Consider the following 144,179-nt stretch of genomic DNA (forward strand, 5'->3'; position numbering starts at 1 on the left):
CCATGCATCCCATTCTACGCAATCATTATTCAAATCCAGATTTCCCATAAGAGACGGTGTGCAGTTATGGGGTGATGCAGTAGTATATAGTTCAGGGGCACGGGGGCAAGGGGCGAGGGGGCACGTACCCTTCAATCAAAAGACAACAGAAGAAAAACGGAAGAGAGAGAGAGAAAGGGGAGAGAGAGAGGGAGAGAAAGATAGAGAGAGAGAGAGAGAGAGAAAGAGAGAGAGAGAAAGAGAGAGAGAGAGAGAGAGAGAAAGGGGAGAGAGAAAGGGAGAGAGAGGGGGAGAGAGAAGGAGAGAGTGAAAGCGAGAACAATTAATGGGAAATAGAGTAAGTTACGCATCACCCCTACCCCCTCACCAATGGCCTTGTTAATTAGCCTGACACCATACATACAGGATAATTTAGGCGTGTTGTGATTGTGCTGTGGAAACGTAATTATAACAGGTGAAAATGTTGATTCGCAGCCAAAACTAATCACATAATAGGTTTTTTCGTAACGTAACCAAATTTAATGCACATACGTCTTTGTGAAGTGCCGTAATACGCACTATATCACTTATCTTTTAACAAATAATTGTATTTCAATAGTCAGTATGCAAATCGCATTATAACATGTTGTTGGGTAGGGCATGCCATTTCATTTCACCTACCTAGCAACAACTAATGTATGTAATTCGCATTCTGATTAGTGAACTACATGTACAATTATAATTATGTATTATTTCATGCGAATGAAATAATTTGCATCGAGGCACTTCACAAAGGCATATGCATTAAAGGGATAGTTGAGTTCTGTTGCAGAGGGCGCTACACAAAAAGAAATTGTGAGATAATGAAAAACTGAGTGTCAAATTTGAAAGAACATAGTATTTAAATGACAAAATCATCTTTGTTTGATTAAAATCGGTTCAGAGACGGCTGAAATATAACGATTTCTAATACTTGTGTACCACCACAAATATTAGATATTTTGAAAAATTTGAAAAAGCCGTTGAAAAAACCCCGAAATAACGCCTTTTACGTCGTATTTCAGCCAATGTCGATGTTTGCTCTTTTTGTTGACATTTTCGTGTTGCTTATATTACCCACAATTAGCCGGCTCATGTATTGTTATTTTTAATTAAATATTTAATTTACGGTTACAATTTTTTTTTTTTAAGTGAAGCTGAATTGGTATGATCGTATTGGCTAAATTTCACACATTTTAGGGTGTAAAATTACCTTCATAGCAATGTTAGGTTCTAAAAAGGCACTATAAGTATAAATGTCATAGATAATATAAGAGCAATAACCATGCACTTTGTAGGCATTTGCGGTCTGAAAACAGAACTCATCTATCCCTTTAAATTTGGTTACTTTACGAAAATGGCCTATTAAGACATTTACACAAAGCTTGTACACAGATTTCATTTTTACCGGGAAAAACAAAAAAAGAAAAGAGAAAAATATTCCGGTTCTCTCTATTTAAAAAAAAATTGATATATCTCACCACCGTAGCTTCCTACTATTCAAATAATTTAGCATTTGATTGAGGTATAGAATATTGAAAAATTGTCGCCCCTTGATTTAAAAAAAAGTTAGTCAGTGTAGGCCCTTGGGATTTCATCATCACAGGCCCTTTCTCAATAAAATATATGACTCAAAACAATTAGACTCGAATAGCGACCAAAATGTATGGAAAACCAACACCTTTGCACAAACTTCATTTAGCCGCAATCCCCAGTAGGTCACCATCGGACGCTGATGATGATGAGTGGCCGGATCTCCCCGCGGCCTCTCCAGCTGTGACAGGGTGTCTGGAGAGCCCTGATTAAGCATAGACTAGACACTGTTGTTATTAGGGGATAATAATGGAATCACGGGCGTATCATTTCGAAGGAGGGGCAGGCATGGGTCTAAAAGACAATTGTTTGGGGTGGGGGGGGGGGGGGGGCTTGGGTGTTCTTGAATTCATTTTTCTACAGGTATCTCGCTTAAATTCAATGAAAGCAACTGTCAAATTTAGTACGGAGGTGAGAGATCATTATTTTGTAACCCAATGCATGATAGCAAGATTTATTAATCTTGGGAGCGCATGAAAAGTTGACACATTTTCAGCAACAACAAAAACTTGCTGCCCGATATTAAACACATTTGCTCCCTCTTTATAGAAAACAATGCCTAATCGGTGCCTGCATGGTCCCCCATGATCCTCTTTTCCCTATGTTAATTGAGAGCTGATTTGATGAGATAGCCACCTGTCAGTGACCTCACTGGGTGGTCAAATCCCTCCTGTCCACACTAGTACAGACGCGCTTTAAACTTCCGAACTATACTTTGCCCCCTCCTGATGCACAAGTCTGGATACGCCATGGACTGAACAGAGTTGAAATCAATGACTCACTCATTGTTAAACGAGGGCGTCACATTGTACTAATCTACATACTCAGTGCCTGGGAATTAACACCAAGTAACCTTAAAGTGACTTGGTAACATTGTTGAAGGTTGATGAAAAAGTTGCTTAATTTTTGTATAAAAAATGTTACTTACTATATTCCTTCTACTGTACTAACCCTCTGACATGCAAAAAATCATGAAAAAATTCTCAAACCACGAAGATATCTATGTTGTTTTTTTTAAGGCGTCGATGTACGACACCCTCTAACAGTGATTAACAGTAAATTCTCCCAACCATTTTTGAATTTTCCCAACCGTTTTTCCCTGACAAAAAGACATAAAACAGGCTATACAAAAATCTGTCAACACTTAAATGTCTGCAATGGAATGTAGAGCCATTTTATTGCTTTGTGAGATTACTATTCACCTAAAATGTTATTAAATTGTAATAATATAGTTGGGAGAATTAAGGAATTGATCAGATCAGTTTTTCCCAATTTGTACCATGAATAATGATCCGTTTTCACTCAAATTTTCAGATTATCTTTAATTGCACATCTAGCATTAAAGTCACTACCTTAGCACCACCATCTCTTATCTGAACAATGTTACCAAGTCCCTTTTACCTGAAATTCATTAATCATAACGTTATGTCACCACACTATACATCTTCAAATTATTTTAAGGGCATATGCTGGTTTCATTAAGATGTCTAAGTTGTCGTAGATGACTACTTTCGAAAAATCGACCTATTAAAGGCAATTTCCATAGCCTTGTGCGTCACCTATTGAAATATGCGAACATCACAATGACGTATAGCGTAATCAGAACATGACAATTGAACATACAATATGGTATTGAAATTTCCCTTGAGATGATTTTTCGAAAATAGTTGAAATCGTTTTGTATATTTAGATTATGTTTATTTTTTATTGCAAGGCGCGATGTGAATATTTTTTACCACTCATTTGGAATTGATATACATTTTTAGAGAATAGTTTTATATGGGTAAATTTTGTAAAATATAAAATAATTTGTTAACTTTCTCATCCTGTTGTGTTTGTTGGTAAGTTTAGACGAATGTTATAGTAGAAAAAACGCCCACTTAAAAGGATTTACTATCTAAATGTCTTCATATTTGAAATGTGACTAGAAAAAGCTCTAAAGTTTGGACCAAACTTTCATGTAGTCCCGTTTACCCATTTCTGTGTGCACCTCACGTCATTTATCAGGAGAATTTGTTTCCTTCATTTCATTCCAAGAACTCAATCGACTTTTCCTATGTATCTTCCAGATAGTTTCTGTCACAGTCCAGTTGCATGACTAGCACTTACATTTATATTTATTTTAAGAGGATAATATCATTGATTAAGACAATTAAACTTGAACGCAATATTGCACAATCATAGACCTTTGATTTATCGTCTATTCATTCCGTTCATCACTCTCGCTTACCGTGACCTCATTTTGTCAACGGATATTATTAATAATTATCAATAACTCAATGGTGTAGTGTGGATCGAGTCGTGTGAAGGGGCACTGGCATCATGAGGGAGGGGGCGATGCATGGTCTAACTAGGTTAATAAGATGCGAATTAAGAAGGACATCGATTAGGGGTATATGAGGGGGGAGGGGTCCTATCATCTCCTTTTCGATATTTTCCCCTTCATCCTATAGGGGTACATACCCCGTACCCCCTCTCCTTTCCTCTCCTCCCGCATTCCAGTGCTAATTGTCAGTTGTCAGGTCCGATTAATAAAAGATGCAGTGATGCAAAAGTAACCAGTGACTCTTCTACGCTTTGTTGCGTAAAATTCAAATAAGCAATTTAAGCAATTTGAAGTTAAACTTCTTCAATTATTTACATTATCAAAAAGACAGACAAATGAAATGCCATTCGTTAGGTTCGTTTGTTTGATTGGTGGGTTGGTTGCTTGGTTGCTTGATTGGTTGGATATTTATCTGTCTGAGTTTGTTTCTTAATCTTCTTTTTAAAAATCGAAATGATTTTATTTTTTATACACCCCCTGCACAATCACTGAGCAAGTTTTCCTTGGTAGAAAATGACAATTTTGTTTTAATTGTACATAAAAAAGAAAAACTCCCATTTTACAGCACTTCCTCCCCCATGTGCGCCTTTGCACTGGACAGTTTGTGCGAAATGTGACCATGTTTGGGTATGTCTGAAGCTCCCATAAATAAAGCTTATTCCTACAGAATTAAAGTAGGTCCATGCATGTAGCTAGCCCACGAGCATCACGCACACCCGGGAAGGGTACTCAAAGTTCGCCACTGATTGGAAACGGATGAAGGATACTAAACTTTCCAATCTCGGTCCAATTTCCCGCTCACTTTCAGATATTTACTTATTTTCCAGATCTGAGCAGGATTTTCAAGGGATTGACTTCGATTTGAAAGGGATAACAGATTTGGAAAAGGTTAATACACGGACGTACGTGGTTGGACTTATTTAGCTCACCGAAATTTAACGATGTGAGACAGCGTGTCCACACACAAAACTATTTATCCCGAAACTCTATAACGAAACGTCGTATAAAGAATCATCGTATAAATTTCAGAGTGTCCACACACAAGAAATGTCGTATAAATAATCATCGTATAAATTCCAGGATGTCCACACACAGAAGAAAATAATCCTGAAACTCTACAGCGAAATGTCGTATAGGTGCGCAGTTTGCTATACTGCGGTCATGAAATGGAAGCGGAAATGAGAGGTCTGGTCTCCTTTCGCTCGAGGTCACGTTAAGCCCCGCCCTAGGATTAGTTACACTAGTTACACTCCCCCTGTCCACACACAACATTTTCCGTGATTAGGCGTAATTAGGCGTGATTCTTTATTGAGTTCTAGTTCGAAACGATGCCCAATCCTGCGTTTCGGTATACGACGTTTCGTTATACGACGTATCGTTAGTGAGCGTCCACACACACAATTTCATCGTATAACTATCGCGAAACGGTATAGCTAATCACGCCTAATCACGGAAAATGTCGTGTGTGGACAGGGGGTTAGACACGGACAGATTGCAACGGAGATGTATAAAGAAGACACCAACTGAACGAAAGACGATTTGAGAAGGAAAAATATATTGTCATCGATGTGAGAAATTAGTTTTGAGGGTAGAAAATAACAATTATGTGAATGAAAGATGGCTAGGGATAGAAAAGTCAGAGACAGACGGGTTGAAAAATGATGAAAAATGATGAAATACTCAGAGAGAACAGAAGAAAAATTGAGAAGAAAAAAATAAAATTATAATTGACAAAATAGATAGTTATTGGTCATGGGTATGAGAAATTGAGATAGAAGAGAAGAAAATAATAATTGAGAGGGTTTGAATAATGTAGAAATACCAGGGACGAAGAGATTCGGGAAGAGGTATAAAGAAAGACACTGAGACAAAAAGTAGACGAAAAGACAAATTTTACGTTTCTAAAAAGTCATGTATAGAGGCAAAGCACTATTGATATGGCAGACGTTGCAAGAAAACTATGAGACGATAGAGTCTTGAGCTAATGATTACAATATTTATATCGTTTCATAAACTACTTTAATCACGGATATATAAATATTGTAAACAATGTAAATGAAGGTTGATAAACTAAATCTATTTCTCAAAAAAGTCCTAAGTGAATAAAGATACTTTTGATACACACTTGCATCATTCACTGAAAAAAAAAGAATTAGAATTTGTTTTATTTAATGAGAGTGAAAGAAGATGAGTTTAACATATTTCGAAAGCTGCAAATTAAAAGTTTTAAGGGAAAAAAATGTATCTACCCGATTTACGAATCATGCTTATACGGCTCCAGTGGTATTTGTCTTTGAAATGTCAGCGTTTCGGGAGAAATAATTTCCAGAATAGTTTCTAACTGCTTCAATGCATACCTCTTTCATTGCTATCTGAGGTCACATGATAATGACGTCATCAATCGATCTTCTCACGTGCAGCAATGTCATCATAATAAAAAACTTAGAAATACTTTTGACACCAATTTGATAACGTTAGAAAAAAAAACTAAAAATTATGCCCTTTACCTGCACCGCCGACAGGATTAATGTTTGTGAAATACTTGGTCATGTTTGGGTACGGTTTTACAGACGTGTCGACAGGATTAATTAACACTTTTTAGATTCTTTCGGAAAAGTTGTTGATAGTTATATCAGACTGTGTTTAATCAAGTAGGCATATATTTAGCTAACCTAAGGGGAATGCTTTTAAAATCTAAAAGCCTTTTAGAGAAATGATTTGTACGACCCGTATTCTTGTATAAATGTAGGACCCCCTCTCACCCTTCTCCAAGCAAGCCAGTGATTCCCCTTCCCACTCTCTCTTTATCTTTATCTCCTTATCACATCAAATCAAATCACTTTTTTTTCACCTCTTTGTTATTTTTAGCAATACTTTGTTCCACTGCTAATTAAATTTCGATCAGTTCTAAATATTCCTCTTCCAGTTCTTAAGTCTTTATCTCCTTGCATTTCTCAAATTCTCCAATTCTCTATTTATAATTTACATGCTCTCCCACGCTCTCCAAATATATATTTTTCGCACCTTCCCCCCCCCCCCCCTCCCCCCTTCTCCTCTCTCTCTCTCTCTCTCTCTCTCTCTCTCTGCTCTCTCTCTCTCTCTCTCTCTCTCTCGTTCTCTCTCTCTCGCTCGCTCTCTCTCTCTCTTGCTCTCTCTCTCTCTCTCTCTCGCTCTCTCTCTCTCTTTCTCGCTCTCTCTCTCTCTCTCTCCCTCTTTCTTTATTATATGCCTATATGCCTATTTATCTTCGTTTTTGTTGGCCTCTCCGTCATCTCTCTCCCCTTTTCTCTCCATGCACGCCCCCCCCCCCTCCCTCAAACCCACCCTCTCCTTCTCCTTTAAATCCCACAAGACACAATAACTAACCCGTCTAATCCATGGGCTTTAGGATGCGATGATACAATGTATTGGATTCAGCAGACGACATTTAAATGCAACAGACAATTCGATACTTTCCATAATGCAGACGAACTTCTTCGGTCACTGGCATATCCAGAGTTCTTTAACCAGTGGGGTTGGGGCGTACGTACAGGTCTAAAGTATCGCTTACAAGCGAAGTACAAACAAATAAATTAATGAGCAAAATAATGGGTGTCACAATTTGGCAGAAGTCTCGATATATCACTGACAAGCATAAAGAAAGAAAGAAAGAAAAAAGTAAATGAATAAATAAATAAATGAATAAGTTAATATATAAATAAAGAATTTAATGAAGTAATTGATTGATAAACAAATAAATATGTAAACGAATAAATAAATGAATAAATCAGTAAATAACTATACAAGTAAAGAAATAAATATGTGAAAAAGATATCTAAACAATGGGTACTTCACACTTTTCCTAAGCCTATTAATTATTCCAAGATTAGCGCTGACAATCAAGAACATGAAAGATCAGCAACAAATTACAAATCAAATTAAGTATGGTTATTGAAATAACATCTATAGTTTTAAATTTGGTAACTTTATTACGCATTGGTGCCCATATCAACTCAAGTGTGCATTGGTGCTAGAAGTATTATTACTTTTTTTACCAGGCGGGGTCAAGCCCTGCCCCCCCCCCCCCCAACGGGTAGCTCCATTGTTTATCATGCTGTCTGTCTATTACTGTTTTCTTCCGCCGCTCTTCCGGGAAAGGCATATGATCTCTTTCATTTTGTCTCATTGTTCTCAAGAAGGGTTCTAAAAATAATTTTTAAAAAATTCCCGAAGATAGCTCGTCAGACTGTCTACATCTAAATGGAATCAATTATGTAACATCTGATGACATATTTTTATTAAACACTTTATAGGCTGAATGATATAACCGTTTTGCAGATTATCAAAAATTGTTCGCTTTTCATAGCTTTTATTTGTATCATTTATTGATTTAAACATACTCACACACATACACACAAACAGATATATTGATATATATATAGTATATTTACTTATCTACTTATTTAATCATTTATTTATATATTCAATAATTATTTACCTATCGTTATCTATTTTGTTTAACTTGCTACTTCATTCTTCACTTACATGTCACATCTCATGAGACGAAACTATACGTCATGATCTGTATACTAACAAAATGTAACCAAAACACAAGCGAAATATAATCAAATGTAACATAAATTGTAACATAATAACAAATTGTATAACAAAATGAAAATATGCTATAGTCACTAGAAAGCCAGATCAATAAATGGAAAATCGTTTTGCTGTGGTCAACACCAAGACGGGACACTTAGGCCTACATTTCTCTACGTGTATCTTGACTCTTTCCATTACTAAGTCTTTTGATGACTAGTTGATCTTTGGTTAGAAATTATGACCTATAATGATAACTATGCACTTGACCAAAGAATAACCCTTTCATAAAATCATCGACCTTGACCAACACCGTGATCTACCTTCAAAAGTGATTAATAATACTATAAAAAGATGTCTTACAAGACAGTCAGCGTCCATTTATATTTTTATCATCCTACGCACTCGTACAGTCATTCACCTTCCGTGCTATATGACACAAACCCCCTCCGTTGCACTTTTTTGCTCTTTATGGAAACTTGACAATCAAAATGTCAAGTTGCATGTTGTTTGTTGATGTTTTCGTGAGGTTTATTCCTCATTCAACCCTTGTACAAATAGGTAAGTGGGATGATTTGAGCGATAAAGCCTGCACCTTTCCTAATCACGTGATCGCAAGACGTCAATGTCCTCGTATAGGTGGCGCAGCGCGAGTCCACGCTTTGGTGGTTCATTAGAACGATAAGGGAGCGGTCTTAATCTTAGAAATGAAATGTGAATCTTACAAGAATATTCATTGAGGGTGGGTGCTGGAGGGTGGGCGTCTCCTTTTCTCATCCTCTCCCCTCCTCCATTTCCCTTTCTCTCTTTTCTCGCCTTTAAAAAAAATATTTTGTCCAGTAATCGAATAGGGGGCACGTGCCCCTGTGCCCCCTGTGGTTACCCTACTGGGCCCGAACAAGAAATGCCACCATGTTGAATCTGGAGATCGACGACAAAGTTGTAGAAAATAATTTCTGTAGACCAATGTGTCCTTGGATAAGGAACTTGTTTGGCATTTAAACATTTTTTTGTGAGTGTTTCAATTCGCTACTTTTCTATCATTATGACACAATCATAACATTCTAACATCAATCGCAGAACGTGATTCAGTCCTAGGATGTCTATGAATGTATAATGGCCGTTGCACACGAGGCGTTATTTGCTGACGTAGGACTGCGTCAACGGCTGGCGTAACAAATGTTGACGCACCATGTGAATGTGGTACCGTATACAAAAAGATGAATGCAAAATGAATATTTCATTGGTGCATGTGCGAATTGCCTTCACAATGGCCCGATTTTACAAAGGAGGTTTGTCGACAAACCTCCTTTTGTTTCAAAACGCGTCATATGACGCACATAAACCTCGGTTTGTCGACAAACTTCCTTTGTGAATTCGGGCCAATGTGTTTGATTAGCGCAGAACGCCTCGTCTATCGAAGCATGTGATATAATTTGAGAAGATTGCGTTCTCAATGACTGCTGGTAAAGGTTTTTAAAAAGGGAACTTTCTCCTTGGTGGTTTTGATATCCTTTTTGAAGAAAATCATAATAAAAATGTCAACTAAAAAAGGATTGCTTTCTAAATGCCCTCATATTCAACATTATGAAAAGAAAGAGCTGAAGTGTTTAGACCAAACCATCATGCCACATGTATGTAGTCCAATATACCCATTTCTTTGGGTAGGGGCTACTTTTCATCCAGATTACTGAAGTCAATATCTTATCAATTTGGCCATTCGAAAACCTCACAGGATACATAAATCTTTTTAATCAACCTTTCCAAACTACTTGCAGACAGTTTCTTTCATTCTGTTTCGATGATCAGAACTGAACTTTAATGCCTTCAATGCCTACGCAAGGTCCAAACATGGCGTCTCCACTGATCACAAATATCAGGTCGGATCTACCAACGTCGGTCACATTATGAGATCATGTACTGTCATGAAAGACATTGAAAAAGTTGTGTACTCGGACTCATCATATAAGTCCAATTTTCAGTGAGTCACTTAAAATGCCCTTGGGTTAAGCTATGGACCTAGGTACGTGGTTAAGCTCCCGTCGGATATCAAGATAATTAAGGAGCTCCAATTTTGTGAATCGCCATGCGAACTCGCACTTTCTTCGAAAGTTTTGTTAATATATTTGGTGCTAACTATATGCAGCGACAGAAATTGTTATATCATAACATCTTAAGTTGTAATTCTCAAAAAAGTTCGCTGTAAACAAATTAAAAAAGATACTGGTTACTTCCAACCGATGCAAAAATATTTCTTTAAAAAAATAACTGTATTTTTTTCTTCTTCATTTTCGTTTGTTTTTGCTTTGAATTTTATAATCCTTTCCCCCCATTATTACATGGCATATATACAAAGATAAAAACACCAAAATATCATGACCAAGTAAACGGTTTCGAAACATAATAATTACGCACAGAGTGTCATAGTAAATAGCCAAATATATATTTTATCTGTTTACCTGTTTTTCGATCGATCTATCTATAAAATTATCTGTTTATCTTTTTTATCTATCAATCTATGATATCTATCTATCTGTATATTTAGCTAGCTGTCTATCTCTTTCCCATTATATTGCACACTTTTCTCTCTTCCCCGCAGTAGTTTTTTCTCTTATGTGATTGCCTCGTCACATAAAATAATTCAGAACTGTCCCAATTCATTTCGCATTTGTAAATCATTGATATTTCCTGTATTTAAGCACATTTCCGACATTTTTACAAGCCAGATCCCTGACTGAGAAAATTGACACTTTTACATTAAGGGCCTTCCGTAAACTGTTCATGGCAAACACACTAACAGTTCGGTCGACTTTCTTTCTTTTATTATTTGTGTTCGTCTGTTTGTTTGTTTGTTCTTTGTATGGTTTGCTTTATTTTTCTTTGCATTTATATCTTAGGGGCTAAGGCAATCGCCGGGCATCGCCAAAAAATGATTAAAACACATTACCATTGGTACTCTCAATTTAAGAAGTAAGTGTCTTCAAGAGAGAGGGAAAAAATAGAGGGAGTTGCATATCGTTCTGCAAGGGTATAAAGAAAGAAAATACTACATTTATTTATGCAAATTTCAAAGTAAAATACCCAATTTTCAGGGTTTCAGAACTAACATCGACTATAATAAAGATCTTGAATATCGTATTGCAAAAAAGAAAAAACAAACTGCCCTTGCACTTTAAAAAATGGAAGTTTGTTTTATAATGCTGTTTTATAATGTTGTATCGGTACATGTGCATGTAATTGCCTGCATCTTAGTGTAAATTTATTTTTCGTGAGGTTTTGATCTACGTTTTACTGCTTTTTTGTAATTTTTTTATAATAACTTGTAAATATTGTGATTGTTTTTTGATTGTTCAATAAAACACATAAAAAAAAAAAAGAGATGAAGAAAGTAACGACATAAAAAGTAATGAGAGAGAAATGATTAGATAGAAATAATGAGAGTAAGTGGTTCAGAAGGAAAATAGAGGATTAAAAGAAGCAGAGGACTGAAACAAGTGAGAAAGATGAGAGATATATAGAAAGCGAGAATAAACGAGAAGGATGAAGGTAGAAAGTGGAGAAGCAGGGAAAAGAGAGAGTTTGTGAGTGAAAGAGAAGTTAAAATTACAGTAGGATAGATGGAAACCAAGGTGCAAGGGGCGTGGGGGATATGGGAGCATGGGTTGCGGGGGGGCTGTTTGGCAAAAGGGGACCATAACATCACTCAACTGTTCCAAAAACATATTTCCTCCGGCATAATCTAGAATCTGTGAGGTATGACAGGTAGGGCTCCCCACCACAAAACCACATTCTAAATCTCATAATCCCCCAAAGCAACCGTAATTTCATCACCACTCACATCATGTAAACCACCAGAGAAACAATTTTGTATACATGGTCATTGAGTCCGGAGGACGAGGGCACTCCCCCCTCCCCCCAACCCCCCCCCCCCCAAAAAAAAGAAGAATTTTACCTGAACCATTGAACAAACAACCTGTCGATGGGAGCGTCTGGATGACAGTTGCACCCCCCCCCCCCTTTAAATTAAATCGACATATGTAAATGATAAATAAAATAATAGTTAAACAAATAAATAAAATAAAATAACAAAGTACAAGTACACACAATAGGACTTTAACAAATAAGCGAAAACAATTGAATTCTCTGGAATCCTGTAGATTGCAGGGGGTTCAGAGGGTGGGGTTAAACAAAACATTTTCTGACAAGGTTGCCTAAAATCTAGCGATGAACCTGTTTGAGTGAAAAGCGCCCCCTCCCCCATATTCTAAAAGAAATTGTTTTTGTTTAATTCTATGTTTAATTCTTTTCTGTCAGTTTTGTCTCTTTGATGCTTATGTTTGATATAACAATCGCTTTGAGTTTAAAAGAGAAATTGGCAAGTGAGCATGTATACAAATGCTATGACGTTTATTAAACTTTGAAATTTGAGATAACTTCGGGAATAATCATATTGCATGACTGTGTGCAAATGGTTTTATAACAGCATTATTAAATTGCAGGGGCACATCCGATATAGGGTGTGGGCATACGCCCCAAACACAATTTGTGTTGGCCGGCTGAACACCAACAACAAAATGTAGTGGGTCTTACAACAAATTGTGGTGATATCGATCTTCATGGCAATCTAAAAAAAATAATCAAATATCAGGTATTTTTAAAAAATCCAAAAGGAATTTGTTAACACATCAATTTTATCAACATGCAATCAAGTTCCGGCAAATTTTGGAAGCCATTTTTGCAATTTCAAAAGATTCGGACGAGAAACTTAAGAGAGCAATGATATTTTGAGGCTTAGAATGATATTTTAGTGCTTAGCATTGTTTCATCTCTGTTTGTCTAACCTACCTACTTTTCAACGGCAGGGAGATCAGTATTATTATGTATTGTAGACCATTTTGGATTGTGGATTGTGATTTTCAGTGAGAATTATGAATCATCTACACAGTGCCAGAGTGTCTTTCCGAAAAGTTCATCTTACTATCCGCTTCCTGAAAGAGTGCAATCACTTCCTGCGAGAGAGGGGTAAAAGGCAGAAAGAGAGAGAGGGGTGGGGGAGCCGTAAAGAGCACGGGAGAGATGAGGGGAGAGGGGGTGGTGAGCTTGAAAGAGGAGGGGAGACAGAGAAAGAGGGACATGCAAAGCCGCAGAGAGAGAGGGGACGGAGGGGAGATAATGAGGAAGAGGAGAGAGGGAGGGAGAGGTGGAGATAGAGAGTCAATGGGGAGGGAGAGGGGAGGAGAGGAGTAAAACACAGATAAAGAGAGACAACGCAACAGAGAGAAGGAGAGGGGGTAATAAGGAAAGGTCTGATAGCGGGAAAGAAGTTTGGAAACTGAATGAAAAGATGGAGAGGCAATCGTCCATTGTTGTCCTAAAAGTAATGACGATCTTCAAGTATTATCTTTTAATGATACTTGTTATTAATTTTGTAAAACCGCAGTGACCGATTTTCTTAATTTGATGTGCACTGTACTCCTGTTTGCTATGTATTGCCTGAATTGCCGATTCCATTGCCATTGGCTCCCTTTTCGAGCTCACCCCCACTCTCTCCCCTCATCAGCGATTGAATATGATAATCCAATAAAACCAGAACGATCAATTTGAAGAGTAATCCCTATGGCTCTATATACAGATGGACTGAATTTTAATTTTGTTAGACTTCTGACTATGTTTCTGACTGTAAGTATTTTTACTAAAAACCCTTTAATATATCGCGTTATCACTGACCCTTTTCAGGCGGTATGTGACATTGTGACCCATGTTGATGTTTTAACGAAACCTTTATAAAGCCAGTGTGATAAGGTCATAGTAAATACTAATATAGAGCTAGTGGTCTTAGAACCGAAGTGACCCGTCAGAATATATTTTGTTACAACGGGCATATCTGAGCTAAAATCTTGTCTATTTTGTGAATTTCAAGAAGAAGAAAAAACAAAGAAACCCAAATCGGGATACGATTTCAACATCGGCATTATTATATCCACTTGTTTACGAGAAAAGTTCAGGACTATCGAACTTTATGGGCAACAACAAAATGTCACTTTTGTTTATACGGTTGAAAACTATCTTGCGATGCGATTGTTCATTTCTCCACAAGTGGTGGCGCTATACATCTTTTTCAGACTGTCAAAGGTTGATTTTGTTCTAATCGGGTAATATTCGATTTAAAAAGATAGACTTTTTTTTCAAATAAATGATGCAATCATCATATTCAATTAGATTTTTATTCCAATAATTGGACTCGATATTCAACACTCGATATTCAATTCCTAACTGTATTACAAGCCCGGACAAGCCCGTGGGTTATCCTGTTCAAGCTGACTTAATTTTGATCTTTTATATTGTTGTATGTTGGAGACTTGTCGAATAAAATCAATCAATCAATCAATCAATACGTACACACAGAACACTAACCCCTTGTTTAAATCCCGGGTACAAATCTACCCCTTGGACCATTACTTCAGGATCAATTACTTGCGGACAACTATACTATTATCCCCTATCATAACTAGCTTTGGGGAAAAAGTAAAGAGAAATTTGCTCTTAGTCAGTTTTAATTCGGGGCACATTGGTAAAAGGAAAGGGGGCACCTATCAAAAGGGAAAAGGGATCAAGAAATGTCAATTATCAGAAGTGAATATGGGGCATTTCTCGCACTTAAAAAAGGAGAACTCGTGGAGATAAATACAGGCACTTATGAGAATTAAAAAGAAGCATTTGACGAAGTAAAAGGGGCACCTATCAGGTTTCAATAGGGGCATTTTGACAGAGGTGAGAATATAGAAAAAACTTAACAGTTCGAAAAAGGACATTCATTTGAAAGGGAAAAGGGCAATATCAAATCTTAATAGGGGCATTTATCAGAGTTGAAAAGAGGCACTTACATGTATGAGCAGGGGGAAGTGACTCTTATTAAAAAGGGAAAAGGGCACTTATTATAAAGGATAAAGGAGATCTATTTGAAAGAAAAGGGGCACCTATCAGATTTTAATAGGGGCATGTATTAGAGGTGAAAGAGGGCATTAATGAGAAGGGGAAGGGGCACTTCTGGCAAAGTAAAAGGAGCGCCTCTGAGATTCAACATGAATAGGGGAAATTTTCAGAGGCTAACGGGCACTTAGAAGAATGTAGAACGGACACCTATTTGAAGAAAGAAATGTCTCTTATCTAAAGTAAAGTAGGGCCCTTCAGTATCTGTATAAAAAAGGGCATTTAGGATATTTAAAAAGTGGGGGCCATTAAGCGGCCCCCTGCCCCCCCCCCCCCCCCTCCGGTAGCACCGCCTCTACGCCATAATCATAAAGCATCTCTTTCATTTCGCATGATATATATATATATATACTCGATACATTTTCTTAATACAATAATAATCACGACAAATTGTCTTATCTTGAAAGGAACAACAAACAATAATATTATTCGGTCAATGTCAGAGACAAGTTATGATTCACAGTCTATATTGCCAAAGTAAATATGAATATTTATTGTACATATAGATAATAGTTGAAAGTGAATGATTGCATTATAAGACTTACCAATAAAATATTAATTTTTATTTCGGCTTGCCTTTTTTTCGTAATTTTTCTGAGTTTCTTTATACATCTTTCATCATGCAAGCATTGCCAATCGAATATTTTGCAGAGTATACTCTTGAATGGTCATGACCTATGACGTCACAACCGTGGAATACTAAAGGCGGATTGCACTACACTACAAAATAATATTAGTTCGCTTATGACAAATTCCCGCAAAGATGAATTAAATTTGGGACAAAATTACATATCATTAGAAAGAAGCAATCAGTTAGGCTTGAAAAATCGAAAAGGGTACTTGGTATTCCAATTTTACAAGAAATTAGGGGCAAAGAATTTTGGCGGAAGAAAGTAGTTCGCGAAATGTGTACAACACTTTGGGTCAAGTGTTGAAGCTAGTTTCATGTGTTGAATCTTACTAACATTAGCAGGAAATCGCGTTTTTTTACAATTTGTGCGTGCGTTGAGCACCTTTCTGGGGCATATCCTGAGCCTTCAACTACACTGCAACGGTGAACAATCATGAAATACCAACTGGATGTCCGAAAAGTCGTCGAAAGTACAGAATAAACTACCCCAGCTGAGTCACTGTTCCAAAATAGATTTTGTGAGTCCACATAAAACGAAGGTGCAGCAGATAGCTCAACGTAGATGACTTCTCGGCTACATTCGTAAACACAATGAATGCAGTGCAGCGCCCGTGTTATGGTTAAACAACAAAACTCAAAAGTGTTTCAAATTGCTGCAAATATATCGTACATTTGGACGCCTCCGTAGAATTAACATGTTCCACTATGACTCAACTGCCTAATTTGTCATAGGCTCTTCAACTACAGTAGACAAGAGATCTGAGTGTTGCAAGTAGACTGAACAATTTGCTTTGTTTTCTGTTATTTGACATTGCAGTTGGACTGGAAAACAATATTGTCAACATGAGTAACTCGATGAAAGCACCACCACCGAAGAAGGACTCTCGCATGAGGATTCGTGCCTTTCCAGTACGTCCTGAAATTGTATTTTACTATGAATCAATGAAATTATTAATGATCAAGATGGTGTAGGCCCTATTTTCAGTGATTGCGACGGTGTATTAATTATGATGGGGGTGGGGGTTGTGTGTTTGGACGCTGAACCTAATTTAACAAAAGTATGCATAAAATTACACCATCATAAATATTTGTCATTTATAATATTGTCTAACATAGATCTAAGTCTTAACCACAAATTTTATGAAATATTGCATGTAAACTTCTTCAAAATGCTGTTTGTTTAAATCGGTTTTGCATGATCTGATTCAGATGATTTTTTTTTTCTCCTTCCCCCTAAATGTATCAGAATATAGGGTTGGGTGACGTGATAATTAATATGATATTGATATCACCTACATGTAGCCTTGATAATTGGCAATTATAGCCTACCGCTGTGTGAAGAGTGATAGTGTCAACGAAACCTAAAATGCATTCGTAATCGCCCTCGCGCGCAGCTACATGTAATGAACCTTGCACACTTTCTTTGGAGTCACTTGTGGAATCGGTGGAAGAATTAAACGAATAGTGTGAAAATTTGATACTAGAGTGACAGCAACTTGCTTACCTTCAATACCCTCAAAAATCGCTGACCGATTACTAGACTTTGCAATGTTTCTGCCTGAATTCCTGAAATGCAAATACTAGCTGTGCATTGTGCACAAGAAGAAAAAAAAGTTTTTCGCGTTGCCAATTCGATACTTATTTTACAATATAATAGCTATTTAATAGTTTGGTACACTGTACATGTATATTATATCAGACAGCTTAATAATATTTATAGGAGAGTGAGACCGTAAGCTACGCACTTTGAATTCAAAGCATAAGTCCTCAAATTCAGTATTTGATCTGGTTCTGAGACAGTGTAATCAATTTATGTGTATACATTGTAAATCTACTGAGTACATGTAGATTTATTTCACTTGAAATATGAGCCAATTTAGACTACAGTAGGCATGCTCAGGCTGTACTATATGTAGGTCTTCTAAATGTAAGTGCATGTACAGGGTTGTAAAACAAGTAATGATGATGGCTCAAGATCAATTAATTCAATCTATACCTCCCCCCCCCCTTTTTTTTGTTGTTATTAGACAAACATGGATGAAAAGTATGTGTCGAGCATCTGGAACCTGCTCAAGAACGCCATCCAGGAAATCCAGAGAAAGAACAACAGTGGCCTGAGCTTCGAGGAGCTCTATCGCAATGCATACACCATGGTGCTCCATAAGCACGGCGAAAGGCTATACACGGGACTGAGGGATGTCGTCACAGAACACCTGGTAGAAAAGGTAAGTCAGGACCTCCCGCTAGAGGGACAGCCCACAAGACAGACATGGCAGTCTTGTAAATCTTCAGAAGAAGTTGTCAGAAGGCCCTGCAGACTGACATGTCTCTGATGTTATTGTTATCATGTGCTGGTAGCCTTGTAGACCCTCTGATGACCTTCCAGAATGCTTGCGAGACTGTTGTCAGTACAGTGGGCCTCTGCAAGGGTAACTTTTGCAAAAGGGTCACATACATGTAGGGCAGTCGATTTATAAACGCTATATAGTTCACCATTTTAGGGTGTATGCATGTACGTACAGTCATACACTACACAACCATGTACATAACATACTTGTTTAATTATCTGATTACACTCATCTTTCGACATAAAAAGATCTACATACTGTACATGTGTGTCTGTTTAGAGAGGCAAATATTAACATGTGATTTCAATTTTTATTGAGATGCATAAAGTGTTACCAGTACCACACTGGCCACTGGGTCATTTAATGCCTTGTGCTTCATGCGATAAGCTTTGTTCACTTACATTTCCTGAAAAGCAAAATTAACAGATTAGCCCCCTAAATCCCTAATAAAAATGGTAAACAGCTCACTAGATAAATTTTGGCTTATGATAATGAGCCAGTACATGTACGCTCATTCAGTCATTTTGTATGTGAACGAGTTTTGTAGGTCTGTTTAATAGTATGTTAATAAGTATATGATGTCCAAGCCTGGGAATTTGTAGAGCACCCATATCTAGTTGCCTATTCAAAGGTGCTGATAAGACCTTTGCTGTCTATAATGTCGTCTGGAAAACACATTTTATTTCTGATGTATTTCTCACTTTAGGTCCGTGTGGAAGTTTTGAAAGCACTCAACAACAACTTTCTACAGACTCTAAACGCGGCATGGAACGACCATCAGACAGCCATGATTATGATCAGAGACATTCTCATGTATATGGTACGTCCTTGTATAAATAAAATATTGTCAATGTCAATGAGTGGGTCTACATATATGCTCTAAGAAGTTGGAGGTGAAATTCATTTATCATATACATGTAGTTATGATACTCCATGGGCTTATTCATTGCATCATACTATATCCGTATGCTAAAGTTCCAGATTTTTTGTCACTCTTTAGCTGAGATCTTGGGGTTGGAAGGGAGTAAGTGGTTAACTGTTTAAGGCCAAGAAAGCACCGGAATAACTCAAGTCATTTTAGGATGGCTAAATCGCCTAAGTTCAGAAAGGGTAAGGCAATGCACTCCATATATTTTCCAAGGGGTTTATTCGTAGTCATACTGTATGTATAGATGAGTTTTCTCAAGCTCATTTTTAAATACTGTAATACTCTACCAAGAGCATGTAGTTTTGCTTGAACAGTGCATGTGGTTTACGTTTATAGCCTTTCGGTCAGTAACCAAAAACACTTTCCTTGTCATCTCTGAATCACAGGACAGGGTATACGTTCAGCAGAACAACGTTGACAATGTATACAACCTGGGCTTGAAGATCTTCAGAGACCAAGTGGTGAGGTACGGCAACATCAGGGACCATCTCAGACAGACGCTACTGGACCTTGTCATGAGGGAGAGGAAAGGAGAGGTTATAGACAGGTATGTGTTGCCCCTGAGATTGTAGTACATTTGATTGTAGTATGATAATAATGGTAGTTATGTAAAACAAAATTATTGGCATTTCCTCCTTGAAAAGAAATTCAATGTACTTACAATCATTATTTTAAACATAAATACATAACGTAATTAGAGAATGAAAAGTACACTTTTTTATGTAATCACTTCAGTATTTCTCATGGCATTGGTGAACCTCCTACATGAACATTGTACACATTTGACACTGAAGTTATTAAATGTAGACTAGTACTACTTGAATTTGTAATTCAAATCCAAACCAATTTTCTATATTCTAGACTGAAATAACTATGAAAATATAAAAAATTGGCTCACTTTCACCATTCTACTTATGGACAAATGCCATGATAAAATTGCTCTAATTCTTCAAATAACATGTATGGAGGAAACCCTATTTTCTGGCACTGCATGTATTTTGTTATGCGCTTTTGGCCGATTGTCAAGCGAATTATGTAGAGTGGTATACATGAGGTACATTTTTATACTGACTGCTGTGAGGGGTTATGTTGCAATACTGAGAAGAATGTAGGGGCATAGTATACAGTCCCAAGCTCACTGAGGACTTTAGTTTTAAAGAGAAGGTTGAGTTCTGGGAAGAGGTGAAAAATAATTTGTGAGCATTACTCATTCTTATTATGCAAGTGTGGAAGAACATCAGATGAGACATGTTCCCTGAAAAGCATGGCTCTTCAAATGCCTTCATATTCTAAATATGCATGTAACATCGTAAAAATCGGGGGCCGGCTTTTTACGCCACGTGTTCGTGTAGTCCCATATACATCTTTCTGTGTACAGTGTTTGTAACTTTACCAAGACTTTGCCAAATTTCTTATCATTTTGGTGATTCCAGAACCTTGCAATACACACAAATTCTTATATGCTAGATGATCAACCTTTTCTGGTCGGTTCCACACCGTTTCTTTCACAATGCAATCGCATGACCAGAACTCGACTTCATCTTTAACCATAACCCCACCCCAAAAATAAACCCGCTGTAATCATGGAAATGTGAAATATGCCTGTCCTGGGGGAAAAATATTGGGGCAATGTGTACAAATCAAAGAGTCACGATACATGGTGTTTGTCTTCTTTTCTTATCCAATTTTTATCTTTATTCTCAGAAACGGTTTCCTTGTACCATATATGTACAGTAAATACTATCAGCCAGACAATAGTTGTTTTAAATCTTTTCCTGCTTGTTGTGAATTTGCAATGACTAGCAAAGTTTATCCTGCAGCTGTGAACCTGTAACCTGTTTGTAACATCATTTGTGTATATTCAGTCACAACTTCCATAATATATTTAGTATGGCAACTGTAAGTCTTGACTGATTGACTTGATTCTTTTGAATATGTAGGTTAGCGGTGAAGAATGCATGTCAGATGCTGATGGTGTTAGGTATTGACTCAAGATCTGTATACATGGAAGACTTTGAGAGGCCGTTTCTTGACCAATCAGCAGACTTCTACAGGGTAAGCCCTAAATTAATAACAACCCTAAAACATTTTATTGTATAGCAAATTACATGGTGTTATGAACAGCCTTGAAAATGTTCACCCATGCTTCAGCCCCATTTAATGTTATTAGCACACCCTGAATTTCCAGGAATAATTCTACTCAGTACCCATTTACCTCATGTTAGTTGAGTGTGGCGAATGTACATGTAGGTTAATGTCTTAGCAAAGGATGTCAATGCTGTGGCAAAACTGATTTGCAATCTTGTTTTAAGATATGTTGAGTGCAGGGTTGAAGTTTAGAATTTAGTGAGTTTAGCTAATAGAAACATTGTCCAATTGTCGGAGGAGCATATGTCGTATAACCTTGTCATGTGTTATAAAGAGTATCATGAGGACATTTAGATGAATAAATGCTTTACATTATTGGACTCTGTACATTTTGTATATCGTCTTTTCAGATGGAGAGTCAGAACTTCTTAACAGAGAACAGTGCATCGGTGTACATCAGGAAAGTGGAGGCTCGCATCAACGAGGAAGCGGAGAGGGCAGTACACTATCTAGATAAATCCACAGAAGATCCTATAGTCAAGGTAAGGGATTGCGTACAAATTTCTTTCATTGACTTTTACCGGGATTATAAGCAGATGGACCATACACTGGTGATCGTAGCTCGGCAATTAAATAGTATTTTATTGTTTGCTGTCCTAAATGATAAAAAAAAATGTAATGAAAATATACAAAAATCAACATTGGAAGTATTTAGTTTGATCTCAGGTTTAGTTGGTTTATCAACATGATTGGTTATTAGCCTGAATGTACAAAGGAGGTTAATTTAAGTCATGTTTGGTGACTGGGTGGGGGGGGGGGGGGGGGGGGGGGGTGTCATGGAAAGACAGTTCAGCGACAAGACATTGGGATACAAACTATTGTGGACTGTATTTAGTTTGATCTCAGGTTTAGTTGGTTTATCAACATGATTGGTTATTAGCCTGAATGTACAAAGGAGGTTAATTTAAGTCATGTTTGGTGACTGGGTGGGGGGGGGGGGGGGGGGGGGGGGGGGGGGGGGGGGGGGGGGGGGGGGGGGTGTCATGGAAAGACAGTTCAGCGACAAGACATTGGGATACAAACTATTGTGGACTGTCTGTAAATACTGTTCAATCTCCATATTCATGTCTTTCTTGTTTTTCTTTCTTTCTTTTTAGGTTCTAGAAGAGGAATTAATTTGCAAACACATGAGAACAATTGTAGAGGTGAGTTTTGATTTATAAACAATTTATAATGATTTATTAATTTAGGTTTACCCTTATTTGATCCTTCAACATTTATTCATCACAAGGAAATTAGTCACTCAAGCTACTGTATAAAGCTTTTGATCTGTGTGGAAGAATCCTTGACCATAAATTTAAAATTGTTAAAACTTCAAGGAATGTGAAACATTTTTTTCTTGTGATTTATAATTTTCCACAGACTTTGTGTTTGTTCAGTAAAATTCAGTATTATATTTTTTTCCTGTGAACAATTTGAGTTTTAACTGTTGATTATTATTCTAACAAACATTTTCAATTCTTCTTACATTTTTAGATGGAAAATTCAGGTGTAGTTCACATGTTGAAGAACAACAAAAAAGAAGGTAATGAACATGTTATCTCTTAACAGCTCTGTAAATATGGTAACTAAGGCAAAAATAGAAATAGCTTTTGTAGACATGTATCAGCATTAGGTCTGCTTAAAAACAAGAAACTTTATGTGAATGAAACATTCACAGATTCTGTGAGTGTTTCAAATTTGCCAAAGTGTCATACTACACATTGTAAACAAAGCTTGATGCTGATCAGCAACCTACTAGTACTACTACAACTTTACCTACCAAATCTACATGTCAAGATTGCATGATGTAACTTGATAGTTTTCCTCGTACTTAGAACACTTGTTTTGATAGATGAACGTGTTGTTTGGCAACATATTCCACAAACCTTTTCAGTGCTGTCAGCTAGTATTAAACTCTTAAACTCTACACTCCTTCCCTGGACAGATTTAGCACTTTTGTGAGAGCTGAACAATCGTGAGACGAATTGTCGCTCAAGGACTTCTTTTGTTTCTTGTCCTTGATGTTAGACAACCTTAAGTCCTTCATTTAAAAAGAAAAGATAAATTAAAAATACACTTGGGATTTAAATTCTATACCTTTTGCATCGGCAGATCTAGCATGTATGTACAAATTATTCAAGAGAGTGACGAACGGTCTAGAGACGATGTGTCGCTGTGTGAGTTCCTACCTGAGGGAACAAGGCAAAGCATTAGTCCAGGAAGAGGAGGGCGGAAAGAACCCTATCCAGTATGTACAGGTGAGTTCAACAAGAATGCCTAAGGCATCATCCCACATTCTGTTCATGTAGATGCACCACTGATTTTATGTATATGTACAATATGATGCTTGGGTTAACCTCTCAAAGCATCCATAATAGTATGTACCTGTTACAATTTAGATATCATCAGTTCAGGTACCTCCCTCAGACATGAAACGGCAGGCTGAAGTTAGCTGCCAAATTTCTGATTTTCACAAGTTGCCATTTTGGCGACCACCACTTCATAAATGTCAGAAAACTGAGCTTTTGGATGTGTTGTAGGACATATTTCTACTAATTTTAACCATCTTGATGAAATTGTTTATCAGTTAAGAACAAAGGTTTAAATGCCAGTAAATTTTGCTGGAAGTGTGATCCAATTTTACTGCTATACTAGGAAAACTATGAATAGATGAAGGCAATGATGCACTGCTTGTTACTTACTATTTCTTTCATATATAAGCTGTTCATTACCTACTGTTTCTTGTGCTATCTCTTCCTATACAGGATCTCCTAGAACTCAAAGACAGATTTGACATGTTCCTCCGAGACTCGTTTGGTACAGACCGCAAGTTCAAGCAGACCATTTCGGGCGACTTTGAGTACTTCCTTAACCTCAACACCAAATCCCCAGAGTACCTGTCACTATTCATCGATGACAAGCTCAAAAAGGGTGTTAAAGGGGTAAGAACCTCAACGCTCATTTTTAAATATTTTGCCTGTTGAAATCCAGAAGGGGAGTGAGCTCATATACTTTATCACAGAATTAACACCCCCATGGCTCTCAACAGACAAACTAGTCAAGTATCGGGAGGAAGTGAATAGACAAGTTACATGTAAGCCTTTATTCTTCAATATCAAATAATTATAAGGTACAGCTAACATTACACATTTGCTGTTAGCATCATAGACTTGATAACCACAAATCCAAACATTTGACTTCCTAGATAACCATTATTTGAGTCAAAATTGTTGAGAAAGACTGCTCAGTGGAAAACAAAACAACTATTTTGTATGGACAGATAGTCGCTATGATATACATATGATATTTCGCTGACCAAACCATACAGATATAAATAGTGTTTCACACGCAATGCGCTTCTGTCATCACAAAGTTAGCGTGGATGTGTCTGAAGAAGGCATTTTGCTGACCAAACCATACGGATACAGATACCTACATGCAATATTTTCTGTGGTCTTTTGCAGTTAAGTGAGCAAGAAGTGGAGGCCATCCTAGACAAGAGCATGGTTCTCTTTAGGTTCCTACAGGAGAAGGATGTCTTTGAGCGCTACTACAAACAGCATCTGGCCAAGAGGTTACTCCTTAACAAGAGTGTATCAGATGACTCAGAAAAGAACATGATCTCAAAGTTAAAGGTAATGTGAAGTACTATTCATGTCATTAGGTTGTGAAAGAGACAATCTAGAAGCTATTGGGGAAGGTTGATTATGTAGGACATAATAATTAGTGTATACTGTGAGGTTTGGGAATCTTTGAAATAAGAGACTGAAAATCTTTCTGATATTCACAAGCAGTGAAAAGCACTGCACGCAGAAAAGTGTACACTGGACTATACTTACTTTTGTGGCATTAAAAAAAAATTGATCCATAGTTATACGCTAGATCCAGTCATATATGGAATAGTAGGACATTTGAAAAGCAAATTTTTTAAGTTAGATTTCTAGTTGTGATGTTCTTCTACTCTCACAGAAAGAATAAGAAATCTCAGACATTGTTTTCACCATTACCAGAACTCAACGTTCTTTTGAAGGTAAACTGAACTCATGATTTGATTAAAGTAGTCCCTGCTCCATCTCAGAAGTCTTTGGTTTGTGGCAGGTATGACATCCATTTGTTAGGCTACATGTTTTCTGGGATTTGAACCACTTTTCAATGAAGAGTCCTGGCCAGGATGTACAGCCATTGATATGAACCATTACTTATTATTTGATTCTTGCTATCCCTCTTTCAGACGGAGTGTGGATGTCAGTTCACATCTAAGCTAGAAGGCATGTTTAAAGACATGACGCTATCCAACACTTTCATGGATGAATTCAAGACTCATGTGCAATCAGCTTCGGTAAGACTCCTTCATTTTAAAGGGATCAGGTAACTTTGTCTTGGATCCTTTAGAAATAATCCTTGATTTAGCTCATGCTGCAATGATAATTATAAACCTTTAGGTCAGTCAGGAACTCCATGACTTTTACAAGCCGATCGCCTGTCTGATTATCAAGATATTAATGATTGGAATTACAAATTTTGAAAACCGTTCGCTGAACAGTTTTCATATCGCTACAGTCTATCAAGGAAAACGAGTATGGTAAAACCGGTCAGTCAAAGATTTTTACTTTTTTGAGGCACTTCTTGATCATTTTGAAGCGCAATTTTTCTAGGGCTTCAATATTACACCATATCACAGACACTTGTAACATGTAGGACCGTGTATCTCAGATTTAACATTGTTAAACGATCCCTTTAATAAAGATAATGTTATCAGAAGCAAAGAGGACCTCAACTCAGTAAAATATTATGAGTTAAAGACCTTCTTGCTCTATACAGACTATATCAAGTACCATACCAAAAAGAAAATCGGAATGGAAATTGTTCAATATGTTGGTTCACTTGTTAAATGATAGATGTGCCCACTGTAATGATGGGAGATTAACGATCGATGGTTTACGCTTAACTTTAGTTTAAAAGTGTCTGAAAGGAATGTTGAATTGAATTGAGCTACCAGGAAGTGCATCAAATAGCAACCTCACATTATTTTGTGTAAATCCCTGGATCACACAGCTTACCATTGTTTTACACTTGGCCATGAGGGATTTCATATGCCGCATCATGAATTCATTTTCACCTCTCAGTTGTATAATATTCCCTGTAGGGGGGGGAAAAAACCTGTGATGTGCAAAAATGTAACTCTTTGTCAGCCTTTTTACCCCAAAATTTGACAGAGAAAGGAATTTAGATATATCTGGTAATTTTCCAGTTTTGACTTCCAAATATTTCACTTTTATGTGGCTTTTTATACCATATATTGGCAGAGAAGAAATTTGCATAAATTTAGGGTTCTAATTTCTATGTTTCTGAATTTTTTCCTTTATAGATCAACATGTTTGGCGTAGATCTCAATGTAAGAGTTTTAACGACAGGCTTCTGGCCGACACAGTCAGCAACCCCACAATGCAATGTGCCAACGCAAGCAAGAAATGCCTTCGAAGCTTTCAAAAAGTAATGTATTCCACTCACGAGTCCAAAGTCCATGTAGCACATACATGGAATTGGAACATATAATTATATAAACTAATAATTATAAATAATAGACCAATAATAACTCGTAGCTCAATCTTGTTTGTATACAATGAAGAGAATCAATCATCTTGATGTGTCCAAATAAACATTGCTCTGTGCATCTTCAGTCAACTGCAATTCCTGGACAGAAATATAATTAGATTTCCAGCAGGAAATGCCCCCTTTTGAAATGAACCTTTTCCTTATTTGCTATAATGGTGTGAATTTCTCTGATGTTTCCAAATCAACATTGCTCTGTGCATCTTCGGTGGACTGTGCAATTCCTGGACAGAAATATAATTATATTTCCAGCCAGCAATGCCCCATTTTGAAATGAACCATTTCCTTATTTGCTATAATGGTGTGAATTTCTCTGATTTTGTCTATGATTGTCAGAATTACCTTTCTTTGGTCTCCCAAAACTATCATTCTCCAAGCCACAAGGCCTTATTTTACCCAAAACCCAATTTCATTGCAATTGTTTTGTTTTCTTCCAGGTTTTATTTGACAAAGCACACAGGAAGACAAATATCACTACAACCTCAACTAGGATCAGCAGATCTACATGCAACCTTTCACGGCGGAAAGAAGGTAGGCTTCATATGTTTCTGTCTAATGTTGATGAATTAGGAGTATAGTTGTAGATCTTTTCAATGATTATAATTTTCAGGTTGTACAGATGACTACGCATTGCTTATATAGGCTCTTACCTTTCCAATGGAAGTGAGAGAAAAAAAATTGTTCCAAGTGGCTAATTTTCCACAGAACTTGTTTCCTCTTTTGGTTTTTCTTAGTCTCGTCTTCTTATATGAAATTTATCAGAATATTACTGCTGGTGCCCCCTCTTTGGCCTAAAATGAAGTTTCTGACCAAATTTTGTTCACTTTTGTTCGTGGAAATATGTTAATTGCCATAACAAATAGATTTTTGGTCTTTGATTGTTGGTACTTGTGTAAATGCCTCTCTTAAAAAATGTTTTTCCTAGCTATACGCATACACAGCCAGCTTTGCACAGACATCAATCAATTGGTTGTCACCATGCCCTAATATAGATTTGTTATGACATTTAACACATTTTTGCTTACATAAAACATAACATAGTTTCAGAATACCACTCCAGGGCCCCGTCTTATAAAGAGTTGAAATTAATCGCAACTTATCTGCGATTGGTATCAATTGCAACTACGTACATAAAAGATAGGAGACTCCATACTTGCGAATGATTGGGATCAATTGCAACAAAAGGCGGGGCCCAGCAAAAGGTGGGGCCCAGGGACCCGTTTCACAAGCCTTTTTTCAATGACAAATGACAAAAATCAGTGACAAATCTGCTGATAACCAATCAGAAGCAAGGATTTCAGTAGCTTATAACAAAAACTGTCATTTGTCACTGATGACAAGTTTTGTGAAATGGGTCCCAGAACATGGGATTTACTTTGATTGAGGAATGATAACATCCTTCATCTTTGTCGTTCCGTTAGGATGGTGGTAAACACGAGGAGAGGAGGCACATCATCCAGGTCTCCACCTACCAGATGTGTGTTCTCATGCTCTTCAACGTCAAGGAGCAGTGGACATACGAGGAGATGTGCTCCGAGACAGACATCCCCAGCAAAGACCTGATCAGGGCGCTCCAATCCCTGGCCCTCGGCAAACCAACGCAACGTATCCTGGTCAAGGAACCCAAAGGCAAAGAAATAGGTGATGATATAATGGAACCTGTGAAGAAAGACCGCTATCATGAATAGCAGTCGTAAACCTTTAGACCCAGTAATATTTTGAGTCCCTGGCCCGAGGTAATACAAAACTATTTATCCTGGGGGGTGTTTCACAAAGATCCTAAGTCGAACTTAACTCTAAGTTGGACAAGAAACCTGAAGACAAAGAAATGGGTTGGCTTCAGTTACAGGATAGAGTAATGAGTGTCATCTTCCAGAATTCCTCAAATTTTTAAATGTGAAATCCAGATTGTAAAAAGTGTCTTAACATGAGCATTGAAGATGATACGCTACAAGTACATGCTTTCCTCATGTATATAGTTGGTCATTCACGAAAGATTTGCATAGCAGTTTAAAGATGCACACTTTTTTTTATCAATTTTTGTTATTATTCATAGTGAATCATTTGGTAACAGCAAACGGGTCAACATTTTGTGGGAAGAGGAGAGGGGATGGGGAATTTACCTTTCAAAAATCAAAAAAAACTTTCAGCATGACATTCCCAATCACTGGTATGATATGCCTACAAAGTGCATACACCACTGTTTTAATTATTCTGCTTTACTCGGAGTAAATCCCTAATTTAATTGAACAAACTTTTTCAAACTTATAAAGATCAAACGCATCAAATATTGGATATTCACATTTGATATGCACACCTACTATTTTAATTTCTTTTTTAAGACATATATCTACAAGAAGTGTTTAATAACCTTTTTTCAAAACTTTTCTGTTGCAGAGAATCCACATATGTTTTCAGTCAATGATGCTTTCACATCGAAACTCTTCAGAGTCAAGATCCAAACAGGTGAGTTCTTGCTTTATCTATTCAAGTTATCATTGTCTACATTAATCTTAAGAGAATGCATGATGGCTCAGTGGTAGAGCAATGGTCTTGTAACCAAGATCTTTTGGTGTTGTGTCATTGCCTATGTACATGTGAGTAGGTATACAGCCCAAGTAGTCCAGAGTTTGGTTGTGTATTTTTATCGACATGGGTATGTGTCTGCAATATAAAAGATGTAGAATAATGACCCTCCGTTGAAAAATGATAAATAATAAGTATATGCCCTCTTTTAATCCTAAGGGCATAGTTGAGGGTGTGATGGTCTCCTAGCTTTTCAAGTATAATGATCAATTTGTATCTACACAATCTACCCTATGCAAATATATAGTGCTCAAGCATACCAGGTACCATTTAGACTTTGGTGTAGAGTGGCAAATGAAGTTTAGCCAAAGAACTCTTGTGCCAGGCTGTGATTTGAACCCTCGACCTCTAGAACAAATTCAAGTGAACAAACCACTAAACCACTTCACTTGCGCAAGTTATCTTTGCACCATGCACTATTTAGGCCAAACCATCTGCTTGCTATGTCATCCATTCAGTCACTCGGGAATGCCAAAACCTTCTGTAGCAATTTAAGTCTCTTACTGTCATATTTTGTTGTTTGGTATCTACAGTTGCAGCAAAGGGAGAGTCAGAACCAGAGAGGAAAGAGACGAGAACGAGAGTGGATGAAGACAGAAAACATGAATATCCTTTTGCAAATTTTATACATTTTATTCTTCTGTGTTTAATAGCCATTATGAAGAGACCTTATTGTAAACAAGTAAAGAGAAATGTCCAGCTTGTTTTGTTAATTGTCACTTCTTACTGCTACATGAAGTGAAGTTTTTTTGGTCTCATATTTGCAACAACCGTTTCAAATTTGTTTCTCTTTTGAAAACATTCCTCCCTCTTTGTATTGTAAATTAATTCATATGGATAATCAAAACATAGCTTAGTAGTCATCAACTCCGGCACCTGTGTCCCTACAGTGTTACACAAGTCAGCTGTGACAAAATCTTTCACCAAGGTTCTCCCAATAGACCAGTTCACGGTTAGCACATGTCTGCAATAACCCTGAATATCCACAGATCTTCAAAACATGAAGAGGTCCCACTTTGTATTTTTTTTAAATAATCACTCCTACAGTGATGGAGGTGCTACATAAATAGCCTTTGTTTCCCCTTTTCAAAGAATACTTCCACCTGTGTATCATGGAGTGCACTGCTTGTGCATGAATGAATAATGATTACATAACTTTCACAATATGTTCTTCAATGACCTTTATCTGCTCATGCTCAGACTGCAACCGTGAACTGGCTTATTTGGAAGAAAATTACAGAACGTTTAGAATATTTTGGGTGTTACTTTCTGAGACACCCTGTGTATTGAAAATGTAAATCATCCTGTAGACAACATTTTTCCTTAACCTTCTGTGTACGATTGAAGCAGCGATCGTGAGGATAATGAAGTCAAGAAAGAAGATGCAACACAATGTACTTGTAGCAGAGGTAAGAAACTCCTTTTTGTTTGGAATGGAAGACCCATCCTGTGTTAACAAATTGCTTGGAGACATAGCAGAAAAAAAGACAAATCACAGAAAGATGTTAATGATAGATAGGGGGAGGGGGATCTGATAAGTTAGAAACTTTTGACAGCAGTAATAATATAATAATTATAATAATAGTAATACCGTATTTGCCGGCGTAATGGCCGCAGTATTTTTGGAAGAGAAAATATCAAAAATTTGGGGTGCGGCTGATGCACTGCAAGATTAAAAATCGCTAGTCAAAACCATGAAAAACAGCACAAATTTGTACATATGGGACAACAATGAAAGGTGATGGACATTTCTAGAATAACTGTCTAGAATAACACATGTCTTATTGACAATTTTATATCATATTTTTTAAATGAAGGGCAAAGTTTTGTCAATTTTGTAAATAGACTTCATAACTTACCAACCAAACTCTACTGGTAGATCTAGATAGTTCTTGCCATAGCTAAAGCAACCTCAATCCTCTCAGCTCGCGCTAGCCAAGCTATGGCGCAATACACGAGAAAGCTGAAATAACCGGCCAGCTGGCTTGCTGCCCATGGTGTCTCCAAAAAAAAGTCTAAAAAATGTCAAAATCGGAGGTGCGGCCTTATCGCTGGCAAATACGGTAATAAGAATATTGGATATTTTTATAGCACACATATCCACCGTGCATTTTGCTTGAGGCGCTCCAATATTACCCCGGCTCTGCTATGCTACCATTTTCGGTGCACACAGCCAGCGCTCAAAATAAATGGGGGCGGTGGGCGATTCGCCCCAGTGAGCTCCATAATCGCTTCCATCAGGGTGCACACGGGGGCGATTGCAAAATTTTAAATCGCCCCCGTGAAATGATAAAATAAAGATTATCTTTTCTGATATAACTTTAACACAATATTGAGTATCAATTTTCAAACCTTAAACCAATGAAATGGAACTTTGATGGCGCTTTCTCTCCCATCTCTATGAGTATTACTGATACAAACAACGAAAGCTCGCCGTGCAGCTAGTGCGGCCCTCAGCAGTGGCTATACTGTGCCGGTAGTACCGGTGTGCACGCGCTGACGCCCAATATCTGCTGGAGCTGGAGCCTCGACCGCGCAAGGACTAAAACATGGAGAATTTTTGCGTTATGAAAAGTGTGAATCTTCTGAAATCTGGTGATTCTAAAAGACCAGTAAATAAGGTAACTCGACCAGTAAATCAATATTGAGAAGAAGAAGAAGACCAAAGATGTTGCAAGGGCGGATCTATGCGGTTTAGGGGTTTAACCCCCCTTCCCCCCTTGGGCTGCCTAGTGAAAAATATGTAATGTGCATAGAAAAATGCTATCATGTGTCCAGACCTACACAGTATTAGTAGATGTCAGTAGATGCCAGGAAAACATCACTAACAGGGGTTCAAAATAGCACCAAAAAATCGCCTCGCCGCTTTGCGGCTCGTGGACGATGCTCCGCATGTTAGTATACATGTAGATGCATGCCAGGAAAACATCACTTAGATATAGCACCAAAGAATCGCTTTGCGGCTCGTGGACGATGCTCCGCATGTTAGTATACATGTAGATGCATGCGAGGAAAACATCACTTACGGGGGTTCAAAATAGCAACAACAAAAATCGCCTCGCCGCTATGCGGCTCGTGGACGATGCTCCACATGGTATTTGGGTTACCCCCCCCCCCCCCCCACCCTTAGCAAAAAGCTAGATCCGCCCCTGTGTTTTTGGAAAGATATGGTAAAGACTAAAAGTAAAAAAGAATGTAAATAAGGTTGCTCCGAATAATGAGGAGGAATTATATGTGCAGAACAGGAAGAAATGGAGAGAATGTCATCACAGGGATAAAAGTCAATAACAGCTATATAGCAAGTAAATTCCTAAGAGGGAAAAATGCCGATTTAAAATAATGATAAAATACCAAGGAATTTAGGAGTTTCATGGGTACCAATTCAATGGAAATTTGTTTTAAAATGAGAGCCCCCGTCAGCACTAAAAGAGCCCCCGTGAGAAGGCTTACGGGGGCTCTTTTCATTTTGGAAGAGCCCCCGTGGACAAAAAATTAATTTGAGCCCTGCTCACAGCTTTCAATAAATGAATCCATCCCGGTACCCATTTAACACCTGGGTGGAGAGTGACCAAAGAAGATGTCTTGTCAGAAGACATGAGTTTATTATATTATGAATAAACTTCCATGAATTTTGAGAGATATACTGCAGAATGGTTGAAATGCAACGCTGAAAATTTAGCAAATTGAGAAACTTCTTGCCATGAATATTGCTATCCCTATCAATTTTTAAAATCTTTGAAATATGTTTCAGGTTTACTGTCAAAGATTCGCCACACAGAACGTGCAGAGCAAGTTTCCAGAACTACCAATTGATTCTTGATAGCCATGCAAATGAACTCACTGCATGTATTCGAATATGAAGAGCCATCCGTGCTTTCATGATGCTCACTTACTATCTGGTTGACTTTTATCATGTTTATGCTTTGACATTATGCAGGTAACAGAACAGCTCAAATCTAGGTTTTTACCCAGTCCTGTTGTCATCAAGAAAAGGATAGAAAGCTTGATAGAAAGAGAGTACCTTGCTAGGGCACCAGAAGATAGGTAAGACATCGTGCCCTGCTCACGCTGGGCCAAATCCACATTGATGTAGTAAAACGACCTACAAAAACCACTGCTCCATGTAAATGAATAGCATTATAAGTAATAGAAAAGAAGAAGAAAATGCTGCCAACAACGGCCTCTTAAGACTAATTACTTATCTGTGTGATAGAGACGTAAAATTCACAATGCTGGCATTTTGCATGTCGTGGTTTTTGGAGGAAGTATACTGCATCATTTCTTAAAGGTAAAGACCAGTATTGGAAACGCCCCAGTTTCAAAAAATGAAATGGAAGCTCTCATTACCAATCATGTGAAAGAATATGTTTTGAATAATACATGATGATAAAAAAATTTCCGGGAAACCGCCCACTAATTCATATATTTGGTAAATTTGTTTCTCTCATGGTCTGTGAGAGATATAGGGTAGTCCCATATACATCTTTCTGTGTATAGTGCTTGTAACTTTACGAAGAATGGGCCAAATTTCTTATCATTTTGGTGATTCCAGAACCTTGCAGATGCTAGATGCTAGATGATCAACCTTTTCTGATCGATTCCACAATGTTTCTTTCACAATGCAATCGCATGACCATAACTGGTCTTTACCTTTAAGCAGACATCGTTATTTAAGAAATAATAAATAAGTGAAATTTGCAAAATGAACGGTTTATTTCATAATTATATCTCACCGTATAGTATGTTATAAGTTGTCCTAATTATTTATAATATTTCTTGTCCACCTTTATTTGTTAAAAATATTACATAGAGTCATTCAGGTTGTCACTACACCAAAATGTTATTACGTATAGTTGCATTGTTTTTTTGTTTTCCTCAAATGAGGTGTTTATTCAAGCATCAAAGTAAAGTTGTGAGAACAAATATAATTGAAGTACAATGTTATCAATACGTAACACATGTTTTCAACTGTACAATATTTTGCTTCATATCATGTACATTGCTTTGAACAGTTTCTTACGCAACCTTTTGTCTGGCTTTTTTAGCTCCTGATTTACAACAAATCTGTTTTTTACTTCTCTCGTGAATACATTTCTTAGTTAGGTACAGTTTTCATTTGAACCATACTTATTCTGACTAATATTTTATATATACACCTTTCTTTTTCTTTTTATCTTTGCAGGAAAGTCTATACGTATGTAGCATAAGGAGCGCAATTCTTTATTTGTACAGTCAGAGAAACTTCTTCAGAGAAAACAACAAGTTCTATTTTGGTCAAACTCTGCTCACCTTAGGTTACCTTACTTCTCTCTTGGCATACTATGCACCGTTTTCTCCTATGTTCTTAAAATTTTCAAGTGTAAAATTAACAAAAAATTGAATATATTTTTAAAGGGAAAAATAATTAAAAGAAGTCCTAACTTGTTGGTTATAGAATGAATCATTTTGAAAAACTTGTCAGGAAAAGTTGTAAACTGAGTTTAATATGATTTTGTTTCTAAAAAACATTTTCAAGTTTTATTGAAAGCATGTTGTCCAACTTCATTTGCATATTGAACCAAGGCAAGAATGAGCTATTGTACCGTCTTTTATATACCTTTTGCCTTTTTCTGCGTTCTTAATTTGTTTTACTGCTCTGCTCTGCTCAACTTGTCATTCTAGCTAGCAGGCAACTTACTTTCTATGCCATTCTCTTAAAGCTGGTGATTGGTTTTAACTACCTGTTACTCCTTCATGTATTGTAAATTTTTAGAGAGGAAAAGCAGGAACAATCACTTTAAAAATATTTATTGGCTGCAGATGTAATGAAAATGGATAGAGAGAGAAGTAAAAGTTACATCTTCATTTTTCTTGGAAATGGAAAGGCAAGCATTGGTGCCCTACGCTTATCTGACAACAGTTACTGTGCGTTCCAAAGTTGGATATAAGTCAACAAAATTACTGACAAATGAATAAAATCATGAAGCTGTAATTCAAAGTCAAATCATTTTCTTTTCTGTTGAATTATGTTCAAGAGGCCTTATATAATGTAGTATATATATTGTATCTTCAATATTGTATCCCCCCCCCCCCCCCCCCCACCACCAGTGGTCATGTTGAAGTATTGACTTTTTATTTGGGTTATATAGTAACTTATGGTTTGTTGGAACAGTTTCAGTAGCATACCATGAAGAATACAGTGGATTGCAAAGCTAGTATTACTTTTAATTTAGTATTTATCTTTGGTAAATTTGGCTACATTTATATAATCTGAGCTGTGCCTCATTAAAAATTCTCCAATATTTTCCAGTGTATCATTCATGTTCAAAATCTTACAACAGATCAAATCTGTTTTCTTTTAAAGAGTACATGTACTTCACCCATGGTCAGGCGACTCTAAGCTCTTTTTGCCCCATATGTTACCAACCATGTCTGATGGTTGTATTATTGTGAAAGCCCCCACAAAAGCTTAGATAATATCAAATATCAAGTAATATAATTTGAAATTCGATACCAATTTATGTTTATATTACCAATAAGCTTGGTCATGTACTGGGACACCAAATGACCAAATACATGTACCATGGACTTAACCTATTGTGTATGTCATATATTACTCAGAATCACAGACAAATTATAGCATTCAATGAAAAATGAATAATTAAGTTTGAAATCCATTTATGTTTGAGTTCAGTTTTGAAAAAAGGGACATTAGGTCATGCATAAACTACTATGTTTTGGAGGTACTAATGTTATTGCCATAACTCCTTTCTGCTTTTTAAATCTAATTCAAAAGGTCTAGAAAGGAGGACTTTCTCTTTAAGAGATATTAACCGACTTTTTTGTTGTCCTAATGTTATATTATTATTTATATTTTATCATAAACATGTCAGAAGTATGTTGGGATATTTTCAAGAAAGTGAACATGCAAAGTTATCCTTGGGGAATAAAAAGCTGTCAGTAATATCTGATAGTTCTGTGGGGTCCTCAAATAGAGAGAAGGGTTAATTTTGAAATCATCTTGTGTTTTAATTGTTTGACAAGGCGAAATGGAAATAAAGTTTTGCATGTCTTGCCTTCTATATTGTTTGCTCTTTATTTAAAATGATTTAATCCACGTATCTGAATATACAAACTTAGTTTCTATGTACGATCTCTCCGCTATCCTGCCCCCCCCCCTTCTTCCACTTTGTTCCCCCTCTGACTCTTCTTTTCTCCCCACCCCTTCCCCCTTCCATTTATTTTCAATCTATGTATCTGTATTTTCTTTGCCTTCGCTGCAAGGCCCGCCATGTACCTTTACTTGTGATTTAACTTCTATTTATTATCCTAATGTGTGTTTCATATATGCAGATATTTATACCGTCAAATTGTAAATGTTTGACATTTATAGTTTAGAAGGGATAAGATATTATTGTATGTGATGATATTTTAGATATTTTTTTTTTTAAAGATGGGAACTCTTGAGGGATTCTGGTATGATATGTAAGACTTCTGTGAAGGTCTTTTAAGGTTACCTCAGTTGATGCTTCTGCTATGAGAAGCCCTGAATACCAATGATGTTATGTTAAAGCTAGAAGTGCAGATCTATTGAACATGCTTGGAATGAAATCCTGGGACCTGTTTCACAAAGCCTTTTTTAAATGACAAATGACAAAAAATCAGTGACAAATCTGCTGATAACCAATCAGAAGCAAGGATTTTAGTAGCTTAAATCCAAAATTGTAATTTGTCACTGATGACAAGTTTTGTGAAATGGGCCCTAGGACTTGCCACAATGTTTGGAGTGTTGTTGTACATGAACCATGTACACTGTATGTGTGCCAATAGTCAACCGTGGCAATCCACTATTCCAATGGTCGACCAAAGCAGGTAAATGGTTAATTTAAAGAGTTCATATTGTCTGTTCTGAGCAGTAGGGCCTTAACTCTATGTTAGAGAATAAAAGTTGATGCTCTTCTGTCTCCAAACAGACGATATTTCTTTTTAAGTGAAGGATAAGTGAAGTTAAGTTGATGAAACACCCCTGACTTCTTCTCCGTCGTATACTGCTTCATTCTCGAGTTAACATATATACATTTAGATCTGTTACATCCTCTTTGGTGTTTAAGTTTTAAATCACATTGCAGCTTATTCACTGGGAGAAACATTTGATTCCCAGATGCATTTTTCTATTTTTTGTTTTTGGTTGTGATTGTGTCTCAAATTACTAATTTGTTGCGAACTTTCAACATGTCTTTGGACTTCACTTCATGCTTTACGTGCGAGTCTTGACAGGCTCTCTGCTTGGTTGCACGTAGTCTTGGGCACAATGTAGAAACCGGTCATCTATTTTGATAGGAAGAATTTAAGCTAAAAACAACAGATAATTTTATATTTATTATAGTAGCGAGACCACATGCCTCGAAGTGGGATCCAAGTACATATAGATTGATATCAATAACGGTGTTCGCAGAAAATATGGGCTTGCGACAACAGTTAGGGAGAGACCTTATCTTTTGAAGTGTGTAGGAAGATTTAAGCAACTCTTTTAATTTGTCACATGAACTCTACATAACTGGTAATGGTACAACTGCAGTCGTAACTTGCAGATATGATATACATTGCCCTTCAAATGCATTGTAATACGGAATTCTGCACTGTTGTGTTGATATACATTACACCAATAAGAGTGTGATGATCTATTCGAGCCTCGCTTTTCTCTGAGGTTTTGTTGTATTTGCAAAAAAAAATGTTAAAACTTTCTTCATTGAGCGTACAATTTCTTATAAGTGGACAGGACATATTTGTACTATCCTAATAACGAAAATGAAATGTTTAACATGTTTAAAGATATGTGCGAATGTGAAGAAATTGGGAAAAAGAGAAAAATATACAGAGAATGTAAAGGTATAAACGCATGGTGTTCAATCGAATAAACTGTAAATGTGTTCCACTTTATGACGGAAACAGTCATATATTGTGCTGTCCTCGTTTTATATGGTTGTGTCGTCTTTTTCTTGTTAACCTGTAAAGCCCACCACACAGTACACGATCGTCCTGCGATCCTATATATTTTCAAACAAATTGCAATCGTACTTATAGGAAATATAATCGAACGTTATCTTCCTGATTTAGCTACTAAATAATGATAAGAATACTAACAATTAACCCAAATTTTAGTGCATTGAACTCTTCCAGTCGGAATAAAATCCGAATCGGCTTCAAATAGTAGACAATCGCGTTACTGCATGGTCTGACGTCACTACGATTCTGAGCCGATTTAGCTTTTCCTCTTCCAAGGAAGTATGTAATCCCTGAAATTTAATTTTTCTCAATTATATGACTATTCAGATTTTCGTTTGTTTCATAATTATGCTGTTGTAAGTTCTTCCAAAATCGGATCATAATATGTGCGGTGGGCCTGAATTGTCAAGACTGTGTGAGGGATATGTTTTGTTTGTTTTTTTAATTGAAAATAAAACTCAACCACAAAACATATTTAAAATAATATATCAATAAAGTAAATGGATGTTATGTATACAGAACACAAGACAACACAAAGACACTCTAGTTAATAGTTAACTAATCCTACTAGTGCAATTTGTTTACGCCCTGCCATGCCGTGTGTAATATCTCTTTGTTGGTTTTCATCCGTTTCCATGATATTTTCATTATTCTTCTGTAAATCCACAATTCAAAAGATACGCCCTAAGTCATAAATGACAGTAAAAGGGCCTCACAGTTACGAGGCCATTGCTTCGCCACTGAACCAGTAATGTACGCAGCAGGGACTAGGTTAGGGGGCAGTTCCCACAAAACAAACAAAAAATTAAAATGTATTAAATTATCAATAATTGATTGCATTTTACCCCGGTCCCCAACATAAAAAAAATCCTCTGTACGGCCATGCATTATGGCTCAAAGCATGGGTACACAGAAGATTTTTTTCTGTTGGGGACCGGGGGGGGGGGGGATTCAATGAATTATTGATAATTTTCTTGTTTTTCATTCTCGTGATTAACATTTTGCATTTTCTTTAAGATTAAAATGTAATTACGTTTTTATACTTGCATACATACTTTCACTTTAGTTTAGTTTAGTTATTTTATTCTTCTTTCCATTTATCCAATTAATGTAATGACTATACAATACCCTTGTGTTTGTACTTAACCAGTTAAAAATAACCAAAAAGGACTACAATGTACACATTGCTTTACCTGGATGCACACGACATGTGCGGGAGTTAATAATTATGAACACATTTATTACGAATTTCTCAATTGGAAATATACAAAGTGCATATTTAATGCTTACCTTTTTTGGCAATTCTAAACCTATGCAAAAATCACCAGCCTGTACAGCGTGCGACTTCTACAATATAATCGGGTCATTCTAATTCTATAAAAATCGTTAAGTATACTGATTTTGATAAAGATGGTTTTAAATGTACACATCTTAACATTCAGTAGTCTGTATAGAAATATTGATGAAATTAGAGTTTGCTTGCATGACAATGACATTCATGTTCTGGCCTTGAATGAAACTCTTCTCGACGTGTCTATTCATGACAACGAACTTCGTATACAAGATTATGATCTGATTCGCAGTAACGACCGAAATCGCAATGGAGGCGAGGTTGCTATTTACATCCAGAGCTCTATTTCGTATATGAATTGGTTAATTCGGAAGATCTTAACCCGCTTGAACTTTTACTTGTCAGAGCTCAGAGTGCGACCGAAATTTTCCACTCCGTTTTTATTTCTGTCATGGTATCGCCCGCCAAATAGCACAACCGATATTTTGGATAAGTATGAAAATGTGTTAGCATTTGTCGATCACTTAAATGTCATTGTGATGGGACTGGGAGATGTAAACTATGATATACGGAAGGGTTTCAAGTCCAACGCAATTAAGCGTTACGAAAAAGTCAATAAACTGTATTCAGTGCAGCAGATTAACAGTAGTCTGTACACAGATTGCAGTATACCCATAGGAAAGTGAAAAGTATGCCGCAGACCTGCCGCAGACTTTTAGTCTGCGGCAAAGAGTATGCCGAAGTATGCGGCAGAAAGAAATTTTGCTGCAGAGTTGCCGCATACCAGTATGCCACAGGAACAGTCTGCGGCAGATCTGCGGCAGGATGAAATTTTGCTGCAGACTTGCCGCATACTAGTATGCCACAGGAACAGTCTGCGGCAGATCTGCGGCAGGATGAAATTTTGCTGCAGACTTGCCGCATACTAGTATGCCACAGGAACAGTCTGCGGCAGATCTGCGGCAGGATGAAATTTTGCTGCAGACTTGCCGCATACTAGTATGCCACAGGAACAGTCTGCGGCAGATCTGCGGCAGGGCGAAACTTTGCTCCAGACTTGCCGCATACCAGTACGCCACAGGAACAGTCTGCGGCAGGTCTGCCACAGGAAATCCCATTAAAGTCTAATAGGGCCAATTGAAACCAATCATCTCATGCATATTCATTATTACTTTACACGTGTGACAGAAAAATACATTTATCATGATTTGTTAAGGAAATTAAGACATGCACATCATTTTTGTGATTTCTATTTTCCTTTTGCCATTATTAACCAATAGATTATTTTGTCTGATCATGTTACAATTACATTCACATTTAAGCAATAGATATATTGATTACTAACCAAGAAACTATGATTACTAACCAAGAAACAATATACATATTTAGTATATATATATGCACGAGCCTGTGTCACTTTAAATGTTACTCTTGAATACACTTCAAATGATCAATGTGATGAAGTTAATACAATTGAGAATAGAATATACCTAATTGGTAATATATATATATATATTGGTATTACCTAATTGGTAATAACGATATTGCCAATATCGATTATGAAGTACTGTATCAATCAGTTTATCACTGGTTCTTCTACATGCATACTTTATTGTCACGTACTGGATATGAAAGAGTATGCGGCAGGTCTGCAGCAGGTCTATATGAGATATGAATATTCATGACGAAGAGTCTGCGGCAGACCTGCCGCAGACTCTTCATCATACTGAAAGAGTATGCGGCAAGTCTGCGGCAAAACTAATTTGCATGTGAAAAAGATGACTGTCTGCGGCAGGTCTGCTGCAGATCTGCGGCAAGTCTGCCGCAGGAGTATGCGGCAGGCTCATTTCTTTCCTATGGGTAGTTTGTGACGATATCAATGATTCTTATATAACGATGATATAATCAGTTCATTTTAACAGTCAAACATTAAATTTTCGATCATCGCCATACCGACCAATTTTCAAATTTAGACAAAATCTTCTGTTCTTGTTTGGTCATATTAAACACTTTTCTGTCTGGAGTCATCCTACAACCTTTGAACCAGGGTGAATCGCTTAGATACTTGTACGGCTTCACATCTTGTTTCTTATGGAGATGAGGTAGTGCTCTACAGAAGATTGTAGGGCGTGTCGGGAAGTTGAGCACCACTTCTCCCTCACTTCGCCAGTCCTGGAACCTGCGATAGGCCTCGTCGTCTTTGTTGAGGCGATTTAGGTAGTCCACTAAGTCACCAATGGATTCGAAGTCGCTGAAATGAATGTAGGAGTTCGGAGGCGCCACCGCCTGGTAAGATTCCTTCCGCGAGCCAACTACGACCGGCACCGTACCGGCGGATAGTGACTGGAGCCAGAACTTTTCCGTGATGTAGTCTTTACACTCAGCATTGGGAATGGCGAAGTAGAATTTATAGCTCGCCATAAGTTTGTCGCATTCTTCGGATCGTAATGGGAGGCACTCTTTCCGACCACATTTACCATAGTCATCGAGTGGGAGCACATCCCTCATTTGACTGATGAATTCCGTACGTGGCCAGAACGCGTTGCAGTTGCTGGCCATCCACGCTATCATGCCTTTCTTTCCCAAGAGTGGATCTTGGAGATGGGCTGTCTCCAAAGCCTTGTTGGAGCTCGCGTTAACACCTGGTGCATTGAAGGGCCGGTAGTAACCAAAAGGAACGACTATTTCTGAATCCAAATCATAGGTCATAAGGACATGATACTTGAGGCGCATAAGGTCGAGGTCTCTGGTCCACCTGAGTACACGTAGCGGCTGCTCCGTGCTGAAATATATCCACGTCTGACCTGGAGCCGGTTGCAATTCCAACAACTTCTTGAATTGTTCTCTCCCTTCCCCGCGGAACTCCGTGGGAACCAATCCAAAGACAACCGCGTCTTTTCCCTCAAGGTAGTCCACATTACCACCCATGGTGAGGACGATGTCACAGTCGTACCCCTCAGAAACACAATCGAGGTCCGTAGCACCTAGAGGTAGATTGCTCTTTTTGAAAATGTCCATGTATTCCTGCAGTTCTGGTATGTGACGCATTTCTCTGTCGCTGCCAAATATATGTACCTTTTTGACACATCCTGTTCTGGCAAAAAGTGATTTGTGGGATGAATCATCCTCTGTTTTCTCAACTACCAACATCGGAAACTCGGCACGTCTGCGGACTGGGCGTGTCTGCAAACCACATAAAATTCCGACGATGATAGTTACGGCTCCTACAAATGTCACCAGGAAGAGCGATGTCTGTAAATTGAAAGAGAAGAGTATATCGTTATCCCTATATGTGCTTTCAATTATAATTCCAAGACGTGGATTGTCCTTCTTTTCATCTCTGTTTGAGTTTACCTTCTGATATATATACAGGGCTAGCTTATATATCTTCACCAATAGTGGTGGTTTTCCATGAGGCCCTGTTAGGTAACAACAAATTGCAATAACAATCATGAATATAAACTCATCAAAATAACAAAACACAAAAGAGAGTAAATATATAATTATGCATATACGCTTTGGTATCATCGTATAGTAAACAAGCCAAACACTACAAAAAAAAAAAGGCTCTATAAAAGATTTCATGGTATTTTGGGGGTAATGCATGGTATTTAGGGGTAATGCATCTTTACTAAAAAAATCTTGCGAAAATGCTAAGGAGTAAGATAAGGGTGGATACACGAGTATTTTTACTATAAATCTCATTTGGGGCTCAAAACTTGACAAATGTAAACATATCTAGATTTTTAATTTTTTGATCGCTGAGTATGAATTTTCCGATAAAGAAATCTCAACTGAATGAATCGCTGTTGTTAAACACATCGATGAACCTCCTTTTATTTGCTATGCTCATATATACAACATCTCCTGAATGCTCGCATTAATTGTTGAGCATTGTGAACACAAGGAATTATCACTATGAACATGACTGACAGAGAAAGCGGACAAAATATACAGTTCCTCAGGTAGACAAAGGAACATTCCTTCACTGCTATTATGTAAAAATGTGTAGAACAGGTGCCACATGCAGGCGCGTACGCAGGATTTTTTCAAGGGGGGGGGGGTTTAACATTTATAAATCGGGCCGAAAATTTCGCAACGACTCAGCCGACCGCTGAATAAGCGGGGAGGGGGGGAGGGGGGTAAGAGGTCACTTTTTTTTTCTTCTTTTGGTCCAAACAAAATCGCAACGACTCAGCCGACCGCTGAATAAGCCGGGGGGGGGGGGGGGGGGGGGGGGGGGGGTAAGAGGACACTTTTTTTTTTGGTCTCGAAATTTGAAAATTGGACATTTTGCTCCGTTGGGGGGGGGGGGTAAGGTCAGCTTTTTTAGGTCAGCCATGGGATTTTTTTTTTTTTTTTTTAATAAAAAAAAAAATGCAAAGGTGGGGGTTTTAGGGGGTTATGGGGGGGGGGGGTTACACACAAAAAAATTCCAAAGGGGGGGGGTTAAATGAGCCCAATAAAGCAAGGGCATATAACTATATTTATCAATTTAACAAAAAAAGTTCACATTAATTCGTCCCTATTTTCACGAAGTGACAGTAGTGAGGAAAATCGTCACGCAAAGTGAATGCAATTATTTTTCACTACCGTCACTTCGTGAAAACAGCGACGAATTGATATACTTACACTGAACCGATAGAAATCACAAATTTAAAACACACTAAAAGAAAAGAAAATTTAAAGTCAGACTGAAGAGTTTAAAGTAAAGTGTGGCTAAAAAAAAAAAGGCAGATTAAAGTGGATTGCAGAAAAGAAAGACATGCAGTGTAAGAACACAATGGATAGTTTGACGAGACTATAAACCCCTGTGGGAAAAGACAGTATTACCTTTTCACACAGGGGTAAACGTCACCGTATGCAAAGCTGGTAAGCTTAAAGCTCTTTGAACAAATCAGCATTAAATAATTTTTCTCCTGTGTGAAAGCGGGTAAAAGATAATTATATAACCAAACTAGCAAACGACCAAACTCAGTGGCCCGAATTCACAAAGGAGGTTTGTCGACAAACCTCCTTTGTGAATTCGGGACCTTGTGTCAGCTCTCGTTAAATGTAGTGAAATCCATTATATATATATATATATATATATATATATATATATATATATATATACCTTTTTGTTTAAAGAAGAGACTGATAGTGGCGGGTTTGAATTTCGAAAACTTGCAAAGTTGATGATAATTGAATAGAAAGTGGTAATTTATTGAACTGTAAACATGCAAAGTAAGAAAATGGGCATATCGTGTAGGGTACATGTACGTCAGGATACAAATGTATTTAAATACAAAGGAGCAAGATTGTTTACAATTGTGACGGTACACCACAATATCCTCGTTTAGTTGCTGAAAAGGCTTTTGACGAGTACCAGCATAGACGTAGACGTAGACGTAGACGTGTCAACTTTCAGACAGCATTGGTACTTTACTCTTTCTTCAACAATTTGCCATTTAAGTTGATGCATCAAAGTAGCACTCGACCTATAGAAATCAGCATTTATAACTAATTTTGCATATTTATTTTGAATTCTTTGTAATGTTGTCATATATTTTTGTGTACACGTACCCCATCCACAACAACAATAGTCAACTTGAGGTAAGACACGTGAAAAGTACAGCTGAAACATGTTTCGCCTCATGATTTGATCCTTCGTATGCATGCTACAGTTCGCGATATTTTCCGGACAACTTCATTAATCTGCAACGACCAATTAAGACTTTGTAGGAGAACAACACCCAAATACTTAATGTTTAATAGTTACATATTCTAGATACTGACCTTGTATTTCTAACTTCAACTAACAATTTCGTACTTTTCTTTGAGAGCCAAATGATGTAGTTTTAGTTTTATTAGAATTTATCTTCGATTTGTTTATGGTAAACCATTTTAACGAAGCATCCAGGTTATTTTGTAATGTTTGTTGAACATGAGCAAAATTACCCACTTTTGCAAAGATGGCAGTATCGTCAGCGTATCAAAATACTTGTTGCATGTGTTGGAAATTAAGATAACAAATTTAATTGATAAAGATACTAAATAATAAAGGTCCCGGTATCGACCCCTGGGGCACTCCAGTTCCAACAGGTAAAAAAATCACTCATTACGCCCTGATAGGCTACACACTGCTTAATTCCTATTAAATAAATACGAGGTGAACCAAAACATTTCTGTATCATAAATTCCTTAGTACGATAATTTATATAAAAGAATATCAAGGGGTAGAACATCAAATGCTTTACTGTAGTCTAAAAATATCGCTCCTGTAATTTGGCTTGAATATTATCTAACAAAAAAAATCTTATAATCTCGGTCAGGCAAGTTGTAGTGCAGTGTTCTGGTCGGAAGCCCGATTGGTGTTCAGACAAAAAACGATGTTTGTTCACATAGTGATACAGTTGTGAGTGAACAGCTTTTTCTAATATTTTAGAAACAGATGACAAAAGTGAAATAGGTCTTAAGGTTAAGATTTGATCGTTTACTTTTAGCGATTTGAATAATTTCAGCGAGTTTTAGGTCTTTTGGAAAGCGGCCGGTCTGCAAAGGTCAATTTAATAGCGCTCAAAATACACGGGGGCGGTGGGCGATTCGCCCCCGTGAGCTACAAAATCGCCCCCGTCAGGTTGCTCACGGGGGCGATTGCAAAATTAAAAATCGCCCCGGTGGAATCATAAAATAAAGATAATCTTTTCTGTTATAACTTTAACACAATATTGAGTTTCAATTTTCAAACCTTAAACCAATGAAATGGAACTAAGATTAGCGTGCAAGATTTCTCGTTTTATGAGTAGGCCTATTATTACCGATTCAGCTCGCAGTGCAGTGCCGCCGTCAGCAGTGGCTATAGGCCTACTGCGCCGTTAGTAGCGGTGCGTGTGCACGCTGCCGCGCCATGTCTGCTGGAGCTGGAGGCGATCGGGCAAGGGCAGAAACATGGTCATGGCCTGGAGAAGTTTTTCGTTGTTAGCAAATAATGAACCTCGACCAGTAAATCAATATTAGGGACTTTTAGATTTGCACGATGAGAACGTGGACTGCAACGTGTGACCTCCTTTTAAGGCACTGCCAGTGCTTAAAAGGACGTCCCATGTGATTGCCAGTGCCTTAAAAGGACGTAACACGTCCACGTCCACGCAAATCTAAAAGTCCCTTTTGAGGAGAAGAGGAAGACCAAAATGTCGTGGAATGATATGGTAACATTGGCAGATCTACGGCGGGGGGGGGGGGGGGGAGGGGTTTAACCCCCTCCTCCCACCCCCCCCCCCCCCCCCCGGCCCCCTTGGGCTGCCAAGTGAAAATGTGATATTAAAGCGGGAGGGGGGGAGGGGGATTCTGGAGAGGAGGACTACTAATCTTTTTAATTTTTTTCAGGGGGCGGGGGGAAGTGAAGCGCCGTTTTAGCATGACTTTCTTTTTAACTCTTACTTTTATCTATCTCAGATAACCCTAAGTTTTTGGATGCTGCTTTATATGTAGTTGATAATGCATGATTAAAATAAAGAGAGAGAGAGAGAGAGAGAGAGAGAACCACCATCATTTTGCAATGGTTCAGGGTTCGTGTAATGTACATTTGAAACCATTTCTTAGCGTCTCAACCCTAAAAAATAGCAAAACTATTTTTGAGGAAAAGCATTATACTGAATTAAATAAAGCATAATAGCTTTATATTGGATCATACTAATACTGATACGGGCTAAAGACAATGTGGTATTTGTATAGAGGTATTCCAAAATGACATTCTGATAATCAACATTTGTTCTGGTATCATAATGTATATACGCATAATACAACTGATCTTTATGATTTCTTAACGTGACATAGCTTCTTCTCCCTCTGCAAACAAAACAGAAAACAAGGTTATTTAGTAAGGACCATGCGACAAATAATCATTGTGATTCAAATTGATGCAAGGATTTTTTTGAATAAGCAATACTTTTCACCAGAATCTTCTTTGTAAAAACGACTTTTACAAATCTCAGCCATGCAATTCTGCCACTGTGCTGTAAGATCACTTTGAGATTAGGAGAAGTGTATTATGTAATGGGTATTTTAAATTGAATGGAACGTCTCAACTCAGTAAGCATGGCTGAGATTTGTAAAAGTTATTTTTACAAAGAAGTTTCGGGTGAAGAGCAGTGCTTATTCAAACAAATATTCGCATCGATTTGAATCACAATCATTATTTGTCGTTTAATCCCTTTTAATGAACATGTTTTCTTTTTCGTTTGCAAGGGGAGAAGAAGATATGTCACGTTAAAGACATCATAAAGATTAGTGTTGTATGCGTGTATATTATATACACAGGCCAGTAACAGCTATGTAGCTTGTAAATTTGTAAGAGGGAAAATGCTGATTGAAATGATAATGATGAAACAGCAAATAATTGAGGAGTATCTAGGTACCAATTCAATGGATATTTGTAGAAAAAAGAGCCCCCATCAGTAATAAAAGAGCCCCCGTGAGAAGGCTCACGGGGGCTCTTTTTCGGGGGAAGAGCCCCCGTGGACAAAAAATTAATTTGAGCCCTGATATGTAGGTGAAAGAATGGGATGTGTCTTAAATGACATCCTCTTTCACATTATGATACATTTTAAGTGAGATTTTTCCATCAAATTGTTGGGGCTCCCACTACACTTTGAGAGGGGCTTCAAGCGCTTGGTGATATTATATTAAATAACATGAACATGATGAGCATCGGACGTTTTTGGAGAAGCGGATCGCGAGACCTAAGCTAAAATTTGCTGTGGTCTTTGCTTCCACTCTCGTCCAACATTTTTAATTAAATACATCAGTACAATTATACAATGGCAGAGGAAAGCGAGTAATAAATGACTTTCTAGTTTTAATACTCACCTTTGGTTTTCGCAAGATGGTCATCATACTTGCTGCTGGTCTAGTAAGCTTAACACTACGGTAGTCACACTCTATTATAATCCAGCAAGAAAAAATTGTATTTTATTCACAGCAATTAAACACTAAGAACAGGAAGCTGTAATGAATGGAGATACCGTCTCAAAAGAATTTTCCGAGGATAAAATATTCAAGATTAACCTGGCTTAACAAAAAGAAATGTAATCCTCTCCAGCCATCATTTCCATCCACAGCTGTCCATATCAATGCACAGTCCCTCTCTGGCATTCCAAATAGTACGAAATGTTACGCAACGCCATCTGCTTCCCTAAGTTCTCTATTCACTTTTTTGCAAAAATATGCAAGCATCGAGCTTTGAAGCCATGCGTGGCACCGACAAATTAAGTCATGTTTAGTGAAGATGTATTTAGCTATAACATATAAAATACAGAATTCACAACATAATGACCAATGCAAATTTCTATAAGTCATCAAATGACTTTTCCGTTCTCAGATAGCTGTACTGAAGACATGGCCATTTCAACCAGCGAAATCGACCAAGGAAATCATGAGTTAGAGCGAATGAAAGGTTTTTATCATCATGATTTTCTCATCTAATTATTGACATTTCCCGAAAATTTCCGAAATTTTTACATAGCTAGGAAGGTAGTCCAAAGGTTTATCTTTCTAATGAACTAAATGATATTGTGTTATATGTTTGCGCATTTATTGATTTAGTGCTAGAAGTTGTCAAGTTATCACCACTATTCACCCCAAGTACGGGCCGGCAAAGCAAAAGCCGCCGTGCTCGCTGGGCTGGGCTGTATGTGGAAAGGGAGGACTTAGTGCTACAAGAGAGCTGTACGGTTTCGGAGGGGGATTAAGGGGATTACGGTAGGGGGAACAAAAGACGCGCGGTGCCACGGATGACTTCAAAGGGACCTCTTGGACGGGATCTCCATTAATTACAGCTTCCTGCTAAGAAGGAGAAAGAGTCAAGATAGGACCGATATGCGCGCGCGTGTATGAAATGCGTACTCCCCACGAATTCACCTTCCCCGAAAAATGTCCTCAGCTGTGTCCGTACGTGTATATTATGGTGTACTATGTGAGCGAGCACGGATCATGGAGAGAACAGTCCAGGCAGTGGACTAATCACAACGAGGCAAATATCGGGAGTGGCTGTTTTGGGTACCCGGCTGTTTGCAGTGCTAGTTGCAAGTACGTACATGTATATAGACGAATGAAGAGCTATATGGTAAAGGATTAATCGCACAAAGTTTCCTGTCACATACAAAAGAAGCTTACTCTGAATGAAGCCCGCCAATCCGCCATTGACCCTCGACGGGGGCATAGGGCGTTGCCCTAGCTACAGTTAGTGTTGTTGAACCTTACATAAAACTATTGTTCAGGGGGATCATTTATGTTCAAGCATTGGAGTTATAGTAGGGACTTTTAGATTTGCGTGGACTGATACGTGTGACGTCCATTCAAGGCAGTGCATTAAAAGGACGTCGACCGTAGCAATCCACGTCGTTGTTCGGCAAATCTAAAAGCCCCTAGTAACTCAATGGACTGGTTCAAGGGGATAAAATTTAACAGCTAGCGGCTCCCACCCCTATAGAAACGCGCTATGCGTATACGCCCTGCACAGCATCCAACATACAAAAATATATAAGAATAACAGGTCAAAATGAAGTCATCTTGAGCAGCATAACCCACGAAAGCTCGAGAGCTCATTCCCAGTGGGGTCCCCTACAGACATGTACACAATTAATAAGTTAAACTAGTAATATTTACTCGACAGAGGTCACGGTCATCTTCAAGCATTTACGCTTACGACATGTGGTCTCCTGCTTTTTCCTTTTGTAAGAAACTTTTATTTTAACTAGAAAGAATTTTTGTCAAACTTACATGTTATTCATTATATTTATTTGTATGTTTCTTTGTATTGATATGAAAAAAGTGGAAATAAAGCAAAACAAACAAACAAAACAAAAAACTTATTAAAGATAATAATGATGATAACACTTATAACAACATTAAACTGATGATAGAAATGATAATAAGTACAAGAAGAAAATAAGAAGGAGAAGAAGAAAAATAGGAGGAACAGGAAAATAATGATGAATATGTAGAATTTCTATAACGTACAAAAACATAAGTTTATACAAAATGAAAAGGAACCAGCAGAAGAATTACAATTTTAATCATATAACAAATCATTCGCTTCTCTTCTCTGACTCTCAAGTATAGGTATTCCTTTAATTTCCTCTTAAAATAAGCAAAGTTTTCTTTTTCCATATCATTAGGAAGGGAATTCCAATGTTTTATGCCATTGTAATTAAACGAATTACCAATACTACCATCTCTTTCTGGCAAGTTAAAATTGAATCGGCTATTTCTTGTATTATAGTCATGTATGTCAGTAACAAGATCGAAGTTGGATCGAATATAATGATTCGACCTAGTATGATATATTGTATGCACGTGATGCAATACGAGTTGTTGTTATCTTTGGTTGACTTCCAAGACATCGGGTTTTTAGCACGGGAGTAAAATCTTCAATTACCTAAAAAAAAATATTTAAAAAAATAAAAAAATTCTGGTCAAATATGTGCTTGTGCTATCACTGTCATTTTGATATGGTCAAAAATAAAATTTTAGGGCCTGTATTAGGCGAAAGTTTAAAGGACGAAATTAAATGCTAGGATACAAGAAAAATATGGCCGCCCTCCTAGGGGGCAAATGTAACAACGTTGTAACTAGTATAATTTCCCCACGTTACTGGAAAAAATATAATGTAAATGAGTCAAGCATATCTCATAGAATTTTATTTCGGAATTGGAAAAAGGTGTTATTGTCCCCGGTCTCCCCTAAGGATCTACGCCACTGGCTACACGGCAGGGGCGGATCCAGCCGGTGGCGAGGGAGGGGGCCCAATTCATGAGAACATATTAGCGGCGCATAAGTGGGGGACGGGGGGGGGGGTAGTGAGCACCATTTTTTGTTTTACTCAACAACAACCCCCTTGAGCAAAACAAAAAAAGGCAAAATATAAAATTTGATATGGTAGGGTCTTTATTTTCCAAATCAAAATTTTAAAAAAAAATCAATAATCAACAAAATAGAAAAGTACGAAGGGGAAGGGGCTCATAATAGAAAGGAAAAAAGGGGCTCGTGTCAAAATAAATGGGAGCAACTATCATGGGGGAAGGGGGCACTTATCAGAGGTGGTAAGCGGCACTTAAATAAGAATTTCGAACGTGCACTTATTAGGAATAAAAAGGGTACTTGTCTGGAGTAAAAGATGAACTTTTGGTTTACTTAAAAGGGGGCGCTGTGCTGTCAACGACAGTAATAGCGTTTAATACCGCGCTGTCTACTGCTGATTGTTTTATGACTTTTATTATTATCTTTCAAAATACTAAAGTTTGTCACTTGATGATTTTTTTTTATTGACACGTGATCTCTAGGAAGAGGGGGCGCTAGACCAGTAAAATGTGCAGATGAGGGTTTTAAACCCGTGTTAAAAAAGGTTTGGAACTTAGTACAGAAGGGTAGAAAAATCAACTTACACAAAAAACAGGTAGACTTCGGGGATCAAATTATGTAAGCGTTTATTTGTTTATAGAGCCACGCGATTTTTCACTTATTTTGAGACGGTCCCTGCACGAAATGTCAGTCACAATGGAATTTCATACAGGTGTCCGTACTGGTATGCACACCAGCCCGATATTAACATTAATGGAATTCATGTAATTTGCAGCCTATTCATAGTCGCGTGGCTCATGTATATTTCTTTTCGGGTTCCCGACATATTTCTGGCCTTGTAAGCCACGCCTATTTTGAGAGGCTGAAAGCACGTGCTCTTTTGTTCTTGCACATTTTGATTGACGTCCTCGTGAGGCAGTTTTGTGACTGTGGTTGAGGATAGACATTTCATTGGCTAAAGTTAAGACACGTGACAATCAAGGTACAGAAGATTGAAGCTGATTGGTTCGTACTGATAAAATCAGGGAAGGTGATTGGGTGCGGACTCTTTTGTTAAGTGTCATCATTTAGTTACTTTAGGTCACGGGCTTTATGTTTCGTCGTTCTCGTCGTTCTCGTCGAGGTCGTCGTTGAAGTCATTGTCGAAATCATCCTTGACGTCAAGTTTTGTCACGCTGTGGACCCATTTAGCTAGGATTAAGTTTCGTCATTCCCGGGGAGCCTTTTGTTAAAATGTTTGCGTTCGGGTAAGTCATGGAACAATTTCAATTAGCTGTTGATTTAAAAAACTAGACCAGTCTCTCTCGTGCAAATGCTATGGGTCATCACAGTTTTGGGAAACGTAATTTTTTCTGTGAGACGTTTATATAATTAGATCTGAGAACTGAAGTACTTCAGAGTGTTTTCTTTCAATTCTTTCTTTAGTTTCTAACAGATTCATAAATGTTAGAATTTATAAAAAATTTGATGACCTGATTTTACTTTTTTTTTGATTGAAGGGGGGGGGGAGTCGATGTGTGTTTTTCATCCCACGCCCTTTTGTTATCACATGTTAAAAAAAAATATTAAAAAAAAAAAAAATGCATTTTCGTTATGTAACCAAATTTAAAGGAAACCGAACCCCACGAAATAACTTTACTTATTCTGAGAGATTTATTATATTATTGCCCATTAATCTATACAAGATTCCCCACCAAAGTGTATGAGAGAGGCATAAAGCAAGAATAATGACACTTTTTCAGCACGACATGGGCATCGCCATTTTTTAGATAACGTGACGTACTATATACGAAGTCGTTTATCAAGTTAATGTATTCCAATTTATGGATGTTTCCTTCCCAGACGTGTGTGGGGATGAAGCATTTCATTCACCTGCTATTATCCTTTGTACTACAATTGCCAGAAAGCAAATTGCATAAATAATTTGGTGCTCTTCTGCGGTGAAGGTTTCTCATAAATGAAATAGATTTGTCAACTGCTATAGTGTAGTATTTATACATGAATTGAGTTAAAATTGTTCCCCTGTTATTTATTTTTCACCAAATATAATTTCTATCTTCTCAGTTATGAATTTTCCTCATCGAAAAGTAAAGGTTTCGTTATTGATTTAAAAATTCTTTACAAATAAAGCTTGGTGCATGATACATGTACAACTAACTTCAACTGGTACGTCACATTTTCAAGAAAATGGCTGCGCCCATGTCTTGCTAAAAGGCATCACATTATGCCAGGAATATCTTCCATTTATATATCTCTTGTACATTTTTTAAAGGAATGTTATACATCAAAGGGACGGAATACATCTCATTTGTCAGAGTACCTACACATATTCTTTGGGGTTAGGTTTACTTTAATGCACACGTCTTGGTGAAATGCCTTGATACGAATTATTCCATTCACCTTTTACGAATAATTTTATTTCAATAATCACAATGCAAATTACTTGATAGGTAGGGCAAGCCATTATATTAGCAACGACTAACATATGCAATTTGAATATTTACATTAAAAATATAATTATTCGTGACGGGTGAATGTACATGTAATGGCTCGTCTCTGGTTATAGCTAATTTTGAATACATAATGCATAAATGCATTCATTTGAATTCATTTAAAAAAATGATCTATTCAACTCTTTCCTCTTTGTTATATGTGTCTTATGATAAATTATTGCATTCACCTGTTATTTTAATAATCAGAATACAGACTTCACATATCTTCAGGTATTATGAGGTCGGACAAGCCATAGCGTTTGTCTGACCTAGCAACAAGTCCATGCATTCTGGCATGTAATATAACAAGATTAGCGTTTACATACAGTGGTATTTATTTGTTTGCTTTTCCAGATTTTTTATTCGCTCATGAAAAGTGCTGTACGGTTTAGTTTGTCGACCCTCGCCCCCCCCCCCCCCCCCCATACCCCATAAAAGCTGACATCCAGACCAGGGGACAGCTTGAACCTATCTGAGGCGCTTAATGTGGTAAGTTCAGTTTGTGAGATATATTTTTTCCTCCTCAGCTTTTGTTCATAGATCTGCAAAATGATCTAGAAGATAGCATCAGATAGGTTTAGGCGTTTAAGTAACATATTTCAAGGGGGGGGGCAGGCGCGCCGGAAGCAGTTTGGGACTGGGGGGGCAAACATTCCAGGGGGCTCACTTTCCAGGGGCAGTGACGTAATGAGACAAAAAGTTCGGAAGGGGGGGGGGGCACACGAAATTTCTGCATCACCACCAGTCTTACACGTTACATGCAGGTCCCGCGGAACGTTTTTCAAAGTGGAGTATTATCGATCAGGTAGAGCGTAAATTGGCGTGGGGTCCAGGGAATGAGCCTCGGCAGGGGGTCAAGGGGCTGAGCCCCCGGAAGCTCAGGGGTTTTAGGTATTTATTTACGGTTAGATGAGCATCCAGGGGCCCTCTGTAAGGCAATTGACGTGTTCCAAGGGGGGGGGAGAGCCCCCAGAAGCTCAGAGGTTTTGATATTTAACTACGGTCAGATGAGCATCCAGGGGCCGTCTTAGGGCCCTTGGTGTGGTTCAGGGGGCAGAGCCCCAGGAATCTCAGGGGTTTTAGGTATTTAATTACAGTCAGATGAGCATCCAGGGGCCCGCCTTAGGGCCCTTGGTGGGGTCCAGGGGGCAGAGCCCCCGGAAGCTCAGAGGTTTTAGGTATTTAATTAAGGTCAGATGAGCATCCAGGGGGCCGCCTTAGGGCCCTTGGTGGGGTCCAGGGGGCAGAGCCCCCGGAAGCTCAGGGGTTTTAGGTATTTAATTACGGTCAGATGAGCATCCAGGGGCCCGCCTTAGGGCCCTTGGTGAGGTCCAGGGGGCAGAGCCCCCGGAAGCTCAGAGGTTTTAGGTATTTAATTAAGGTCAGATGAGCATCCAGGGGGCCGCCTTAGGGCACTTGGTGGGGTCCAGGGGGCAGAGCCCCCGGAAGCTCAGAGGTTTTAGGTATTTAATTAAGGTCAGATGAGCATCCAGGGGGCCGCCTTAGGGCACTTGGTGGGGTCCAGGGGGCAGAGCCCCCGGAAGCTCAGAGGTTTTAGGTATTTAATTAAGGTCAGATGAGCATCCAGGGGGCCGCCTTAGGGCCCTTGGTGGGGTCCAGGGGGCAGAGCCCCCAGAAGCTCAGGGGTTTTAGGTATTTAATTACGGTCAGATGAGCATCCAGGGGCCCGCCTTAGGGCCCTTGGTGAGGTCCAGGGGCAGAGCCCCCGGAAGCTCAGAGGTTTTAGGTATTTAATTAAGGTCAGATGAGCATCCAGGGGGCCGCCTTAGGGCCCTTGGTGGGGTCCAGGGGGTTTTAGGTATTTAATTACGGTCAGATGAGCATCCAGGGGCCCGCCTTAGGTCCCTTGGTGGCGTCCGGGGGCGGAGCCCCCGTAAGCTCTGGGGTTTTAAGCATTTAATTACGGTCAGATGAGCATTTTTTATACCTTATTTGTGACATTGGCAGGTCACTTATTTTTTTCTCCGTCTTTCTTTCTTTTTTTCTTTACCATACTTTTTCAAAAAGGAGGGGGGGGGGGGCTCGAGCCCAGCCACTTTGCAGACCATGACATAAAGGCTTCTATTTCGCCTGACTGTAATTTGGGAATTTCTTATTTTCCAACAAACGCATAAAAAGGTATGACTTAAAAAAGAAATGGAGAAAAAATGCCGGAAAATCATGTCACAACATCATCATTTGTAAATCAATTGTTTCGAATAAGAAATACATCACCCCCCCCCCCCCCATCAGTACGCCAGCGTTCAAGGGCTCATGTCTTCTCACCCCTATAACAAAAAAACGGACACGCTTTCCCATTCTCGCACAATATGTCCACGATATGCGCGTATCGCTATTATAGAGACCTCCATTGATAAATACCGTATAGGTGGCATGCGCAATGTTTATGAAATTTAATTCCTGTGAACTTTCCGTTTCTTTGAATGGAATTGTATATGTGATTTAATTCAGGTTTTTATTATTGTTACGTTCTTTTGGATTAAAAATACAAGCCATGTTTACTCTTTTACTGTTTTTTTTTTTTTTTTTGGAGGGGGGGGGGGGGCGTTTTGGGGGGGCAAAAATGCGTTTTGCCCCCCCACTTTTTTGACTGGGGGGGCAACTGCCCCCCCCTGCCCCCCCACTTCCGGCGCCTATGGGAGGGGGGCAATGCACTACTGACAAATTTCCGACAAAGACCAGAAACTAATATCTGACTCTTCAGTTAATTGAGAAAACTATTGATTGATAAAATTACTGTTAAATTCTCGTAAATCATAGGCATTTCTCAGATATTCTGACAGACTGACAGTTCTTGGTTATGAAGCCAGATGGAATTGAGTTCATGTACACCCGAGTAGGTAAAGCCTGATAAAGAAAACTGTAATTCAAAATAAAATATAAATTCACTCGATACCCATTTTATCTTGCGAACTATTCTATCAAAATAAAATGTCATAAATTCCTTATCTTGCAAATAATCTATCTCAAAAATGTACAAACAATACGAGATGGGAAATAGAAACGTGCACTGTTCTATACCCTCTCCTAAAGTTTGTGGTATCACAGCACTAGCCCTCCAACGAGATTTAGCGGTTTTCTTTCTCCACAGTGCACTGAAATGCATCTTTATAACCCTCAATTTACAAATTCATGGGGGGGGGGCTACTCCCTTCTACACCCTAGCTCCCTCATAAAGTACCCCCCCCCCCCTCACCCCCCCCCCCCCCCAAAAAAAAAAAATAAAAATAAATAAATAAATAAATAAATAAATAAATAAATAAAAATAAAAAAATAAATAAAAAATTGAGAGCCTGTTGATATCATTTTAATAGACCGGTTTACTAACATATTTAAATGTTATGCATACTTTATAAACAAACATTGTTTTTGACAACCAGGAAGCTTGCCCGACAAAGCAACAAGTAATGTATGCAGACTGGATTCCAAGTATTGTATTTCATTCATTAATAACAGGTTAATAGAATAACTCGTCACTAGGTCCCCCAGGAAAGAAACATATACATTTGAATGTGTTAGTAACCGGTCTATTACATATAAACATTATCTTAATTTTCGACAAAATATATTAAATGATTTCATTTGCTTTTATTACATTTTCATTGACTTTTATTATATTTTCATGCCATGCATACAGGTACAGAATGAGGCCGCACTGATATACAGGAAATGCACATCTTCTTCAAGCAAATGGGTCGCCACGCGCATCGGTCATGCAACGCCCCAACCTGGGACTTCTGTCCTACTTGTAGCTACTTGCTCCCTCTATATAGAAAACAATGCCAATCGGTGCCTGTTAGTCCCCCATGATCCTCTTTTTCTTATGTTAGTTGAGAGCTGAGTTAATGAGATAGCCACCTGTCAGTGACCTCGCTGTGTGGTCTAATCCCTTCTGGCCCAGTGGTATTGACGGTAAAGTCAAGTTTAACCTCTCCGCCTTTCTTTCTGGATATGAACTTCTTATCATGAAGAAAAGGATGTGATTCGTCACTTGGACAGTGCATGGTTATTGGCACCAGTGGACTTGCTTCAACATGGAGACATTAACCTGTATTAATTCAAGACACTGGGGTTTTTGTGACTGCATTCAACCAACTTTGGAATCTATCAGCTATTCGGCATAAATATATCAAGTTCGAACATTTTTCTGGACACAAAGGACTGAGTGTGATTTATCCCGTGTGATTTATCCCGTGTCCAGTGTATGTTATCGAATGTAACGATTGGATTTTCTGCAACACGATTCTCAGGACTCTGTTCGACATTCGGGACACAGGCTCATTTTGTGATAGCATGTTTCAACCGACTTTGAAATTGAAACGCCATCTCTTCAGCTGAAACATATAGTTCGAAGGTCCTGTGACCTAATAATATGTTTTTATATAGAAATGGATCTCAAAGTTAATAAACAGCATCGAATTAAATTGCGTATTTTGCCAATTTCTTTCATCTATCTCCAAGTGGACATTTCGACGCGTGCTTCAGAAACAGACAAATATCGACAGATATGGAAACGGATGGTAATAAGATGAACAATTCTTTCACCATCACCATTAACTGAGGAAAGCATAACTAAGAAGGGCCTGATCTCAAAATCTTCTACAAAATTCCAAAGTCAGATATCGGCCTGACCTTGCAGAAAGGCTTTTCAGATTAATTGCAAACTTTGATAATTTCTACTACCAACAAAACGATATGGAATAACATTGCTGACAATTGTTTCTGAATAATATAGTATTGGACCTGAATCGACGATTGCCTGAGGAATTACATTGGATCCTATTTATTGTGTGTGCAAGGAAATATTTTTGGATGGAAATTCAATCATTTGGATCATAATTTCTGCCAGACTGAACCGGAGAATGCTGAGACTGAACAAATAGATGTCGGGGTAAGTGAAGTTGTCTGTAGAGAATTCAGCAATATCACTTGTGATCTTAATGGAGCTCTATAATTCACTGAGATGGGTCAGGATGGGTTTGAGCTTGGCCAAATCTAAACGTTAGGACAACATTGATACACATAGGCCCCCTTAATTAATATAAAAGTAGTGTAAGGGCCAAGTTTTAATCTACCCTTACCCATCTTAGAATATTGTAGATTCCATAATCACGAAGATTGTTGGGTTGGAATGGACAACCTATATTCCTATTCCTTTGCGATCACGTCACGTCGCGTTTTTGCCGACATCGAAATAGAGGCAACGATCTTCAATCGAATAGTACCTGTGTCAGAAGAATCATCCCTCAAAATTCAACAAAGATTCAAAGTCAAGGATCTCTTTTTTGGTAATATATTATTGATTTGGTAAGAAATTATTGCATTTACTTTTCTAAATTGGAAATATTACATTATGTATACTCTTCCCTTGATATTTGATTTCATGTTGATTGTATTACTATATAGGTATGTACATTACCATAATTGGCATTGATTTGAGATTTGGTGAAATAAATATTTTAGACTAAATGAATATTATTTTTAGATTAGTATTAGATAAATGATGTTATATAGCATTGATTTGTATTATCAAATTGACCAATAAATTAAATCGGAAATCGTAAACTCGTGTCTCCTGGCTCTTATAATTATGCAAATCAATCAATGCCTATATAATACTTTACCGATATCAATGAATTTGTGTACAATATTATTGCACAATAAAAGTTAGGCATGTGATAATATGCTATGCTAAATTATGCTATTATGCTAACTATACAATGCTTTAATATATATATATATAAATAGATATTTATTCAAAGTATGTAAACAAAAAAATACGATTAATATCTAGGTCAAGATTATAGAAAATATATTTTATAGATATAATCGTAATATTTATATTCTAACATTAGAAATTCATAATTTATGATTGATATTTGATATAAAATGGATAATTGCTGATTTATACATGATGATAATATGAATAAAGCATAGATCTATAATAGCAAAATTAGAGTATTTGTGTTGATAAATTAGACATGACCATTTATAATTATGATTTTAAGTAATGACTGATTTGGTATATAAATTGATGATTCATAATCGATGTTACGTCGAAGTAGGATAGATCTATAATAGAAGTATGAACAATCATTTTGTAGAGATACGTATAATATTCTTATAGTTTTAGTTATTTTGGCTTACTTTCATATTGTAGGATTGATATCGGTACAGTATTGTGTAGTTAATATTGTAGTATCATCTGCAGAATACCCTACCATGCATCACTATAGAATACGTTAGTTCTAAGGTTAGCTACCCCCTGGTTAGGGTCATAGGGTTTAGGATGAGGATTAGGATTAGAATTAGGATTAGGGTTATTTGTGTAGTGAGGTATTCTGCAGTTGTTCCAAGCAATATTTTAAACTTGCAAAACAAAAATATTTGCAAGACAAAATCAAAGAAAATAATTTTTATCGGGATTGCTGAAATTAAATCAAAAGGTCATGACCTTCAACGAACGGTTGACCTTGACCTCGATAGAGGTCAACATCTCAGGAGTCTGCCCCACCCTGTGTGGTCTGTCAAAAACTGAAATCAGCATGTTATTCCAGATGAACACTTGTACATGTTCCTATATTTATAGGTAAGTATCAAAAGGTAAGAAATGACAAGTTTATGATAATTTTATTGTGAAAAATTAAAATAAAAATCAAACCAATTCCATGAGTCAAAGTTTATTTACAAATAAAGGAAAATACGGCTACAGAAGCAATACATTTTGGATGTTTGTTGTATAACACGACTTGTATGAATATATAGAGATATAAACAAATATATATAATAAATTGTTGACATGAATTTATAAACCGTAGAGGAAAGTCTATTGATCTGCTTGAAACTATTATGAATAGTTCAATGAAAAGATGTTATGTGAATGAAGGAAAGTACGTTAAAATAAAAGGCTTTAAATTAGAAAGAAATATGAAAAGCATTAATTGGAATGAGAAACAGGGCTAAAGAATTATGATAACCAAATGGAAATGATGATACTTTTTAAATGTAGGAAATGCAATTTGGTGGGTATGTGAAAAATAAACAAATAAATATAGAATGAGATGCAGTTTTAAAGAGAGTTCTCATTTTACAGGTGGAAGTAAGAGGAGAGGAGAAGACGTTCTGACCGCGCCATACCATTTACGACCAGGATGATGATTCATGATGCAGTGATAATGGCGGAGTACTAATGTTTATACCATCCTACGGAGGCGGGGGCGGGGGGGGGGGCAATATATTTTTACCAGAGCAACCTAGACAGAATAAGTCAATTGTAACTCGAAATCTGTTTTCAGATTAAATCCACGTGTGTAAATATGATTAGCCTTTGTATCGCAACGTTCCTTTTTTTGAAGACTATTAGCTTTGTTTAACCAAAATAAAAGGTTTGTGGTATTAAAATAGAATGCAATTTTATGACTACTGAGTCATGAGAATATTTGGGCATAAATTGGCAACAAGCCATGAAGAATCCTGAAAGCTCGTCTGAGTTGTAGTATTGCATGAATATGACGTCAATATGGGGGGGGGGGGGGGGATAACACGTTTTCTCAACTTCTATTTCCCTAAGGCAATGAAGATGTATAACGTAACTTATATTATGACATGAACATTTCCGTGATTCCGTAACAAATTCAGGTATTGCAATATTCTTCAATCATTTAGATTGCTGGAAGGGAAAGAGAACGACTACCAGGGCTACAACGTATATAGGCTTATACTATGTGACAAAGACGGCCACCAGGCGACGAGACGACGAACCAAGGCGGTGGTGAGTAGAGCAGCTACGACCAGATTTAAAGCAATATTATTACTTTTTTTTATTAGAAGGGGCACTCGTTTTACCGAAGTTTCGGTTTTCTGTTGGTTCGTATTTCCGGAAATGGTATAGCGTTCGTTCTGTATATACATTTTATAATTATTTAATTATGCTTTGATGATGAACCTTCGGAATAACAAACAATTAAATTAGTAACACTTTGGATCAATGAAGCTTCGGAATTATGAGCCTGCAGAAAAAGGACATTAATAATAATCCTTTAAAAGTACGTTGTTACAGTCATACAGTGGCATACGCAGGATTTTTTCAAGGGGGGGGGGGGGGGTTTCAAATTGGGCCCAAAATTTCGCAACGACTCAGCCAGCCGCTGAATAATCGGGGGGGGGGGGGGTGAAGCGTACACTTTTTTTTTTTTTTAGAGTCCCCAAAAAATCGCAACGACTCAGCCAGCCGCTGAATAAGTGGGGGGGGGGGGGGGGGGGGGGGGGTCTCGAAATTTGAAAAATTGACATTTTGTCCAGTTGGGGGGGGGGGGGTAAGGTCACCTTTTTAAGGTCAGCCATTGGCAATTATTATTATTTTTTTTTTTTAAATTTATTAAACAAACAAACAAAAAAATCTCAAAAGGGGTGGGGGTTTCCAAAATGACATACATAAAACATACACATAAAAAAAAACTCGAGGGGGGGGGGGGTTAACCCCAATCCCCCCCCCCCCTGCGTACGCGCCTGCAGTCATATTTCAAAACAACTTAAGTCAATGTGAACCTCGTTTACTTAATTTGTGCCCATTCGTATGTGTGTTTGTCTGCCCCCTCTGCCCCTCTCTCGCTCTCTCTTTCTCAAAAGACATATCCGTCTCTCTCAAAAGACATATCCGTCTCTCTCCTCTCTCCCCCTCTCTCGCTCTCTCTCTCTTTCAAAAGATATATCCGTCTCTCTTCTTTCTTCCCCGCTCTCTCTTCTTCCCCTTTCTCTCTTCTTTCCCTCTCTCTCTCTCATATCCACTCCACCTACCCCACCTTATACCTCTCGTATATATATTATATATATATATATATATATATATATATATTTACATATAAGTCGTATTACAAATTATGTCATAATTTTCGTGTATAATACTGATGGTGATGATGCAAAATTCGATACAATTTTTTCAGTGAATAAAATAAGCCACCAAACCCTTTCAAAGTCAAGGGAAATACCGTACCATAAATCCTGTCTAAGTGCAGTTGCATTTGCGCTAGTCACTTTAATGTTCCATCGATGTGTTTGCACCGTAAACCTTGACTTTTATAAACCTCTATTTAAGATCAAAGTAAACAACTGTCATAAGCTCGTTATTCTCCCCGTGTCGGTATACAAGAAGATCACACAATCACCTTGAGTCACGTGACCGATCAAAGGTCTAAAAATAAAATCATGCACTACTTCAATATTAATGTCAGCCCGATTTAGCATCGTAGTGATATTAAGGTACAGGTGGACTGTTATATTTAAGTGGTATTTCAGCCGCATTTCAGTTAATCATGAAGGCAAAGTCCCTTTGTGCTTTTTGTTCTCGCCACGGTTTCGGAATAGCTAACCTCGACATTGGCTCTATTAAAAGGGATGTATGTTACACATTTATTTAATTCGATTTAGTCGTCAGGGATCAAAGTATTTGATTTTTGGAGCGTCGTTGAATCGTCAATGAACACATTTTAGACATGTTCAAACGTCGTTGAATCGTCAATGAAAAAAATAATGGACTTAATTCGATTTTGTTTTCGTCATTGATCAAAGTATTAGATTTTTGAAGCGTCGTTGAATCGTCAGTGAACACAATTTAGACCTGTTGATTTGTCGTTGAATCGTCAATGAAAAAAAATATTGGACTTAATTCGATTTTGTTTTCGTCGTTGATCAAAGTATTTGGTTTGTTGAAACTTCGTTGAATCGTCAATAAACAAAATATTGGACTTGTTGAAGTGTCGTTGAATAGTCAGTGAACAAAATATTGGACTTATTGATGGGTCGTTGAGTCGAGGAACAGTTATTTACCGGCACAATGGGGAAATCAGCGTCAAAGACTGCAATGGAGAAGTCGGCCAAAAAGAAGAAAAAGGGGAGTAAGGGAAGTATGTCGAGATCGACCGAGGAACCCTCAACTTCGACGACGACAGCGGAGCCGCCCACAGCAAGAAGTATGTAGCACAAATATATAGGCGTGTGAACATTTACATTATATTGGTTCGGTTTAGTTTGATGGTTTATTTTACCTGACTGTTAACATCAAGAAAGAATGCATGTCCTAATGAGTAGGTAACTTAGGGAACTAACGGCAAAGGGAGTCTTGGTAATGAGGATTAATTATTACAATAGAGCAACAGCACATCGACTTGGTTTCGGAGCTAGGTCCTCCAGTTACGAGACCACTGCTTCAGCTGTCGGACCTCCTCCGTACCTAAGTGGATGAGCTACATGTATGAATAGTGAATTCTATACAGGGGCGGATTATTATCTATATTTGAATGGTTTGGTGTGCTAAGGCTTGAGAACCCGCCGATTTTAGTTAGAGGGCCGTTTGAGTATTTTAAAATCAGATCGAGTCGACTTGTACAAAAACTTGTTTGGACTATTCACTAGTTTGAATTTCTCTCCCCATGATCCCACACAAATTCCTAGGCTGAGTTTAGTCCTACTCCATTCCCAATCGCGTACATGTATATACCGTCTGCCAGTAGCTATAGTATAAGTGGGCGTGGCACTTTACAAGGGAACTTGATCTTTACCCTATGATCAAATCAGAGGCAATTTTCAATACCTTATTGGGGTCTTTTGTATATCCCTTAGAAGTTAGGTTCGGATATGAAATACGTGTACACATGTATATTGTAAACCTTGTTCATTACATTGTAAATTCACATATTAGTTTGAACTATCATATTTTTAATAAAGATCACATTGTTTTAGCTGATGCTACACCCAACAGTATAATTGACGTCACTCTCGTTTTGTCCATTTTAGAATAACTCCTGGAACCCCGTAACAAAGATATATCCGTCTCTCTCCTTTCTTCCCCGCTCTCTCTTCTTTCCCTCTCTCTCTCTCTCTCATATCCACTCCACCTACCCCACCTTATACCTCTCGTATATATATATATTTACATATTAGGCGTATAACAATATATGTCATAATTTTCGTGTATAATACTGATGGTGCAAAATTCGATACAATTTCTTCAGTGAATAACATAAGCCAAGAAACCCTTTCAAAATCAAGGGGAAATACCGTACCATAAAATCTGTCTACGTGCAGTTGCATTTGTGCTACTCACTTTAATGATGAATTGAAATAATTTAGTAGTTCCGTCGGTGTGTTTTCACCGTAAATTTTGACTTTTGTAAACCTCTATTCAAGATCAAAGTAACCAACTATCATAACGCTTATTATTCTCTCCGTGTCGGTATTCATTTTGCGAACGTCGAAATCCCCAGAAAATCACACAATCACCTTGAGTCATGTGACCGATCAAAGGTCTAAAAATGAAATCATGCACTACTTCAATAATCAATGTCAGCCCGATTTAGCATTGTAGTGATATCAATATACAGGTGTATTGTTATAATTCAAGTGGTATTTCAGAATTGGCATTTCGGTAAATCATGAAGGCAAAGTCCCTTCGTGCTTTTTGTTCTCGCCACGGTTTCGGAATAGCTAACCTCGATATTGGTTGTATGTAACACATTTATGTGATTAGATTTATTCGTCAAGGATCAACGTATTAGATTTTTGAAGCGTCGTTGAATCGTTAGTGAACACATTAAGACCTGTCGAAGCGTCGTTGAATCGTCAATGAACAAAATATTGAACTTAATTCGATTTTGTTTTCGTCATTGATCAAAGTATTGGGTTTGTTGAAGCTTCGTTGAATCGTCAATTAACACATTTTGGACTTGCTGAAGTGCCGTTGAATAGTCAGTGAACAAAATATTGGGATTGTTGATGAGTCGTTGAGTCGAGGAACAATTATTTACCGGCACAATGGGGAAATCAGCGTCAAAGACTGCAATGGAGAAGTCGGCAAGAAAGAAGAAAAAGGAGAGTAAGGGAAGTAAGTCGAGATCGACCGAGGAACCCCCAACTTCGACGACGACGACGACAGCGGAGCCGCCCACAGCAGGAAGTATGTAACAAAAATATATAGGCGTGGGAACTTTTAAATTATATTGGTTCGGTTCAGTTTGGTTTATTTTACCTGACTGTTAACATGAAGAAAGAATGCATGTCCTCATGAGTAGGTAACTGAGGGACCAACGGCTCAGAGAGTCTTGGTAATGAGGATTAATTCCTTAATTACAATAGGGGATAGCTCATCGACTTGGTTTCGAACCTAGGTCCTCCTAGTTACGAGACCACTGCTTCACCTGACTGAGCCGTCGGACCTCCTCCGTATACAAATGGATGAGCTACATGTATGAATGGTGAATTCTATACAGGGGCGGATTTATTGACTAGATTTGAATGGTCTAGTCCCAAAGGGCTACATGTAGCTTGAGGGCCCATTGACTATGGTTATAAAAGGGCCGTTTGATTATTTTAAAATCAGATCGAGTCGACTTGTACGTTAAATTGTTTGAATTCCTAGGCCGAGTTTAGTTCCAGTACTCCATACCGGTCGCGCACATTATTGTATACACTGTCTGCCAGTAGCTACAGTATAAGTGGGCGTGGCACTTTACAATGGACCTTGCTCTATACCCAATACATGATCAAATCAGGGGCAATTTTTAATACCTAATGAGGGCTTATTGTATATCCCTTAGAAATTAGGTTCGGATATGAAATACGCCAATGTAATGTTCGTACATGTATTTCAATAGGTGGGGACAAGGCTATTGAAATTACCTTAGGTTGATTTTTCGACAGCCTTTGCGATTGTGTAAGTGCAAAAGTGAATTTATGATCAAATCCATTCTATGAATCTCCCAGCACCACAGACAAACATTGAGACCTCCCAGCCAGCCGATACCAACGTTCACCGCGAGAATGTCGTCGAACCGAAGGAGCCACTCCAAAATTTACTACCAGCCGTGATCATCGACAACGGATCGTACTCGTGTAAATACGGGTTTGCGGGAAAATCATCACCGGATGGCGAAGTCCGAACCATAGTCGGCAGACATCAACAAAACGTAAGAAATTGATATAGGGGAGAGCACTTTGAAAGGTAGAGGTTTTACCTTAAGCGGTGTGACTGATTTGCCATTTTCCTTGCCACAGAAAAAAATCCTTGTAGTTCTTTAGACGATATAATTCTCCTTTAATAATATATTTTTTGATCTGAGATAATCAGTAGAATTAATAATCGGATAACGAAAGCTATTCTATTTTTTTCTAATGGCTGGAAAATATTATTAGATTATCAATATAGTGTAATTGCGAACAATAGCCACTTCAGGTATCAAAAGAGTATAACAGAGTTGCGATTGATATCAACTCTTTGTAGACAGAGCCCTGGTCACACAGGCAGTCCCTGTTAAAAGAGTCCCAAATAGCCAAATGAAATTGATTATTCGTATATATATTCTTTGTAGCAATATTGAGATCTTTAAAAAATTCGTCATAACATGATCGCAAAGACTTTTTATACCTTTTTGTGTGGAAACACTCCGAGAAATCACAATTGGGTTACGTAACGTCATAGTAATGTACGCAAATTTATAAGTGTGATGGGCAGGCTATTTAAATTGCCGGAGATAGAAATGTTTGCGATCTTTTTTCGCTTTTATTAAATGATGATAAATACACATGTAGTCATAATCATTTTTGTTACCATTACATCATAATAATCGTCATCATCATCTTCATATATCATTACTACCACCACATCATCATCATCGTTATTATCATCACTACCACCAGGGGCGTAGACAACGGGGGGGGGGGGGGGGATGAGGGGGATGCATCCCCCCCACCTCACAAGGTGGGGGGGGGGGATGGCATGTACAATCATCCCCCAGGTTTTGGGGAATGATATTTGCTTACTTAATAAGCCTGATGATAATAATAGTAATAATAATAATGATAACAATTATAATATTAATAACAATAATAATTATGATGATGATAATAATAATCCTCATCATTATTGTTATTGTGTTTATTGTTATTAGCCGCATTCACACGGTGAAAGCCAATTCAGACGGTAAAAAAAAGAATATCTTACAAGTATTTTGTTGTTATCTTGTGGTTTAGAAACCACAAGATAAAACAGGCGCGGATCTACGGGGGGGGGGTTAGGGGGTTTAAACCCCCCCCCCCTTGGGCGGCCCAAAAAACAAACAACAAAAAAAGGGGGAAAAAAAAGAAAAAAAAAGAAAAAAAAAAAAAAAAAAAAACGCACGCTGGAGAGAAACCCTTTCAAGTGCAAATATTGTGAGAAGATATTCAACTCATCTGGTAACTTAACCAAACACATGATAACTCTGGATATAACTGTGTATTTAACTGTTACTTGATTTAAAAAGACGTTATCATGCACTGCTTTTTATAGTCTCCATTGTGTTAATAGATGCCAGGAAAACATCACTTACGGGGTCAAATAAACACCCCCCAAAAAAATCGGCTCGCCGCTTTGCGGCTCGTGGACGATGCTCCGCATCGTCATTATTGGTCAACCCCCCCTTAGCAAAAAGCTAGATCCGCCCCTGAGTCATCCCCCCAGGTGTACGAACCTGTCTACGCCACTGACTACCACCACCATCCTCATCACCACCACCATCTCCATCACCACTACCACCACCATCCTCATCACCACCATCTCCATCACCACTACCACCACCATCCTCATCACCACCATCTCCACTACTGCCACCACCACCATCCTCATCATCACCATCTCCAACACTACCACCACCATCCTCATCACCACCATCTCCATCACCACTACCACCACCATCCTCATCACCACCATCTCCAACACTACCACCACCATCCTCATCATCACCATCTCCAACACTACCACCACCATATCCTCATCACCACCACCATCCTCATCACCACCACCACCACCATCCTCATCACCACCACCATCATCACCACCACCATCATCACCTTCACCATCATCACCTCCATTAGCTTCATCGCCATCATCATCACCATCTTCATCGCTATCACCATCATCACCTTCACCATCATCACCTCCATTAGCTTCATCGCCATCATCATCACCATCTTCATCGCTATCACCATCGTCGTCGCCGTCGTCCTCATCAAGGCTACCTCTTATTTGATAGGAAGATGATTCGTACGTCGGCAATGATGCCCTCAACAAGCGGAGTGTTCTAGACATCAGTCAACCCATTCAACGAGGTCTTGTGAAAAACTGGGAAGACATGGAAACCGTTTGGGAGTTCATCTACCGGCGCAAACTCCGAGTCAAACCCGAATCAAGACCAGTCGTGCTCACCGAACCGGCATTGAACCCGAAGGAAAATCGAGAAAAAATGATTGAGGTATGTCGAAACCTTTATCTTATCGTCAGTTTTTTAAAATATTTTTGCAATCATTTATTTATTTATTTAATTCTTTTTTTTTTTGGGGGGGGGGGGCGGCGGCTGGTGGTTGGTTGGCTGCTCCGGATGTCGTCTGTATATTGTGTACAAATTGATTAATAACCGGTTAAAAGGGGAAGGGCACACAACTCAGTTTTGACATGCATACTTAATCATGCTAGTAATTTGTGTGTGCCCCCCCCCCATAAACTCACCACCACCACTGCCCCGCTTTGAAAAGAAGAAGATCAACAAGAGAAGAAGATCTGTCTCTGTTGATAATTGAAGACTCCCAGACCAGAAAAGTAATTCAAAGGGGCCTTGTGGACCACCGTCTTGTAACTTTGATTCTTACCAATTATTGCAAGTACACAAATCGAAAAATTGACTCAAGTGCGATTGCAATACCTTTCCTTTTTTTTTTATACCCTAGAAATCGTGTTCTGAGTACGTAACATTACATTGTCATGTTCGCACATTTTGAATCGCAATAGAGAGGACTATTGAATGGCAAATGTAATTTTTCGAGAGTCTATGACATCTTGTTGTTTGAACAAATTTACCAAAGTAATAGAAGAAAAGCAGTAGGGCCGAATCAATAAACGAACAGTTAATACTGGGCATTTCAAATAGTTCACAGGCGGGTTTGCCTCACGGGGATGCTACACAGTCTTACCTCGGTGACAATATTTGTCTGTGCTTATCGAGTAAAGGTTGTAAATGAGGTTTAGATTTATATTTGTGTTTAGGGTTAGGGTTAGATCATAGTGTTGGATCCAGTGTTAAAGTTAATAATTCGGTTAGTGTTTGAAATTGACCGCGGAACAATTTGTTATATTTGTTGTACAATTAGCCCGACTAACTTCATCATTTCCCAATATCATGATAATAAAGGTAAGATTCTAACACATTAAAAATCACGATTCCTCATTATTCATCAGATCATGTTCGAGAAGTTCGAGGTCCCGGCCTTTTACCTTGTCAAGCAATCTATGTGCGCCCTCTTCGCTTCGGAAGTAATGACCGGTACCGTGATTGACATCGGTGACGGCATCACGGACATTGTACCAATCTATAACGCCGTGGTCGTTGACGGATCCGTTCGTCGTCTCGAGCTCGCCGGCCGCGACATCACCGAGTATATGATGAAGAGTCCCGCTGCACGCGGGGAGAAAATTACCTATGGTAACGATGCATACCCAACGGGCCATATTCAAGTTAACCCAGTCCCGGGTGCAAAATCCTCTTTAACAAAATGAAACTTAAGACTTCAGACTAACTTGCTTTGTTGATAGAATTACCACTTGATTTTCAACAAAAGCCAGTGCATCTAAATTTGATGAGAAGCATTATTACATCATAATTATGATTGTCCCATTCTTGCTAAACAGCCTAGTAGGGTCTGTATTGGCGTATCACTACAAAATTAATAGGGACATATTCGCCCTTCTCCTTAAAAATTCAGACAATCCGGGATACATGATTGGCATATACTTTGATTTGCAGTTATAGCGAGAATTTTGTTCCCCCTTATTTGAAATATTTTTTGTTTTAGTTTCATCCCAAATTATTAAATATGGCAACCCCTCTAGTCTTGTTTTTACTATATCTCACTGTCGTTTCTTCTGTTTGTCACGATTTTGTCACATTGTCAGAGATCGCACAGACGATGAAGACAAGCACATGCGAGGTCGTCGCCGACTTCGATGAGGTGACGCGTCTTCAGCGCGAAGGCCAGGACGTCCACCATCTCTACGCCACAGAGGCTCTCTTCCAGCCCTCCATCTTCGGCCGCAACCACCCAGGCATCCACGCCACCACCATCGACAGCATCATGGCCTGCGGGGAGGGGACCCGCGACCAAGTCGGGGCCAACGTCGTCCTCGTCGGCGGCTCCAGCGTCTTCCGCGGGTTCCACGACCGGTTGGAGCGGGAGCTGATGGAGCTGGCTCCGCCTACAATGCCGCTCCAGATCCTGGACCGGCAGAATAGGGAGAGTATCGTCTGGGTGGGGGCATCCAAGTTTGCCACACGTCCGGCATTCAATCAGCAAGCCATCAGCAGCCAAGAATATTTCGAAGTCGGCCCGGAGATCGTTCACCGCAAACCTTAAACAAATGTTTTTATTTCTATAGTTAGCCTAAGTTTATTTTGTTTTAAAGGAAGTATTAAACCTAGGAATAATGTCTTTTAAATGTTGATAACGCCTGACTGGAATGCTCCCCAGGGAATGGAGATTGTGCACACAGTGTGCGGGGGCAAGTATTGAATCCAATTTTTATACAGTGCGTCCCAGAAAAAACGAAACCGAGAATTATCGATGTTTTATCATAACTTAGTCATTATTATAATTGATAAATGACACATATTTGGAAAGCATAGATCCTCCTCTTTCATTTCATGATACTCTCATGATGCATATTTTACGCATGAGTGATTCAAATCAATTTGAAAAGAGGAAACCAGAAAGTCATTTGGCGGACGGTATCTGAATTTCAAAGAGAAAATCACATTTCTAGAAAGCCGTAAACGAAAAACTTCATACATGGCTGATTGTTATAATAAAACATCGATAATTCTCGGTTTCGTTTTTTCTGGGACGCACTGTATAATGTATAAAAGCGGATTTCTTATTATTATAAATTGTAAATGCCACGTAGGTGAATGATAGTTTAGCTCTTTCTATTTTCCTGTGACGTGCTTGCATTCCCTGTCCGGAATCTTTCTGGATTTATTTTATAGCTTTCAAAATGTTATTTACAGTTGTATTTAAGTTGATACTTCTTCGATGACCGACTGCAATATGAATAATGAAATGTGTATCTTTGCATATATATTTCATTTATTGTAATTAGATGACTAAAATAGTTAAGATAAATTAATTGAATTATAATACATGTAGATATATATTTTACGTAGCATGGCATGTCTTTTATTAATGTGTAACTTTACGTTTTAAAGGGACTTTTTAACATTGTTCAGATGAGAGATGGTGGTGCTAAGGTAGTGACTTTAATGCTAGATGTACAATTAAAGATAATCTGAAAATTTGAGTGAAAACGAATCATTATTCATGGTACAAATTGGGAAAAACTGATCTGATCGATTCCTTAATTCTCCCAACTATATTATTCTACTTCTATTCTGCTACTTGTCAAAGCCTGTTTAGCATCAAGACAAGGACAATTTAATTACATTTTAGGTGAATGTAAATCGTCACAAAGCAATAAAATGGCTCTACATTCCATTCCAGACAGTTAAGTGTTGACAGATTTTTATAGCCTATTTTATGTATTTTTCTCATGGAAAAACGGTTGGGAAAATTCAAAAAGGGTTGGGAGAATTTACTGTTAATCACTTTTAGAGGGTGCCTCACATCGACGCCTTCAAAGAAAACTATAGATATCTTTGTGGTTTGAGAATTTGTTCAGGATTTTTTGCATGTCAGAGGGTTAGTATAGTAGAAGGAATATAGTAAGTAACATTTTATACAAAAATTAAGCAATTTTTTTTCATCAACCTTCAACAATGTTACCGAGTCACTTTAAAGGAGAACTAACCCAAAGAATAACTTTAGTTGTTCTGAGAGATTTATTGCATTCTTGCCCATCAATCTACAAGATTCGCCAACAAGGTGTATGAGAAAGGCATAAAGCAAGAATAAAGTACTATACAGTTTCTCAGCAAGACATGGGCATCGCCATTTTCTTGATTGCATGATGTACGGTGCGTATTCGTTTATCAACTAAATGTATTCAACTAATTGCATAAATAAAAAGTAAAAGTTTTGTTATTGGATGAAAAAGTCTTTTCAATTAAAGCTCGCTGCATGATACATGTACAACTCCGCCTGGTACGTCACATTTTCCTTTTCACGAAAATGGCTGTGCCCATGTCATGCTAAAATGCATTACATCATGCCAAGAAATCTTCATTTATATATCTCTTGTACGCGTTCGTAAGATTTATTATACATTAAAAGGCTTTTAATTCAGGAATTTATTTACATAAAATATTTTTTCTGTATTCTTTTTTTCTTTCCATGAATATCAGAAATGAATTATTGATTTGTTAGTTTTCTGTTAACTCAACAGTTCAACAATACTTGGATCTTGAGAAGCCAATTTTATTTATGTTATAAATTTAAATTACCTTGAATATATATATTCAAATGAATATCAATAAAATCCCTGTGGAAGAAAAAAAAATACATTAAAAGGCAGGAATTCATCTCGTTTTTCAATATACCTACACTTATTCTTCGGGTTAGTTCTCCTTTAATGTTGGAACAATAATTGTGAATCTTTTTGTGCAAGAAAGAAAATAAACGATGTTCTTGAACTGAATCTGAACTTTTGTTTCTGAACAGTGTTTGCTATTTAATTTGTTTAGCCAAATACAATGCGGGACCTTCATTATTTGACAATGACTTACATGATGTGCCACTTTCCCTTTGATAAGTGCCCCCATTAAAACAGAGCTTCTCCCCTCTTCTCATAAATGCCCCTTTTCACCTATGAAAACTGTCCCTTTTCATAAGTGCCCGTTCCCCTTCTCACGATTACACCTTTTCTTCTCTGATCGGTGGCCCTTTTCTTTCAACAAATGCACATTTTCTTTATTATTAGTGCCCCTTTTTCATTCTCATAAGTACCCCTTTTCATATCTGGTCAGCGCCCCTTTTCAGGTGCAAGAAGTGTCCTTTTTCCATTCTCGTAAGGGACCTATCCCCTTTTCATAAATGCCCCTTTTCACCTCTCAGAAATGCCCCTATCACATTCTGATGAGTGCCCCCTTTCCGTCGACAAAATACTCATTTTCCATTCTCATAAGTGCCTTTTTCATCCCTTGTGAGTGCCTCTTTTCAGGTATAAAGAAGTGTCCCATTTTCACCTCTGATAATTACCCTTTATACTTTGACACGTGCTCCTTTTCTTTTCTAATGGGTGTCATCCCTTGCGATAATTGTCCCCCTTTTCTCTCATTAAACGTGCCCCTGATTTAAAGCGACTAAGAGCAATTTCCTCCTAAAAGCTCGCTCGCTAAACTCATTCGCATTTATAGATGATATAGTTATGTTACTTATCAAAGGTCTTCAGTCTTCCGTTATGAGAATGTGCTTATAACCCCATCAGCATTGGGATTTTCCTCCCTTTAAATTGTTGCACTTGCGACCTCACTGAAATCTTAAATTTTTTCCTCGCTCAGTAATCCGCTCGCTCGCAAATGAATATTCAGACGGCCATCACACCCAACTGCAAAGTATGATGCTTAAGCAATATCTTGTATGATATGTTAAGAGAAACAAATATCGAAAGCAGCCCAAATAATGTAATCACAATGTCTAAAAAATTGTAGGTCCTATTTAGATTCGCTTTGCATGAGATTACCCTTTGAAGGTGCCCTTTTTTCAGGTAGTGCCCCCCCCCCCCCCCCCCCCCCCCCCCCCACTTTGGAAGTCGCTCCGCCGCACCTGATCTCGACAACAATTGGCAGACCGGAAAATGACGGGAGTAGGGTGGGGTCTACGTGGGCGAATGACCCTTTTATTATTAATAACATCATGGATTCATGTTTTCATATTTTGTACAGACTGCTTGCACGTGCGTTAAATACGAATGTGTACGCTCGAGAACGCGCGCGATACACATACGAACCACTGACAACTACCAGCGCACCGTACACACAGCGCTCCCAGGGCACATAATGTTATGACAGTGCTTTGGAGGTTGTGTTCATCCGTATATAGATATTATGGTACTTGGTGTAGCATGTATGTAGGGATTTCTGTAGCGAGCTACAGTACTGAGATAGATACATTAGTAGGACTATGAATATAGATAATGTTTTGTTGATGGTTATTGAATTTTTCTGAACCACTTTGGTATGGAATTTTGACGACGCGAATATACCGTTAGACAAGAGACAGATAGTGCTAGGTGTGGCAACATATAGTCTTAACCATTCGCTGTCATCATATCATCAACATAATTGGGCATCAGTCTTCTACAACATCATCATCAATTCGTCATCATCGTCAACCACATCTAAATCATCTGTATCGTATCGCCTCTGTGTTTTGTATGTGAATGTCCACGATACATTCCGGATAGCTGGAAGTTATGGGCAACGGGCCGTCTGACCACAATACGAGTAAGTATATTCACTGTATTATATAATTGAGCGTGTAATGTCTGTGGCTGTGCGTACATTGCAACGGGATTGCAACACCATCTTTGGTACATATAAAGGCTCTGAAAGAGTGTTGCGGACATGGGACATTTGGCGCTTTATGCATCTCCATCTCTACCCCCCCCCCCCCTCCCCCCCCCCTCTCTCTCTCTCTCTCCCCTCTCTCTCTCTCTCCCTCTCTCTCTCTCTCTCTCTCTCTCTCTCTCTCTCTCTCTCTCTCTCTCTCTCTCATTGTCTCTGTATCTCACTCTTTGTCTATGTATCTCTCTCTATATACTCCCTCTGTGTCAGTGTATCTCTCTCTCTGTGTATAATCTCCCCCTCTCTCTCTATTATACATTATCTCTCTCTCTCCCTGTCTCTCTCTGTCTCTCTCACTCACTCACTCTCTGTCTCTCTCACTCACTCACTCACTAACAATCTCTTTCTCTCATTCTTCTGAGTCTCTCCAATTATCTCTCCCACTATTGACGCCATTTTCACCTGTACTACTGTAGTGTAATATTGCTGGTACACCGTGACTAAGGCGTTAAAGGTACTATGTCCCATTTGCAGGCCAAAAAAATGAAAAAGTTAAATTCCAACTGCATTTGAAAGATAATACTTATTTAGAACTTCTATAAAAAAAAAGGTGGGGCTTGAAAATGTCTTCAAGTGGGAAAATAATGACTATTAGTTGTCACATCGACTTTAGGGCTATAGAGCCCAAAAGTAATAGTCTTGATTTTTAGACAATTGTACCGAACGGTCATACGTTTTATGCTGCGCAAAGATTCAATCAGTTTGATCTTGGCCATCACAAGAAGTGGGTTATTGATGTAGACAAAATGCTCATGTGCCCTTTACAACTCTTTTCATGTATGTTATTACCAAAGAAGAAAAAAGCCAGTCAGTCACTCAATAGTGTCTGACAGTGAAGTCTAGCAAGTAAATGGGTTTCCTTGCACAATTTGAATATGAGGACACTGCTAATGTTTAAATTCCACAGATGGGACATACATGACATATTCATAATTCCTGCAAAGTTCTACAGAATTTGAGGTCGGCTGCAAAAGGGACATAGTACCTTTAATACCACAACGAGCTAGTGAAACTCCTTGATAATAACAGCCATGAACTCTGCACAAGCATGAGTTGGGAATTTGGGATATTGAAGAAGAAGAAGAAACAAATTTGGGCAATAAACTATCAGACACGAAATATTCTCTTTCATGTACATGAGGTATACCATTGATTTATATGATGTTTACAAACAGAATATTGATTTGTTACATTGCATTGTAAATTGATCTATATGTTTATAAACAGATTATGTACATCAATGAATTTTAATAAATACAATGCAATGCAATACATGACTTGTCAGTGACTAATTCATTTACATTATATTGACAGGGTCTTGTGAAAAATATATATGTGACAACATGCAGTGACATACTGCAGCTCTTAAAAACTGTAGATGGTATAATGGTCTTTGAAAATCAAAGCTTTCATTACACTATGCACTATTGCAGAAATGTTTTCAAGCTATGAAAACAGTAATTCTGTTTGATTCTGTGGGGGGGGGGGGGGGGGTGTGTCCGGGATTGCAAATCAAATTTGGTGATCATGTAAACCTCTCTCATACACATCTTATATACACACCTCATATATAGGCCAGCTATAACGCTCAGATAAAACTTTGGGGGGATAAATTGAAATACATGTCATAGGATTTCCTGTCACGTACAATGATGTGTCAATACCCCTAACATCATAAACCCACTAAGCATCACTGCTATATTTAGAAGCCCTTTGTTACTCCCCGCCTCCATACAACAACATGGTATGGACAACGCGGTAGTTTCGAGTGGGTTAACATTAAAGGTATATGTCCCTTTGGCAGCCAACCTCAAATTCTGTAGAACTTTGCAGGAATTATGAATATGTCATGTATGACCTATCTGTGAAATTTAAACGTTAGCAGTGTCCTCATATTCAAATTATGCAAAGAAACCCGTTTACTTGCTAGACTTCACTGTCAGACACTATTGAGTGACTGACTGGCTTTTTTTCTTCTTTGGTAATAACATACATGAAAAGAGTTGTAAAGGGTACATGAGCATTTGTCTACATCAATAACCCACTTCTTGTGATGGCCAAGATTAAACTGATTGAATCTTTGCGCAGCATAAAACGTATGACCATTCGGTACAATTGTCTGAAAATCAAGACTATTACTTTTGGGCTCTATAGCCCTAAAGTCGATTTGACAACTAATAGTCATTAATTTCCCACTTGAAGACATTTTCAAGCCCCACCTTTTTTAGGGAAGTTCTAAATAAGTATTATCTTTCAAATGCAGTTGGAATTTAACTTTTTCATTTTTTTGGCCTGCAAATGAGACATAGTAACTTTAAATCATAGATATATTCAGAACAGAGGGAAAAATATATATATGTCTGTCCATGCTTTTATATGTATTAAGTTAACATTTATTTATTAAGAATAAATTTGTTTAGTTACTACTTTCGAAACTACTTTCATAACACCAACCTAAGGCAATTTACATAGCCTTGTGTGTCACCACTACAACGTGCAAACATATGACAATGGTGTAGTACATAATCCAACGTGATTTCTATGGGGTTTGTAATAGGGCATTGAGATTGCACTTGAGTTGATATTTCGAAAATATCGTTGCGATCGTGTAATAAGTTTAATTTTTTAAAGAAATATATATATGTTCATATGTTAACAAAAGAAGGGAATATGATATATGTTTACATTGGCGGATGGAGGTGACAGGTGAGGCACAAGGGTCAAACTGGTATACCTTATACATGTAATTATACTTATGTATGAGGTATGTATAAGGTATACCAGTCTGTGTTTAAATTTGGGGTTCGTTACCCTTGTGCCCATCATGTGCTTACTAGTTGTGTCTCTTTGCCCCTTCTAATTTCAATTCCAAAACGCACCCAGAAATGTGAAAGGTCTCAACATTTTGACGTCAGAGATTTTTCAGAATTTTCTGCCCCCCCCCCCCCACCCCCCCCTAAAATTTCCAAGATAGGTTGAACTTTTTTAGACCCCTTTTTTTTACCTCGATTGATTACATGTATGTGCCCCCCCCAAACATCGAACTCTGGCTACGTGCCTGCCCCCCCCCCCCCATTTTACAGAATCCTAGATCCACCCATATATGACTTGTGATATACATGGTGGTGGTAGGGGGGAGGGCATTCGTAAAGAGGAAGCGCGAATATATTCTCATTGGTGGGTCAGCGAGAAAATGATGCCTGGCTTGGAGGATTAGCAATTCAGCAAGATCCTTTATTAAGAAACACCGTATATCTGCAGAGAAGGTCTCCGCATTTATATTTATATTCAACATAATCACAATTCCTCTTGTCTTCTTTATCAGCAATATCTGAGGTTCAATTATGGCAAGTAAGCGACAAGGTGACTCCTGGTTTGCAGGACAAACTTGGCAGAGGAAAGAGTGGAAAGGCCCGCACCAAGGCAAAGACGCGCTCATCCCGTGCAGGGCTCCAGTTTTTGCATGTTCTTGCAAGACAAACTCGGCGAGAACCTTGTTCTCGGTCCAAACGTAATTTCTTTATGGCTATGCTAATCTTGATGAAAAGGCATTTATATTCATCTTTGTTATGTTTTCTGTTAGCAATCTCTGAAGTCCAGCTATGGCGAGTCAGCGAAAAGGTGATGCCTGGTTTGCAGGACAGACTCGGCGAGATTCTTGGTCTCAATTTCCAAACTTAAGATCTATATGGCTATGCTAATCTTGATGAAAAGGTATTTAATATATTCATCTTTGTTATGTTTTCTGTTAGCAATCTCTGAAGTCCAGTTATGGCGAGTCAGCGAGAAGGTGATGCCTGGTTTGCAGGACAGACTCGGCGAGATCCTTGGTCTCAACGTCCAAGAGGTCTCTGACATCCGTCACTCTTCAGAGCTCTCGTCTTCTCGGGAGACCACTCTGAAGATCCTCATCCAATGGCAAGCCAAGCAGGAGAACAGAAACACAGCGGACACACTGAGCAAGGTTGTGAAGAAGCTGGACATCTGGGAGAAGGGGCTCATCAATCCAGGTAGACATTTCTTATGATTTTATGATTTATTACTTTCTTGCAAAACATAATACAATATTACCAACAAAAATATACAATGAAACGAAAAATATAATAGAAAAAAAGAGGAACTAAGAAGAAGAGCCTGTTGAACTGTTAGTTCCTCAGATGCTGTTTTACAATATATTCCTTGAACAAAGTTGCATTGATCTTCTCTCCAGTGCAATCCTACCCAATCGAATCTAATCCAATGGGAAGATTTCGTGTTATCGTGGTTCATTAACTTGACTCTCGATCCAAGGGTTGAGGGTTCGAATCCCAGCCCGACACTAACATCTTTTGGCAATAAATCACACTCCACACTTGCCACTCTCCATCCAGGTGTAAATGGGTATCTGGCATTTGGAGGGGTAATGATAATTACAGGCCCCTCCGGAAGAGCAGCATTGGTGCGGACGAGAATTCCATGGGTAAACAAAATAATAATTATTATCAGTATTATTATCCAATCGATTCCAATCCAAAACTGTGTGCCTTTTTATTGCAGTATCAAAGTGATGCAGACATTGCTCCACCTGTTCGAACCACTTAAACAATAACAATCACTTAACAAAAACAGTTTAGCCAATCTAATTCACGTTCTCTATTGAAATCAACGGGAATTTTGAACTGGTCAACGGATGTAGCTCTCTTTACATTGTTGGGAGGTCGTTCCACAACTTTGGAGTAGCCGATTTGAGAGACATTTCTCTTGCATGTTTCTGAGAGCATTATTATAACTATCACTATCCACGATGCTGATGCGTTCAATCATATTAAAGTCAATATTATAATACATACAATCGGAATAATTTGTGTGTATTATCTGCAGAGTCGCGATGTTTTACGATTCCAAGAAGGAATTGTTTAAAGAATATCTGTACTGAATAGGCCAAATTTAAAGTTCGATATTTTATCTCATTTTTTTCTTAATCATATCTTTTACAGCCGATAGTGATCATCTGAAATACATCGTGACGTCAAAGAAGGAGGTCCCAGGTTTGTCCGAAATGCAGATCCAATGCTTGGCCAACCGTATCCCCACAGAGAAATACGTGCCGGTTGGTCTCAACCTCGGTCTGCCTTACCGCGATGTCGCGGCTATGTGGACCGCGGCGGGCTGTCACGTCCGAGGAGCGGCTTTTCAAATGTTAACCACGTGGGTACGCGGGCTCGAACCCAACGTCAAACAAGCAGATACTTTGGTCAAAGTCTTGGAAGCAACGCAGCAGATGAAGCTAGCCGATGAAGTCCGTAAGTTTGTAGCTTAGCGAAATTAAATATCCTCTGTTTTTTAAGGGTATACCATTTATGAATTAAAAAGGCACGTTTTCAACAAGGACTTAAACTGGTCAAGGGAATGAATATTATGAATATGCGCTCAGCAGCGCTGGTTATTTCAAATTCCAAATGATCAACTTCGTGTTCTACTTCTTGTTCGGCAGGGAAAGGAATCGGGTTGAAGGTCAATCTCTACGAGTCGAGGAAAGTTCATCTCAGAGCTGAAAAACTGAACAAATACCTTGGGCTTGATGAGGCGGGTAATCTCGGCTTGTTGCCGGAGAGTGATGACAAGACTGAACAAGACAGATGTGAGTCTTAACAAAGCTATGTCTCTCATCATGATCATGATCATGATGATAGTGATGATGATGAGGATGTTGATGATGATTATGACAACGATAGTGATGATGTTGATGATAATTATTTGATGATGTTGATGATGACGATGGTGAGGATGGTGCCAATTATTTTCGATGATCATGATGATGATGATGTTGATGTTGATGCTAATGATGATGGTGGTGGTGTTGATGGTGATTATAATAATTACGATTATGATAATAATATTGATGGTGATGATAATAATAATAATAATAATGATAATAATGATAACAATAATGAAAATAGTGATGGGGATGATGATAATGATATTTATAATTACAATAATTATATTGATGAGGATTATGACAATAATAATAATAATAATAATAAAAGCAGTAATGACAAGGATCATGTCAAAGTTTGCTTCTTGTATAGCGATCATATCCGCCAAGATGATGTTCTCAAGGTGATACAATTATCACCCCACCATTATCGAAACCATTATCATTACTAAAACACCATTCGTGTTATTATTTCAAATTAATAAACACACCATATTGCTTTTTAAAAATAAATGTGTCTGCATAATAATAATTGCTACTCTTTTCTTCCTGTTTTGTGAACAGATCTGGTAGACCTAAGTATCTTCAACACGAGTAAGATGGATAAAAGCAATTACGGCTTGCCAGTTTTGATCTCATTTTCATCCCAATGCCTGACAGTCAATGCAAGTGGCAAAATTAGTTTCCAGGTATTGTACACTGCATGATAAAGTGCATATCATTCGTTAATAGCTTGTCCAATATCAACAAAATGGCAACAATAACGAATAACGATTAAGATAGTTGTAGAAAGGTGTTTGATATGAAAACAAAAATAGGCTCATTAGCATGAAATCTACATAGATCGTTTTTAACCTATAGTTTTGCAAGAATTCTCTCATCTTATAACTATATTATCGTATCTAGAGTTTATACTTTATTATGTACATGTAGTCATCCATTTTCCATATCCATAAATAAGATGAGTAATTTCATATACATTTGAAATTCCCTGCACTTCTTAGAACTTACATGCAACCCATAAGCAATGTTGTTTAACAAAAATACAGAATGTTATGAGTTTGGAAGTACCTAGTTTTTCTTAAAATGCTACACAGAGTTTTCTTTTATGTACTTCAAACATTCTGCTATTCAGATGGTTATTGTTGTTTTTGTTTCTCTTTCAGCCACTAGACAGCAAGTTTAGACAAGTAAGTCAAGCCGATGAAAGATTCTTCTACTACCAGACGGAAGATGACGTGCTCTCCACACTCAGAAGCTGTGTTTTCGCAAGTAAGTTTGTATTTTTATAGTTTCGTCACGACGACTGCCAATATTTTGTAGTTTGTGTCAATGTATTCAGAGAGTCCAAAATGGCAATTTTCATATTTCCAAAACAGTCGTTATTCCGAAGGTTTGTTATAATCTAAATTCGTGATTCCGAAGGTTCGTTATTCAAAAGGTTCACATTTCCGAAAATAAAATAGGGTTTAAAGTTTAAAAATGATGTAGAGTTCATAATTCCGAAAATCAAGATCACAAAGACTTTAGAAAGATAAGTTCAAGGACAAATGTCAAAACCCTTGTATATCCAGTAAAAATCATGTTTGGATTACGAAATACGTCATTTAAATTTTTTGCAGTAGGCGATGGTTAAGTCTAAAGAAATTGCCTTAGGTGGATTTTCGAAAGTCTTTGCGACCATGTGGAATTATGAACTTTTCCAGGCACAGACGACATCAAAGTAATTTCCCGGTGGTAATTGTATATTTTTGTTTTGTTATCTTATCGCTCTAGAATACCTATGCGTGGATTCTTCAGATCAACCTTTTATGGGGGATGAGGGCGAGAGCGCCGTCAAGTTCGAGGAGATGGCACCTTTATACAAGAAACGCTGACGTCAAGAAACGCCAACATCCAAATGCCTTTAAAGGAAACGTATAAACATATATGGTTGGTGTAGCCAAAGAAATAGCATGTACTATTTCCTTTTTACAGGCTGTATACAGTGACGCCATAATGACTGTCAAACCTGAATGAGTGTGACGCAATAAACGTAAGAGCGTCTGGATCGAGTTTTTTTTTAATCAAGTATTCAAGGAACGTTTGACACAGATATTTGAAAGTTTCACGTACTCACATCGAGCTTGCGTCGTCCAATGCACACAATGTTATAAGTGTGCCATTAAAAGTGTACTATTGTATATTGGCGCAGCTCAACTGTTGGCAATTATTTGTTCAGAAGATGGCTATAATGGAAGCGGATATCCTTCGTTTGATGCTTGGCGAGGCTTGGCTTCATCTGTAATTATCGTTTCATGGGAGGAGTTATTTCTATTGCTTCATTGCCTTGGAGAATGTGGCCACAATTCAAAGCAATGTTAAAAGCAATGTTAACACAGTTTCTTATGCATTTTTTTTGTTGCTCTATACAAACTCATGTGACGCGTCAACCAACCGCGCATTGCATGTGTATCAAAGGCGCAGTTGCCGATGTAGGACTTCGTTGGTGACTGATGCGGTTCATGACGCTATTGTGAGAGTGTGCTACATGATACATCATTTTTTGGTGTAGGATTTGGCGTAGGACTGCGTCAGCTACTGGCGCGTACTTCAACATGGCATGTGAGAGTGGCATCGTACCCAAAAATGTATTGTAAATGAACAGTCCTTTGAATGACCGGCTCCTGTACAAATTGACTCCATATGCTTGATAAGCGCTAGGTAAGGTTATAGCGCAATCGAAATGAGGTCTCATGTGCTAAGGGTAGAAACACATTTCCACCTATAATAAAGTTTAGCCGCCCTGTTGCCCAGGGAAACCGAATGATGAGATCATTCCGGAATCAAGGGGCATAATGCCAACTGCGAACGAGGTGTCATTTCAATTGCGTTATGACCTACTGTAGTTAAGCCTGTGAAAGGGGACAAAATATTCCATCCGCAAGTCATAGAACGAGTTGTTTCCATTCACTTTATGTGTAATACCACGTCAGAAAATAGTGCGTCAAGGCTGCGCTACTCGCTGACGCGTCCAATTCTTTGTCAACAACATGACTTGTTTGACAGGCAAGACGCAATCCTCTGCGTCAAACATAAAAAGCAGACTTCCGCATCCAATACCATAAGCCAGTCATTAAAGGTGAAGGAACTGAACATGAGTCAAAACTCATGTTTGTATATTCACTCAAACGTGCGTTTACAAGAGGTTTAAATACTCAGGCACTGCCTGCAATTATTAAGGTACTGCCATTTTGTGCGAACAGTCTTTTCGATACGTGTATTATTATGTAAATTAATATATTTATATTTCATCTGCACTAATAAGATGTACATGGCTATCATGACAACAAAAACAATGACATGTTGACTTTCGGACAATCTTCATGAACTATTTTCATAAATGAAATGTTTCATTTTTTAAATGATTCTTATATTGAGAACCATATCATATTCCTGTGGTGAAAATGACAATCTTCTCTTTCAACATTCATACTTTTCTCTTGTTGCTCTTTGTATTTGTTTTGTTTTGTTTTTACATGAGGCTGTTATAAAGGAAACTTTTCTCCTGACCTACCTCCAACGTCTCCCTTCTCTGTAAAAGGTATTTTTATTGAGTCTCGAATCTAAGGGTCTGCAAACCCCACAGTCGTGAAAGTAGAGCCAGCAAATTTGAAGTAGTCTACATATCCAAGACTTGATCAAACACTGCATCGTTGAGAGAGGAAAATACACTTCAGTTTAACACGTTGAACCATTTGTTAAAATATTTTCTGGCATTTTCTTCATGGTGTCTTTTTCATCTTATCGTAAGATGGTTTTTAATCAATTTATTAATGTATGCAAAAATATATATTTCAAACGTGAATGCTGAGTGTTTTGTTGAGATATTACTCATATTTTTAGAAATATAGGGATAGATGCCAACAATTAGAATATTTATGTATGAATGAGGCATGCCAGGAAACTGCTGAATTATGCCTTTTCCCCGTCTGGGCTAGGTGTATATATATATAAAGAAGTAGATTGTAGAATACAATGCCTTGCCGGGAGATGATAACAATATGAATGATTAGCCCAAGGGCCCCGGGTCCATTAGGTGTGGCTGGCGGTATTTCCCTGGAATCCATGACACCAGAGATGTGTATCAATTTTATTTCATATAAATGTATATGTTTGTCATGTTTGTATACATATGTACGCAATTTCATACGTACATTTTTTTTATATAACATAATTGCGATGTTGGTATATTTTGCAGTTTAACATAATCTCTTCTTTCATAAATTGTTCTTAAATCTCTCACTGTTGACCTTTGACCCTTTCTAGATGGTTCTTCTACGTTTGTGAAATCCATGAACAAGTACTGAAAGAAAACTTGCTATTGTCAGATGTGCTGCAGACTGGATATTAATGCCTTTATCTTAAGAAGAGGCTGATTCAAGTAGTTATAAAAGAAATTCCATTTCTCATGATGGAAACATTTAAGTTGTAGAAAACGTGATAAGCGATCCACAATACATGTATAATGGAAATGTCAAATAAAGCTACATCAGAAGGACTTCCCCTTCACATCTTTGCTTCCACCTATGGCAGATATAATTTGTTCAAAGAAAAAATAAGACACCACTGTTTCTGCAATGTAGCGACTGTTAGCAAGTCGTTCCCATGTAAGACCATTGACGAGGGGCACGGAGGCACGCACCCCGTCAAACTGGAGAAGAAAAAAAGCAAATAGAGGAGGAGAAAAAGGGGTGTGATAAAAAAGTGATGGCCCCATCAATGATCTTGGTATTTCATTCATCAACCAAATAAGACCGGTGCCCCTCCAATGTCTGGTCCAATGCTACGCCACCGAAGTTGGTAGATAGATATATCCTAATGAATAGTGAGAGTTCCATCATGAAATGATGGTTTTTGCGTTTATATCCACCCCTGTGCAGAGTAGGCTCGGAATTTACAATTTTGAATGTTGTCAATAATCTTGGTTAAAATGTACATGTATTTTCATTGTCTATGTTTCATATTCAATAAATTAAATGTTTATCATTATTATTTTGATACAAAAGTACTTCTAGACTCATGACCATATCATTTGTATTGTATGTTCCTCTCTACGTTTAAAAATATAAAAAGAACATAAAAAAAGACGAATGCAGCTACGTCAACATTACCATCAACATCCTTATCATCATCATTATCAGCAACATTATCATTACCACTACCATCATCATCACCACTACCATCATCATCATCACTACCATCATCATCACCACTACCATCATCATCACCACTACCATCATCATCACCACTACCATCATCATCACCACTACCATCATCATCACCACTACCATCATCACCATCGTCATCATTATCATCATTCTAACCATTATCATCATCATCCCTACCACCATCATCTTCATCACTTATCATTTTCAGAACAACATAAGACTTCCAAATTAAAAGGTCTTTTCAAATACTTCCATTAGCGACTAGTCTTCCTTTTATTCTTACCTAATTTTTATTTGACAACAAATCTTTTGTAAAAAAAGAAATTCATCTTTCTTGAACATCATTAAAAAATCTTATTTTTTTGTACAAATGCCTCGTCAGTTTTCACCTTCAAAACTGACATCAGTAAGAATCTCACATTCTTCATAGTACATAGAGATAAATCATCAGTCTTAGATTTAATATTACTACAAACTATTTCAAGTTATTCACTCATTACAAAGTAACAAAGACATATCAATTACAGACATAAATACTAACAATAGTGTAGAAACAAAAGATAGGCAAGAAGGCTATTTAAAAGAGACAAAATTGCACTTTTATCGTTTCTTTGACAATCTTATGATGAACACTCTTCTGTATAAAGGAGAGACACAGGCCACGTGGGCAAGTATAAAAAAGGTGCAAAACTGGCAAATGTCTCATAAACATACTTAGCATAAAAAATCACCTATAAACATGTGTACCAAAAATGACTAAATGAATAAATAAACGTAGCATATTACAAAGTATTGTTTTGTTTGTATTTTATCTACAAAAGGATGATGCGATGTGCAAAATTATTTATGGCATCATCTTCATCGATTACAAAGTGTGTATGCTATATCACAAAGTACCAAATGAGAAATCTATTGCTTGTACATTGAATTGCTAAGTGGCACAGGCATTTGTCCTTTTGATTTTAATCGTCCAATTTTCCTTAAAATGAGAAAAATTGCACACCAAAGGGACAGCAAAATAAATCTCTTTGATTCAATATAGGGTGGATAGAGAGACGGGTGTGTGAGAGAAAGATTGTTTAGTTCGGTTGTTCCAAATAAAAATCATCTCCAAAGAAAAACAGTTTTGTTCGAAACAGGAATTCCATCGATGCCTGACAGCATTGTTAAAATTATAGAATAAATGTGCGTATAGAAATTGGATTTTGATACCACTAAATTAGAAAACATTTAGGTCCCTGGCAAAAGGCCATAGTTGCACTGTATTAAAGAGTCTACACAAGACGATCGCAAAGACTCTAAAAAAATCAACCTCGGTCAATTTCAAAAGCCCTTTGCATTACCTCCTGACAAAGGAGAACATTGCAATAGATTATTAAATAATCTGAACATGTTTTCTATATTGAAGCAATGCAGTAGGGTGTTGAAATTGCCCTGAAGTTAATTTTTCTTGAAAGTCTTCGGGAACGTGTTTCACATAGTTATCAAAGAATTGAATTGCATGTGTGGGGGGGGGGGGGGGGGGGGAGATTAAGAATACTCGTTAACCAAAGAAGCCAAATGTGCTTTCCATACAAGATAAAGGGGATATGCCCATTAATAACACAACATTTAAATGTTGTCCGATCAACTTTTTCTTTCATTCAAAATGTCTGTGAATCAATAACAGTGACAGAAAAAAATCACAGCAAATAAAATGCAAATTATATATCTCAAACAATATTATGATTACAAAATAAATTTCAAAGATTAAGTTGTGTATTGCTATAGGTGGCTAAACCAGACATGAATTATATGACAGAATCCTGAATAATTAAAACAAATTGTGAACTAAACAGCTTTAAAGGTTTAAAAACAGACAGGGCAGTCAAAAGCAAAAAAATAATTCTTGTATTTACAATACTTAGCATAACATTTTCATCATGAGTTAAATGTTGCATAACATTATTGTAATAGGCCCACATTTCCTTTAATTTCAATACTTGCAGATTTACACGCATAAGTTGAACTATTATAACAAATACAGTACTATTGTTATTAAACGTACCATGTACGCTGAAGGGGATGTATTCTTGTATTCCATGTATTCCATGTATTCCATGTACTATAATAGTGCAGCCTCTTGCATTTTTGGCAAATTTCAATGTTTAGAATACTGTTTTTAATTCTTAATCCATTCTTCACAACTCTTTCATCTAGCTAGAAAGGGGGAAACTGAAAAAGGTACAGTGTAGAAAGATTTACATGCATGGAGGGCAAAGTTGGTGAGAAAATCTAAGATTTTTTTTTTCAATTGCGAAAAAAAAAATTGTTATAATTATAAGATGGAATGGAATATTTGGAAATGATTCAGTACCTGACAGAGTTTTTTAAGGGATAACTAAACGGCTGATCAACTCGTTAAGTCATATTATAGGCTCATCTCCATGCTATTTCACTCTCAAATCCCACAATTTTTATGCTCATTCTTTAATGTTTTTCTTCAAAAACTAAATGCCACTTCAACATTGTACTTTCATTCCTCTCGTTCATCATTTCATTCACATATTTCCTGTTTCGTCTTTCCTCTTTCCTCTTTTCTGTATCTCCTTTCGTCCATCGCATCTGTATCATATTTTCTCTAACTATACATTCTTATCTTTTTCTTGTTTTCACTACCTATCTCAAACATTTTTTTCACCCAAACTCTCCACTCTTCTAATTCTTACATGCCAATTTTCACCTACCACTTTTTTTTCTTCTTCCACCATCACGCAATCTGTATCTCCACCTCTTGTCTCCATCATCACTGTGTCTTTTTCTCTGTTCCTCTCCATTCTTTCCAGTGTCTTACCATCATCCATATTTATCTCTTCTTCTCCGTTTCCTCATTAACCTTTTGCCATCTTGCTTCAATCCTCTTCTCACTTCTATCTTTCTATTCCTCTCCATTTCTTTTTCTTCTATCTACCATCTCACTTCTTTTACAGTCTCTTCTTTTCTCTATTATCCTTTAACACTCTTTTCATCTCAATATTCATCTTTATTTCTTTTTTCTGACTTTCTTTCCATCTTCCTGCATATATCTATCTGTCTTACCCTATATCCAATCTCTCTTTTATTTTTCAAATTTTCACTCAACCCCCTGTCGACACATTCCTTTCGTACTCCATGATACAGTTAAATTGCATTTCAACTACCTGTATTTAATCTATCTCCTTTTCCTTTTTTCTATCCATCTTTTTACTATCCATCTTTTTACTCTTCATCCAATTTTCACCCCTCCCCCTTTCATTACACATCCCCTTGTTTCCACTCTCATCCTGTTTCTGTCTATCCATCTTTCTTCTCTCTTTCCCTCTCCATACATCCCTTTCTTACTTCCTCTCAAGGCAGAAGTTATTTGGTTATTGCTTACCTAGTTGTGCTGTGTGCCTCTCAAAAGAAAAGAAATAGGTAACTTAGTACAGTCAAACCTGCTTTAGTGACCACCTGTCTACAAAGACCACATTTTTTTGTTTCCCTTGAAAATGGTTTCTCATTGAAACATGTACATAAAGATCACCTCCTATAAAGAACACTTTTCTTGTCTCCCATTGGTGGTCTTTATAGACAGGTTTCACTGTATAATGAGGTGGCAATGTAAAACTGAGACTTTCTCAATATGAAAGTTCATGAACTCTAACATGTATAAACTTATGCTAAGGAAATGATAAGTCAACTCCCAACAATTTTGAAAGTTATGCAATAGGCCATTTTCGCAATGTAACCAGATTCGTGCAAATATTTTTATGAAGCGCCTTGATAAAAACTATTTCATTCACCAATAAATTTATCTCAATAGTCAGAATTTGGAGTATATACATTAGTTGTTGCTAGGTAGGGCAAATATTATTGCTTGTCCTACCTAGCAACATGCAATATATGCAATCTGACTATTATAATACAATAGTTTGTAACAGGTGAATGAAATAATTTGTATCAAGGCACTTAAGTATAAATTTGGTTAAACACTACAAAAATGGAATATTGTTAAATAGCTTGTTATGAATAAACCTAAACTGGAATGTTCATGCCTAGAGCTTGTTCAATCAAAATCCATTTCTGACTGTATTGCTGTGGAAAATAACAAAAATGTAGCAAAAAGAACATTTGGAAAACACATAAGGCAGCATCAAAATGCAGACTATATGCAGAGATAAAAAATAATGATGATGACTTACTTCTTTTAAGTGTAGCATTAAAGGATTTGAACAATTTTCTAAGAAAAGACAACAAATACACTTACTAGATGAAGTACAAAAATGGGGGAAAAGGAGCTTGAAGAATGTTAGACCCCCCAAAAAAAATTGAGATGAAAATAAAAGGGCAATGTAGAATTAAAATGCTATCAAATGAAAGTTGCAGACAAACAGAAATGTTTTTAACAAAAATGTATACATAAACGTTTTGTCTATTTTAAGAAATCAAAGAAATGCATTACAACAATTTTTGTTTAATTTTTGAATGATTTAACAGTGGAAGGTATAAATACATAATTTAAAAAAAACCCCAAAGGACTGCACTACACAGGGGAAAACGTTTTGATTAAAAACACTATTATAGATATAAGAGAAAACCTAAAGAGTGGAAAATGGAATAGATAAATACATGTACACGTATGGATGTTTGTGCTCAATGCAATGTCCTATAATTCTCAAGTCTATAAATATATACTGATAGAAAATTGAAGGAAAACAGGCTCTTGGGAACATATCCAATATTTTTTTATGTACAAAATTGGCATAAAAAGCTTGCTAGAAAAGCTAATACTTTCATAATTAAACGGGGTCCAGCCCCAATTTTGTCCCCTTAATCTTCAATGCTATTCAAAATTGAAATAAAAATTGAAATGGCAATTCTTTCCAAAAATGTACATCTTAGATCACATGGTTGAAGCTCAAGTTATTTCTATGACTGGAAAGTAACTTCACTTTTACTCCCAAACTAGAGTTCAAGCCTCTTAACTGTTTTTCCTGCTCCTCTAATTCGGTACTTGCTTTATCTATACAACATGGCGGTGCATTCCTTATCTTTTCCTACTCTTTTCTCTCAACAATTTCTGTACATGGTGAAAATGAATCTTGTGCACGAACTCCTGTACAATACTGCTCTTATTTAACATAACAATCTTTCATCAACCACTTTGTCTTGTTTTCTAATTTTTTTTTTTCCTTCATTAATCCTGTACATATTTAAAAACAAACTTTGTGCAACAAGTCTTGTACAAGATTGAAATACTTCATTTGAAAAGCTTTCAAATGATGCCCTATTTCATATTCTTTGCGGAGTTGTCATAATTTGTTTTTATTTTTATTTTTTCTGTCGAGATCCAGAAGGGCCTTATCCCACATACATTACATGCATTTAGCTTCCTCCTGAATCTCAACAGACAAAACCTGTATGAATGAGCTTGTCTGTGACAGAATACTGTTTGCATACACCTGCTGTTGCAATATCAGGTGTACCTCATGTTCTACATGACATTGATAAAAATCTGTATACATCATGTCCAAATGACACTGGTATAAAATCTGAATGCGTCTTATAAACGCCCCACTTATTGAGATCTCATTTTGCATAGTTGCACAAGTATTGTGTATCTCAATACATGATTATTATTATTATTGATTTCACTTTTGTATTTTTCAGTGATACCTGTATCGAAAAATGAATGAACTCTCTGAGTATCAGCATGAGGATGCATAAGGTCAAATCGGACCTGCTCAAGTGGTCGTCACCTGAATAGAAAGACCACCTGTCCATATTTCTGTTCCCATCCTTAAGGAAATGTTCTTGTCGAATAATCACCAAAAAGCTCACCTTTATTTCTGTGCTGTATGTTCTGAATTTAAACCATTACCTTTTTATTCAACCATCATTTCTATAAATAAGTCAAAACATCTCATTTTCTGTTTTCTATCCACAACCTACCAAATTTACATCTCTTTTGCAAGACTCAAATATATTTCCCAGTCTAAACAGTTTACATTGGATTTATGTGTCGTATTGCTACAAAATACAGAGATGATTTTTCCAAAATGAAGGTATTTTCTTAGCAAGAAACCTCTTTTCTTTCTCTTTTCTGCACCTACATGTATAATCATCCTCTAACCAACATTTACAACCTCCATACCTCCCTGTACACTTAATAAATTATCTCAACCATGCACCCCTTCAGTGGAAAATGGATCAGTCCAATCACTTGTGTCCATCTGACCAATCAGAGAGCAACACTGCCTGAAGGTCCCGCCTCCAGCACTGTAGGCTCTATCACCTCCCTTTTGTCGAGGTCTTTGATGGCTTGTTGAATGCGCTTGATGTGGCCTACCTTGGTCACACCAATATCCTAAGGAAATTGAGAAGAAAAAAAAGAAAATTGGGTGAATTAGTTGAAGAAAAGTGTGAGATGGTAGAACTGGAGAGAAAGATGAAACAAGAAAAATCTTTTTCTTTATAATTATGTACCATCTTATTAAAGTAGATAATGAGATTACGAGGACAAAACAGAAGAAGATGAAGAGAGGAAAAAGGAGGAAAGGGAGAGGAATCTAAACTGAGAAAAAATAACTAAAACATGGTAAAAAATAAAACAAGGAAAATGAGAGAGACTTTGAAAAAGGTGCACAAAAAAAAGATGAAAGAAGAAAAGAAAAGAAAAAAGTGTCCTACCTTGAGATCCCTTCGCTCGAGACTGAGAAGCTCCGACCCTCGAATATCATTCCTGATGAACTGGTCCTTGTATTCACCCATCAACAGAGCCTCTAGCCACGCCCCTACCTCCTCGACGGTCCATAGCTTCACAACGCTCAGACCTGATGATTGATCAATGAAGAGGAGAAGAAACACTGAAAATACCATACAAGCAAATCTTCACATACATATTTTTACGCAGATGACAGGTGCACAGATATTTTCACGACTTCATATTTTCACAATAATTAACATGGGCTACTTACAAAGTTACAATACATGTTTGCAATTGAATTGCAAGTTAATTTTCACATGTGGTTCAAGTCGCAACCCAACAATTAAACAAATTCATGAAAAAATCCCTTGACATAAGAACAAATATTCATTGGAAAGGTTCTATCACACATGCGCCAGACAAATGGTACCTGAGGCTGATAAATGTTGCATCGATTTTAGTCGACATTTGCTTTGGTGACAATTGCTCATGGCTTTTTTTCTTCAAAAATAAAGGGTGTGTGGGTTTACTTTTAGGACTGGAGCTTGGGTAAAGTGTTCATTCCCGGGTTGAAGATAGGAATTTGGTTATTATGGGAAATTGTCTTGACGGTGGAGCAATAGTTGCAGGAGCGTGTCTGTTTGGAGCCAGAAAGATGTTAAAGGTAAAGACCAGTATTGGAAACGCCCCAATTTCAAAAAATGAAATGGAAGCTCTTATTACCAATCATGTGAAAGAATATGTTTTGACTAATACATGATGATAAAAAATTTGCCGGGAAACCGCCTACTAATTCATATATTTGGTAAATTTGTTTCTCTCATGGTCTGTGAGAGATATAGGGTAGTCCCATATACATCTTTCTGTGTATAGTGCTTGTAACTTTATGAAGAATGGGCCAAATTTCTTATCATTTTGATGATTCCAGAACCTTGCAGATGCCAGATGCTAGATGATCAACCTTTTCTGATCGATTCCACAACGTTTCTTTTACAATGCAATCGCATGACCATAACTGGTCTTTACCTTTAACTAGGTGTAAAATGATACGAGTAACACCTTCTACCTCCAAAAAAAAACGATGTGTCATAAAACCACCTCCATTAACCCCTCCCCTCCCCCCCTTCTATTTCTCCTTATCTCACCTCCAGTCACACCTGACGACTTGAAGTCCTTCTTCGTCGGCTTCTTAAACCTCGACACCATGGGTATCTTGAATTTCCCCTTGGTGTGCTTCCTGTACACATCCACCGGTATATGGGAGTGGTGATGGTGCCCCTCCTCCTCCACATAGCAGACAGCTCCCTCTATGGTCGACACCTTGCGCAGCTCGTTGTCCACGGCGTTGATGTCATGGTTGAGTGCTTCTAGGATGTTCTCTGGCAATCGCTGTCAGGAAGAAAATAGATAACAATTGTGATAAATTGAATTTTGTTGTTTTATTTGTGTTAGATGCTTAATTTCTACTACAGATTTCTTTTATCTATGTGTGAAATATTTAAGTCATAGTTGCAGTCTGCACATGACCAAAAAATGGGCATTTGTACCAAAATGTGACGTCCATCTAAACAGAATATCACTTGCATGTATATGCTCTTGGAAGTGAAGGATCAATATTCATTTATATCCTAACAATGCAACCCATGATATACAGGTGGAAGTATTCTGTCAAAGGGAAAACTAAGCTATTCACCTTGGGAATGGTTATTCGAAAATGCACTCAAAGGGACCCCTCTATACTTACATCTACAAAATTTGGGGTCATGGGACTAAAACAAATCTCTTTTTTTAATTCCGGCCACTGTTTCACTGATTTAGTGACTCGAGGAGGCACGATGGCTCAGGGGTAGAGCAGTGGTCCCGTAATCGGGAGGTCCAGGGTGCCAAGTCAATGCACACGTGCCCTTTGGTAAGGTATTAATCCTTATTACCAAGTCCCTCCGAGAGGACTTAAAGCCATTGATCCCCTTGTTGTTTAATTACAAGTATATATCTGCTTTCTTAGCGGTCAGATAAGACAATCATTGATCATCCTACTTACCAGCGCATACGCCTTTCTAGCCATGAACAGACTGCTCTCACTGTACAGATTCCTTGCGCTGACCACAACCTCGTTAAGGACCTTTCTGCTCATCCCCTCCGTCGATCGTTCGGTGCTAAAGAGACGCTCCTGGCAGGCAGCGGTCGCCATGGCCTTGTGCAGGAGCTCGGACTGTATGGGGCTGCTGTGCTGGGCGGCAATCTTGATTCTGTAACCATGGAAATAAGATGAGGGAAAGAATGCATGAATAACATTGTAGGAAGTAAACCGATAACCATAGCTAATAGAGATGTATGAAGCTGTGACATTTGTGCGTGCTCAAATAGGGACTTTTAGATTTATACAACGAGAGCGTGGACTGCCGCAATCTATATAGAGGGAACTATTGGGAGGCCCATAAATTTGACCAAAGAATAAATGGGAATCTGGTGTCACAAAATTTCAGAAACTGTTTTTACTCCAAGCTGCACAGCTGAAGGAGAGTTGTCCTTCAAATTCAAAAGTACTATCCAACTCAATCTGGATATCACAATCAAAGCAACAAAGGAAGAAAAAAAATACTGCAATTTGGCTAGAAGCTATCAATATTTTTATATTTCAAATGGTCAATTTATGCACAATTGAAGGTACAAGTGCAGAAAACCCAACCACACAAGTATATCCCTTCCACTGCTTGGGTATATCCCACCTCAGAGCACTGACTTACGTGTCAATAAGCTGGGACGTTGTACCGCAGAAATGCCTCACGACTTCAATCTCCTCGTTGATGAGGGGCTGCAGAGGGCGTTCTATCTTTCTCCTCTCCGTCCATGACTTGAGGGTACTCTCAAAATGCTGTCAGGGAATGATAAAAGTTGCCATAAGGATGTGCATAGAGCTTGGAAAATCTTGCACTGACTGGAAGAATAGAGGGTAGAAGGAGGATTCTGTGGATGAGTAGCTTAAGGAGTGGTATTTCTGAAAGTGGAATTGATCTCGGGGAGAATGAATTACTTCATAGAATATGGGAGAGAGAGTTGTGGCATTCCTTGATCGCCAATGTCTCAGGAAATGGCACGTAAAGAAGAAGAAGAAGAAGAAGACACAGCTTGAGACAGTTCTAAGTCTACATAGAGACCCCTACTACTCTCTTTACCTCCCTGCCTCCAGTTCATTCTTTCATCTCTCTCCCTCTCTAATATGTGACCATCATTTCAGCTTTATGTTGTAAGAATGTTAACGAGCCCTGGTCGCCATACTTATTTATTCTGATGACCCCTCATCCTCACTCTTTCTACCCCTTTATCTTCAGCACATACTCTTTCATCCCTCTCTCCATCCTTCTCTCTCTCTTTTCTATATCTTGTACCTTGGCTCTAATCAGTATTTGAGCCCTACTCTTGTAAAGAATATATCACTCAGTCATGGAAACTGTACTGTATGGCACCCAAAAACCCTAACTCACTTTCACTCTTTCTACCCTACTGCTACCATATCTCTCCATCCCCCCTAATTTCTCTCTCTTTCACCTGTCTCTATCTCATACCTTATCTCTGACTAGTATCTGAACTAAGTTCTTGCGTAGAATCACAATGCTTTCTGATGGCCATCATTTATTCCTCCACCTTCTCTTTCTAACCCTCATACTCGTTCACCTGTACCTCTCTCCCTCTCTTTCATCTGTTTTCTCTCTGTCTCATACCTTATCCCTGACTAGCATCCGAGCTCTGTTCTCGTGCAGGATCTTAACCTGTCCTGGAGGCTCAACTCACGCCTCCTCATCTACCCTCTCTTTCTAACCCTCCGTGTCTAGATAATACTGGTTTGCCTCTCTCTCTCTCTCTCCCCATCACTTTCTCTCTATCTCATACCTTATCTCTAACTAGCATCTGAGCTCTGTTCTTGTGCAGAATCTTGACCAGTCCTGGGGGCTGAACCCACGCCTCTCCGTCCACCTGTACAGGGACTCCCTCTTCACCTAAGATGGTGATTTTGACCACTCGACACTGCAAAATAAAACAAAAATAAAAAGGAACGTTTGAGCAAAGGAAACTGCAGGGGAAACAAATCAAAATGGTAACTTTTTACCATGTGACACTGTTAAAAAACAAAATATTTAAAAAAGATTGATTTTGACAATAGAACATAGAAAGATATAAAGTAATCAAAATGGGAATGTTACCCATGTGACACTATACATGTAGAAAATGTTAGGAATGACATTTCAATGAATGGGGTACAATCCTCCAATTACTGGTTTGAACCTGGGACAACAAAATAAAACCCACAGTTCTAAAAACTGGAGGCTTAATTCTGTAGGTTTATTTTGAAAATACCAGCAAGAAGAAGTTCAGTTTAATATTTATATAGTTGCTACATTTACAGGTGTAGGTACTAACCTGGGCTATCCTATGATGTTGCAAGGTAATCAATTTTGACACTGCCATCTGCATCCCACCAAAGACTGCTACGACTTCAAGAATCTTATCATCAAAAGAGGGCGCTGTGAAGGTCTGTGGGTGTAAAGGAGTTGGATGTTTGGTTTACGACACATCATCACCTTCATCATCCTAATCATTACTATCATTTGTAGCAGCAGCAGAATCATCATCAGCATCATCACCATCATCATTGTCATAACAATAATCATCATCATCACCATCCTCCTCCATCTCCTTCTCCACATCATCACTGGCTCCATCACCACCACTACCACCAACACAATCAGTGGTTCCATTACCCTCAACATCAACACCACCACCACCACCACCACCACCACCACCTCCACCTCCACAACCTCCTTACCTCATCTTCCTTGTTGGTCCCCCAGAAGTTGGCCCCGCCCATATAGCTGGGGATATTGAGGACCACGATACCCTGCAGACTGGGGAGGGGTATCCTCTGTCCGTCGCACTCCAGCTGAACCTTCTGCTCCAGGTTGCGGTACGTCCGGTGGACAAGCTCCTTGGTCCCCAACATTCCATACCACATGATATTCTTGGTGCGACTTCTGGAGGGGATCGAAAAACCCCATACCGTTATGCAAGGATTCAGACAAAGGACAGTCTTGTCTTCAAAAGGAACATTGTAATAATAATAACGCAGACTTATCTGTCTTGATCTTCTTCTGGAGGGCCCTGCCTTGGATTCTAACACCAGCACTGCTAGGTACCCATTTAAGTCGAGAGGGATTCATGATATTTAACTACACAGCAAATAGGAGGAGACCTCTTGAGATACGTCACACAGAGTTGCCAATTCATGTTTGATCGATCGCGACTTTAAAAAATGCATACCTCTGTTATTTTCAATCGGAATTCACTGAAACTTTCACAATCCACAATTCCCTCATTTATTCTCCTTTAAAAAACCAGCTTAGTATCAGGGTGGACTTCACTTTTAAACACATATCATCCTTTTCAAGTGTTGGGATAAAAAGCTGCAGGCAAGTTGAAGTAACAGGGATCTAACATTCATGAAAGCTACAGTAAAGCTATTTTTTAAAACCTGTCTCAAAAAATGTAGGTGTTTGGTAGGTCTTAGATGACGAGTAGGTCTCCACTAGATTATTTTGATGTTACCAGGGCCAAAGCTAGCAAATATCCAGGTTATAGATAAGGTCCAACTCAGTTATTTTGGTGTAACCCGGGCCTTATTTGGCACTCTCAAGGGGAACGTACCTGCATTTTTCTGGGTGTTCTTCCCTCTTGTTGTGAAAGTCTAGGGTGATCTTGGCATCCAGTCCGATTCCAAAGTAGTTGTTCATCACACAGGATTCTGAAAAGCCCTCTCTATAAAATATGAAGCCAATAAGAAACAAAAAAAAGATAATGATTTAATTATCACTTTACAACACAACTAGGATTTGACTTTCAATGAAAATCAAGATCAAGATAGACAGAGTTACCTAAACACATGAAATCCTCATGAAATAATACAAATTGATTATAAATGATTTAATCATCACTTTTGCCAATAACGCACTATACAACACAACTAGGATCAGATTTTTCCTCACAAGCATTTTCTTTTGGTCCTTTCCATATTCCATACTGTATTTTGTACAGTGCATCACTCTAAGTAATAAAGATTATCCTTTTTGCACACTCACACTTTCTCCGTATCTTGATCCATAAGTGGAGACGCTGCAGCACACAGAGCATCGGCGTTAGCCAGCAGTACCTTACTGATGATGCCCGCACCGCCCATTCCTCCAGCTAGCGTTCCTATACCTTCAGGTGCAAACAAGGAAATCGTTTCAATGATGATACTGATCACACCGAAAATAATAACAATGACAACAACAATGAAATATATTAATATCACATATTTACTCTTATACAGTAAGCTTGCGGGTGCATCATGTGAGAGAGAGTCCTAAAAAGGACTCTCGGTAATCTTTCTTGAGAGTTTGTAGTCCTGAAAAGGACTGTTGGTTATCTTTCTTATTTACTCTTGTAAAGAAACATGTCACATTATAATATGACATCCCTGTGTGCTTCCAAAGAGCTGTGGAAGTTACAACCCTTTGTTTCTTTTGGCTCTGGTAAACAAGATCAGCGTACAGTGCACTTAATGGAATAGTCCTACCCAGTACCCATTTTATACACTTGGGTTGAGTGTGGCAAATGAAGTGTAAGCCCTTGCCAAAAGACGTTGGTGCTGTGGCAGGGATTTGAACCCAAAACTTTGTGATCCACAGTCCAGTGACTTATCCACAAGACCACAATACAAACTGAATAGATACCGATTTCCCCCTAATCATTACACTTGCATATCTTTCAATTGCTCTCCAATGACAAACAAAAACTCTTTGGGGCTTGTATGCAAAGGCCCGAATTCACAAAGGAGGTTTGTCGACAAACCTCCTTTTGTTCTTTACAAACCAGGTTTGTAAAAAACGCGTAAAAACGCGTCATATGACGTACGAAAACCAAGGTTTGTCGACAAACCTCCTTTGTGAATTCGGGCCAACGAGTTTGGCAGTTGTGAGTTTTAACCTCTTTAACTTGTTAGACTTTGGAGTACACGAACATGTACTTTTTAAATTGTAAACATCAATGTATATATACACTGAAATATCAAACCAACATTACACCCATCACAACTCCACCAAATATAGATAACGGCGCTTTTCGACACATGTATAATAATAATAATAATAAAAAACATCAAAAATAATAACAATTCAAAATGAATAATTGAGGGGGAGAAACAATCGCATGATGCTACTTACTCTTGCTAAGCATGGGGTTTGTGCGCCCTAAACTGGGTCCTAATAAAGTATCTAAACCTGTAAGACATAGGACACAAAATATATATAGATCATTATACTATCACGATTCTGAAAGTCTAAAGGAGATTACATAACCTCTAAAGGATGAACGTAATCCATTCATTAATCCATATCCTATGTTAGTATTAGAATTAAAAAGCACTTAACTGATGATTGAGAATTTGTTAACAGCAAAGGTGATAAGCATTCATGGGAAATAAGGCAAATCGCCTTTGGAGCAAGTAAAATGGCCCCTAAATCTGTCTATTATAGTGCATGCCAATCCAGATTTTCCGTCCTACATGTGTGTAATTCAATTTTTTTTGTAAAAACTGAACAGAACTTTTCAATTCAAAAATGTATATTTTAGGATTGCAGAAAAGCAAGATTTTCATGCATTCATAAGCTTGTTTTGGGAACATTTTGTTTATAAAACTGTACTTTTTAAAATTTAAGATGTTGAATGTCATATTCTATCAAGAAAAATATTCTGCAAACTAATGTCATCAAATGAATCTACTAAACAGTACCATGTATATATCTTACTCTCTCAATAAATGTTCTATAGTAGGATGATTCGTAAATGTGTGTTAGTTTGACAAAATCCAAAAATACAGATGTACAATACAAAGTACTACTACATAAATTTCCAGTGTTAGTGCCAATATGACTGATAGTACTACCACTATTACTGCTACTTCTATGACTTCTCCTCCTTCTATCTCTACTTCTACTTTTACTACTACTACTTCTACTACTACTTCTACTGATACTACTTCTACTACTACTACTACTACTACTACTACTACTACTACTACTACCAGCAACACTACACTACTCCTACTTCAAGTTTATGTAGCTTTGTAAGAAGAAATCAAAATCATTCTATTCCTAATAACAATCTATTCTTACAGGCAATATTAAGTTCTAAAGCTCTATGTACATGATCCTTTCACAAACTAAACAAATTTTATGTTTGTGATGTTGATTAATGGTGCATAGTGGAATGCATGCAAGTAAGGAATTACAAAAATGGGTTAGTACTTCTGGAAACAAATATCAAAGACATGCGTTAAAAAACAACAGTAATTTACAGATTTGGAGGACAATATTCAAGGAAATGGAAGGGAATACAGAAGGAACACAGTCAATAATCAAACATGTAACACTGCACAATGCATGATACCACATGCCAAGATTCTGCAAAGAACTTTAACGTGTTACTAAGCGAGAAAAAAAAAAGGAATATTATTGTTAGAAGCAGTTCTAGTTTATGTGATGGATACGTTTCCGAAAGAAAGTTGAGAGTTTGATGATGTAAAGACCGGAAAGCCGACTGTCAATTGCTTGACAAACTATCGATCAGAAAACTGTACATCAAGTGCATCACAACATGCAACAAACAGAAGAAAATGGTTGATGTTGAATGAGTAAGGTCTCAAGGCAGGTATGACAGATGGGCGCAACGGATCAACAAGGCCAAAGGCCACATGCCAGTCCAGGCTGATGGATGTGCAAGAAGCCATGAGAATCATGAAACAACGGAAGAATACAAGCAACATGTTCAGCATGCAAAAGAATGACTATCAGGCACATGCAATGATCTTCCGACATTTGCTCTGGTGACATCCACCCCTGGTGTTTTATATCGTCACCCATACAGGGTTAGGTCTTGGGTACGTATGTGGTTTAAGAGAAGGATGTTGGTTGTGGTTCCGTACAGTGTGGGTTCAGGGCTGAAGATGGAAACCCCTCTCTGGGCAGTTGTCACCGGAGCATGTGTTGTATATTCCATGCATCATGCAAACAACAAAACAGAGAGACAAACAGACGAACTGACAAATGACCAAGAGACAAACGAAAAGAACAGGCCGGCCAGCCACCACGGGGCCGGAAAGTAGACAGAGAAACATCACTTGCCTGGCAAAATGGAAATGTTTTCCATGCTGCCAAACTTCTGAGAAACACCGACAGGCCCGAAACCATGATGGGAGGAGAGAGTGCTGCCGTGGCTGATGCGACGCATCCTGAATGGAGACCGTGGCGATTTCAAGCCAATGCGCTCTGGAGATAGTTGGGTTAACAAAGGGAATGCCAATTCAGAAAGAATTTTGTCAGTAAATGAGAGAAAGAGAAGAGGAGGAGGGAGGGAGAAATATTGTCGGTTACAGAGGGATAGAAAGATGGAGTTTGGTGAATAAAATTATCCCTATATGTAAAGAAATTGTTTTTTGAAAAAGAGAACAAGAAAGGATAAGGATGATTACAGAAGGAATAAAAGTCCCCATTCATGCTAAAATATTCTATTAAAAAACATCAGCAATAAGATTAATTCTAAGTATTGCATCATGGCCTCTTCCTTGTTCTAGGCAGTAGATCCAGCCCACAACTGCTAAATGTCCTGCTACTGAGTTCGACTGAAAATTCAGCTTTTACTTTTTCAGAAACAGATATAGATACTTACGTGTACATAGTATGGGCATTTGCATTGAGACTATTATTATTTCACATTTCCATCATTCTTTAATACATGTATGACACATAGGTCAGTAAGTACCCTCAAGGGCCTTTGTTGAATGTGCCTACTCCTTCTTCATTCTTACTTGACGTCATTCAACGGCAGAAGAGTTTCTATTTTGCAGCTGGAGAATTTTTGAGGGGTTAATTGCATTTAGAGTGAATGAGGTTGAAGACTACAAACTTATTTTTCAATCTGACTGTAGAAATAAAATGCCACTGGGCATATTCTGAAAACTGCTTCTTCTTTATGCTAGTGAAAAGTAGGTTAATGGTCATAACGAGTTGAACCAGTGCAGAATTACGCACGCATGATTATGACTGATGCTCACGCAGATGTCTTCTGTTAGAACTATAAGTGTACGCCTCCAGCTATGTGCAAACATTAAAAAAAGTCCAATAGAGATTTGCTATGACATTTGCATATTTTTAACTAAGATAAACAAAGGGTTTTCAAAATACACTCAAACCTGTCTATAGTGGCCATGCATCTTTTCTCCCCAGAGAGAGAGAAATGAATTTTGCAGAAACTGTCTAGAAAGGCCACCTACAGTGGCCACTTTTTCTGTTTCCCTTTTGTGGCCTCAATAGACGGGCTTGACTGTACCATCCCAGGAGGGTGTTTCACAAAGACTAAGATCGACTTTAAGATGGACCTAACTATGGCAGGCCATACATGCCACTAGTTCCTCTGACCATTCCTGGCATTGGTTTCTCAAGGGATGTATAAATCGGGGTCACAAATCTACATATTTTGATAATTCATCATTGAAGACAAAAAATATTATCTAAAGATCATAGTTGAGAGACCAATAGCGAGAGCAACCAGTGGCATGAATGGCCTGCCATAGTTAAGTCCAACTTAAAGTCGATCTTAGTCTTTGTGAAACACCCCCCCCCCCCCAAGGCCCCTCAACAGAGATGATTCTGAGGTCATTCCTACCCGCTTTCTTCTTCTCAATCTTAGCCTTGGTGGATGAGACATAGATGGAGAAGGGTGATCTGGAACCCCCCTGTGGGTCCTCTTTGGTCGATCCAGAGGAGTCAGGCACTTTGGCAGACTGGTTGTTGTCGTCGTCGGACATCTCCAGGTCGCTGGACGGCGTTACTATGGTTACCTTAGGCTTGATAGGCCCTGCAATGAACCAACAAGACATCAGGTAATATATAAAGTAACATATATGCCAGCTTTCACAGAGCTACCATGCTTAAGTGCTCAAGCGATTTCTTCCTATTGGTTACATTTACCAGTTTACTTTACCCTTGGTGGAAAGAAGCAACAGGTTGATGTATTGCCAAAAGGCATTGGTTAATAGTCCAGGGACTCATCTTTCAGACGTACCCCTCTAGATTGGTGTTGTGAAAGCAAAGACAATATTCTTCATAAAAATTGCCAAGTAACCCCTGACCTTGACCCTAACCCTAATTCTGACCCTGACCCCAATTAAAACTAATCCTGACCCTAATCCTAACTTTCACCTCAACCCCAACTCTGACCCTGACCCTTGAATAAATCATACTGATGTGGGGTAGGATATTTGTAGTTAACCCTTCACCAGCTGTGGTTGTCCAATGGAACAAACAAGTGAATGCCACCTTCAACCTTTAGCACACATACAGTAAGATGCACTCCCAACAATGTGGCAATCCAAGGTTTCTATCCATGGCAAATAAAGAGTTAAAGCCCCACTGCAATACTTAATGCTACTTGCGCCCTCTATATAGCAAACAATGCCTAATCGTTGACCATTGGTCCCCCATTATCCTCTTTTTCTTATGTTAATTGAGAGCTGATTTGATGAGATAACCACCTGTCAGTGACCTTGCAGGGTGGTCTAATCCCTCCTGTAAACTAGTACAGATGTGCTTTAAGCCCTACATCCTTACCCTGTGTGGTAGCACTGGTTATCGCTGCAGCTGCTGTTGCTGCAATGGCTTTGATAGTCTTGGCCTCTTGCTCTTCTGTTTGTGCGTTTTGTTCATCAACCGCTGCAAGGGACAAGAGAGAAAATCTGGGTTTATCCTCAATGGAAGGACTCAAAGAGTCAGATGCCATTCGGAATGCTCCCCAGGGAGTGGAGAATGTGCATACATTGTGTGCGGATAAGCCTGAATCTGATGATCGGGGTAATGTATATTTGTAAAGTGCTTTGAGAGGGCCTGTGGTCCTGAAAAGCGCTATATAAGATCAAGCTATTATTATTATTATTATTTCAAAGTCTTCCTGAATCTGACTGCAGTCAGGCAGTGTAGTATACGATGGGCCTCTTGATACTTGATGGAGTAATCCCTTTAGCAGCTCACTCGGGAAGCTATACTGAGATGGTAGGTGAGGCGAGTAGTTGCAAGGAGTGCCATGCAGTACTGAAATGGAGAAATGCCTCATGCATTCGGTTCTTTGATGTCAAGGCATAAACTGAAATTTGATTCTCTAAAATTCAAAACTTATCAAATGTTCATCGTGGAATATTTTGAACTAATGCTCAGAGGCCAAATTCATCAAACTTGTAAAGAACATCTGCCACATTTTATGAGAAATTGCTTACATCAAATCAAATTCAATGATATCAATAACTTGCAATCACTGTCAAATATTATGACACTGGACTATGTAGAACAGTTACAAACAAACTATATTCAATTTCACTTTTTTTAAAAATTTCATTCAATATTTTGTCCAAAGAAAAATACACCTACAGCTAGGAGATATTAGAAAGATTTGGTTCTTGGTTGATGACATACCCTTTTCTGTTTGTTCAATGATCTGTCTGACAGCCTTCTTGAGGCTGTTAGCTCTTGACATGAGTGCATCGCGAGGCTTGAAGACCCTGGACGACGTCGAGGGACCCATCATCTGCTCCAGGATGTCCCCGTCTCCGACCCCATCCTTGCTCTCACAGACGTCCTTCAATTCAATCAAATTCAATTGCATTCAGTTACATTCAGTTGTTCAAATAAATTCAATTCAATTCTAGTTCAATTCAGTCATATTCCACATAATTCAATTACAGTCGATGCAATTCAGTTCCGTTTTCACTAACCGTGAGATAAAACTGCACACTTATCCAGGTACTTTCCTGCAAAGCGTCAGATATACTGATTTTCAGGTTGGCGCAAAACCCATCATACACACAACATTTACCTTCTCCTGGGATTCCTCCAGATGCTTCTCCGAGCCATGGAATGATGGGGAGCGGGGCAGGATGGTAGGGGTGCCCATGCCCCCGCCCGAGGTGGTGGTGGTGGTGGTAACAGCGGCGGCAGCTGCGGCCGTGATGATGGGGAGGATGGATCCAGGGGGTATGGGCGTTGCCTGAGCTTCCACCTTGAGGGTTTGCAGCAGTAGGTTCAGCTTCTCGTTCAGGAGATTGCACTGTGAGTCAAATAGTAAAATATAGATATTAATCTACATTTGCCACTCTCCACCCAGGTGATAAAAAAAAGATATGTGTTAAATGGGTAACGGTAGGAAGGAATTCCTTGAATGCTGTGAGCACTGAAATCGGCTGCCTAGCAGAGCCGGGGTAATAGTTGGAGCACCCTGAGCACCATGCATGGTAGATACGAGTGCTATATAAATATCCAATATTATTATTATTATTATTGAAAGACATGAGATGCATTCAACTAACCATGAGACTCTGCTGAAGTACATGTGAATATACTTAAGCCTGCTTTAGCATTTATAGAGAACTTGTGTCTTTATTATCAATCACATTGTTGCCCCAATGGCCTCTGAGCTATGGGATATATAGTGTATGTAGATAGATTGATTGTTTTTTCTTCACCTGATCCTCAATTCAGCATATTTCATTCAAAGGACTTAAAACCATAGGTCATTTGGAGCTTACTAATAACAAAAAACATGTTTTTATATATCACTCCACAAATGAGTTAAATACACAATTATCAAAAGACATTGAGCCAAACTGCATGATTGGCGTGAAAGGGGATAGTATTTGGTTAGTGTAGGATATTGACAACAGAGCATTGGTCACTGGAGCATGTGTCCTCGAACTGTTTTATGAAAAGAGCGATAACTCACCTTCTCTTTCATGATCTGTGCGTCTTTGGAATGGGATCCACCTTCCTCGTAAGCATGTCCTATCTTCTCCACAAAGTCTTTCACTGTTTCACATAGCACCCTGTGAAGAAGAACAATTGAGAAGGGATAGTTATCAGTCTTCATGCACCCTGGACAAAGAAATTCATTTTTTTTTTTGGCACAGAGCGAATAAGAGAGTTGCTTGAAAGGAACTTGCATGTCACAGAGCTGTCAATTGTGTTTGATTGATTACAACTTTAAAAACTCGCAACTTGATAACTTTCTTATCAGATTTCATCAAACGTCCATCCATAATTACTGCTTTCCTTCAGAGAAACTTGCTTTGAAGTATGGATTTTCCTCTAAATGTTTAAATACTTTATTTTTTTTCTAAGAAAACCTACTTTGCTGAGGAGATGACTTCTGTGTTTTCGTCCGAGTGGAGTATCTTTGCAAGATGCGTTGCCACAGAGTCCTCATAGCTGGAGATCATCTCCTTCTCTCGATGGCTCTCAGCGTCCAGACCGACCTCGCCCATCTTGTTGTCCCCCTCCACTGGTTCCCCTGGTGTCACCTCCTCGGCGTGTGCCATGGGCATCTCCTGTGTCCATATGCTCCATCTAGGGAGGGAAATAGTATAAATATTTAATGATTTTGAGCGATAGTAAACTATTTCCTCCTGTAGGTGTGTCATGGGGACCTCCTGTGTCCATATACTCAATCTAGGGAGGGAAATAGTACGACTATTTAATGATTATGAGTGAGATAGTAGAATTTTTTCCTCCTGTAGGTGTGCCATGGGGAACTCCTGTTTCCAAATGCTCCATCTTGAGATGTACCACTACTTAATGATTATGAATGAGATGGTAAAACTATTCTAGGAGGTGAAAGTTATAGCTGTTCTATTCACTTAGATGTAACTAAGGTGAACAGAATACCTGTTCCTTTCACAGAATTTGAAATATCTTCTTATGATTATCATTACTTTCATTGTTACAATCATCATCATCACCATTATCATAGTTAACATCAGCAGGAGCATCATCATCAGCATTTCATTATCTTTGCAAATCAGCAAACAAGGCACTTGATAATGTGATAGTCTTACCTGTCCAGCATTTTTGTGCTAGCTATCTCCAACTTCTCCAGTATGACCTGTAGATTAGTGTCGTCATCGCAGGCTGTCCCCCAGCCTAGCACTCTAGCAAGGTCATTGCCTGTACCCAGGGGCAGGACACCTATACGACACTGCAAAGATAGGGAAAAAAGTATTCCTGATTAATAATGATAGTCACATCATGTAGCGCCTAATACTACATTTCTAAGCGCTTTACATTGTATTTATCATCAGCCCGGTCATTGGATTCAATTGCTCATCCTCACATGATAGTGCATATGATCTGCTCCCTGAGGAGTATGAATATATGATAGAGAAAGATAACACAATATACGTTTACATCAAAATACAAACATTAAAGAATTGATTGGATCTGATCTGGGCCCTGTTTCATGAAACTTGATATCAATAACAAGCTACAATAACTGTTATAAGCTTTTGAAGTCTTTTGATTGGCTGAGAGCAAATTTGTCATAGAATTTTAGCTTTTGTTATAGATAACAAGTTCTATGAAAAGGAGCCCTGATGCCCTGTTTGACGAGTATCTGGTTCAATACCATTTGGTATAACCTGGGATAAACACTCACAGCACCCAATTTGTCACACCAGGCCCTAAATGATCACCTCGGACCTCATCTGTAAACACTTATTTTTAGTTCCTTTAAGCTTAATCTGCTTAAACTTACAGATTGATGTCTATAATACCTGGCATGCTTTACTGAAAGACAGCTAAACACATCAGACATTAGAAATTTAAAAAAGCAGAACTACAACTATATATGACCAGTAGTAACTCCATTGAAAGCCCATGGCAGAAAAAAAACTCACATCATTTGAAAGGGGTGCATGGATTGGGGTGGGATGGGCTATCATTTTCTGATAAATAAAGAGTGCACTTTGAGTGCCCTTTGGCTACAGACAGGTGCAGCGCTGGAGTCTAATCTGGGACATCCCAGCTGCTAGCAGGGGATAGAAGCGAATTTCATACATGAAATTGACAGATACCATAGGTAGCAAATTGCTCAGTAGAGATAGACAGATAGTAGAACAATTTTGGCATTTCTGAGTGACTGAATGGATGACATAGCTGGCAGATGGCTTGGCCTAAATGGTGCATGGTGCAAAGATAACTTGTGGAGGTGAAGTGGTCGAGTGGTTGGTTCCCTTGAGTTTTGTTTGAGAGGTTGCAGGTTCAAATCCCAGTCTGGCACGAGAGTTCTTTGGGAAAACTAAATTGCCACTATACACTACCGAGGTCTAAAAGGTACTTGATAACTTTGTATTTGCATAAGGTAGATTAATGTTGATAGATATTTATCATTTTCATGGACAAGCTAGTAAATCATCACACCCTGATCTATGCCCTTAGGATGAAAAAAGGGCATAAAAATATCATTCATGTATCCTTCACATATCATTAGACTCACATTTGTCTGACCCTAAACACAAGTATATTCCATGACATCAACAAGTACATTATGGGTGATCTGACATTTGCTCTTGCAGATTTTGCTCCAGGCATAACTTTATCAGAGGTACATATACATGAATAAAGGGTTAGGGTTAGAGTTGCAAGTGGATTTTAGATTTCGATTTAGAATTATTCATGGGATGATCCTTGGTGTTTTTATAAATCAATGGAAGGCAAATTTCTTCATGTGTAAGACATAGTAAGACAAGGATCTTGAATCTCAAAGAATGTCACTTGCATTAGTAACCGGCTGCACATACACAAAATAAAAAACCCATATGTATTGAGTTGAGTTCCGTAATGCACTAAATGGCAATCTGCTATTTCAAATTATCCTTCTGCTGTAATATAATACAGCCATTGGTATACCCGCTAAATTTAGAATCTCTGAATACCAATCACACATGGAAAAAGATTCCATCATATGCCATGCAGATCACATTAATTAAATACGTAAGTGGTTAACTTGGACCGTCAGTCTTCTCTAATTCTGTTTTTGCTTTTCGCCTACCATGTAATGCATGTCCCAAAGAAACAGAAGTCAATTTGGTATTTCTAATTTCATTACGGCCCAACAAAAAACCTTCACAGCTGGCCACGTAATCAAATTGGCGGAACACCCGGGGCTTTTACCAATCCCTACTTAATTAACTTACGGCCCACATGGATAATCAGTCATGGAAAAGATGCAGCGGGCTTTGATTGAATTATTCATGGCAAACCAGCAGAGGTAAAGAAAGATAAAGAGAGTGGTATTTGAGCTATCATGTTTGGCATAGAGAGAACAAAAGTTTGATGGAAGAGAGTTAATGGAAAGATTGTGTTCTCGACAAAACAACCTTACTTTCTACGGTCTTTCACACACAGTATTTAATTCCTCCCCATAATAGACAGAATGCTTTTCAAGTCAAATGTATAATGGCTAGGATTAATCTAGAAATGTGTTTTAATTTCATGTAAAAAATAGCATTCAAACCACAAATGCTTATAATTTGCTCAAATTTATATTTGAAAGCAATTTTTTTGTAACATGATACTTATGTACATCACCACCATTGGCAAAACCAACAATTGTCAGCATTTTGTCCCATATATGCATATCTGTGTATTGACAATTTTGTTGCTTCAAACTAAATCAATTAAAAACAGGCTAGCAAATGGTGGCCTATAAAAAGAGAAATTCAAATATCTCAAGAAAGGAGTTTTACTTTGAATTTCTCAAGAGGAGAGTTCTATTTCTAGAAAGGCAGGCACTTGAACATCACAACTAAGCTTGTTGCAAACATCCATTGTTTTGATATTTTCCTCTTCCAGAAAAAGTACAGCGCAATCTATTTTAGCTCCTCTGAACCACACAATCTTCTGCATCGAAAGCCTTCCATGACAGTACTAAGCTGAGCTACAGCTCTTGAGTGGCACTCCACAATCCCCTTCCCCGACTCAAGTGGCAAATCTCTGCCAAGAATTCAAGTGCTGAACAAAGTGTTTGGACAAAAGAAAATCAACCCAATTGTCCAACAAATAGAAACAATTTCCTCTGTTTCACGTCAGTGGGAGGGAATATATTTTGTGCCACATTATCCCAGCCTCTCTGCATGGTTACTTGTTTGCCACATGAAATTTTGCACAAAACAATGGGCAACAATTGACAGAAGTACTGACAGAAGTACTGCTTTGTGCAACACAATGGCTTTGCAAAATCACCCATTTTGGATCTTAATTATCTCCATGACAACAGGGATAGATTAATCTTACACTGATAACAGTTATATAATCTTGAAGCCTTTAGTATCTCTATCCCATGACAACACATAAAGTATGGCACAGAAAGATTGTGTGGCAAATAGTCGAAAGTCAATATACAATGATTGTTTGAAAATGGAGGGGGGCGTTTCACAAAACTTGTCATCAGTGAAAAATGACAATTTGTGTTATAAGCCACTGAAATCCTTGCTTCTGATTGGTTATCAGCAGATTTGTCACTGACTTTTGTTATTTGTCATTGAAAAAAGGCTTTGTGAAACGCCCCCATGCTATCTACTCTAGATGTGAAATAAGTAGATTTAAATAAATATTCCGGTTGAGTCCCTTGAAGATAGATAAAAATTACAAAATCTTCCAGCACTTTTTACATGAATATGCCTTTGGTATCAAATGTATTTTAAACCCCCAAAATAATCTTAATAATTTGACAATGTTTTGGGACAAAGAGTTCTTGTCTTTCTTCTTGATATTTCAAAAACAGTCCTTAAATTTTGAAGTTAGATGTCACTGAATAACTGTTATATCAAGATAAACAAATGACACAGTCACTGTGGTTGAAAACTTGTCGCAAAAACATTGTCCAACATCAATTTTGATGCATGTTTGTACACCTGGTGGCAATGTAATAGTTAAATACAAATACAAGATAGACGTCCTTGATAAAATCACTGATGCTCAATGTAATTTTCATTCGTTGATGCATGTCATTTGTTCTCATTTCTATAATTTGCTTTGAGGAATGCAATTAACCTCAAACTTGTCCTTGGGTACTAGCTTCTCTTCATGCGCATCAAAATACAAGATGAAATTCATCCAATCTAATCATTGACGGAGCAAGCACCGCACTTTTCACCTTCCATCTTTCCATCATGATGAACTTTTGTACTTTGACGCGCAACAGACAGCAATGCTCCCCTCATCAACTGGATGACCTAAAAATGAATCCCAACTTGTCACCCGCAATATGAAAAACAAATACATGACGAGAGAGCCATGGCTTCAAACAACGCCCCACCTGGGAAACATATGGAGCGCATCAGTGATTGCAAGCCTCTGATTAGGTAGGATAACTCTAACCCACATAGGAGTAATCTAATTGCCTTCTACATGAACTATATCAACCTCCTCCCTCGTATCCCACTCCTGACATCAGTTTTAACCCGTTAAATCCTGAATTCTCTAATTCCCATAGGCTTAACACAGGGATCGCCCGGTACCAGCAGGTAATGGGGTAAAAGTCCACCGAGTAAGGTTACTTGCACTTTCAATGCTGCGCAAAAACAATTTGTTGCATCAATTTCTCCCTCCCACCGACCAATTGGGAGTCGAGCATCAATCACTTTCGGTATGATGGTGATTGTTTCCTAGAAAGAAAAATAATAGCGTTGTTTGCACTCCCTATCATAATTTTAAGATGTGGTAAGATAAGATATAACTAATCATGTCATCAGAAGTTCAATCAAAAGTAATGCGTAATTTACGTGTTGCATTAAATGGGCACTAATATAATTGTGCGCTGCTTATGAAAACCATAGGCCTGCGAATCGATGCATCCAAAATAATTGACTTAGGTCTGCTATTGAGCTGTCTTAAATTTAGGGTAAAATACTTAGCAAGAAGCAGAAACTGAGTACCGAAGTTGGCTAAATATTTTATCCAAGTCGAAAACTGAGTAAAATAATATTATTTCTGACTTAAATATTGATATCTTACAAACAATTCTTTTTTGTTGGACCTACCTGTTTATGGAGTTCCATCTTGTCTATCTCTGAGAGCACCCATCCAATGCTCCCGTCACCGCCACACACCAAGATACGGAATGTGTCAAAGTTTTGGAATAATCGCAGCCTGGAGGCACAGACAGAAAGAAGAGGAAGATTTCATTTCAACTTGTTTGAAGGATTCAAGCTGAGTGATTTAATGTTAACACTAATTACATTCTACATTCTAATTGTCCTTTAAAATTAATAAGTTTGTGATGATACCAAATACCAACTTAATTCTAACTCATATTCTGACAAGAAATTCAAAATTCTAGACTCCAAACCTCAAGATCCAATTTTGCTTTTTAAAGTCAACATTCTAATTCAGACAAATCAAAAATACAAACATAATATTAATTTTGTATTCCAATTTGAAACTTAAAAACCCATTTCTAAATTCATTTTGAAACTCAAATTTCAAAGTCAGGTGCAAACTCATAATTCCACTTCCAAAATTTAACAAAATATCATTTTGCAATTCAAAACTCCAATTCCAATCCAAACTCACCCTATATGTGGGCCGTCATTCATGAGATCAAAGACCTGAGCTGGGTTGAGGAGCTGCTTGAAGCGACGGAGGAACTTGACGCCCTGGTTGTCCCCGCTCTTGGAGTTGACGAAGACGAGGAGGGGGCTGCCGCACCCGTTCTTGGAGGCCTGCCAGTACCCATCAGAGGACATGGAGTTGAGCGCCGTGGGAGGGATGATGGAGAGGCGGCAGTGACCCAGGGGGCACTTTGCGGGGTAGTGGGCCTTGCAGCTGGAATGGACCTGTGGGTGTGGTGGTGGGGAGGGGGTAGTATTCAGGAGTGAGGGATAGGAGGGGATAAAGGAAAGAGTAACAATGTTACAGATTTTATGTGGAGGGCAGATAGTTCAGTATTTTGAACACTTCTTATATGAACCACAAGTATTTGCATCTTTGCATTCACCAAAAAATATATCAGAAACCTTATGAAACAGCCAATAACTCTGGACAATATTTTCCTTTGACTTCTGACTCACCATTCTTCTACATCAACTGCAGATTGTGCCCACTTCTTAACTAACACTGTAGAATTTTCCAGTGTAAAAGTAGCTGAGAGTTGGGTAACTCACCTCTCCTATGCATCAGGTGCAAATTGTGAACAATTCTCCATAACACTAAAAGATATTCATGTGTACCATTAGCTAAGACTTGGGGAGTATTCATCACTCCTCTACACCAAGTGGAGATTGTGACCAATTCTCCACTCACATTACTGAATATTTCTGTATAACTTTAGCTAAGAGATGGGGTTACTCACCACTTCTCTGCACCAAGTGGAGATTGTGACCAAATCTCCACTCACATTACAGAGTATTTCTATATAACATTAGCTAAGAGTTGGGGTTACTCACCACTTCTCTGCACCAAGTGGAGATTGTGACCAAATCTCCACTCACATTACTGAGTATTTCTATACAACATTAGCTAAGAGTTGGGGTTACTCACCACTTCTCTGCACCAGAGACAACGCCAGTCCTGCAGACGGAGCACGCTCCCGCAAGTCTTGTCACAAACGGCACACTTGGCACTGACTGGTAAATTACCTTCTAACCACTGGTGAGGCATGGCAATCTGTACATGCATAGGGTACAAAGAAAGGATAAAGACTGGTAAGTTTGTGGAGAGATGCAGAAAAATGGATGGTTTGGTTGAAGTATGATGAATTCAGGCTGTTTCAAAGACATATTCTTGAGAGTTTTCATGCCCAACATGTCAGCTTGTTTATACAGGATCTGGTAGAATGGCCAATTAGAGTATTTGCACATCTTGAATGCAGCAAAAATTGCGGCCCACTGACAAACAACTTGCTATCGCAATTTAACATAAAAGGGTTAAGAACAATACAAAATAAGCAAAGGAAAATAAACAGAAACCATGGATCATAAGGTATTTACAGGTATGAGATTAAAATAGATAAGAACTTACCATATAAGGAGAAACATAAACAATCAATAACAGGTGCGAAAAGGGGAAGGAAAGGATAAGATGAAAGACAGAATGAGAGAACTCACCACGCCATCTTCTTCTTCTATGATGTCTTTTCCTATTGATGACAGCGTCGTCCATTTACAGTTGTTCATCGCTCGTACTGCACATCGTTTGTGAGCTTTGACTTTGCATACTGCGGAGGGGAAAGAAAATAAAGAGAAAAAAGACCAGATGAAAAGATTTGATGTATTTAAATTCATATTTAATTGGTAAAATGTATCAATGTGAATTTTGCACAGCAACTATAAATTGATTTTGAGCAGCAACAGAGGAGTGGTAGAGAATGGAAGAGAAAGGATAAGAAAGAAGAGTGAGGGCGAAAGAACAAAAGAAGAGGGGAGGAGGAGAAGAAGGAGGGAACGGAAGTGATAGGAGGAGGTGAGTGACAGAGAGAGAGATGAGGTAAGAGTGAGAGTAAGAGGCAGGAGGTAATCAAAGGCAGGAAAGAGGGCAAATACAGTAAGAGAGGAGGGAGAGAGAGGAAGAGAGAGAGAGACAGAGAAGGGGAGAAAGAGATAGAGAAGGGGAGAGAGAGAGAGGGAGAGAGAGAGAGGAGAGAGACAGAGAAGGGGAGAAAGAGATAGAGAGGGAGAGAGAGAGAAAGAGAAAGAGAGGGGTACAGAGGGGAGGGAATGGGAGAGAAGGGAGCTAGAGAGAAGGATAGGGATCACGCAAGAAAATAAGAGAGAGAGAGAGAGACAGACAAGGGGATGGAAAAGTAATATCAAGAAAGAAATAGGAATTATATCATCAGACCTCAGCTTTTGTTGACTGAATTTAAAAACCCTCTCAAGATCTCATTGGAAGCTCATAAATCAAATTTGCGGTAAATTATTATATCCACTACATCTTTCTCAAAACAAAACAAAAATTCTGATGAAAGGGAAACCCATTAACAAACTTTAAATAGTTCATATTCTTTTGATATATTACTTCTCAGCGGCAAAAAAAAATTCAAATTAATCCCTTTTTATTTCTATCATTAGATATAATTATTTCTTGGAGAGAAACAAGGGATTTCACAATAAAATTCCCTTTTTATTGCTATCATTTATAGATCTATTTTTTTGGAGACAGAAACAAGGGATTTCTTTAACGACCTATCTTGGACATCAATCATACGTTAATTAGAATGTAATGACATGTGCTCTATCACTACTCATATATCTGTCTGCTCCCAACAGATATTTTTTATCCATTTACTTAATTTATCTTTCCGCTGACTTCTTCGGCCCTGCTCTAATTCCCGGTCATTGACCTAAAAAAAAAGCTGTTAATCTTTTTACTTTATCTCTACTTCTTTCTTTTTCTGTATCAAACTTTTCTTTTCTTTTAATATGATTCTCTTTCGTCTCTCTCCATCTCCTCGATGTCATTTTCTTTCTTTCTCCCTTGCTCCCTCCTTTTCTCTCTTTCTCTTTCTCTTTCTCTCTCTCCCTCTCTCCCTCTCTCAAACACACACACACGCAGACAAACACACCCGCACAAATATTCTTCTCTCTCCCCCACATCCCGAGTAATGACATGTCTTCTGTCACTCCTGATGTATCTGATTACTCCCAACAGATATTCTCATTGAAGGATCCAAGCGTTCTTCAGCTATCTCTAATACACAATGATGCTCAAATTCCTGGTCAATGACCGTCATCATCCATCCCTCTTTCCCTATATCTTTTTTTTCCAAGAATTGTTGCTGTTTTCTCTTTCATATAACTTCAGTCTGTGCTTCTCTTTATAAGCACTGTTTTTATTTATTTCATTTATTCATTTATTTCTCTCCCCTTGTAACTATCACTTTCTCCTTCGTTTTGATCCATCACTTATCTTGGAGACTTGATATCCCCCTTTTCTATGTCAGTCTGTCTGTCTGTCTCTGTCTGTCTCTGTCTGTCTCTGTCTGTCTGCATCTCTCTTCCTTTCTCCTTTTTCTCATTTCTGTCTTTCTCTCCCAAGTAACTCTACTCTATCTCTTTCTTTCTCATAGAAGTCACACAGACACCTTCACACCTCCACAATTTGTACCATTCCTCTGTAATAATATTTTCCTTTCAGCAATTGTGAACTTCCCTTCTTTTTCTCTCTTGATCCATCACTTGTTGCCTCTCGAATTTGCATTTCTTTAGTTATGTACTCATTAAGATGCATCAAAAAAAAAATGCAGCTATTATATTCTAGTGCATGAGATACTTCATAGCGTTCCCTTTCAAGCAAAATTTGTAAAAGCCTGATTCCTTTTTCCTTCAAGCGCGAGACAATGCCTTCGGAGAAAAGCAAAAATCCGGTAAAAATACGTTCGCCCAGAAAAGAATGAACTTTCATGATTTCTGGGAAAGAGGGAATGAAATAGAAAACCAGACTAAATGAAAGCTGATTCCTTTATAATGCATTCTAAAGAAGACAGAGACTAAGGGATATTGGGAAAGAATAGACTTGATATTCAGCAAAAGGCCAAGGATGCACTGTTTGTACAGTCAAAACAACAGGAATAGATACTTTGAGTCTCCTATTTTGTTTCTGGTCATTGTCAAATGCATTTCTGACACGATTCCAATTTGAGAAAGTAACTTGAATGTCTTAAATTAAAAACAAAAGAAAGAAAGAAAAGAAAGAAAAGACATAGAAACCAGAAATAATTGGAGAGACATACATACAGAGATGGAAAAAGAGACAGAGAGAAAGGGAGAGAGAGAGAGGAGGGGAGAGGGAGAAAGGTGGAGAGAGAGAGTGAGGGAGAGAGAGCGCGGGAGAGAAAGAGACAGAGAGAGAGAGGGAGAGAGAGAAAGGTGGAGAGAGAGAGAGTGAGGGAGGGAGAGCAGGGGAGAGAAAGGGGATAGAGGAGAGAGAAAAAGAGCAGAGGGACAGAAAGAATGATATAGAGATAGAAATGCAGAAAAGAAAAGAGAGAAATAAGAATCAAACACACATAGAAGATGACAGTGAGAAGGCAGACATGCCAGTTTGACGACATGACAGGGGAGAGCTAAAGAGAAAGAGTTGCACTTTCTTCAAAGACAATCAAGATGAAACTTTAACAGACGGAAACACCGCTCTCAATGCGGACGTCGACAATATCTCCTTGACCTCCGAGAGTTAATGAAACTAAAATGAGAAGCTGTCAAGGACCGCTCCTCTTCTGATCGAGATAATTCATGGAACCACGCTGGCCGGCGGCAATTTCTGAGGGCCAGCCAGGCGTTAATATCGCAGTGCTCTTCAATTTTAATCTCCAGAGGGCGGTATACCCGATGGCAATTTCCAAGGGCCCCCGCACACACCGGGCGTTGATATGGCAGGCGAGTGCTCTTATGTTTTAATCTCCAGAGGGCTGTTCGGTTTTATCTGCCCTTGCAAAAATAGCTTTTCGGGGTTATTGCTTGTTTCACGAGAGTGGCTCTGACCCTAAAGGGTTCTTTTCTTTCGGGCGATCAGTTTCGGATCACAGGGTATAGAAGAGGAATGGATCCCGGGGGATAAGGTTTACAATGTTATTGTTATTACCCGCCTCAATGATTGGACGCCCACGTTTCTTCTTCTCTTCCGATGGTTGAATGTCAAAGTCAAAATTCTAACCATTTTAAAAATTCCAATGCTCACCCGGCCTACCAATCTTACAAATTTTCCCTTTCATGCTTTCTATTATCTCTGTAATTTGAAAATAGAATCACCCTTCCACCGAAGTAGAACATTTACACTTTTATCGTTGACTGGAAATTTGGAAAGAGCAAAGATACGTGATGTCACATTTGCCTTTTGTACCGGTATATACATCTCCTTGTCAGCCCAGCTATTCTCCCTGATTGATATGAAAGTTATTATTCAAACATAAATCTGAATTACTATTCAGAATATATAACTTTTTAACAGTGGTATTAAGTCACGTATTGTTCTGTTTCTTATACGGCAAACATTATTAAAGTTTCATGTAATTCCCGTGATTCAATTAACATATTTTCTACATAGTCGCAACTCGTAGCCTTAAAAAATTGTTTTCCATCATGTTCACTTTTTTCATTAAAAAACCCAATAAATTAAGATGTATGATTATTTTAAGAAAAAATGGGGAAAATTTTCTTTCGTAGAATGTTTTCTTTCAAGAGTTTTCCAAGGTCCTACAATTACATTAACTAATATGAAATTCATTGAGGCATAGGGAACTGATTTCTTCCAAATCAAATCACGGTTCAAGCTAATTTCAAAGAAATTGGGTCTGCTAATGCAATCAAATTTGCCCTAGAAATATTTCTGCAATAAAGATTCTGCACTTGGCCAAGGTGGCTGGGTCTTTGCCTATGGTTATATTATTTGTAAGAGGAATTTGATTATGTGTGAACTCATTTGAATTAAAAAGATAATTGTCTAGAAATTATTCAGAGTGGCTGATATATGGTACTAAGTGGAAGAATTGTGTTTTTATGATGGGTTTTGAGTGAGCAAAATTAAAACAAACTGCATAAATCTTGCATAAATCGTGCAAGAAGCAATTTTTAATTATGAATAGCGACTAGCAAGTTATAGATACAAACACAGTGATTAAATCTTGCTAAAGATCACAAACATTGAAAATCACTTGACACAGATTTTAGTACAAGGGACCTGTAGCGTCAAAAAATAATGAAACATATAATATGAAATCACTTTAGGAGTCTTTTTCATGGGAAATTTCAATCATTGTTATTTTCAATTGGGAAAAGAGAAAAAGAAAATTCTCCTACATAATTTTTCATTTTCCAAGAACTAACTTTCTCTTTCAGTTACTGGTAGATATTATAGGAGGATCTATTCATGGCAGTTAAATAATAACCAGAGTGTTCCCTTGGGGGTTGGGAGCCAGCACATCAGGGCAACCCATTGTCAAGGGATTATGAGTATGACAGCGATGAGAAGTGAATTACCTGCATTTTCATGTTCTATAAACTGAATATGACGGTTATTAACCGACGTCATTTCATTGTAAACACATCATGATCAATTTCCTCTTTCGCAGTGCGATCCGGTGTTTCCCAATGCACCAATGATATAGAAGGCAGAGGAGGTGTTGTACAGAGTGTCTCAGAAAAAATGAAACCTGGAAACAAACTATTCATGTGTGCAAATTATGAGGTGTATGAAATTAATTTTTCGCTTTTAATAAAATAAAAGTACTGTGCTTTCAAATGAAACTTTGATTACATTATTCCATACAAGCTCCATCAAGCAACGTTGTTTTGAAAATTGCATGTCAAAATCCATTTTTGCCAGATTTTTGTAAAATAGGGTAAAGGTTAGTATCACATGCGAACATGACCTACAGGGAATGATTATGATTATGAATAAGATGATTATGCAGGATTTCCATTATGTGATGATGTGCATTTAAACATTTACAAGAAACAGGGGCCAGTACCTTTTTCCAGGATGACAGAGGCAAATACCAGGAGATTTCCCCCAAACCAATAAATTACCCTCAATCAGTGAAAAAGAGCACCTTTTGTGAGTTAAACAGATACACATCTTGAGAGGGAAAAGTACACATTCTGTTGGTTAATTTTTTGCCTTTCTGCCCATTAGGCCACATCTTTCTGTTTTACCACAATGCAAATTGCCCCTAGCTTACTATGATTCTTGTGGGAATACCACCTGGATGTCAAATTGGAATTTGATATGCCATTTAAAAAAAAATGTTGCTCAGTAAAATCCTGTGAGGATTAATTTGATTATGTCATCAACAGCATATTACTTTTACTTTATGATAATCAAGGAATTATATTCACATTTTGGGTTTCCTTTTTTTTCTGGGACACACTATATAATGGCCAGGTGGGGGAGCGTAAATTGAAACACATGCATTGCTAGGTATTTATAGCCACCCCATTTACATTGGAAAAGACTTTGTCAGAACAACGAAGCTTTGCCAATTCAAATGTCCAATCAATCCCACATGAATATAAAAAGGCTGATCAAATTGGGGGATAAAAATAATCAAAAATCAAAAACCAAACTGCATAATATGCAGCTCGTTCTTGATTTGAATCAGACTGAATAAAAAGAGGAGTTCTATTTTTGTGAATACGCCTAAAATTGATTCAATCATATCAATCAAAAGGATCATAATTTGGATGCAAATGGGACCCTACACTGAGAAAGTTCTGTATCAAGTAACATAGATCCTACCATCACAAGGATAGCTTGTAATTGTGTACACTAACCAAATTCTGACCTTTAACCCTGAACCCAACACTATACCTAACCCTAACCTATAACCAAATTACAACCCTAACCCTAAACCAAAGTCTTTGACAAAATAAACCCCAGAGGAAGTGCCACCAGGGCAAATGGTTGATCCCAAGATTAAATGAGGATAATACTTCAATATGAATGGGACCCTGTACCAAATAGAGGATATATCTCGATGAGTGATATCGATTCCATCATCACAATCATATTTCAATGTAACATGATAATAATTTGAATGTGAATGGACCTGCAACACAAGACACCTATCTATAATGAATGAGCTGTAATACGCTGCTCTACGTATTTCATGTGAGAGAAAAATGGACATGCTTAATGCTTAATTATAATGAAAATATGAAAGTACAAAAAACAGGAGCAATGGATAATGTCAGTTATACTTTGCTCGATTGGAGAAAATAAAGTATCTCTTGAATCTATCTTGATATGCTTCCATCATCACGAACACATCATGTTTCAATGTATATGGGGACCTGCATCAAGACATATTCTATCGTGAATGGAATCGGAAGTGACAGAACCCGAACCGGGTGAGCAATCAATAATGAATCTTTCATCAAACAGATGAATGTAGATCATGCATTTTTGTTGATGTAAATGTGGTCTGCATTAATCATATGGATCCAAACATGAGTTCTATCTTAATAAGTAAAATATGATTCATCACCACATTAATGCAGACCATCATTTGAATGTGTATACATGTAGGACCCTGCAGCCCAAATTAAACCATTTCACGGGTAGTTTATCAACATCTATTAACAGATCCACCCTGGGACCCTCCGCTTCTTTCATTCCCAAACTTTCGTTGTCTATTTTAAGAGTGGTGATGACAAGGGGCAATAAATATCGGGATGATTAATGGCAGCTAAGTTGTAGCTGAACAGCAATAAACATTTATTTTCCATGAGGCTCGAGGGCTATTTATGTGTCGATCCGAAGCAGTTAGTCAAAAATAACCACCCATTACTATCTTAATGACACGTAGAATTGCACTTCAGTTTTAAAGCTTCGCTTCGTTATTACCAAGATCAATATTGTCTGCGGGGGGTCTGGAGGGATGTTAATTTATAGCTTTCTTGCTTTCAGCACGTACACACAGACAATTCCCTACATAAAATTGCTATTTATGTGACGGTGTGAAGTGGTTTAGTCGTAAACAACTGTCCATTATGTTCTTAATGGAGACTAAAACTGTACTTTTGACACTACAGTTTCAAGAACAACATCGTCAGCGCAGCTTTTGGCAAAACTTTTCTCGTGAGAACTTTGCAACGATGGTGAGGTTCCCCAGCACCCTTTCTATTTAATCCAGCGCTCCATGGATAATGTAAGAATCAGGAAAGTACTAATGTGGGATATGATTGGAGCAATTTTTGCGGGGGTTTGCCTTATTTTATTTGAAAAGGCCTTCAGTAAGTCTCTGGCTCTAAGCGTGTCCACACAGACAAATCCACATACATATGAAAGGATTATACATTCCTAGTGTTTTCTGATAAACAGGGTATTTAAAAAATACTTTGTGCTGTCTCTAAACTATAAACCCTAAATAAAACTGGCATATGGATTGGTCAAATGAGTCCTTTCACACATAAAAAAGGGTCTAAGCTGAGAGAGCATGGAAGCAGTGGGGTAACCAGAGTGAAAGGAGGAGGGGGAGGGGGGGAGGTACCCTTACCCCTGGCAAACCCAATCTTGCTTGCCTTATTACACCCAAGTACACACAGAAATAAAAATAGTGCCTTTAGTAATTTAGACCACAAAAGGCATCTAAAAGACTGATAACTTTCTCTCTTTTCTCTTTATTAATGGCCTATCAGACAATTTTTTTTTTACTTGTCCCCCCCCCCCCCCCCTCCTTCTAAGACAAGAGAATCCCATCAAAGGGGGCGATTTCTTACCTTCACAAGAAAGGCCATGTGATGTAACGCCTGAGAGCGCTTCCCGACACACATTGCAGTAAGTGGGTCTAGCGTGGGAGCAGGCGTACCAGTTATGCATACCCGACAGCATGTCTCGCATGTGTTCTCCAGCCTGCAAAGCGAGATAGAATAAAAAGAGAAAAAGTGTGGGGTTAGATTAGACTTGATCTGTGATGCAAAGGAAGTAGAAATATATTAATAGAGACATCATAGACTTATTAAGCACTTTATCATCTGTTTGGAGCCAGAAGGGAGTTAACTCATAATTTTGTAACAAAAAATTAAGATCCTTCTGTCTCCAAACAGAAGATGTATAAATGCTGGTAATTGATGTTGCATATATTAACATGATTATTTGGTACAAAAAATGATGAAGAAAAGGCAGGAAAAAAAAATAGAATTAGAATCAACAAGAATGATGTATTGCAACTGCACCGAGAGAGAGAGAAAAACAAAGTTTGGCGAAAAGGAAAATGGATAAAAGCTCTTATTACATCAAGACAGTAACAACTTCTTGCAGGTCAATAATCCAATAATATCAAAAATATAACACAAGAAGCCATTACAGTGCTCATTCACAACCGCATACAATTTCCATTTTCAAAATCATTCAAACGCGGGTAACTATATATTACAGTGACAGCACAGGGAATATCTGAGAGGTCTCCATTTCACGTCACTCTTCAAATAAAAGTCTACTTCAAGCGGTTGCCAAGGCGACCACAATGGGAAGTACATATTCAAGTGGGGCTATTGAATCGCGAACAAGTACTAAAGCCGTGATGTGTGAGGAAAATACATCTGACGTTTTAATAGCGACTCTTTTGAACGTTAAGCGCTGACCGCACCCTTTTTTTTATTTCATTTTAATCCTGTGGGCGATTCAGGGTATAAATTCTTGCCTACAGATATTCAGACATAAAGTTGATTGTTATAAAATTCATGAAGTATCGAATTGCAGATAATGAGATAGAGGCCGTAAAGACTGAATTAATAAAGCATTATTACAGAGCCAAATTAATATCCTGAAGGCGTATACCTTGCCAGAAATGTATAATCGCCAGAAATGTATAATCGCCGCAAAGTGATTTAGACTGAATATATTGATCCATATTTTCTTGACATTTTCAAGCTGAACATTCGATCAAATGGCTTGAAGCCAAGTATTTGCTGGCTCGGTGAAGTAGATTGCTAACAAGTTCATTTGAAGTTTAACTGCCTTACCCTATTTCATCTTACAAACAGTCAGATGATTAATACCAAACAATAGCATCTACGTGGGCACAGAATAGGGACGATGGATTACACAATATCTTAGAAATTAGACAAGTTATGCAAACAAAAACAGAGCGCTTAAGAAATATCCAAAATTAAATTGCTCAGTGCTTTCTTGTTGTTGTTTTTTCTGCTGACAAGCATATCTCTCTTTCTTTACTGGTAGCTATTAACACCAAGTTTTGCAACAACAAAAAACAAAAAAAAGTTATTTGACTCATTTATTATATCTCCCTTAAACACAGAAGGCATTCCGTATACAAAAGGGAATTAAGATGTTTCTAATGAGCTCTTCCAATGACAGACGCCTTAACGGGTCAATTTCCTACTCCAACCTCATTCTTAACTTCACCATGACCCTAACACTAAATGTAAGCTGAAATCCAATTCCATCCCAAATCTAAACTCTGTCCATTAGAAAGTAATCAGCCCTAGAGTAATCATCGTCGGAGCAAACGCCGGTTCATCATAAGTTTGACCAAGGTCATCCCATCAGCATCTCACTCTCCCCGAACCCAGCTGACTCAGCGATAAAAATACAGTGCACTGCTGTGTTTCACCGACACGGAACTCCCGGTTTTTTCACCAACTCCCGAAGAAATACCAGAAATACTTCACCGGGCAGCGACCATAGATGTAACCGCTACTTCTCCCCATGAAGTAACAGTATGGTAGATAGCAGAAACAAGCTAGTGAAACAAATATTTAGTCATCCTAGCCTATCCTTAAAGGGAGTGTATCCCTTTTGCCAAAACTGGAGAATACCAAATGAGAACAATAGAGAGTGGGAGAGAAAGAGAGAGAGAGAGATAGATAGAGAGAAGTGGGGTGGAGGGAGAGTAGAAAACATTTCTTCTCCAAATACAGGATTCAATATTCCCTACACAAAAGAATCTTGTAAGAATAATGTCAAAACAACCTTTTTTCCTTCATAGAACATTTTTCGTCTATACACTGCAGATGCTCAAAACAGGTTAAAATTGCACTATTCAAATGATACTTGTTACATTATAGCCTAGAATTAACAAATATTCTCCCCTTTTTCATATCTCATCAGACTGTTATTTAACTTCTATCCAAACAAACATTAACAGATACGAAATAGTAGGGGGAGGGGGCTGAAAGAGAGAAGGAAGAAGGGATGCAGGAGGGGGCAAGAAACAAAGAATCAATTTTACATGGCCTCATGTCAAATCTTACTTAGATGTGAAGTTATCAGAATGGTCTACAGATAAATTTAATGATGATAGTGATGATAATGAAGATGATGATGACAAGGTTGATGACGATGATGACAATAATGATAAAAATAATACTACTAATAATAATATTATAGAAAGTAACTCACCGAGCATTGATAGAACATGGATGAACAAAGCTTGCCCTTACGCTACTCCACATATTCCTTTACTAAAACTAAGAGGTTTCCACCTCGGTATAAAAGCTAGCCTTTATTTGGACAACAAAAAAACTGTGACAATAACAACTCCAAAGCTCTTTCTATTAGATTATTCTTCAATCCCCCACCCCCTCCCCCTCCCTCGCCATGTTACGACTTTTAAGAGCTCAAATGATAGATATAAAAACGCAAGAGTTGCTTAATAAACGTGAACAAAGATGAGATGTCACGTTTTTTTATTGGGCCATGGATCGAGCCGAGCACGGTTTGACATTTACAGAAGGAGGCGGGGAGCGACTCTGACTGGGGAGCTAGAGATATTGCGGAATGAGAGTTATATCGTTTCATTATAGGGATGAAATAGGCGTGATATATTGACTCTCTGACAATAAGCAGTGTGATGAAGTGAGTGATCGAGATCGTGAGTGTGGGTAAGCACAGAAGAGGGAGAGGGGGAGGGATGGAGAGGGAGGGGAGGAATGGAGAGAGGGAGGGAGGGAAGGAGAGAGAGGGGGAGGGATGGAGAGAGAGAGAGAGGGAGGGGAGGGATGGAGAAGAAAGTGAGAGAAAGGGTAGGGAGGGAGGGAGGGATGGGGAGAGAGAGAGGGGGAGAGAGAGAGAGGGAGGGAGAGAGAGAGAGGGAGGGAGAGAGAGGGAGGGAGGGAGAGAGGGAGGGAGGGAGAGAGAGAGAGAGAGAGAGAGAGGGGAGGGATGGAGAGAGAGAGAGAGGGGGGAGGGATGGAGAAGAAAGTGAGAGAAAGGGGTAGGGAGGGAGGGATGGGGAGAGAGAGAGTGGGAGAGAGAGAGAGAGAGAGGGAGAGGGAGAGAGAGAGAGAGAGAGAGAGAGAGCTTAAGATGAAGAAATACATGTAAGAAACGAAACAATGGAATATACTGACAATAAACAGCATGATGGTGTGATCAAGATGAAGAGAGAAAAAGAGAAAAAGAAAGAAGAAGAGATATGGAAGTGAATGGCAAGACACAGATAGATGCATGTATAATATATGAAAAGCTGCATAATAGCAAAGAAAAGAGAAGTAGAGAGGGAGAGACACAGAGAGGGGGGGGGGGGGATATGCATTGAGAGAAACAAGCAGCATTGCAATGGATAAGACAAATGAGAATGTAAACCGTGATAGGGATAGAAGGGGGATAGATTAAGGGATAGATTAAGGGAGAGAGAGAAACGAAAAAGGGGGAAGAAAGAGAAGAAAGAGATTGGGAAAAAGAGAGATAGAGATATAGAGGGAGGGAGAGTGGAGAAGAGAAGAGATGATAAGGAAGAAAATGAGTGATGGAAATGGAATGTTGGGTACCAGCCCAGTTTACTGATTACATATCTTGTCAAGAAATATAAATAAGCCATGCCTGGGATGACCCCCGTTCGAAGCTGTTGCCGCTCACCAAGATTCTAAAGGCAGAAAATAGGCCATCATTGTGAGCGTTCCATTTCTCCCAGTAACTCAAAATCTCTAATAAGATAAACCACCACGGATCTGGGTCTCGAGTAATTGAGCAATCCACGAACATCTACGCTTTTCATATCTTGACTCCATCAAACTCTTGTCCATAATAGAAACCCAAATTTACATTTCACAAACATGATGGTCTGTGTGAACACAGCCATAGAAATCAACTTGGGAAACCATCAAGGTGTTGATTTCAAATGTCAATGATGACAGAGATTTACAAAATACAGCCCGTGAGTGAATTTAAAAATCTTCGAAATGTCAGTGAGATTACGACTGAGCGGAGGTATGGTAATCGACCAATCCCAAGTTTCAAACAGACGGAGGGAGTATGTAAATTGACCAATCCCAAATTTCAAACGATCGGGGCGAGGATGTAAATCGACCAATACGGAATTTCAAAGATGCTGGGAAGTGCGTCGTAATGTAGATGTTAGGTGTAATTCAACCTCGGATAAATATTCAACAACAGTCTTGGAAACGTCTCAAAGATATCCTTGTACTCTATAAAACCAAAGAACTTGTTGGATGCTTCTATGTAGAAGGCTGTAATTTCATATGCTCGTTTTTTGTTGACAGGGCCTCTCTAGTTTTCACAGAAAAGGAAGTTTTCAGTATCAAAAGTAGAAGTATCTTGCGGTCATTTGAACAACTTCTATCGTTTACATACATGTTTTAGTTTTAAATTCCCTATCTTATCATCTTTCTGGTTTTCCCATCAAAGAGGGAGAAGAAGAAGAAGAGGAGGAGGAGGAGGAGGAGGAGGAGGAGGAGGAGGAGGAGGAGGAGGAGGAGGAGGAGGAGGAGGAGGAGGAGGAGGAGGAGGAGGAGGAGGAGGAGGAGGAGGAGGAGGAGGAGGGAGGAGGAGGAGGAGGAGGAGGAGGAGGAGGAGGAGGAGGAGGAGGAGGAGGAGGAGGAGGAGGAGGAGGAGGAGGAGGAGGAGGAGGAGGAGGAGGAGGAGGAGGAGGAGGAGGAGGAGGAGGAGGAGGAGGAGGAGGAGGAGGAGGAGGAGGAGGAGGAGGAGGAGGAGGAGGAGGAGGAGGAGGAGGAGGAGGAGGAGGAGGAGGAGGAGGAGGAGGAGGAGGAGGAGGAGGAGGAGGAGGAGGAGGAGGAGGAGGAGGAGGAGGAGGAGGAGGAGGAGGAGGAGGAGGAGGAGGAGGAGGAGGAGGAGGAGGAGGAGGAGGAGGAGGAGGAGGAGGAGGAGGAGGAGGAGGAGGAGGAGGAGGAGGAGGATCGAGGAAGAGGAAGAGGAAGAGGAAGAGGAAGAAGAAGAAGAAGAAGAAGAACAAGAAGAAGAAGAAGAAGAAGATGGAGAAGATGGAGAAGAGGAAGATGATGAACAAGATGAAGAAGAAGGAGAAGAAGAAAAAGGCAAAGAGGGTGATTGATAGTCTCTCAGAAGTCTGTCATGTAATCGTGCCCAGCCTCTAAGGACAACGAAATACTATTTCTTGCCATTTACAATTAGTTGCCTTGCCAACCAATGCTAAAGGAAACCTGGCTCCAAAGAATAAGTGTAGGCATGCAAAAGGTGAGATTTATTCCTGCCTATTGATGTACAATATTCAGGGTTCGTACACTTACACATTTTTAAAATTCCATGACTTTCCATGACTTTCCAGAGCAGGATAATCTAAATTTCCATGACCATTTTCAATGATGAACATGTCTTAATTAAGTTAATTTAAAGCGTACAACTATACTTCATCGCAATACTAGGAAGCAAATCACAAAACTATAAAGTGCACCCCTATTCCAAAGATCCCCCCCCCCCCAAAAAAAAAAAAAAAAAAAAATCTGGAAAAAATCTGGAAAAAAAGTCTGTCATCTTTAGTTTAAAAACAACATTATTACTAGACCTAGGTCTAACTTAGTTCACAAGCACTTCAACTGTGCCTCGTATAATGAAAAGTGAAGGTATTTTTTGAACACTGAAATAAGATGTGATCTGATTTGGTTAACAAAAAGCCACCAAAAAAAAGCCAGCATTGGTCTTTTTGTTAACATCAGATCGGCTCTTATTTCAGTGACAGAGTTCGAAAATACTTTCATTTTATTACGAGGCACAGTTGAAGTGCTTGTGAACTAAGTTAGACCCAGTAACAATGTTGTTTTTAAAACTAAAGATGACAGAATTTTCCTCCGAGTCCAAACAGAAATGTGGACAGGCTAGTTTTCGTGTGGTGATTCGTTATCCCCTGTGTAAGTGAGCTGCATCATACAGGTGAGTGAGCTGAAGACACGGGAGAGCTTCGGCCAACAAAGTGCCTTGTGACAGGGCATAATTTATCGAGACTGGAAAAAAAAAACTGAAAAAAACTCTCTTCCTTTCAAATTAGGAACGTAGTTTAACTTCATATAGTAGATCCTATTCTTTATTTGCATTATGTAATTCCTGTTGAGACACAGAGATTTTTGAAAACCACTAAAAAGTAGCATTTGAGGACTCAAATATCCTGTACCTGACTATAAAAGGCGAACCCCCGACTTTCGATATTTTGCTGACGGAAAAAAGTGTGCCTTAATTGCAGACCTTGGGGAAAGCAGCAACCACGAGGCTAGGCTAGCTAACTACCGGCTGTATGCTCGCGCTCGCACAATTGACACCAAATGTGGAATCAAACGCGATTCAGGGCCGGTTGCGATATTCGAGTAAAGAGCAACACGATTTTTAAAGGGGTTCATAAGAAAACACGAGTGGCTCATGATGCATAGTTATTTACATTTAAATTATTGTTTTATGAATATTCTGTGGTAAAACGGCGGGGTAAAACACCTTCATTCAAACTTTTAATCAAAATCAAAGCACAAGCTCGATCAAAAAGTAATCGTACAGCGAGCACGCAGCTTTCCTGTATGTACACACCGGCATCACGCACCGCACCTGTCACTGCAAGTCATTTACGCACACAAACATCTTGCATACAGTATGAAAGACACAATAGACACGATAATAGTAGGTCCTAAAGATATTGAGTGTAATTTATTACGAAAAAGGTCCTGTGAACCACAGATTTTACAAAATGTTTTTTCCTTTGTTCACAAGGCAAATTAAATGCCATGTTCAAACATCTTGAAGAAAAAAAGATTTTCCCTGACTTTCCAGAAGAAATGGATGAATTCCCTGACTTTCCCTGACTTTTTGCTTCTGGAAAAAACATTTTTAAATTCCCTGACCCGTACGAACCCTGAATATTCCTTATCCCTTACGAAATCGTACAAGAGATATTTGAATGAAGAAATTCTTGGCATGATGTAATGCCTTTATGCATCACATGGGCGCAGCCATTTTCTTGAGAATGGAACGTACCAGGAGAACTTGTACATGTTTCATGCACCAAGCTGTATAGTCGGAAAGACTTTTTAGTCCAATAACAAAACTTTTATTTTTTAATGATGGCCAATCATAGCTAAGAATTAACAAATTAAATTTGGTTAAATATATATATACATGGGAACAATTGTAACTTATTTATTTAGAAAAACTAAAATGTAGCCATTGACAAATCTTTTTTCCATTGATTTATACCTCTCTCTATATATATATAATTCACTTTTGTGGGAAATTGTGTAGCTTGATGGGCAAGAGTACAATAAACCTCTCTGAATAACTCAAATTATTTCTTGGGGTGAGGTTTCCTTTAAGTTTACCTCAGGGGGGCTGCATTAGAGCTAGAAAATCGCGCAATCAATTTAAATTGGAAGCAGTATGCTGGACGAGATTGAGGTATGGCTTGAGAAAGAAAATCTGACGGGAAGCATATTTTGGGATCGACTGATTTCGGTAATGGCGGCCGCATTGTCGGTCGAGAGCCAGAAGGGCATTTACTCTGTGTAAAATTATAGGAGACAACGTCCTTATGGCTCTAAACATATAATATGAAAAATATCATGTTAAACAGGAAGCCTACATGTACATGCACATTAAAGTATCCATTTGAGGGGAAATAACATTCTCACTAAATGGCATCTACATGCATGTACAGGTATACGTACCCCTGGCTATAGTTTTTTTAAATCCTGTATATTTACTTAAACAGCTGTGATTTAACAACCTTTTACATTTCCCTCACAAGCTTTAGTTTCTCACAATCCTTTAAGAGATTACTATGGTTTTTATATCTACATTGAAATAAGTGTTGTTGGCGGATTGTTTAAAATAATCAGTACCTAAAGCCTTTCTTACTTTTTGCAAGGAGCATACACTCGTTAACCGAAACAGCCATTGGTTAATCATAATAAGATATGCGAGACCAATTCCAGATTTTCTGTCTACATCAAAGTATTTGTTGACCGATTGTTTAATATTCTGAGCAAAAAAACATGTATTTGTATGGAACCCGAAAGTACATTTGTCACATATACCCATGGCCAGCCAGTGCTGCCCACTACGGCCAAATACTGTAATGGCGGTAGCGAGGATTGTTAACCAAAAAAGCTATTTATGAATGATGATCCCCTGTTTTTCAGAAGCCTTATACATTTATTCATTTGTAAGGCTTTACTCCTTAGTTTAAAAAAACATAAAATATACATGAACAGGATTAAGTTCTCCTTTGAAATAACTTATTTATATCACAGATATCTACGTGTTCAGTATGTACTGACCTCAAACGCTATAAGCTTTGAACAATCTCCTGTTTTCCAGAAGCCATAGGCCCTTATTATCAATAGTTTAAGTCTTCAGGTGCTTTGGATTGAAACCCCAAACTTGCGCACTTCTTTACAGTATACGTCATGCAGGAGACTGTGTGAGATAAAAGATGATTGTGGCAAACTAGGTGTTGTGGCGTGCGCCTGTAATCCAGCTAACGATAGAAGTTACATTCAGCCGGGGACGCAGGTTCGAAACTGAGTCACGTCTTTCTGGTGACGTTTAAAGGTCGGTCCCCAAACGTAAATAATCATATCTGATTGATACACGTCTGTAAACACCCAACACACACACACTGATGTTTGTGCCATTAGTCTACCAAAGCAAGCATAGAGTTAAGACATTTTTCTCCTTTAATTTTCTCAAGAAAAAATAAAAATAACCTCTATATGTCAATATTCAACCATTCACTGTCTCTCAAAGCATCATGAGCTTGCCTGGCAATGACGCAGGGACGTTGGTACCAAAAGGTCATTGTGAACAGCATCACCTACATGTGACTTTCTGCCCCTAGCTAACACGATTGCCACATCTTGCCACCAAATTTTCATTTCCTCTTCCTAGCTCCAATCTACAAGCAATCACAGTGAGACAATAACAAAAACAGAAAGGGTATCCAAGATTCAAAAGTCATTGACGGGTCATATGGATGACAAATTTAGAATGGGATACCGGGAGGCAGGTGCGCGGATTCTACCGAAATCCTCTTATTCTGATTTACGCGGTAGAAATTTGGGTCAAGAGGAGCAAGCACGTAGGCAAGTCTGAACTTCTGAAGTCTGCAGCCCATGTGTTGTGGCTCTTGTTGAGTTCATGTTAGGGCCACTTGGCAGAACCTATGAACGTCATGTCTTGATAAAAATATGGGTGAAGTAAATCAAAAGATTTAGCAGAATTCTTTTATCCGGGGCCGGTCTGTATATTCCTGTCCTAAATTCTTTTTTAAAGTGAGCGGTGCTGGACCAGTGGAAACACATCCATCACAAGAGCTGTGAGAGATTTTTCTATCTGGAAAGCTCAAACAGAGCTCAAGAAAAACAATAAACAAAAAAGCAAGCAAAGAAATGCCAGTGAAGTTAAAGAGGCAGGTGCATTCATTACACCCAAATCCTCATATAATACTTTACTCGGAAGAGACTGGGGTCGGAGAAGGAGCACGCACGTAGGCAAGTCTGCAACCCATACGTTATGGCTTTCGTGGAGATCACGTTAGGACCGCTTGGTGGAGCCCTTAAAATGTCAAGTTTTTATAAAAATAAGGATGAAGTAAATCAAAGCTATTGATGAACTCTTTATCTGGTTCCATTATACATTATTCTATTTTGGAATTAATCTGTTCATAATTATGCTTAACCTACAGGATATTGGCATAGTGTGGGTCTAGATATTACTAGGGCATTGGTTGGTATCAATGGAGAAGGCCCCGGTCTTACCAGGTGGACCAAATACAAATCAAAGTTTAGGTGACTGATTGGGGAAGGGAGTGGAAGAGGGTTACAGCATATTCTTCAATATTCCCTTATAGCATGATAATAATAATAATGTGTTCATTTATATAGCGCTCTCACACAATTGGTTGAACAGCGCTTTACAAGGTATGAAGATGGGAAAATCAGTTAAATAAATACATCTTCAAGTGTTTCTTAAAGGTATCTAGTGTGGGGGCTAAAGGAATGTTCCTCTCTCTCTCTCTCTCTCTCTCTCTCTCTCTTTCTCTCTCGATCCTCTCCTCTTCTCTTTTCTTCCATCATATTTCTCATTTTCCCATTTGGTGGGGGGGGGGGGCATATCCTCCCCTGTGCCCCTGCAGCTCCACCCCTGCGAATGAGCCTTGTGCATGAACTTCTCAAAACATAGCAGGAGGAATAACAACTCCATATTAATATCCTCCCGTTATATATAGCTGTGCCATAAAAGTTGAATAAATGGGTAGATGAGCGCAGCTGCTGGATAGCGGGATGCATATGTTCGCACAAAGCTCTTAGCATTATGTGGATATATCAAGAGTATCAAGACAATTGCTTGGTTATTGGGGTGAAAGGCTGGGCAATGAACAGCTAGGTAGGTAGGTCTTCATGAACAACATGGCTGCTGTTTTCATGCAGGCTTTGATGGGTTCAACTTTAGGTTGAGGACACCTTAAGGTCATGACCGGTTATGGAGAGTCTGGTAAAAAAAAAAACACTTCAATGATTTGGACCAACCTACACGTTCAATATCAAAATAAATGAAATCTACCAGAGAAATTTGGTAGATGTGCTAATTATCTCTCAAAACCAGTTTTGAGTACTAATCGTATGGTCTGATTGGCCTATGTGTTGCATGTTTCAGTACAAATGCTTTTTTTTTAAAAAGGTTTAAGCCTTTACAAACGATCCTAAATACTGGGAAGCAACGTATCAAAGAGTCACCAGAAAGCAAGGCACAAACATGCAGGAATATGACTTAAATATGGACCATTTTACCTCCTACCCATGGAGTGACTCCTGAAACACAATATGTCACTGACTCATTACATTTTCTAAGAAACCTAAACAATTAGGATAAAATGGGCAATTTCACATTTCACATTCCGAGGTTTGAAAGCTAACTGGCCTTCCTAGTAAAGAATCAAGCAAGGTACAAGGAGAATGCCCTTATCAAGCAGCGCAGTACTAATGGAGACAATGACCGGCAAAGACACTATTTTACCTTTTCACCCTAGAGTGACCCCTTGGAAGATTTTTTGTTCCTTTCAATATGCAGACTACAATTTTTTTATAAAATGGGCAATTTGTAATGAAATCTGAAAGGAAATACTTTGCCTATTCACAGTTTTAAAAACCTACTGAGCTACTAAAGGAGTAGAGATGTATTGTATAGGTCCTTCGTTATCAAGCAATGCAGTAATGGAGAGAATGACCAGCTAAGGCACTATCTCCCCCTAGTCACCCTCGGAAGATTTCTTGTTTTGTACATTAAGCAGACTAAATTTTCAATGAAAAGGGTAATTTCTAATGAAAAATCCTATGATATCCTTAGCCTATTCACACTTTTAAAAACCTACTGAGCTACTAAAGAGGTAGAGATGTATTGTATATGGTCCTTCTTGAAGCAATGCAGTAATGGAGAGAGTGACCAGGCAAGGCACTATCTTACCTTTTCACCGTAGCATGACCCTTGAAAGATAACACCCCGTCCCATTAGAAGATCCATATGAGATATGATATGATACGGGGCGGACTGCTAAAGCCCCACGTCTTGGGCTTGATTAGGAGTCCGACTCTGGCTTTATCAGCGGACTATCGGTCTAGGAGACAGGCCGATGGTACCTAAGCCAAAGGCAATTAACTGTCTAATGCACTGGCATCTTAGGATGATAGCAGTCTCTGATGCTCCTGGGAGGGGGGGGGCAGGGAGGGGGACTGTTTTTGTGGAGTTAACAGCAAGAAGGTAGTAACATCCAAAAAGGAAAGGCAGACGCAGACTGTAATACTTCTATGGACATGGTCAAATCTGTATCATCTACTAGCTAGGGCCAAAAGGGAATTAATTCATATCTTTCTACATAGGTTTAATACCCTTCTGGCTCTCAGGAAATTACACTGTATGCTTGGAGCCAGAAGAGCATTAACCCTAGGTTAACATGATTGAGTTAATTATATAGTATTAATGACTGCTTTGAGAGAAATAGTTGTTTTATTACGCTCAAGGGAAGGTTAGAATTGTGCTATTCCCCGAGGCTTGCCGAGGGGAATAGCCCAATTGTAACCTTCCCGAGAGCGTATGAAAACAACTATTTCTCGAATATTAAAGCAGTCATTAATACTTTTATATGCCAAAAAAAAATAGACTAAAAATAAAAATAAAAAATAATTTACATTTTAGTCGAAGACGGGATTCGAACCCTTGCGTACAAGAAGAGGTGTATCGAAAACCAACGCTTAGACCACTCGGCTATCGCGCGACTTTAACATGCTTGGCAGTTTTCTCCAATATATACATTAAAATGGATTGAAAACGGCTCCGCGTGAGGGATGCTTCGCAAAAGCTCCATGAAACGGACCCTTCTTTTACTTTTGCAATGCATATTGGCACGAACTTAGATCAAGATCTATCGGCAGATGTTGTTTTTTTGTTTTTGAGAGTTAATTTTCGTCTTCATGTCAACAATGCAAGATAAAATTGTCGGTAAGATCGATCGAGATTCAATTGTATTGAAATTGCCGACCAATTTTTCGCACACGTATGGTATCCTCCATCGCTCAAACCATTTTTTAACATGTAAACCTATGGGGTAACCATGGAGACTGACCTATTTTTTTAATAACCATGGTTATTAAAAATATTGAAATGTTTTATGCATGGTTACCGGGAATTTTACAGGAACAGTTGAAGTTTATGAATGCAATTCGACCAATCAGATGGCTGGATTTCTTAAGTGAGGTATATAAAAGATAATATTTGCCTGCTTATCGAGGGCCAAAACGGCGTAACTGATCCTCTCGTATGTCAATATCCTTCTTGCCCTTACAAGGCGAAATGGTGACACTTTCACAAGAATAAATACTATCATCAGCTGAGAGACAGAAGGACATTAACCCATATACATGTCATATCACAAAAAGTCAACGTCTTTATGGCTCTCTGCAGATGCCATGGTGCCACTATAAGAGTAATAAAAGGACACCATCAGCTGCTGAAAGCCAGGGTAAAAACTTGTACCATGGTGAAGTTAACACCCTTCTGGCTCTCAACAGACATCATGACTTTAATTGGTCGATGAGGCCTGTAAGAAGGAAGTCAACGCAAGAAGGCTGCAAAGTCCTAATGTCATTCGGCATGTCTCTTTATCTCCTGTGGCGTGGGCGATGATAGGCAATTAACAGCCTTGATAAGGAGGACGGTATAATTAAACTAACAGTGGGCGACTCCCTCTGGAATAAACAGCAAAAAGGTCATGACTGCCAAGAGCCAGAAGGTCGTTAGCCCATATACCTAAACACACAGTTAATGCCCATTTGGTTCTCAACATACAGATAGTCATAATAATCATAATATGATAACTGCATGTCGCGAGGCAGTATTTATCTGTTGCAGTCTTTCAGGTGCGAAGGACACTGGAATTAAAATCAGATTCTGAACATAAGATTCTGAACGTCATGCAGAGATGATACCATTTCAAAGAAATTCCACAATATTGCATCCATATCATCCTGCTTTTAGCAACCATTAGACCAGATTTCCAAAAAGTTACGTCAGATAGCTAGTACCTGGCAATTTCAAATTATTTTAATAACCTCTGCGCTTCTACGTACCAATTGAGAAGGACACGTAAAGATGTAGGCCCTAAATCTACCTGGAGATCGACATCGCATGGCATAAAATATTCATAAACCTTCATGACTTCTGCTGCTAGGGCATGATCATGCATGTCAATTAATAATAAATGATTTCTAAGAGCATAAAAGATACAAGAAAATCGTAAATATTTAAAGAGTTCTTCGGGGAGCTTTGCATGCATGAAAAGGTCACAAATCAGAAAGCATCCATCTGTACAAGGAATGAAGCACAATTACATGCACCAATTACGATGAGCAGTTCACAACCAATGTTACTTGAGTGTGAGATTGAAAAGGTTAATGCCTGGACCTGGTTTTATTCTCTTCAAAGGCTTGCAGTCCCATGTATTCCTATTGGCGCTGTCGCAAAGTTTGACCCAGAAACACAGGTTTGTAATTTGTTAAGTTTCATCGAGCTGATTAAGTCTGAAGGGAAAAAAGAGGAAAAGTTTATTGGTACTAGAATGAGGATGTTGTGAAATGCAAAGATGCACAATTTAAGCTTCTTGTCGGGTTCTAGATTATTTTTTACAAGAAAAAGATGGGGAAGAGAGGGCTGGGGTCTTCTGCAACCCAAATTCATGAAAAATTCCCATAAAGAAAAAAAGGTACTGAAAAAAACACTGCAAATAGCTGAAATGGCTAATGCGCATTATCTCTGAACACAATAGTTAGACCATGAAATGTCGACCTTGCAAATAGCATCTTTTGAATATACCTCATATGAAATTATCATTCCAATACAAAATCTGTCTCCTTTCTTTCTTTCTTTCTTTCTCTCTCTCTCTCTCTCTCTCTCTCTCTTTTCTTTCTTTTCTTTCTTTCCTCTCTCTCTCTCTCATTCTCTTCCTCCATCTCCTTTTCGTGTTTTCTCTCTCTCTCTTTACCCCCTCCTCTCCATTTCTCTTCCTCTCTCTCTCTCTAAGAAAAAGATACATGTGTCAAGATGTCCTGAAATACCATCACCATTAATATTTATAAACAGCGTCGGCGTGCATGACCTGCCATACGCTAATCTACTCCGTCTGGTCATTATCTCACGTAATGTATAATTACTGGACACGGTTCAGATCATCCGAAATCCTATCCCGACCGGACGCCGATTCCACGATCTACAACGCAAATGTGACATCTTGAAATTCACTTACTAGGTAACAAACCCCAATTAGGCTTGATATTGTTACCTGCCTTAATTTTACGCTCCCTGCCTCTCTTAGTTAATGGGATAAGGAACATAAGGAATGATGTGGGTGGAATAATTGCAAGCGCTGTGCTGGAAAATACACCTGGCACTTAGCCGGAATCGTCACGAGATCAATTGAGAATCTGAGAACGCTTTGGCGATGTTTCCCTGAAACCATGACGACGTCATCGCCTTACACGCACCGTAGATACTTAATATCACCTCTTGACTTAAAGCCTTGCATGAACTGGAGTTTTGGTGTAGACTTAATATGTCCCCAAGACTTAAGCCTTTTGACCTTATCTTAACTGGTATAGTTTAATGCCTTTCGGTGGTACGTTTTCCAAAATTTAAGAGAAAAAAGCATAACAGTTTTTAATTCAAGTTAGGGATCTGAGTTAGTTGCGCAGAGCATTTCTCATGTTTATCTACTGTTTCTATTTTACTTTCATCTTTCTCTCTTTTTGCAGTACATAACCTCGGTACATAATTGTGATATTATTCTGAATCTTATGGATATTCATGATATTAATATTGGCATGTGCACACAGAGATGCAGTCTTATCAGACTCTGAAGTTCACCAAATAAAACAATCGCATTAAACATTCCGTTTTTAGTTATGTGAATTTCCTGACAGTGGTCATCATCTTGTTGTGATAATAATATCATTATTTCCATAGATAAATGAAATATCATCATACTTCTGACATACATGTACTCATGGTGACGTAAGTTAGGACATTCTTCTTTTCAATATATGACTCTCAATTGAGAACTAAAGGGAATTCCCAAGATTCAATTCCATCTCGTGAACAGAAAGAGAATAGTTGTGATGGAGACGAAGAGACAGGTGCATCATCCGTTGCTATGTGATGTCCTCCGGATCGCATCCCAAGAGACGAGATGGAGGAATGCACATCATTAGACTATACACCCAATGTACATTATCTCATGGTGTACGTGCCTATGCATGCATGCTGATTTTTATTCTTTTTTTTTAAACAATTTATTTTAAAGATAAAGGTGAGTTCTTGTAATGTGATTGCATTGTGAAAGAAATGGTGTGGAATGGATCAGAAACAGTTGATCATGTAGCATGTAAGAATTGGTGTGCACTGCAAGGTTCTGGAGTCATCAAAATCATCATAAATTTGGCAGAGTCTTGGTAAATTAACAATCACTTACACAGAAAGATGTATATGGAACAACACACATGGTGTCGGGGATAGTACTACCCTGATTTCCTTATCTTTCTATGCTCATTACTCAGCCAGTATACATTTTCTTCCAAAACTGTTTGGCACATGTCATTTATTTGTAATTTTGAACATTCAGTGTAAGTTTTGTTACATTCTGTGAGAATTAGTTTTCTTTTTTTTTTTACCAGAACTCAAGTTTATCTTTAAGGTTGATTGAAAATTTCCTAGCTGTACATAACTTATTTATTAGCTCATTGGTACACTTTTATAATTGACCGATTCTTTCCATGTATACCAGATATATATATATGCGTACATGCATGCTGTAGCAAGAGATACGAAATAGATACCATTGTTTTTCTACTCCTAGCATCCCCATATATGCACTCCATAAAAATCATGGGACTTTGTCCATACTTATACTGACTCATGAAGCGGCATATGTATTTTTTGTTCAGGGGTGGGGGCACAATACCCAAAATTTAAAACAAGAACAAAATGACAACAACAATAAACAGACGCAACTTAGGTTCAAAGAGACAAATTTCAAAGGGAGGGGGGATTTTTTTTGGGGGGGAGGGGGGATTTTTTTGAGGGGAGGGGTAAATACCTTTGGTTTAAAAGGGGAGGGGACCCATCTTTCTCACACCCCCATCTTCCAGTAAGTTTATGGTATACATGTGCCTACGTGATGATGAGACAGATACGAATGGATACCTTTTTTTTTTTGCCGTTCCCAGCTAGCATCGATGCACTCTCGTCTCCTTTGAATTTATTACCAGATCTAAGTGCGTGGCAAGAACATACCACTATAACACTCGTCACAAATCAATCCCTACGGGTAATTGGAATCTGATAGAAAATTGCCAAATAGAATATTGGGTAATAGATGTTATTTAGAGGGTAAAGGTGCATTGGAATTGCGTGGTTGTTGAATTACTCTACAAGTTTTATTGTAACGCATCTCACTTGTTTCAAGAATGAACGATCGGATGTAGCGTCGCATTTATCACAGGCAGTATACTGCATAAACGAGCCCGTAAATTGTACCTTTTCCCCAGAGTCTCTAGCTCTTCTCCATATAAAAGTCTTAAGTTTGTGCAATTGTAGCGGTACCGCAATCCGAAACACGTACTGCCTTTCTCCTGAATCGTTGATTAGCTGTTAACATGAATACGAATTGATGGGGCTGCATGCAAGAGCTATTGAAAAACACATAATTCCAAGCAAACTGAATTCTGTTGATAAAAATAAATCCTTGAAATACGATTGGGAGTACTGGAATCGAACTTTGCACGTTCTCGTCGTAAAGTCTGGAAAATGACGTAAAGCTCAGGAACAATGCCATCTGCTACATAATAAAGAAAGTTGGTTTTGCGCACGGAAAATGATTGCAAATCATAGATGTCAAGATATACTTCATCCAATACTAATTCTGGATCTTTGGTCATAAATTTTCAGCACAGATAAACACTTAGTGTGCTAAAGGGTATTTTAGAGGAATTACATACAGCATCTGCTTTATATTGTTTGATAAAGTTACTTTGACTCTAAATATTATGCTCGATAATTTTGTACTGAAAATGAATTTTAATTTCAAAGTTTAAGAAGACGGTCGCTGACGCGCCCATCAGACAGGAAGTGGCCTTAAGGGGAACAATTTTCCACGCTAATACCCCAGTCACATCAACACCAACACAAGGCCAAAAACAGATGGAAAGCAGTATTACATTAAGCCTTAATGGCCAGGAATTGGTTAGTGAGACTTGGTCTGGAGTTAGAGACGAGTCGGTTTGTCGGTGTGATCAAGGTCTAAGAGATATCGTCTCGTTAGAACCAGAACAGAGTCAACTCTATAACGATCGCCTATGAGAACTGAATGGTTCACATGATGAGCCGATGTGTCTCAGTAGTCATTGGGTTAAGATACATACATACATAAATGTCTGGATCTAAGTAGCGTTTCATAAGCAGGGAGCTATACGTGACTACTAGTATTACTGCAATGAAAGCAATTTAATACCAAACCAGCACAGCATCTTCAATCGAAGTAAACAAAAAGAAATACTTACGTTAATACCGAACAACATATGAAGTCACAAGACTTTATTCCAACTAAATTCCTTTTCTAATGTCCTTGTTTTCTTGCAAGATAGAGCTGTTGCGTGTCCACCAACCCTTAACCTCTAAATGCTCTTGCTAATTGCAAAACGCAACAGGATTGCGTTGCCTCACCTGTGTACTACACCCCATGCAGCGCATAGCAGACAAGTCAATTCCCAAGCCTGGACCCCCGCCGCTTGGCAATTACCACTACCGCATTTAGGCTTCATATCTTATTATAACTAAATGCCTAAGTCCTGCCTTGATAGGGAAATTTTTTAATTTGGTTAATGCACCTCCGATTCATACTGACCCTCTCGGGGAGACAGTGAGAGAGATGACACGGGAATTAGCGAGATTAAAGTCTCAATCCATTGCGTTTTCTCACCAGAGTAAGCTGGCTAATTTAGCTAATTAAAGAGAGAGTGGAGTCCCAGTGTGATCCATCATTCTGGTAAAGGTGAAACATAACTGTGGACACTCATGTTCCTTTTATGTCTGTTTAGAAGTATATCATATAACAAAATTGTCCCCTTATTAATTCTTCAAATGCCCTCAATATTTGAAATGAGGCAAGAAATTCCTAATAATTTAGGATTAACATTCATGGCACATGCATAGTCCCATGTACCTATTTTGTGTACAGTGCACGCATGCAACTTTTGGTGAAAAATAACTAAGGACATTCTTGTTTTTTTAATGTCTATTTGGAATTATACCATAACAGATTTGTCCCCTTATTAGGGCTATTCTTCAAACACCCTCAATATTTGAAATAAGACCAGAAATTCCTAATCATTTAGGATTAACTTTCATGGCATATGCATGTAGTCCCATTTAAAAAAAATTGTGTACGGTACACGCATGCGACTTTTGGCAAGAAAGAGTTAATTTCTTGTCATTTTGATAATTCAAAAACCTTATATACCGATAACTTGTACTGCATGTAATCGACTTTACAAACAAATTTTAGTCAGTTTTTTTTCTTCAAATGACTAGAACTCAACTTTATCTTTAAACCTACAATCCATTTCCTTTCTCACCATTTCCTTTCTTAATTCAGCTAATTAAAGTAGTCTCTACCTTCCAAACCAGTATAATTCCAGTGCTATGCTGCATACCATTATTCATCATACAAGCATATAAATTTAATTCCCATATGCCTCTTGTGACCCAGGAGTACCTGGTGGAAAAGTAATGTTCTTTTAAAAAATGCTTTAAATATTTGGAATGCTTCTTATATTCAATTCCTCTTGAATTTCAATACCATTTAGGAGAACTTACAGATTTAGGAGAAAAGTATTGACAATTGTAGTACATCCACAAATTGCAGAGCAAATTTGAGTCAACCTGGTATTCTCAACAACTTTTATTATTTCTCTCTCTCTCTCTCTCTCTCTCTTTGTTGGGGGGGGGCGACTGAAAAAGTCCATGTCGTGACTACATAATTGGAATTTGATTGAGGAATTATGATAAGAGTCTTCCCAATATACTGCATCATGCTTTATTAACATGCTAAGTCTCACAAAGCCTACGCGATCGATATCTAATATTACAAAAGATAATTACAATCTCATACTTGAATAGAACTCAATAACATTTTGGCAAATTTGGGTCTCCCAACACTTTAGAGGGGCTTTAAAGTGTAACAATCACCTGGACAAAATAGTTCCTGTAAAGCTAGAATGTATAAAAAAAAATCTACCTTAAAAACACACCTGGCATTCTATATGTTATTATTGTGATGTTGATGACAGTCTTGGCCTTCAGTGTAAGCATATAGCTGTACATAGACAATCCTTCCATTCCTAATATCCACATGCCTGTCATCATCAGACCGAAGTTGCAATATAACCCG

At 38.3% G+C, this 144,179-nt stretch overlaps 5 protein-coding genes across 9 annotated transcripts; 3 read left to right on the forward strand and 2 right to left on the reverse strand.

Annotated features, from left to right (window-relative positions):
• Positions 1-16,416: 16,416 nt before the first annotated feature.
• Positions 16,417-38,674, forward strand: LOC590355 (cullin-3-B). Of its 2 annotated transcripts, XM_030982128.1 has the most exons (21): positions 16,417-16,651; positions 16,951-17,042; positions 18,161-18,358; positions 19,188-19,301; positions 19,796-19,956; positions 21,350-21,464; positions 21,908-22,039; positions 22,655-22,702; positions 23,034-23,082; positions 23,652-23,797; positions 24,305-24,481; positions 25,004-25,174; positions 25,771-25,878; positions 26,908-27,032; positions 27,590-27,683; positions 28,574-28,793; positions 29,550-29,618; positions 30,272-30,344; positions 31,078-31,147; positions 33,676-33,782; positions 34,921-34,945. In XM_030982128.1, the coding sequence occupies exons 2-21, from the start codon at positions 16,977-16,979 to the stop codon at positions 34,943-34,945; spliced, it is 2,268 nt and encodes a 755-aa protein (XP_030837988.1). In that variant the 5' UTR covers positions 16,417-16,651; positions 16,951-16,976. The 2 variants fall into 2 exon arrangements, with proteins under 2 accessions (XP_030837988.1, XP_030837987.1); XM_030982127.1 differs by lacking the exon at positions 16,417-16,651 and having other exon boundaries at positions 16,977-17,042; positions 34,921-38,674.
• A 1,237-nt stretch (positions 38,675-39,911) lies between these two features.
• On the reverse strand, positions 39,912-48,980 carry LOC591430 (alpha-(1,3)-fucosyltransferase 7). Its single transcript, XM_030982130.1, has 3 exons — positions 48,865-48,980; positions 41,878-43,266; positions 39,912-40,685 (listed from the first exon to the last, which is right to left on the reverse strand). Exons 1-2 carry the CDS (start codon positions 48,889-48,891, stop codon positions 41,956-41,958), a joined length of 1,338 nt encoding a protein of 445 aa, XP_030837990.1. The 5' UTR covers positions 48,892-48,980; the 3' UTR covers positions 39,912-40,685; positions 41,878-41,955.
• A 14,389-nt stretch (positions 48,981-63,369) lies between these two features.
• LOC100893082 (actin, cytoplasmic) lies at positions 63,370-71,949 on the forward strand. 2 transcript variants are annotated; one of them, XM_003723633.3, is made up of 5 exons: positions 63,370-64,336; positions 67,125-67,327; positions 69,431-69,649; positions 70,630-70,873; positions 71,344-71,949. In XM_003723633.3, exons 1-5 carry the CDS (start codon positions 64,201-64,203, stop codon positions 71,799-71,801), a joined length of 1,260 nt encoding a protein of 419 aa, XP_003723681.2. In that variant the 5' UTR covers positions 63,370-64,200; the 3' UTR covers positions 71,802-71,949. The 2 variants fall into 2 exon arrangements, with proteins under 2 accessions (XP_003723681.2, XP_011667571.2); XM_011669269.2 differs by having other exon boundaries at positions 64,248-66,318.
• A 3,396-nt stretch (positions 71,950-75,345) lies between these two features.
• LOC100893162 lies at positions 75,346-86,706 on the forward strand. Its single transcript, XM_030982131.1, has 7 exons — positions 75,346-75,841; positions 79,714-79,971; positions 80,938-81,243; positions 81,435-81,581; positions 82,221-82,345; positions 82,823-82,928; positions 83,433-86,706. The coding sequence occupies exons 1-7, from the start codon at positions 75,811-75,813 to the stop codon at positions 83,531-83,533; spliced, it is 1,074 nt and encodes a 357-aa protein (XP_030837991.1). The 5' UTR covers positions 75,346-75,810; the 3' UTR covers positions 83,534-86,706.
• A 4,225-nt stretch (positions 86,707-90,931) lies between these two features.
• LOC765159 (diacylglycerol kinase delta) lies at positions 90,932-123,822 on the reverse strand. Of its 3 annotated transcripts, none has more exons than XM_030982133.1 (24): positions 123,694-123,822; positions 115,585-115,694; positions 115,019-115,144; positions 114,053-114,315; positions 113,521-113,629; positions 108,538-108,677; positions 107,834-108,049; positions 107,430-107,529; positions 106,527-106,757; positions 106,127-106,289; positions 105,272-105,373; positions 104,328-104,519; positions 102,788-102,931; positions 100,829-100,885; positions 99,704-99,824; positions 99,273-99,383; positions 98,398-98,599; positions 97,992-98,105; positions 97,464-97,598; positions 96,320-96,447; positions 95,614-95,821; positions 94,718-94,961; positions 93,557-93,699; positions 90,932-93,233 (listed from the first exon to the last, which is right to left on the reverse strand). In XM_030982133.1, the coding sequence occupies exons 1-24, from the start codon at positions 123,812-123,814 to the stop codon at positions 93,108-93,110; spliced, it is 3,606 nt and encodes a 1,201-aa protein (XP_030837993.1). In that variant the 5' UTR covers positions 123,815-123,822; the 3' UTR covers positions 90,932-93,107. The 3 variants fall into 3 exon arrangements, with proteins under 3 accessions (XP_030837993.1, XP_030837992.1, XP_030837994.1); XM_030982132.1 differs by having other exon boundaries at positions 98,398-98,602; XM_030982134.1 differs by lacking the exon at positions 102,788-102,931 and having other exon boundaries at positions 98,398-98,602.
• Positions 123,823-144,179: the final 20,357 nt, after the last annotated feature.

Source organism: Strongylocentrotus purpuratus, unplaced genomic scaffold, assembly GCF_000002235.5.
Source record: "Strongylocentrotus purpuratus isolate Spur 01 unplaced genomic scaffold, Spur_5.0 spur5_scaffold_12, whole genome shotgun sequence".
Lineage (NCBI taxonomy): Eukaryota > Metazoa > Echinodermata > Echinoidea > Camarodonta > Strongylocentrotidae > Strongylocentrotus > Strongylocentrotus purpuratus.

Excerpts from the sequence above, each read along its gene's own strand:
- LOC590355 (XM_030982128.1), top strand. The coding sequence starts at position 16,977 with ATGAGTAACTCGATGAAAGCACCACCACCGAAGAAGGACTCTCGCATG. Across the intron at positions 29,619-30,271 it reads CAGAGTCAAGATCCAAACAG|TTGCAGCAAAGGGAGAGTCA; the intron begins GTGAGTTCTTGC and ends TGGTATCTACAG. Across the intron at positions 31,148-33,675 it reads ACAATGTACTTGTAGCAGAG|GTAACAGAACAGCTCAAATC; the intron begins GTAAGAAACTCC and ends GACATTATGCAG.
- LOC591430 (XM_030982130.1), bottom strand. The coding sequence starts at position 48,891 with ATGATGACCATCTTGCGAAAACCAAAG. Across the intron at positions 43,267-48,864 it reads CCATCTTGCGAAAACCAAAG|ACATCGCTCTTCCTGGTGAC; the intron begins GTGAGTATTAAA and ends TTCAATTTACAG.
- LOC100893082 (XM_011669269.2), top strand. The coding sequence starts at position 66,177 with ATGGGGAAATCAGCGTCAAAGACTGCAATGGAGAAGTCGGCAAGAAAG. Across the intron at positions 66,319-67,124 it reads GGAGCCGCCCACAGCAGGAA|CACCACAGACAAACATTGAG; the intron begins GTATGTAACAAA and ends TGAATCTCCCAG. Across the intron at positions 67,328-69,430 it reads TCGGCAGACATCAACAAAAC|GAAGATGATTCGTACGTCGG; the intron begins GTAAGAAATTGA and ends CTTATTTGATAG.
- LOC100893162 (XM_030982131.1), top strand. The coding sequence starts at position 75,811 with ATGGGCAACGGGCCGTCTGACCACAATACGA. Across the intron at positions 82,346-82,822 it reads GTGGCAAAATTAGTTTCCAG|CCACTAGACAGCAAGTTTAG; the intron begins GTATTGTACACT and ends TTTCTCTTTCAG. Across the intron at positions 82,929-83,432 it reads CAGAAGCTGTGTTTTCGCAA|AATACCTATGCGTGGATTCT; the intron begins GTAAGTTTGTAT and ends TTATCGCTCTAG.
- LOC765159 (XM_030982132.1), bottom strand. The coding sequence starts at position 123,814 with ATGCGAGACATGCTGTCGGGTATGCATAACTGGTACGCCTGCTCCCAC. Across the intron at positions 113,630-114,052 it reads AATGACGGCCCACATATAGG|GCTGCGATTATTCCAAAACT; the intron begins GTGAGTTTGGAT and ends CTGTGCCTCCAG. Across the intron at positions 106,290-106,526 it reads TGGAGGAATCCCAGGAGAAG|GACGTCTGTGAGAGCAAGGA; the intron begins GTAAATGTTGTG and ends ATTGAATTGAAG.